The sequence below is a fragment of the Aquarana catesbeiana genome, linkage group LG02 (assembly GCF_042186555.1).
Source record: "Aquarana catesbeiana isolate 2022-GZ linkage group LG02, ASM4218655v1, whole genome shotgun sequence".
Taxonomy (NCBI): Eukaryota; Metazoa; Chordata; class Amphibia; order Anura; family Ranidae; genus Aquarana; species Aquarana catesbeiana.
This window is the reverse complement of record NC_133325.1, coordinates 247,093,399-247,237,577: the sequence shown is the minus strand read 5'-3', so window position 1 is coordinate 247,237,577 and position 144,179 is coordinate 247,093,399. Positions and strand designations below refer to the sequence as shown.

At 40.9% G+C, this 144,179-nt stretch overlaps 1 long non-coding RNA gene across 1 annotated transcript; it reads right to left on the bottom strand.

The window, feature by feature from the left end:
* Positions 1-31,104: 31,104 nt before the first annotated feature.
* On the bottom strand, positions 31,105-104,223 carry LOC141129866 (uncharacterized). Its single transcript, XR_012241889.1, has 3 exons — positions 104,077-104,223; positions 98,890-98,941; positions 31,105-31,196 (listed from the first exon to the last, which is right to left on the bottom strand). It is a non-coding gene; the product is annotated as an uncharacterized lncRNA (long non-coding RNA).
* Positions 104,224-144,179: the final 39,956 nt, after the last annotated feature.

Here is a 144,179-nt window from a genome sequence, read left to right as displayed (position 1 = left end):
CTTACATTTAAACGCCCATCATTGCAGCCTTCTCAGTGCAGCCATGTCAGTGCAGCCTTGTCAGTGCAGCCTTGTCAGTGCAGCCATGTCAGTGCAGCCATGTCAGTGCAGCCTTCCCCAGTGCAGCCTTCCCCAGTGCAGCCTTGTCAGTGCAGACTTCCCCAGTGCAGCCTTGTCAGTGCAGACTTCCCCAGTGCAGCCTTGTCAGTGCAGCCTTGTCAGTGCAGCCATGTCAGTGCAGCCTTCCCCAGTGCAGCCTTCCCCAGTGCAGCCTTGTCAGTTCAGACTTCCCCAGTGCAGCCTTGTCAGTGCAGACTTCCCCAGTGCAGACTTCCCCAGTGCAGACTTCCCCAGTGCAGCCTTGTCAGTGCAGACTTCCCCAGTGCAGCCTTGTCAGTGCAGACTTCCCCAGTGCAGCCTTGTCAGTGCAGCCTTGTCAGTGCAGCCATGTCAGTGCAGCCTTCCCCAGTGCAGCCTTCCCCAGTGCAGCCTTGTCAGTTCAGACTTCCCCAGTGCAGCCTTGTCAGTGCAGACTTCCCCAGTGCAGACTTCCCCAGTGCAGACTTCCCCAGTGCAGCCTTGTCAGTGCAGACTTCCCCAGTGCAGACTTCCCCAGTGCAGCCTTGTCAGTGCAGCTTTCCCCAGTGCAGACTTCCCCAGTGCAGCTTTCCCCAGTGCAGCTTTCCCCAGTGCAGCTTTCCCCAGTGCAGCCTTCCCCAGTGCAGCCTTCCCCAGTGATCCCAGCCATTCTGGGCTTCAAAATCGACGATCGCGATTTGAAAATGGCGCCGCCGGCGCCGAAATACACAGAGCCGGTCCTCGGCTCTTTCCGGCGGCTGTCGTTCACTTTCGGCTCCACTCGTAGTCCCGAGCGGAGCAATCCGATCCTAGCCGAGTAGGTTCGGATAGCTCCGCTCGGGACTACGAGTGGAGCCGAAAATGAACGACAGCCGCCGGAAAGAGCCGAGGACCGGCTCTGTGTATTTCGGCGCCGGTGGCGCCATTTTCAAATCGCGGTCGGCGATTTTGAAAATGTGACAGGTCGGGATCGCAGGGGATCCGCGTATAACACGCACCTGCGATTTTCCCCTGGTTTTAAGGGGAAAAAAGTGCGTGTTATACGCCGATAAATACGGTAAATTACACACAGTAAGAGCTCTAGTTACTAATTAGGTGACTTCCGAAGTCAATTGGTTCCATTAGATTTTAGATAAGGATATCAGAGTAAAGGGGGCTGAATAAAAATGCACACCACACTTTTCAGATATTTATTTGTAAAAAAAAAAAATTGAGAACCATTTATCATTTTCCTTCCACTTTACAGTCATGTGCCACTTTGTGTTGGTTTATCACATAAAATCCCAATAAAATACATTTACAATCTTGGTTGTAACATGACATAATGTGGAAAATTTCAAGGGGTATGAATACTTTTTCAAGGCACTGTAACAAGATACAACTTGAATAACTACAGACGACATAACATAACTGGAGCTATACAAATACAACTATGAATGGTCAAAAATTCATAAATCAGTGGTACTCTAAACATACTAACCACCATTAAGCGAGCTACACAGTAATGTGCCTTGCTATTGTAAAAAATAGGGATGAGCCAAACACCAGAACATATGAACAGTCAAAAAGTTCTAGCAAACATGCAAACCCTATTAACCACTAGCCGCCCGCCCACTGTCATATGACGGTGGGACGAGGCAGCTCTCGTTCTGGCCGGACGTCATATGACGTGATCGCCTTCCCGAGCCACTAGGGGGCACAGGCGTGCCGCCGCGTCACTGGGGACCTGATGCACATGCCCGGCAGCCGCGATGTCTGCCGGGCACCCACGATTGCCCAGCTGAGCAGGACCATGAATCTGTGTATGTAAACACACAGATCCACATCCTGTCAGAGGAGAGGAGACCGATGGTGTTACCCTTGTACATAGGGACACCGATCGGTCACCTCCCCCAGTCAGTCCCCTCCCCCCACAGTTAGAAACGCCTTCCTAGGACACACATTTAACCCCATGATCACCCCCTAGTGTTAACCCCTTCCCTGCCAGTCACATTTACACAGTAATCAATGCATTTTTATAGCACGGATCGCTGTATAAATGTGAATGGTCCCAAAAATGTGTCAAAAGTGTCCGATATGTCCACCTCAATATCGCAGTCACAATAAAAATCGCAGATCGCCACCATGACTAGTAAAAAAAAAAAAATAATAAAAATGCTATAAATCTATCCCCTATTTTGTAGACGCTATAACTTTTGCGCAAACCAATCAATATACGCTTATTGCAATAAAACAAATTTAGCGTGGGGTCCCCCCCAAAATCCGTGCCAGACCCTTATCCGAGCATGCAGCCTGGAGGTCAGGATAAGCGGGGATGAGCGAGCGCCCCCTCCTCCTGAACCATACCATGCCACATGCCCTCAACATGGGGAGGGTGTTTTGGGGCCCCACCAAAGCACCTTGTCCCCATGTTGATGGGGCAAGAGCCTCTTCCTGACAACCCTGACCATTGGTTGTCGGGGTCTGCGGGCAAGGGGCTTATCAGAATCTGGAAGCCCCCTTAAACACGGGGAACCCAGATCCCATCCCCCACATGTGAATGGGTATTGGGTACATTGTATCCCTACCCATTCACCAAAAAAGGGTCAAAAAGTAAAAACCGCAATAGACAGTTTTTGACAATTAATTTATTAAAAAAAAAGTGTCCCGCGATGTACATCCATCGTCAATAATGCCCAACGGACCCTAAATATAGAAAACAAGAAAAAGAAAAAACTCCACTTCCAGGGGGTGGGCTCCCACCGACTGCACTTTTCCCTTTGACAGCTTTTATACAGGCAAGGGCAGGGACACCCGATGACCCCCACCTTCATCTGACATCACATGACATCAGAAGGGGGCGGGGTGACTTGGTTACATCACCGGGTGGCCCCGTCCTTGCCTATATAACAACTGTCACAAGGTGCTTTCGGGGGGACCCCAAAGCACCATCCCCATGTTGAGGGCATGTGGCCTTGTACAGTTCAGGAGGGGGGGCACTCTCTCACTCTTTTCCTGCGGCCTGCCAGGTTGCATACTCGGATAAGGGTCTGGTATGGATTGGGGGGGGGCTACACTATTTTTTTTAAATTTGGGGCAGGGTTCCCCTTAATTTCCATATTTGCCCTGGTATGGATTTTAGGGGGACCCCCACGCAATTTATAAAAAAAATTTGGTTCGGGTTTCCCCTTAATATTCATACCAGACCCAAAGGGCCTGGTAATGGACTGGGGGGGGACCCATGCTCTTTTTTTCAATTAGTTTTATCTATATTGCCGAGACCCAACAATTCATTACAGCCGCCATCAGTTTTAAATGACAATTTTTTCTTTAGAAATTTCATTTTGCTGAGGTACTGTACTAAACACTGGAAAAATGTGTCACTTTACATACATACTATAGACACCCCCAGGCACGATATTTAAAGAAATATTTAATTTTTATTGAAAAAATATGGAGGATGAAGGCAGGACTTTGTATGAGGCATGTTGGTGAGTGTGTCCACATTAAGGAGAGTGCTGTGGTGAGATGTCTAGGGTGGATCCTGTACATATTAATATTACCCACAGAAAATATTGCAAGATAATGATGGTATAAAGTTTAATAACATAGATTTTAGAACAAAATACAGTCATAAATGGAACATGTTTAAGACCACCATGAAGCATATTAAAAATAGTATGTTTACAGACATAATTCAAATGCTGATTGTACAATTGCAAGAAAAAGTACATAGTACAATAAAATGAGTATGTGGATCAATAGTTGTTAACTCTACGCGTTTCTTGGCTTGAAACCAATCATCAGGAGTCTGATGCAGTGGGCTGCATTAAAACAATAAACGTGTGTTAATGTGGGAACAGAGGTATGGGGAAGATAAGCTACGGGGATGCAAGTTGTTAATATACTCACAGATAATGCATTGGTCGGTAATGACCCATACATTAGAGTGCAATGTTGGTCTGGGTCCACTAAATCTCCCCCGGGGTTGAGGCAGAGAGCCCGCTCCAGGAAACCGTCGGCCACGGCTAACAAAGTGGCCAAAGTACCTTAGGGGTCGCCAGGCGGGGACATGTGACGAGGCCAAGAGAGTAGAAGGAAAACTGTGAAAACAGGGAGATAGGTGAAGTAAGTCGAGTGTGAGGGGTGTGGAGAGAGTGTAGAGGGAAAAACTAGGTATGGAACCAATGTGTGAGTGAGTGTTAGTGTATGAGAAAAGGCCCAAAACAAGAGAGAAGCGTGGAAGTGTATGTGAAATGAAATGTGAGTGCAATAGAGGAGGCCACTGCTGGTGTCAGTGGAGCCATGTGGAGGTGTGCAAAAAGGTTACCTGTGGTAAAAAATGCCGGGCCAGGTAGCATGCCCCAAAGAGAAGACATGGCGAAACCTCGAGGTGCCCGGCCCATGACAGCCTTTAAAAGGCCGCGGGCCAGGGGCGCGCTCCCGCCAGCGTCATGGGCGGACGTAATGACGTGATGGGGGGAGGATAGGGAGGGGCAACCAGGGAGATATTGCTGCCACCTCCCAACCCCGCAGCACCAAGGTCCTGGATGGTGAGCCACTGATGATCCCGCTATGCGGTAGCCATACGGCGTTGCAAGCAGGACGTGGGAAGCATGACGCCGATGCGCCGAGGCCAGGGCCCACCCCGTCAATGGTAGGACGGGTGACGGGTCATGGCCTGGGCGCATCGCAACCCCGGGAGAAAGACCAGATAGATCCCAGCACCAACTGCATCAAGGGAGTGATGAATGAGACGTGTAAACTGTATTGGAAAATAAAGTTTTGAAACAAAAATTAGGATAAAGAAGAGAAAAAAGAGAGAAAAGAGAAAAAGAATGAATGAGCAAGAGATACAAAAGCAAATGATCTCTGCCTTGAATTGAATCAATATTGGCAGAGACAATACCACAATAGACACCAAATCATGCACTGAATAAAATCATTATGCAAGAGGGTATGGAGTGTAACCAGCTTTAGCCCTGAATTGAATCAGTATATTATCTGACTAAAGGGAGAACAAAAGCAAAAAGGCAAAAACAAAAAATGGAAAAATAAAAAACAAAAAATAGCTTTAGCCCTGAATTGAATCAGTATATTGTCTGACTAAAGGGAAAAATAAAAATAAAGATAATAATGAAAAGGCAAAACCATAAAAAAACAAAAAACAGCTTTAGCCCTGAATTAAATCAGTATTTGCCTGACTAAAGGAAAACAACTATAACAAAGATATTTTAGCCCTGAATTAAATCAGTGTTTGTTTGACTAAAAGGAAACAACAGAGACAAAGAAAAAAAAAAACAGAAGAAATATTTTGGTATTATAAGGTATGTTAGTATCTATACAGAGTATTAATGCGACTCTTGTACTGAGATTAGTCAGTGAGCAAGAGGAGGACTGTAGGTCTCTATAAAATAGAAAATACTAGAGAAAAAGAAAGAGGGAAAGCAACAAAACAAAGAATGTAGGGATAGATAGTATGAGAGAATGAAAAATTAATATGGTGGGGAATAGAGATAAGTTGGCATGAAATGATTGAAGAGTAAATTAGGGTTGGTACATGTGGACTTAATGGGTGGATTAATCAGGCCACAGAAAAACGGGTGTCTGCCACCCTGGTATTCGTATAACAGAAAATGGGGTTGTGACCTGTCCACTTACTTGTATCAGAGTGCATCAACATGCCTCCATCCCAATGAATACAGAAAAAATATGGAGGATGAAGGCGGGACTTTGTATGAGGCATGTTGGTGAGTGTGTCCACATTAAGGAGAGTGCTGTGGTGAGATGTCTAGGGTGGATCCTGTACATATTAATATTACCCACAGAAAATGTTGCAAGATAATGATGGTATAAAGTTTAATAACATAGATCTTAGAACAAAATACAGTCATAAATGGAACATGTTTAAGGCCACCATGAAGCATATTAAAAATAGTATGTTTACAGACATAATTGTACAATTGCAAGAAAAAGTACATAGTACAATAAAATGAGTATGTGCATCAATAGTTGTTAACTCTACGCGTTTCTTGGCTTGAAACCACGCTTTACACACAACTTCATGCTACATCATTAAAGATTTCTCTCTCTCACTTTGAACATTCCTGCATACCCATACACAAAACGATCTCGTTTCACAATCATCCATTGTGGTCGGCTAAAACTAGCATCATAGCATAGCATTTTTTTGCTATCCAGCTAATCCCAATTCCATTTGTTCACATACCCTTTGAACATTCTGCTGCAACATATATTTTGAATACATACACACGCAGTGTATTTAAACACATTTGTGATACATTATATCGTTGTTTATGTTACAGCAATTAACAAAATTTACACCACTTTTGTCTATAAATCCTATTTAACTTTTGTCTCCACTTTACATTCCTTGCTCTTTATCATACTCATATTGCCACAACACTCACTTTATATTTTTTTATATATAGCACATACATATTTATATGTAGTACATATATATCATTATGTCTACACTTAATCTACACATATATTTTTATTTATTTATTTTTATTTATTTATTTTTTTATCATTTTGATTTACATTCACATCACATCCCCTTCACGTTTTATCACATATATATTGATAAACACATAAAAAACAACAATATAATAATATATATGTATATATATATATATGTATATATATATATATATATATATATATATATATATATATATATATATATATATATATATATATATATATATATATATATATATTTTTTTTTTTTTTATTTACACACATACGGTTATATAATTACGTTTATTTTTACGTTTTTTCATTCCTACTGACTTAGGTCATTTTTAGTGACTTAAATATCACTTTTTTAGAGTCTCTTTTATTGGAAAACATACTAACTTGTCAGCAGATGCCAAGACTCCACAAAATTGGTTTCCAGCTGTTACCCATTTTTTCATCTAATTATGTGATCACATGATGTCTTTCTTAGGGTATATAAATGTTAGTCATTCCAATAATTGCCAGCTATGAGTAAGCACTCAGTTTCGAGTGTGAAACGCGTCAGCTGATCCTGTACATCCTGCATGATTGTCTTGTACTTTTAATGGTCCTATCTCTACAATAAAGACAAGTTTTCTACTTTATCCAGTGTGCGGCATCCAGATCTTTCTATCCAATACCTTGAATCAGTATATTGTCTGACTAAAGGGAAAAATAAAAATAAAGATAATAATGAAAAGGCAAGACCATAAAAAAAAAAAAAACAGCTTTAGCCCTGAATTAAATCAGTATTTGCCTGACTAAAGGAAAACAACTATAACAAAGATATTTTAGCCCTGAATTAAATCAGTGTTTGACTAAAAGGAAACAACAGAGACAAAGAAAACAGAAGAAATATGTAAACATGTTCCATTTATGACTGTATTTTGTTCTAAGATCTAGACATCTCACCACAGCACTCACCTTTATGTGGACACACTCCCCAACATGCCTCATACAAAGTCCCGCCTTCATCCTCCATATTTTTTCTGTATTCATTGGGATGGAGGCATGTTGATACACTCTGATACAAGTAAGTGGACAGGTCACAACCCCATTTTCTGTTATTTAATTTTTATTGTTTCACTTTAAGCATTAAAAAAATCTGCTCCCGAAAAAATGGCCGTTTAAAAAAAAAAATGTTTGCATTGATACATGTCCCCTGGGGCAGGACCTGGGTCCCCAAACACTTTTTATGACAATAACTTGCATATAAGCCTTTAAAATTAGCACTTTTGATTTTTCATGTTTGTGTCCCATAGACTTTAGCAGTGTTCGTGTGTTCTTCCGAATTTTTTGCCTGTTCGGTATGTTCTGGTTCAAACCGAACCGGGGGGGTGTTCGGCTCATCCCTATCCCCCATGAACTAGCACTAGAAGCGCTTAAATTTCACTTACATCATTATAGCTCATATAGTGTGGAATTAAAAGAGTTTATTGTACTAACTGTTGATTTTTTGCTTAAACAAAATTTTTTCATTTTTGACAATGTCTTTTATTTGCAATGTAAAGGAGCGTCAATGGGAGCTAAGTTCTCTCCCTCTCTAGCAAATCTTTACATGGGATGGTGGGAGGAAATGTTCCTTTTTTCCCCCTAAATCCCTTTAGGGATCACATTAAATGGTATGGCCGTTATATAGATGACCTGCTCCTTCTATGGGAAGGTCCGCCTATTGATATCAAATCTTTTGTTACTTATGCCAATAACAATTCCCTCAATCTTGAGTTTGGTTCTGATCATCATGAAAACAGTATAAATTTTCTAGACATTACTCTAGAGGGTTGTAGTTCCACAAGAATTGTTAATACCAGGACTTACCATTAAATTTGTGCCAGTAATTCTCTTCTCTTGGTGACTAGTTGCCACCCGGCACATACAGTGCGGTCAGTCTCAGTAGGAAAATGTATTAGAGCTAAACGTAATACCTCCACATCGGTCAGTTTTTGTGTCAGTGTAGTGACCTCAAGATTGAAGGCACGTAAATATAAACAAGAGGATATTAATAGAGCTGTAACTATTGCTAGGGATAGAGATAGAGTCTCTCTTTTGAAACAGTCACACAAGAAATGCAACAGAATGGAGGGATCAAATTCTGTTAAACCTGTTACTTTTGTTACAACATATTCATGGGAGTTCAACTTAGTCAAAAACATTACTGTATACTAAAACATCTCCCCATCTTGTCAACTGACAAGGACCTGATATCGGTCATTAAAGCAGGTTGCAGGTTCTCCAGCCGACGAGCCAGCACTCTGGGAGATATTTTTTCTCCCAGTTTGTATCAATCAGAAGGTTCAAAAAGGACATGGCTGAACACCACGGGATCTTATCCCAGTGGAGTCAATACTTGTCGTTTTTGCAGTAAGAATTCCAAAAAAACTAGTGGAGCAAAATCTTGCTCTACTGGCAAAAACTTTGCCATACGTGATTATATCAACTACGGAACTAATAATGTGGTGTATTCAATATAATGTACTTCCTGTAATTTACAGTATGTAGGGTGCACCACGAGATCTCTGGGAACAATAATTATCCAGCACTATCATGGTGCATCCTACTTATCCGATAATATCTAATGTGTCTAAACATTTCAAATACCAACATTCAGCTAATATGTCAACCTTTGTGTTTTATGGGTTAGAAAAGGTTATAAATATGCCCCAGGGCAGAGATTTACAACGCAAGCTTCTCGAATGAGAAGTTTGGTGGATTTTTAGCCTTCATACCAGAATACCAATGGTTATGAATTTTATATATGATGTGGACCTTTTCCTTCGGTAGAAATATGTTTCTGAAAATTTATACCAAAAAACATATATTTGTTCTTATACTACATTAATTCCAAATCCATCATATCTCCCTCTCTTTAGATCCATTTTTATCCAGTATATTTAAAGAAAAATATCACGATATGGGTTGTACCCAGGAACCATACACCCACAGTGGTGTTTCACGTTTATTCCAATTAATGACATCACTTGATTGGTGGGAGTAGACTCCATTATCCTTTTATCTAATGTGTATATATATGTTGTGTCTGTCATTTTTTAATAATGCTTGTATCGAAATGCGTTAGCTGTCATTTTAACTTGGTCATGACCTAATAAAGATCTCAGATGGAATTTCCAGTAGTGCCAACTCTTTTGTTTCATTACTCAGGATACAGTTTTTGGATGTAGGAAGGACATCTTGACCTTTGGAGTGCCTGGATTTGGGTGTGCCATTTTCTAAACCTTCCACAGTGGGCTTCACAGATCAGAGCGGTGTTCCTTTTGTGCTTGCTACACTAAATCCACGGGTCTACCCCTGTCTAGATGGGAGTTCACTTCCTCGAAGAACGTTAACAGGTTGGTCTGGCAAGAACGACCTTTTTGTAAACCCATGCTGATAACTACTTATGATATTTTTTCTTCAGTAAATTTTTGGATATATTCCCTTATCATCCACTCCAATAATTTACCAACAATTGATGTTAGGCTGACTGGCCTGTAGTTTCCAGGGATTTGTCTCTGTCCTTTTTGAATATTGGTACCACATTGGCTTGTCTCCAATCAGCTGGTACAAATCATGTCAGTATGCTGTCCACAAAGATTAGGAACAATGGTCTGGCTATAACCTGACTGAGTTCTCTGAGGACTCTTGGGTGTAAGCCATCTGGTCCTGGGGATTTATTTGTATTAAGTTTATTAAATCTTTCCTTCGCCCCAGCCTCTGTTAGCCACGAGGGTGTGCTCTGTGATGTGTCACTAACAATACTCTCGCAGTCGTTATATCCCTCCTTTTCCTGCATAAAAACTGAGGAGAAGAAGGCATTTAGTACCCGTCCCTGTGTCTTCCCTAACCATCCTCCCATCATAGTCTTTTAAGTGGGCAATGTGCTCACATAAAATACTTGCAGCTGTAATTGCAGCGAAAGAAGGTTCTACAAAGCATTGACCGTTTATCATTTTCCTTCCACTTCACAATTATGTGCCACTATGTGCTGGTCTATCACATAAAATCCCAATAAAATACATTTACATTTTTGGTTGTAACATGACAAAATGTGGAAAATTTCAAGGGGTATGAATACTATTTCAAGGCACTGTATATATTATATGGTTGATATTTTTTGTATGGTATTTACTTATAGGCTCTGTGTGGTCTTGTTTGGGGTCCCTGGGGTTTCCCAGGGGCACAGCCGATGGTCTGGGCACCACTGACTGGGTGCCTGGTCTATTGTTTGGGGAGGGCATGAGATCCACTTGGTGGTAGACATTGCTGTGGAGTGGCTCTCTGTCCTTTGGTCTTATCTTTCTACTAGCCTGTATAGCTGCACTACGGGGAACAGTAAGCAGCTTCTCTTTGGGCACTGAGCCTGCACCGGTTTTCTAGTAAATGTGCAGTTGAGTATTGGACCTGGTGACTCCACACGCCAGTTCAATTGCCAGTGTGTCACATTGGGTTGTATCAGTATAAATAGGAGACAGACCTTGCCTCCTGTTATGTCTGAGGTGCAGGCAGACAAAGTTCTGATGAGACCCTGATGCAATGGTAGGCTGACTGCTTGATGCATTTTTATAAGGCTGGGGGCTCTGTCTCTCTGCTCTATGCTATTACCACTTTAATTCTGAGACTGTTTTTGCTGACGCTTCTTAACTTGATTTTTTCCTTTCTGTTTTTTTTTTTTCTTTTTGATAGGTATTGTTGGAAGTTCTCCCTCATGCTGTATTCTGGATGGTCGCCTATTGATTTCTGTATTTGTTGTGGTCTCGTCCATGTGTCCACCATTGGTTTTCTATCTATCAACTGTATATTTTGATGGGTAGGTATGGTCTTGGGTTTAAACCATATATGGCTCATTATAAGATTTTTAAAAAAAAATTTTTGGTATAGTATTAGATTTGGATATTTTTATTTGCTAATATACAGATACTACCTGTTAAACTCCCTGGGCCTTTTATTGCTCCCACATCCACCACAGGGAAGCTTGGGTCCTCCTCATGGTCTGTGTTTCTGGCTTGGTAGGTGCCCTCGCCCTCGAATAAGTTTCAGGGGCCTCATTGTGGGTCCCAGACCTATTTTTGCTCAGATGTCTTTTTATAATGCCAGTCATTGTTCTTCTTTGATTTTTTTGCTATTTTTTGCAAAACATGTAGAGAAGTCCATATATATATATATATATATATATATATATATATATATATATACCCTTGCACTATGATTGTGAAGACTGTTTAAGCATGCAATTTGTTATATGCTGACATGGGAACTATGTTTTAGCTAAAATTTCAACTTAAATTAAAGATATTAACAACTTACAAACCCATCCACAACTCGGCCCCCAGCTACACTAACCTAGTCTCAAAATACCAAGCAAATCACTCTCTTCATTCCTCCCAAGACCTCCTACTCTCTAGCTTGTCATTGCCTTCCATGCTCACCTCCAGGATTTCTCCAGAGCCTCTCCCATCCTCTGGAACTCCCCACCCTCATCTGTCAGACTATCTAGTATTCTCTTCACTTTCAGACGATCCCTGAAAACTCATCTCCTCAGAGAGGCCTATCTGGCTCCCACCTAACAACTGTACATTTATTTTCTCCATCAGCCCAACCCCCACAGCAGTGGCGGCCCATACACTAGGGGTGCAAGGACATCCCTATAAGAGAAAGAGGCTCTAATATGCTTCAAATAAGGGTGGTCTCAGGGTGCAAAGCACTGCACTCTGAGCCCACTCAATTGTGTTACAATAGCGAATGTTCATTCACTATTGTAACACTGAATCTCCTACCGGCCAATCAGGAAGTGGGTCATGAGACCCATCACCCGATTGGCCGAAAGGAGATCTGATCAAATTGGCCAGCAGGAGACACATGGTGCACAAAGGAGAGGAGGGAGAAGATGCACGCAGGAAAACCAAGCAGCAAACAAGCAGCCCGCAGCCCGATGAGAAGCCGCCGCCGCCTGCCCCCATGCTGCCCACCATGCTGCCCGCCACGCTGCCCAGGAGATGAGGTAAGTGCGGGGCCCCGACTGACTCCCCGACCGGGGGGAGTTGCCGCCTGTGATGGGGTTGTGGTGGGTGAATCGTTTACTGCCCCCCTCCAAAAAAAACCCCAGCTGCCACTGCCCCACAGTTATTACCTTTTGTATATCTTGACCCTCCCTCTTAGATTGTAAGCTCTAACGAGTACTCTGAGGGTACTCTGATTCCTACTAGGTCAAACTGTACTGTAATTTTATTGTCTGCCCGTATGTTGTAAATTTGTCGGCGCTATATAAATCCTGTATAATAATAAATTGGGAGCACTGTTAATGATTTTATGAATTATCTAATGATTAATTGTTGGATCTATTTTAAATAAATAATTAGCAAAAAAAAAACAGGGACTTTGTGACTTCTGTAGTGGGGTTCATTCATTTCCCAGCAGCCAGCAACAATAGGGGAATAATTCCTGGGACCTTGAGGCAGCAGAAGGACACCCGATAATAGAACTACACCATTCAAGCCTGGAAACCAGTTCACCAGCTGGTGTTTAAGCTCCTGACAAGCTTTTAAAATAAGTGTGTGTGTAGGGCAGTTGGCAGTCTCTTGAGGTGATGGAGTAAAAATGTTGAAGCTCTAACACTGTACTTTACATTTAAGTATATTCCTAATAATTTTCCATTGAATCTAATACTTCATAATAACATCTGAAACTATTTTTATCAACATAATATAATGCAAAAACATTGAAACTGAAGACTTAAGCCTAAAATTGGATAATGTTTAATGATAAATATATCTATTATTATTAAAGACAAATTCCAGCTACATGAACCTAAAATGCACATTGTATTATAAATGATTCAGTTTTAGATTTGCTCTGCTTAGAGTTAGTCATTTTAATATTATACATTACCTCACTGACCAATGAAGCCAAGCTCAGTTACTGTAGAGAAAAGGATTAAGCAGTGACAGTCAATTAGTACTTCAAAGGATAGTTGACTTTCTGTTTTATACACACAGCGCATGGGATAAAAGCTAGTAGTTTGATGTTGTGTAATCTCTGTTGCTTCAGTAATGATCAGGACAGCATGATATTATATGGTTTCGCGGAAGTTAAAAGCATCCCGCACTGGCTGCTACCGAAATGAACGCATTAGCAGAAACAATGAGATTGTGTAACTTGTACACACTAGCTATTTAAATGTATTTCAAAACTGGAGTGACTCTCATGGACCCTGTCTGTTCAAGTCAAAATTGTTAGTAATCTCTGTGAAATGCTAAATAAACCCCACACTGTCAGGTCACATTATTTCCACAATAATTATTCTATTTTTGATTAATTAAGATGTCTTCTTGGCCCTGTAAAGTCTACATCCATGTGCTTTTATTTTAGTGCTTAGTGAATAGGGTATTTTTGGATTTCTGAAGAAAATACATTACTAAATAAATGATCATCCCATTTATTATTAATAGTAGACCATGGATCAAGCACCTACTGACAATTCGATTATTATTTATCAAACTATCTGAAAGAAAAATGTCTGTTTTGCAAACATGCAATGAAAGAAGGACAGCTGGAATCGTATTGGTTAGCAAGGTAGTTTTTAGCTCAGATAAGTTAATGTACTATATTTACCATTTGTAAAGTGACAAGTTTCAGCATGTCAGGTGTCGAGACACAGAATACATATATACTTGTTCTAGGTTAAACCCAAACTGGAACCACACCACGTTGCATGCTAGCCAGGCACAAGCTAAATATGAATCCACCACAATTCCCCCCAAAAATAAATCAGTCACACTGTTCATGTAAAACATTTTTATCGTGTATCAAATGACAGCTCCCATATTTTTTCCAGACAGAGTCCTTCAATAAAAATAAATGTATTAAAATTGAACTAGTATCAGATATATTTTAACTTATGTGCAGGCATGTAACATGTACAGGTGTTTATTACTTCTCACATACACTATATTACCAAAAGTATTGAGACGCCAGCCTTTACACGCACATAAACTTTAATGGCATCCCAGTTTTAGTTCGTAGGATTCAATATTTAGTTGGTCCATCCTTTGCAGCTATAAAAGCTTCAACTCTTCTGCAAAGGCTGTCCACAAGGTTTAGGAGTGTGTCTGTGGGAATGTTTCGACCATTCTTCCAGAAGCGCATTTGTGAGGTCAGAGACTGATGTGGACGAGAAGGCCTGGCTCATAGTCTCGTCTCCAATTCATCCTAAAGGTGTTCTATCGGATTGAGGTCAGAACTCTGTGCTGGCCAGTCAAGTTCCTCCACCACAAACACGCTCATCCATATCTTTGTTTGTGCACTGGTGCGTAGTCATTTTGGAACACTAAGGGGGTATCCCCAAACTGTTCCCACAAAGTTGGGAGCATGAAATTGTCCAAAATGTCTTGGTATGCTGACACCTTAAGCGTTCCCTTCATTGGAACTAAGGGGCCAAGCTCAACCCCTGAAAAACAACCCTAGACCATAATCCCCCCTCCACCAAATGATTTGGACCAGTGCACAAAGCAAGGTCCATAAAGACATGGATGAGTGAATTTGGGGTGGAGGAACTTGACCGGCCTGCAAAGAGTCCTGACCTAAGGGTGGGCCAATTCACTATTGACCCATACGGACTAAAACTGGGATGCCATTAAAGTTCATGTGAAGGCAGGTGTCCCAATACGTTTGGTAATAAAGTGTAGATTACAATACTTCTTCTGACAATGACTTCATCTTATTTTCTCTTCTGGAGGACAGCACCACTTTTGTTCAGACGTTACCCATAGCCAATATCTGGACTGAGGTGTTGTTCTGGAGTTCATAATCCTGGTGTCTGTGTAGTTCTTGATTGTGTTAACATTTGTAAGCCATCTTGTGGCTTACTATAAAGTTATGAAGCTGTAGTCTGATGGTTGATGGTGGGGGGGCGGCTGAGGAAATGAGCTACTGCAATATACAAATTATTCTCATCCTAGTCACTTGACTGGAGTTCAAGGACTGCTTTCACTACTCTTTTACTGATAAAAAAGTGATAACTAAAAGGGCCACTGTAATGTGTTTTACATTTTAAAGCAGAACCAACCTGTATCAGTGCACCACAAACTAAAAATGCTATTTCATTAATTTCCATTAATTTCCACTAGAGAGTTTAGTTGTGCTTGAACGGAAATATTATAAAACGTACAAATATAGTATATACAGTATATTGTTTGTAATAATAGATGCACATGGAGTCATCCATATTTGCTTGTTACTGTAGTGTGGCACTGTGGATGTGCATATAGAATAAGCACACTTACCCTTCTCTCAACCCCTATCTCTTTTCCCAGAATTGTTTTAATAGATAACACTTGTAAATTTTCTTCATCAACATCTTGCCTTGTGTGATACAGCCTCTCTCTCAAAATGTTTTGACTTCTGTATTGTGCTGTCCATGTATACACACTGTGGATTGCATTGACATCAATAGAAACCAGGTCAATGTTAGGCTGCATTCACACTACAGCATTTTGACAGCGCCAATGTGTGAATGACAAATCGTAAGACTCACATTTGAGATGCTATTCATTTGAATGACACCTCAAATCGCGGGTCTGTCGCGATTGTCATGCGATAATTCGCGCTGCAGTCACGGCAATCCACATCACGGGAAGCATATCACCCAAAAAAATTTCAGGAGCTACTTTGAGACTGTAATGGAAATTTGTAAGTTCTGTATATAATTGTATTGTATTTTGTATGTATTGCACTCTGCCCTCACTGTGCACACGGCACTAATAATGTTTTCAGTAAATGTTTACATTCTTTCGAGTCCTGATTAGAATTAGCCTGCCTATGTAACGCCCCTTGTTACCATAAATGTACAATTGTAATATTAATGTGATATCTAAGTAATCATGTGCATAAAAACCTTCAATTGCGTCATAATAAAGCAGAACAGTAATTTGGAAAGATGCTGAGCGTATCTTTTGTGTCTGTTCCCTACTGCAGTAGTTATTATTAATTTGGAACCACTAATCAATATGAGGATAGGGGTTGCCTATCATCAATTTAACCGAGTCAGCGTGGCGAGCTTTGCCTTAGGAGGGGATTCCAGGTGACCCTGAGTATCCGAAACGAGGAGCTTGAGACGATCCAGGAATTTCTGATAATCAGCCGGCTGAGGTAAGCCTTTTGCTTACATTTGAGTTATCAGACTTCCTTGATCGGTAAGGCATTTTTGGGACAAAGGGTACCTATTTTACTCCCCTTAATCGAACTGTATTGATTGGTGGTTATATGTTATGTTGTCCCTGTCTATTGTCCATTGGAGTGTTATAGATAAGAAAGGGAAGAATAGTGCTGTTCACAGGTATATGTAGTACATCTGCTAGATAAAGTAGTTTAGAGGCAAGAGGGTATAGGCACACGTAGAGAAGAGAGAGAAGACTGGCCAGTCATTATGGGCATTGAATTAAGTAAGGGAATGAAGGGTAAGAGACCCTCAAAAATGCCCAGCGCAAGAGGAGCGCTATATATGAACCGAAGGTGTGGTTCCGCCTATACTGAGCCCCTAGATTAATGGTTAAAGTTGACAGTGATCCACATTGGGTAACTGGGTTACCAAGGTCCACAGGGACTAAGAATCATGCAGAGTAAACAGCTAGAGAAACAGCTATCTATGTGAGCAGGATGGATCAAGGGTGACATTAGAACTAGACAGAAGGGGACATTTTCATGTTAAGTTGTGGGATGAATTTGGGATCAGGCACTACAACTAGTAAAAGTCAGAAACAGAGAAATGAGAGGTAAAACAGAATACTTTATATGTTGTCAGAGAGGGAAGATGGGATGAGCACTGTGGCTCCCCATCTGATCATAGAATCATAGAAGCTAGATATAAAAGTTATTTAAACAAAATAAGAAAAGCAGAATTTAGGCAGGGAAATATTAAAGAGTTAAAAGAAAGTGAGAGAATGATATGCACATGTTGTGTACAAATGGGAAAAATGTAAGCGATTTTAGAGAGATATTGGTGTGTGTGCGAATGCTGGGACCTTTAGTTCTATTGCTTGTGTGTGTCATGTACGCAGATGTGACCCCCTCCTTTGTGCTCTCATGAACGAAATGTGGCTGGGATGCGAGGTTAGTGATAAGCTGGAAGGACACCATTGCCAATTTCAGTTTTTTAGACAAAACATTTATAACAAAATGTGCCGGGTTAACGAATCTAATGGTAAACAATGTGATCACAATTATTTTGAATCTGTTTTCCAAACATGGTAAAATGAAGGTTACATTTAACCGTGTATTACACAAATTGAATATCCTTTGATAGTGGAAACAGTGCATTTAAAAAAGGGAAATTAAGTAAAATTAAGTAATAATGAGTATTAATTTCTAATATGAGTTTAACAATTACGGTATATAGATATAATGAAACTGGTTTAGACAACCTTTGGTTGGAAATGAAATCCAGGTTATTGGGGAAATTTGTAAAAATGGGATTAGTTTAGATTAAGATAACAATTTTGTAATTTTACATTTATACAATAAGCCCTTATTGAGAGAAAAAAAGATTAAGATGAGGTTGTTATTTTGAATAAAGCTGCCATAATATTTAACAAAGCCAAGATGGATGGGATACATAAGAAGTTTTTCTACAAAAATGATATTGTAAGGTTTTTGATGAAAACTTGATGTGCGGTCCATGATGTAAGAGTAATAATAAATAAAATTTAAATATAACAGACCCATCACATCAAGTCCACACACCCTGTTAGGATAGATGCCACCTGCAGCCAGTTGTTTTATAGTTTTTGATGCTTTCTGGTCCATCATACAGATTGGTCCTTTTGTTTTTATTTATTTTTATTTTTGAAATCCAAAGCAGAATGTGTGGATTGTGAAATGATGTGCCCCTTTTTCTTGTAAGTACAGTGGTATAAGCAGAAGAATAGTTTTGGATTTATGGACATCTCTGCATGACCGCAGGGTATTGTTATCATTTATTATAATATTGCCAGGAAAAAGTTGTCTTTTGAAACATGAAACTGGAGTTCTTACACAAATAGTGTGATAGAAAACAAGACATTGTAATATATTTATGCAAGCTGGACCCAGTAATGAAGGGTTCACCCCGATATATCAGAGCTGTGCTATTAGACAAAGTTAGATATTGTTTTGGTCAATGGTCCGACATTCTGTGCAGCAAATTTACAGCTAACTAAATGTTTGTCTAATGAAAGGTTTAAAATATGAGTTTGTTTATGTACAAATCTAACAATGAAAAATGCGTACATTTATTCAAAAGAAAGGAAAAGACACATGTGTTAAATTGATGGTGTAGGAATCAGCTGCTGTGAGCCCAGTGCGGGACACACTCCCAGAAGACCCAGATATTTAATTTTTTGTAGATTTGAGTATGCAGTTTATCACCCAGAAGGATACTCTGTATTCAAAGTAATTGGATCCTTTTTGCCCAGCTCAAGAAGCAGAGCTCCATGTTTTAGCAAAGCCTGTGAGCTATAAAAAGAGTGTATATTTATATAGATAGTCGAGATATAGAGTGCTTTTGGTTCCATTTGAAGGGCCAGAAGTTTGTTTTTACTTCGGCAGGTAAACCAATAAAGCATGCCAAGTTAATTTGATTGGCTGTTTTCAGCCTTCCAGCTTCTTGCTGAGGTAGCCATATTAACTTTCACACATGGAAGCAGACCAGGCGACTAAGGATGCTGCATTTACAGCCCCGGACACTTGATGGGTCTGTGCAACTCACAGATTCCACCCTAGTTCTGGCCCAGTATAGCTGGGATTAATAATTCAACTTTAAGGACCCCAGAACGAGAAGAACAAGTGGTCCACAGGGGGCAACTTCTTATGAAACAGGACTTTGGAAAAGGTGATCATTTATGTCTGCCAGCCACTCTTTTCCCTCCAGCTTGACACATGGACTGTGTCATCAGTCACAAGCAGTTATGGCTGCCTTAGTAAATAAGCATGGGATAGAGCCAGGGTTCACCACAGTTGTTTTTATAACATACCACTTCTTGTTTTACCTGTTACCAAAGGTGTTACCAAAAGCTGAACATCCCTTCCAGACATTACAAAAAAGATATATCCAGATGTCTAAGTTAGGATCTTACAAGTATGCATTTTGTCTGTATGGACATGTTTCTTGGATGTCCAGTGGCAAATGCTACTGCAAAGGCCACAGTAAAAAGTGTTATCAGAAGTAGTTTGTAAGTACATAGTGCAGAAAGTACAGAGAGTAACAGAGGAAATAATTTTTATAGGAGAGTCCTTACTAGAAGTTTTGAGGTTTTATTTTTACACCCCCTACTGTCTACAATATAGCGGACAAAGTAAAGTAAGAAACTAGAAAACTTTTGCCTGAATGTTTTCTTAAATTTTATCAGGCCTCTAAGGGGGATATTGGACTCTCTCCCTATGAGATTTGGTTTGGGAGTGTGTTACTCACTTGCTTATATTTTGTCTCAGCAGCTGAAGTCCTCCATTCGGATCTCATGGAGAATGCTGATGATCTTTTAAGGTTTTTTACAAACTCATTTATGTGTTTTCTCCCTAATTCCAGATCCTAAAAGTTTGGAAGGATCTAAAACTAAAGCCAGGTGACTTTTGGATTGTTAAGAGACATTTATATATAAGGAAATGTTTGGAGACTCAATACAGCGTCTATTTCATGTACAGTTTTTGCAAAACTTGAAGGAAAAGTCACCTGGATCCACACCAGACACTGCAAAAATGACTAAATTAAAGAAATCTCTGTGTTTGATTTGTTTCCCTCTTGTGATCACAGTCTAGGGTACTTTTTGATTCAATTACTTTAATTGTAAGGGATATATATATATTTGAAAAATAGTTTAGCCATGTTGAAGTCATATTTGTCTTTTGTATGTCTTCCATTATATGTAGAATTGTCTGTGTTTACATATGCTGATAAGTCAGCATGTCCACAATTCAGCTAGAAGGCCATTCTGGCCACAGGAGTGTACAGCCAGTACTCTGTAAATATGTCTTATCAATCATTTGTTTTTCACAATGAAAAGTCATTTTGTAATGAAAAAGTTGCTCAGCTATTATTTTCTCCACAATGGAGTTTTTTGCCTCTTTGGCCAGGACTACCTCCACCTAAGAGTGTGGAGGTTCCAGGTTAAAAGTGATAGCAGGTATGGTTAGTGATCAAAATATTGATCAAAAGAGGGGAGACTGTAATGGAAATTTGTAAGTTCTGTATATAATTGTATTGTATTTTGTATGTATTGCACTCTGCCCTCACTGTGCACACGGCACTAATAATGTTTTCAGTAAATGTTTACATTCTTTCGAGTCCTGATTAGAATTAGCCTGCCTATGTAACGCCCCTTGTTACCATAATGTAACGCCCCTTGTTACCATAAATGTACCTGATTCCCGCAATGCAGATTGCTGTGAATGCAGCACAAATTATCGCACAACAATTGCGGCAGACCTGCTCCACGATTTGAGGTGTCATTCAAATAAATGGCATCTCAAATGCGAGTCCTGCGATTTGTCATTCACACATCAGTCCTGTCAAATCGTGGGCAGATTCGCTGCAAATCTGCCTGCAATTAAAAATGCTGTAGTGTGAATGCAGCATAAGAGGAAAAGTTGAGAGAGAGTCTGGTGCTAGGCAAGTCACAAAATAAAGATCTTAGAAGAGCTGCATTACAGGTAAGATTTCTTACAACAGGAGGTGCAGAAAAATTTAATTTATACAAAATGTGCAATTACCTTTCAAACATTAGTCTCTTTCTCAGTGTAAGTCCTTATAATTCTTCTATATATGCTTTTATATAGCCACAGGTTAAACACTTGCACATTTGAAGTTTAATTACGAAGGTGTGAGTCAAAAGATTTTTCTACTTATACAGTTCAATTAAGATGAAAAAGCAGCAAGAAGCAGTTTAGGAGGCAGTCAAATGCAGATCAACAGGTCGCTTTCTCTTATAAGCTGTAAAATGATAGCCCTGTGGCATGTCTTTGTAACATCTAGTACATTAATTTGTATACAAATGCATTAAGCTATTTGCCAAGATAATAGCATTAAGACTTATACCCCACCACCAGAACCTCTTTCACTTCAACCAAGTTGGATTTATGCCAACTAGAGAAGCTAGGGATGGGACGATTTGTGAAATCAACAATATCCACTCGACACTCTCAAAGACTGATCACACTTTTCTTTTATCCACAGACACAGAAAAGGTTTTCGATAGGGTTGATTGGACCTTCATATGTCTCACTTTCAAAACTATAGGCTTAGGTCCTTGTATGAGGTCCTTGACTGAGTCCTCTACTCATTCCCCTCTGCATGAATTTGTGTGGATGTGTACTCTCCTCTTTTTCAATAACAAATGGAACTCATCAGGGTTGCCTACGATCTCCACTTATATTCATACTATCATTGGAACCCTTCCTGTTAACTGTATGTGCAAGCCCAATCAAGCCCATTCAAATTTTAACTTTAAATGGGCTTCATCCCACATTAAATTTATAGGTATTTTATTACCTACAAACCTATCTATGGTATACACACTTATTTTTTTCCCACTGCTATCCAAATTTTGCTCAGAACTGTCTTCCTGGTCTTCCTGTAATTTTTCCTGGACAGGCTAGTGTAATATTTTGAAACAAAATGTGCTCCCCAGGATTCTTTACCTCTTTCAAATGATTCTGACAATTATACCTGCTGGCTTCTTTAAATCATTGCAATCTATATTCAGCAAATTTATTTGGGCTTACAAACCAGTAAGGCTTAAACATTCTATTCTTTGTAGACCAAAAACCGTAGGAGGCCTGGGACTCCCTGATAATAAACTCTATTATTTGGCTATTCATTTCACTAGGGCAATAGATCGTTGTTGACATTCTAATATTAAACAGTGGGTTTCCATGGAACATTCTCTTTCTCCCATATCCCTCCCTAGAGCCTTTGGAGCATTATCTACTCACTCATCTATAAGTAATTGATACCAAGAATCTGGATATAAATTACTTTCTCAATGGTATTGTAATCCTACATTTTTACACTCAATTTACCCACACATTTACAGATATAGAAATTTGGCCTTAATTCTAAGCAGTAGGTGTGAAGAAAACCAGGCACTGCTCATCACCTATCCAATACAGCCCCAACAATGAAGAATGGTGGTGGCAGCATCATGCTGTGGGGGTGTTTTTTAGCTGCAGGGACAGGATGACTGGTTGCAATAGAGGGAAAGATGAATGCGGCCAAGGGATATCCTGGACGAAAACCTTCTCCAGAGTGCTCAGGACCTCAGACTGGGCCGAAGGTTTACCTTCCAACAAGACAATGACCCTAAGCACACAGCTAAAATAACAAAGGAGTGGCTTCACAACAATTCCGTGACTGTTCTTGAATGGTCCAGCCAGAGCCCTGACTTAAACCCAATTGAGCATCTCTGGAGAGACCCAAAAAAGGCTGTCCACCAACGTTTACCATCCAACCTGACAGAACTGGAGAGGATCTGCAAGGAGGAATGGCAGAATGCCAAATCCAGGTGTAAAAAACTTGATGCATCTTTCCCAAAAAGACTCATGGCTGTATTAGATCAAAAGGGTGCTTCTACTAAATACTGAGCAAAGGGTCTGAATACTTAGGACCATGTGATATTTCAGTTTTTCTTTTTTAATAAATCTGCAAAAGTGTCAACAATTCTGTGTTTTTCTGACAATATGGGGTGCGGTGTGTACATTAATGAGGAAAAAAAATGAACTTAAAATGATTTTAGCAAATGGTAGCAATATAACAAAGAGTGAAAAATTTAAGGGATTCTGAATACTTTCCGTCCCCACTGTATATATACAGTGCTGTGAAAAAGTATTTGCCCCCTTCTTGATTTTTATTTTTATTTTTGCATATTTCTCACACTTAAATGATTCAGATCAAACAAATTTTAATATTACACAAAGATAACCCGAGTAAATCCAAGATGCAGTTTTTAAATTTAATTTCATTTATTAGGGAAAAAAGCTATTCAAACCTGCCTGGCCCTAATGAACTGTGATTAACCACTTTTTTTGGAAAGCTGAGTTAAATTTCACTTGCCACACCCAGGCCTGATTACTGCCAGACCTGTTGAATCAAGAAAATCACTTAAATAGAAGCTGTCAAAGTGAAGCACGCTAAATGATCTCAAAAAGCAACACATCATGCCGTGATCTAAAGAAATTCAAGAACAGATGAGAAACAAAATTATTTACATGTATCAGTCTAGAAAGTATTACAAAGCCATTTCTTAGGCTTTGGGATGCCAGGGAACCACGGTGAGAGCCAATATCCACAAATGGAGAAAACTTGCAACAGTGGTGAACCTTATCAGGAGTGGCCGGCCAACCAAAATGACTCCAAGAGCACAACCTAAAATGTTCCGCGCTTAGGACAATATTTAAAAAAGAACTGCAGCCCCCCCAAAAAATGGAAAAACACCGAGGTGAAATCCAAAAAATAAAAAAACTCTAATGGGGAATATAATATAACTAAATGATACCATAAGAAATGTGTGTTGGCAATATGTGAAAAATACTGTGAACGGATGTATAAATGTTAAACGAATCGTGTCATGTGTATACCACAAATGTAAAACATCCCATAGTATGAAGACCAAAAGTGCAAGTGCGTGATAAATGATCATAAAAGAAATACATACACTCAAAAAGGTAACACTTAACCAATATATAAAGGTGCGTGATATTGGTGTAAGTTAGCAAAATCGCAAAAAAAGCGCACCAAAATGTCCAAAAAATGCACAAGTATCATCAATGGTGTAATAAATAATTAATGTGATAGTGTACCAAATTTTTTTTAAAAATCAAGTCCAAATGGTGTAGGTGTCCAAGCAAAATTAAAATTCTACATAAAAATCTGTGAAAAGTGTCTTGGCATTCCAAGAAGATCCCATGTAAATTATTGTGATGGTTGTATAAACTTTTCTTCTGGAACCCCCGCTTGTGTCCCCACTCACCGGAAGACCCAACCCCTGCAGGGGTAATGGGCAAGTAAAAGTAAATCCACTGGTAGGAATCGATCAGTGTCCCCCTCTGTGGTTCCACGATCTCCTTCCTGGTTGGATTGTCACTGGTCCTTTAAAAAAGTCCACCAGAGCGTGTCCATATATATGGAGAAGAGAGGAGCCTCATAGTGTAAATCCAAAGGTTTTTTATTTTTAATCTAGCCAGTCAGCTTACATAAAAATGGAATCATTAAAATAGGTAAAACAAATAAATAAAATCAAACTCAAAGATAGCACTGTTCCGCCGGCTAATGGAGAGCCGGTAGTTGAAACAGTAGCGAGGCAGCGGCGTGCGTTCCACGGCCGAACTGCCAAAAACCGGAAGTGAACGAACAACAGACTGTGTAGCGACGTAGGTGTGGTCACGTTGGTACGCATACATCGCTACACAGTCTGTTGTTCGCTCACTTCCGGTTTTTGGCAGTTCGGCCGTGGAACGCACGCCGCTGCCTCGCTACTGTTTCAACTACCGGCTCTCCATTAGCCGGCGGAACAGTGCTATCTTTGAGTTTGATTTTATTTATTTGTTTTACCTATTTTAATGATTCCATTTTTATGTAAGCTGACTGGCTAGATTAAAAATAAAAAACCTTTGGATTTACACTATGAGGCTCCTCTCTTCTCCATATATATGGACACACTCTGGTGGACTTTTTTAAAGGACCAGTGACAACCCAACCAGGGAGGAGATCGTGGAACCACAGAGGGGGACACCGATCGATTCCTACCAGTGGATTTACTTTTACTTGCCCATTACCCCTGCAGGGGTTGGGTCTTCCGGTGAGTGGGGACACAAGCGGGGGTTCCAGAAGAAAAGTTTATACAACCATCACAATAATTTACATGGGGTCTTTTTGGAATGCCAAGACACTTTTCACAGATTTTTATGTAGAATTTTAATTTTGCTTGGACACCTACACCATTTGGACTTGATTTTTAAAAAAATTTTGGTACACTATCACATTATTTATTTATTACACCATTGATGATACTTGTGCATTTTTTGGACATTTTGGTGCGCTTTTTTTGCGATTTTGCTAACTTACACCAATATCACGCACCTTTATATATTGGTTAAGTGTTACCTTTTTGAGTGTATGTATTTCTTTTATGATCATTTATCACACACTTGCACTTTTGGTCTTCATACTATGGGATGTTTTACATTTGTGGTATACACATGACACGATTCGTTTAACATTTATACATCTGTTCACAGTATTTTTAACATATTGCCAACACACATTTCTTATGGTATCATTTTAATAATACACACTTTTGAACGGCGCCATATTCCCCATTAGAGTTTTTTTATTTTTTTTCCCAAGAGCACGACGACAACTCATCCAGGAGGTCATAAAAGAACCCAGAAAAACATCTAAAGAACTGCAGGCCTCACTTGCCTCAGGTAAGATCAGTGTTCATGATTATGGATGAGCCGAACACCCCCTGGTTCAGTTTGCAGCAGAACATGCGAACAGGCAAAAAATTTGTTAGCACACGCAAACACCATTAAAGTCAATGGGACACGAACATGAATAATCAAAAGTGCTAATTTTAAAGGCTTATATGCACGTTATTGTTGTAAAAAGTGTTTGGGGACCTGGGTCCTGCCCCAGGGGACATGTATCAATGAAAAAAAAAATTTAAGAACAGGAGCAGTGATTTTAATAATGCTTAAAGTGAAACAATAAAAGTGAAATATTCCTTTAAATTTTGTATCTGGGGGGTGTCTATAGTATGCCTGTAAAGTGGCGCATGTTTCCCATGTTTACAACAGTCCCTGCACAAAATGACATTTCTAGGAAAAAAAAGTCATTTAAAAGTACTTGCGGCTATAATGAATTAACGGGCCCGGCAATACACATAAAAGTTATTGAAAAAAACAGCATGGGATTCCCCGACAGTCCATTACCAGGCCCTTTGGGGCTGATATGAATGATAAGGGGAACCCCGAACCAAAATTTAAAAAAAAATGGTGTGGGGGCCCCCCTCAAAATCCATACCAGACCAGACCGTTCGCACTAGCGTTAATGCTTACTCATAGCTACTTACTCATGAGCTATGAGTAAGCACTAACGCTAGTGCGGAACGTCAGCTCTTCTCCTGTCTGCTGCTATTTTGCTTTTGATGTGAATTTTCTGAATAAACAAAGCAAATCTACGAGTGCGGCTGTCCAGCATTTATTTTCGTCTTATCCTTAATATCCATACCAGACCTGAAGGGCCGGTATGGAATTTGTGGGGACCCCCACGCAATTTTTTTTTCAATTTTGGTTCAGGTTGCCCTTAATATTCATACCAGACCTGAAGGTTTTTTCAATGACCTATGTGTTTTTTCCGGGACCGACAATTCATTATAGCTGCGAGTACTTTTAAATGACTTTTTTTCGTTTAGAAATGTCATTTTGTGCAGGGACTGTTGAAACATGCGCCACTTTACAGGCATACTGTAGACACCCCCAGGTATGAAATTTAAAGGAATATTTCACTTTTATTGTTTCACTTTAAGAATTACTAAAATCACTGCTCCCAAAAAAACGGCCATTTTTAAAACTTTTTTTGCATTGATACATGTCCCCTGGGGCAGGACCCAGGCCCCCAAACACTTTTTATGACAAAACCATGCATATAAGCCTTTAAAATTAGCACTTTTGATTTCTCCCATAGACTTTTAAAAGGGTGTTCTGCAGCTTTTGAATTTGCCACGAACACACCAAATTGTTTGCTATTCGGCAAATAGGCAAACACCCGATGTTCAAGCTCATCCCTATTCATGATTCAACAATAAGAAAGAGACTGGGCAAAAATGGCATCCATGGGAGAGTTCCAAGGCCAAAGCCACTGCTGACCAAAAAGAACACAAAGGCTCCTCTCACATTTACCGAAAAACATCTTGATTATCCCCGAGACTTTTAGGCAAATATTCTGTGGACTGATGAGACAAAAATTTAACTTTTTGGAAGGTGTGTGTCCCGTTACATTTGGAATAAAACTAATACAGCATTTCATAACAAGAACATCATATCAACAGTCAAACATGGTGGTGGTAGTGTGATGGTCTGGGACTGCTTTGCAGCTTCAGGACCTGGACGACTTACCATAATTGATAGAACCATGAATTCTGAGCTCTACCAGAAAATCCTAAAGGAGAATGTCCGGCCATCAATTCGTGACCTCAAACTCAAGTGCACTTTGGTTATGCAGCAGCACAATGATCCGAAGCACAACAGCAAGTCTACCTCCAAATGGTTCAAACAAAGCAAAATTTAGGTTTTGGAGTGGCCTAGTCAAAGCCCGAACTTAAATCCAATTGAGATGCTGTATCATGACCTTACACAGGCTGTTCATGCTGGAAAACCCTCCAATGTGGCTGAATTAAAACAATTCTGCAAAGAAGAGTGGGCCAAAATTGCTCCACAGCAATGTGAAAGACTCATTGCCAGTTATCGCAAATGCTGGATTGTAGTTGTTCCTGCCAAGGGTGGCACAACCAGTTATTAGGTTTAGGGGGCAATTATTTTTTCACATAAAGCCAGGCAGGTTTGGACAATAATAAATTAAACCATCATTTAAAAACTGCACTTTGTATTTACTCGGGTTCTTTGTGTAATAATAAAATTTGTTTGATGATCTGAGTCATTTAAGTGTGACAAATATGCAAAAAATAAAGAATCAGAAAGGGGGCAAATACTTTTTCATAACATTGTATATAATGTGGCAGAGCGTTGCCATGCCAGGGTCTAGAAGGAGGTTGTGTTCCAGAATTCTCAACCGAACGGGTTTAAGGGCTCCGGGGAGCTTGTAACATGAAGAGGAAACTGGCCTTTTAGTTTCCTCATTGTTTTTTAAAGTCCATTTTGGGACCTTGAGCCAAGCATACTGATTGGTCAGGTGTGTGCTGGGCTTTTAGTAGTAACCTGACCGTAATTCTGGGCTCCACCCCAGCAGATAGAAAGTCTGAGTGCCAGGAGTCAGAAGGGCTCCACGTGGGAGCCAGTGCAACAAAAGGCTGCTAGCTATATGTACCAAGGTGGTCGGTGAAACAGTCTGTACGAGACAAACAAGGGCCTGGAGTGTAAGGCCAGAGCAGCAGTACTGCAAGTGAGAGCTAACTAGGCTGAATGTAATTTTGTTTAAGGAAAAACAAAGCCCTTAAAAAGAAGAACCAGTGAGTGGCGGTGTCCTTAAAGCCCTATATTTGATGCTAGTCCTTCTACTCCTCCCTTTCCCAACCCCTCTCCCTCCCTATTTTTTTTTTTTACTTATATTAAATGTTATAAATAATTAAACATTATCACTATCCTACTTAAATGTTCTTTTCCTCGGTTATACATTGTATTAACTTAACCTTATCATTTATCGTGTAACCAGTTCTTACAACATTACATAACATTATGTTATCTTTATCTTATCATTACGCTATCTTCTTGTCCATACCATGGAACATTTTTACCTTATTTTATTGCTCATATATTTATTTATATATTCCTGTTATTAGTTGTGCTTTTTATGTGTTTTCCTTGCATTGTAATTCTTTAAATGGAAGAATGCAAAAAAAATAATACTGGGAAAAAAAATAACAGAAAATGATGGTACCATTTATCATTTAGGCAAATGTTTAGGCTGAGTAAAACAAAAAGTATGTTGCACGTTTATTTATTGCTGTGAACACATTTGCACAAACTAAGCATATACTCTGTATTCTAAACTTAGTAAATGAACCTTGTTAATGTAATGAATAAAAATGCTCTGGAACTCTTTATCCTAATCTGTCGAGCTATCTACCACTCTGTCTGCCATTAGGCAGTCCTTGAAAGCTCATCTCTTCAGGGATGCCTATCCCACCTCTACCTAACAACTGAACTTTTATTTTCTCCCTCAGCTCATCCCCACAGAGTTATTACCTTTTGCATCACTTGACCCTCTCTATTAGATTGTAGGCTCTCATGAACAGGGCCCTTTAGCCATCTTGCTATTTCATCTATAAGTGGAACCTGCTGTTCTAAGTTACTATCTGGATTCATCTCTGTGTTTTAGACCCCAGACAGAAGATCTCCATTTCATAGTCCCCGTCTATGTTTTTGCCCACATATATGTTTCTACAAGGAACTTTGTACAACCTCAATTGGATAGAGTAAGTGCTTCTCAATCCTCTAGACTGGGAACAGGAATGTTGCAAGTGCTCTTTACAAAACTAATCATTTTACTTCTGTGTTTCACAAAATAAAATGTAGGCTTGGCTTTAAATGTTAATAAAAGAAACAGTGGTAAAAAGAACCTGTGCATAAGACATTTTAAAAAACATGTAATTTTTTGATGAAAAAGGATTCTTACAAAGCAGGAAACATAATGAGCTTAAAGCCATAATCCTCTTGCCAATGAACTGTGAAAGAGTTACATTTGCCACTCAGTTTTGACTGCATTTTATTTCTGACAATATAGGTCAAAATAAAAAGTTAACTGATTACTAAAGATTGATATGTGTGCACTTTAATCACAATGCATAGCACAAAGCCTGGGTATTGCTTCAGAAAGTGAACAACACCAGCAAATTGTTCTCTGATTTTATTGATTCATCCCTCCTTTCATGTACAGAACACTTCCGAAACTGAGCTGTTGTTTTCTGAATTGATTTTGCTGTGTCAGCCTTATTGAGGCCTAGATGCTTTTTTGGCTTTCATGTGAATGAGCAATTTCCTAGTTAGACACACTGGATTTAGATTTGGGTCAATGAAAGCTTTACTGTGTCCTTTCTTTCTCTTCACATTGCTCACAAAGGAGAACTAAATTCCATTCAACCTTTTACTGGCCACTGTGGAATCTTGAGCAAAGCAATTCTATCTTGGTTGAGGAAACAGCAAGCCATTGCTAGAGCACAAATAAAAATCCACTTTTTCACATGCATTAAACTTTCTGGTTTTAATGCTGCTAGGGTTGCATGTAGATTTGTTTAACTATTCATTAAACCCACTAAATAACACAGGAATATATCCTTCTGAATTGGGAGTTACTGGATTTCTCTAAACATTATTATTTAGACAAAAGAATGGCATATATGTTTGGTGACATTTACTATAATTTTAAACACTATGCAATGATTTAGTGTATCGCTTACTAACAATAACTAATCACTAACTAAGTCTACATCAGTGTTTCTCAACTCCAGTCCTCAAGGCGCCCCAACAGGTCATGTTTTCAGGATTTTCCTCAGATGAAACGGCTGTGGTAATAACTAAGGCAGTGAAACTGATCCATTCACCTGTGCAAAATAATGGAAAGCCTGAAAATATGACCTGTTGGGGCACCTCGAGGACTGGAGTTGAGAAACACTGGTCTACACTATATACACCTAGGTATTCTACTAATATACTCAGCGAGTAGTAAACCATAAAAGTAAATGTCAAATTCCCTGTTTGCACATTCCAACCATTGGAGCATGCAATGCAAAAGAAAAAAAAAACACTTGTATACTTACTTTTTTTTCCAGGTTTCTTTGTCAGGTCTGGTGATGTCACAGGTTCTATTTACCCTCATCTTCCTCCATCAGTTAGCAGTACTATGTAGGATCTGTTGGCAGATGAGTCTGCAGAGAACAAAGCCAAAGTTTGGGTGAATATAACAGGCATAGCTGATTTTTATTTTTCAGAGATATGGTGAACAATGTTTGTTTTTCTGTGCTGGACTTGTACCTTAAGCTCTATAACCCCATTTACTATGACCTCCTTACACCATGTCTTAATACTACATGATAATATTGCATAAAATAAGATATACATAAACATGTGTTGGGCTTATAAACATTTTTATGCTAACAGCAACAAGATTAGTGCAATGTTGGTTAACAAGCTTCACTCATTTGCTCCTGCACAACCCACTCTTTCATTAGAAACTAGATTCCGTTTATGTACATCTAATCCTGTATACATTTTGGAGGAATTCTGCCACCATTTTACAAAGCTGTATGCAAAGTCACAGGAGCCCCCCCCCCCCCCCCCCCCATATATTCACTTTTCTAAGCAATATATTCCCTTGTCAACTATCTTTGACAACCAGTGAGAGATATTGGGCGCTGATATTACTGTGGAAAAAATACCTCAAACTATTAGAGAACTTAAAACACACAAAGGTTCTGACACAAGATGGCTTCTCAGTACTGTTTTATAAGAAACTTGAAGTTGTTATTGCACCCTATGAGACTAAATTGTTTATACAGCTCAAACAAGAAGGCCACCTTTGTTTAATCAGTTCCAGTCTGGGCCAATTCTGAAATTTGTCATGCATGTAAAAATCTGCATTTTTTTGCTAGCAAATTACTTAGAACCCCCAAACATTATATATATATATATATATATATATATATATATATATATATATATATATATATATATATATACACACACACACACACACACACACACACACATATATATATATTTCATATAGATATATATTTATATATATCTATATATATATATATATATATATATATATATATATACACACACACACACACACACACACATATATATATATATATATATATATATATATATATATATATATATATATATATATATATATATATTTTTTTTTTTTTTTTTTTTGTTACATAGTTACATAGTAGGTGAGGTTGAAAAAAGACACAAGTCCATCAAGTCCAACCTATGTGTGTGATTATGTGTCAGTATTACATTACATATCCCTGTATATTGCGGTCATTCAGGTGATTATCTAATAGTTTCTTGAAGCTATCAATGCTCCCCGCTGAGACCACCGCCTGTGGAAGGGAATTCCACATCCTTGCCGCTCTTACAGTAAAGAACCCTCTACGTAGTTTAAGGTTAAACCTCTTTTCCTCTAATTGCAATGAGTGGCCACGAGTCTTATTAAACTCTCTTCTGCGAAAAAGTTTTATCCCTATTGTGGGGTCACCAGTACAGTATCTGTAAATTGAAATCATATCCCCTCTCAAGCGTCTCTTCTCCAGAGAGAATAAGTTCAGTGCTCGCAACCTTTCCTCATAACTAAGATCCTCCAGACCCTTTATTAGCTTTGTTGCCCTTCTTTGTACTCGCTCCATTTCCAGTACGTCCCTCCTGAGGACTGGTGCCCAGAACTGGACAGCATACTCCAGGTGCGGGCGGACCAGAGTCTTGTAGAGCGGGAGAATTATCGTTTTATCTCTGCAGTTGATCCCCCTTTTAATGCATGCCAATATTCTGTTTGCTTTATTAGCAGCAGCTTGGCATTGCATGCCGTTGCTGAGCCTATCATCCACTAGGACCCCCAAGTCCTTTTCCATCCTAGATTCCCCCAGAGGTTCTCCCCCCAGTGTATAGATTGCATTCATATTTTTGACACCCAAATGCATTATTTTACATTTTTCTACATTGAACCTCATCTGCCATGTAGTCGCCCACCCCATTAATTTGTTCAGGTCTTTTTGCAAGATTTCCACATCCTGCTGAGAAGTTATTGCCCTGCTTAGCTTAGTATCATCTGCAAATACAGAGATGGAACTGTTTATCCCATCCTCCAGGTCATTTATGAACAAATTAAATAGGATTGGTCCCAGCACAGAACCCTGGGGGACCCCACTACCCACCCCTGACCATTCTGAGTACTCCCCATTTATCACCACCCTCTGAACACGCCCTTGTAGCCAGTTTTCAATCCATGTACTCACCCTATGGTCCATGCCAACGCACCTTATTTTGTACAGTAAACGTTTATGGGGAACTGTGTCAAATGCTTTTGCAAAATCCAGATACACCACGTCTACGGGCCTTCCTTTATCTAGATGGCAACTCACCTCCTCATAGAAGGTTAATAGATTGGTTTGGCAAGAACGATTCTTCATGAATCCATGCTGATTACTGCTAATGATATCATTCTTATTACTAAAATCTTGTATATAGTCCCTTATCATCCCCTCCAAGAGTTTACATACTATTGATGTTAGGCTAACTGGTCTGTAATTCCCAGGGATGTTTTTTGGGCCCTTTTTAAATATTGGTGCTACATTGGCTTTTCTCCAATCAGCTGGCACCATTCCAGTCAATAGACTGTCTGTAAAAATTAGGAACAACGGTCTGGCAATCACCTGACTGAGTTCCCTAAGTACCCTCGGATGCAAGCCATCTGGTCCCGGTGATTTATTAATGTTAAGTTTCTCAAGTCTAATTTTAATTCTGTCCTCTGTTAACCATGTAGGTGCTTCCTGTGTTGTGTCATGAGGATAAACACTGCAGTTTTGGTTACTGAAGCCCCCCGATTCACTCGTGAATACTGAGGAGAAGAATAAATTCAATACCTCTGCCATCTCCCCATCCTTTGTAACCAGATGTCCTTCCTCATTCTTTATGGGGCCAATATGGTCTGTCCTCCTTTTTTACTGTTTACATACTTAAATAATTTCTTGGGATTTTTTTTGCTCTCCTCCGCTATGTGTCTTTCATGTTCTATCTTAGCCATCCTAATTGCACCCTTACATTTCTTATTGCATTCTTTATAAATTCTGAATGCTGTGGATGATCCCTCAACCTTGTATTTTTTGAAGGCCTTCTCCTTTGCTTTTATATGCATTTTTACATTGGAGTTAAGCCATCCAGGATGTTTGTTCGCTCTTTTAAATTTATTACCCAATGGGATACATTGGCTAATGCCCTTGTTTAATATGCTCTTAAAGCAAACCCATCTCCATGTTATCCATCTCAAGTCTGGGCATGTTCACCCCTCCAGTCCAGGCCAATTTTCAGCTTTTGGCACTGTCACACTTTGAGTTACAGTTACTCGGGCATGCAACACTGTACCCAAATGCAATTTGTACCACATTTTGTGAGAGAGATAGAGGTTTATTTTATTTTTTATTATATACCGTATTTATCGGCGTATAACACGCACTGGCGTATAACACGCACCCCAATTTAGGAGGGAATTTTAAGGAAAAAAAACTTTTAGGAGGGAAGTTGAAGGGAAAAAACTTACATTTAAATGCCCTTCATTGCAGCCTTGTCAGTGCAGCCATGTCAGTGCAACCTTGTCAGTGCAGCCTTGTCAGTGCAGCCTTGTCAGTGCAGCCTTGTCAGTGCAGCCTTCCCCAGTGCAGCCTTGTCAGTGCAGCCTTCGTCAGTGCAGCCTTGTCAGTGCAGCCTTCCCCAGTGCAGCCTTGTCAGTGCAGCCTTCCCCAGTGCAGCCTTGTCAGTGCAGCCTTCCCCAGTGCAGCCTTGTCAGTGCAGCCTTCCCCAGTGCAGCCTTGCCCCAGTGCAGCCTGGGATCCCCTGTCCCTGCTTCCAGGGCTTCAAAATCGCGGTCCGCGATTTGAAAATGGCGCCGCCGGCGCCGAAGTACACAGAGCCGGTCCTCGGCTCTTTCCGGCGGCTCTCGTTTACTTTCGGCTCCACTCGTAGTCCCGAGCGGAGCTATCCGAGTAGGTTCGGATAGCTCCGCTCGGGACTACGAGTGGAGCCGAAAGTAAACGAGAGCCGCCGGAAAGAGCCGAGGACCGGCTCTGTGTACTTCGGCTCCGGCGGCGCCATTTTCAAATCGCGGTCCGCGATTTTGAAAATGTGACAGCTCGGGATCGGCGGGGATTGGCGTATAACACGCACCTGCGACTTTCCCCTGATTTTAAGGGGAAAAAAGTGCGTGTTATACGCCGATAAATACGGTAAATGAAAACATAGGGGGTTATTTACGAAAGGCAAATCCACTTTGCACTACAAGTGCACTGCAAGTGCACTTGGAAGTGCAGTCGCTCTAAATCTAAGGGGTAGATCTGAAATGAGTGGAAGCTCTGCTGATTTTAATGCTCCAATCATGTGCAAGCTAAAATGCTGTTTTTTATTTTATTTTTCATTTATTTTTATTTAGTCACATGCCCCCCCTCGGCTCTACAGCGACTTTTCTTCCAAGTGCACTTTCAAGTGCACTTGCAGTGCAAAGTGGATTTGCCTTTAGTAAATAACCCCCCCTGGTGACATTTTTGTGAAAAAAAAAAACACTTTTTATTCTTAGATTTTGCTCTGCCTAATTTAGAAGTTGCATTTTTTTGTCACAGTTTTTTGGAAAATAAAGAAATTATATAAACTGAGTTTGTCATTTTCTCACATGCATCATAGACATACTTGTATTTAAATGCCAAAACACATTCTGCTATGCCTCCTGAGAATGGGGATACCATATGTGTGAGACTTGTTCACACTCTAGATGCATAGACGAGTTCAAAATCCAAGGACCAACTTCAGGCATTCCAAGGACATAAATTAATCTAATTTCCTGACTACCTATCACATTTTTGGAGGCCCTGAAGCACTAGGACAGTAGAAACACCCACAACATAACCCCATTTTGGAGAGTAAACACAGGTATTTTTAAGAAGCATGGACTGTCTTTCTGAAGACTTTTTGTCACATGATTTTGGAAAATGCAGAAAGAAAATGAGCACTGGGACAGTGGAAACACCCATAACATTACTCCATTTTGGAAAGCAAACCATCCAAGGTATTTTATGAAAGGTATAATGAGTCTTTTGAAATGTAATTAGTTTCTGGAAAATGTAGAAAACTATTTTTTTTATACAAAGTTGTCAATTAATAAGATATTTCTAACAAACAGTATGGAGATACTTGGAAATACACCACAAAACACATTCTGCTACTTTTCCCAAGTGTGGAAATACCACGTGTTATGTTGCGTACACACAATTGGAATTTCCGACAACAAATGTTCGATGTGAGCTTGTTGTTGGAAGTTCCGACCGTGTCTAGGCTCCATCAGATATTTCCAGTCGGAATTTCCGACAACAGATATTTGAAAGCTGGATCTCAAATTTTCCGACAACAAAATCCATTGTCGTAAATTCTGAGGGTGTGTAGACAATTCTGATGCAACAAATTCCACGCTTGCTCTGAATCAAGTACGAGACGGAAGCGCTCGGTCTGGTAAAACTAGCATTCGTAATGGAGATAGCACATTCCTCACGCTGAATATTTTTTTTATGCAGCGCATTCTCTTCTTCTTTAGAATTGGTTGGTGTTGGTTTCCTTTGTTAATTTGACATTGTCTTTTTGAAATGTACCTGCCTACTCACAAACAAACTGTCCTTTTGAACTAAAACAAATAGCCAAGTATTTGTGAAAAAAAACTAGACATTTATTAGAGGTCATAACAAAATAAAGAGGAAGGCAACGCTGGATAAACTGTTTAAATTGGCGAAGCCTTTGTACCCCAGGGCAGACATCAATTATTTGACAGGCAAAATTGACAGCCTGAGGAGACCATTTAATAGGGAACACAATACGGTCCAGGACTCCAAGAGATCAGGAGCAGCAGCAGACGACATGTATGTCCTGAGGCTGAGGTCTTACAACAGCATGCGTCTTTTGCCAGACCAGACTGAACCCAGGCCATCACTCTTTTGTCTTCCTTCCATGCTTCCTTCCAGGCTGTGGCTGTGGTGTTGGAGTTGTGGCAGGCGGTGGAGGAGGAGTATGGTCCAACTCACATACATGACTTTTTTGTGAGTTTGCCCATCACCCCCTTGTTTAGGGCCTGATACATGACTTTCTCACAAATGAGGCGTTGGCCCACCTCCATTTCCTGCAACTTGCTGGCTGCCATGCAGGCATAGGCCTCTTAAAGTTGGGGGTGGTTCTGAGGGCCGCAGTAGCCTGCCGAATCAAAGAAAGCGCTGACTCCTCCACGTTACTCCCCTTCCTGGGCCTTTTTGTTGGAAGGCAGAGGGGAGGAACCTGCAATTTGGTCATGCTACTGGGCATGGCCACCTCCTGGCTGCAACTTTCCACTGCCACCTCCTTCCTGTGACTTTCCTGTGTATGAAAATGGGACAGAGTTTTAGGTTTTTGGTCATCCATCACACACAATTTCGAGCTCATGACTGTTGCGAATTGAATTCTAACAAATAGAAAAGACTATACTTCTGACCCCAGCATTTGTCATTCTTGTCCCAATAATAAAATAATTTGGCTACTACTGTCTATTGATATGTAAACCACTTTGTTAATTCTGAACTTAGTGATCAATAATAACATCTAGTTAACAACATACATTTTTGGCAAGAAATCTGTTGAACAATGCTATAACTGGCTCAAGCTGGGTTCCTCCACATCTTCCTGGGTGGAAGGCCCAGGTTGGACTTCTGAAGTCTCATATGAGGTGGAAGGAAGAGTGGAAGGAAGGGTTGAGAGTGATGGCCAGATTTCAGTCTGGTCTGACAAAAACCGCAGTCTGTCATAGTACCACAGCCTGAGGACATAAACGTCATCTGCTGCTGCTCCTGATCTCATGGAATCCTGGACCTTCTTGTGCTCCCTATTATATGTGCTCCTCAGGCCACCAATTTTGAACTTCAAATAGGGGAAGGTTGCGGTGGTAATAACCGGCTTCACCAATTCCAGAAATGTATCCAGCGCTGCCTTGCTCTTTATTTTATTATTATAAAAAGGGTGTTTCACCTGCCACAGACAGGGCAGCTCCCTGTATTTATCAATGAAGCTAGGGAGGAAGTCATGATCGTTGAATCTATGCATTTTCTCTGCAAGACACAACAAAAGACAAACCCTAATGTCAGGCTAAACTCTCCTAATCTTGTCCCAATATAGGCCTTAATCTAAAAGCAGTATAGGCCACTGATGCCCCAAGTTAAAATTGTATCTTCGTTTGCACGATCAGCGCTTACGCTACTCCATCCTCCTCTCACAGATCGTACGTATGACGCGCGTGTGTTACGCTTTATATACACTGCGCATGCGTGAAACTCTGCCCGCCCCTGACCTTCTTTCTAGTATCTAGTATCCCCACCCCTTCTCTTTTGGCGCAGTGGGAGAGCACATGGCAGAGAGACAACAGGTACATACAGAGGAGAGTAGCAACGATGAAAGCCCGGAGCCACAAATGTCATGATCCAGGAGATTTAAGGCCTCAAATATGTAATTTGGTGAGATGGTGGAGATGGTGGACATCTTGAAGAGGGCCAACTATGACGGGAAATATGGAAAGTACAGCAACCCAAATGTGAGAAAGGCCAAAATCATGACTAAAGTTGTGAAAAGTCTGCAGAAGAATTTTGGGGTATGGCGATCCAAGGATCAACTGAGGAAACAATGGTCAGACCTCAAATTGAGGGAGCAGGATCAGTACAGAAGAATCAAGAGAGTGCTGCAAAAAAGTATTTTGTCATGTGTTACTATTATTATTATTACTTGCAATCTGCTCCATGTGCTTTTCTTTACTGTTGTATAGGGATGAGCTTTGCGTTTGAGTCGAACTCATGTTCGACTCGAACATCGGCTGTTCGCCAGTTCTCCAAACAGCAAACAATTTGGGGTGTTCGCGGCAAATTCGAAAGCCGCGGAACACCCTTTAAAAGTCTATGGGAGAAATCAAAAGTGCTAATTTTAAAGGCTTATATGCATGGTATTGTCATAAAAAGTGTTTGGGGACCTGGGTCCTGCCCCAGGGGACATGGATCAATGCAAAAAAAGTTTTAAAAACGGCCGTTTTTTCAGGAGTAGTGATTTTAATAATGCTTAAAGTGAAACAATAAAAGTGTAATATTCCTTTAAATTTCGTACCTGTGGGGTGTCTATAGTATGCCTGTAAAGGGGCACATGTTTCCCAAGTTTAGACCAGTCTGACAGCAAAATGACATTTCAAAGGAAAAAAAGTCATTTAGAACTATTCGTGGCTAATAATGAATTGCCGGTCCGACAACACACATAAAAGTTCATTGATAAAAACGGCATGGGAATTCCCCACAGGGGAACCCCAAACCAAAATGTAAAAAAAAAAAAAAATGACGTGGGAGTCCCCCTAAATTCCATACCAGGCCCTTCAGGTCTGGTATGGATATTAAGGGGAATCCCGGCCAAAATTTTAAAAAAAAAATGGCGTTGAAATAGTGACCACAACAGGTAAGTGTCTGAGACCACTGCTTCAGGTAATAGATGTATGCCTGCATATTTATAATACAGGTTGTGTTTTTTTATTTTAGGTGATGTGGATATTGTGGAAGAAGAAACTCATTTCACAAGTGCACGTGCACATGTCCTCATCGAGGAGATCATGGTGTGCAATCGTGATTTAGAAAAGATAAAGGAAAACATCAATGGTGTTCAACAAAAAATGAAGAACATCAATGATGTTTTAGGCAGAATATAAAACACACAAAAATTGTACCATTTTGTCCAAGACTTTTTTCATTTTAATTCAATTTTTAAAGTATTTTAAAAGCCAAATTTTGAAGATGCACACAGTGTGTCAACATGTGCTATCTGCCATCATGGGATCCGATGAAGGCAATATCAACACAGTTTTGACATACTAATATCTGATATTGACTTCACTTTTTCAAAGTTGAACTTTGTAAGTTCATGAGTTGTGTATGTTATGGTTTGAAACATGCCTGTTTAACCAAAAAAATTGATATTTCTAATGTCAAACATAAAAACAAAGGTGTTGGTTTGTTCAAAAACCCTTTTCTAATGCACATGTAAATGTGCTTTGAGTAAAATGTTTTATACCTCAACAATGTGTGGCTTCTTCTTTCAATGCTCAATACCAGTTTTTGGAGTAAGTTGGTGTTTACAGTGACAATGGGGGTTATTCACTAAAGGCAAATCAACTTTGAACTACAAGTGCACTTTCAGTTCAGTTTCAGTGCACTTGTAGTGCAAAGTGGATTTGCTTTTACTAAAAAACCCCACACAGTGCTCTAAAATTGGCCCCAATCAGGCCATTTTAGACACTCAAAAAAATTAATTCATGGTGCTGAAAAGGATGATTATTTTTAACATTAATGCATTACATACATTAACAAAAACAATGTGTGTGTAGCAGACCCACAACAGAATAGTTAGCTGAAGAAGAGATTGCCACTTCATGTATCAAATAAATTACGTTTGCACTATTTAACAAAATGGAAAAAAAAGAAAAGTCCATTGGAGAACCTAGGAGACAGCTAAAAGAAACACAAGCAGTAAATCAAATGAAATATTATTTCAGTTTAAAGAAAATTTAAAAAAAAAATGTTTATCAAACATTTGCTGGCATATCAATGGCCCCCCTACCCGCAAAGTATTCCAGATATTTTTGTAAGACTTTTCGGGCTCTTTGGGGGGGGCAAGCCAGGACGGCCAGCTTCAAGTGCCATCAGGGTTGGTTGATCTGGAAAGCCAGCCTCAGGCCCAACTGAGACCACATAGTTAGTAGCATTTTTCCTTAGAAAATTGTGCAGAATGCAGCAGGCAAGGACTATATGGTTGAGTTTATATTCCGCCATGTGGATTGGCGTCAGGAATAGGCGGAACTGGCTGGCCATTATGCCGAAAACATTCTCCACCACTCTTCTGGCTCTGGCCATCCAGTAGTTAAAAACCCTCTGGTCCGGCATGAGGGTCCTCATGGGAAATGGCCTCATCAGATGTCCTCCTAGCCCAAACACTTCATCAGCCACGGGCACGAACGGAAGACCAGCCACGTTGTATTCTGCAGGTGGCAAGCCCAAGCCACCATTCTGGAAATGTCTGTAAATCTCCGTCTGGGTGATGATTCCACCATCCAACATCTGGCCATTCTTCCCCACGTCCACATACAAAAACTTGTATGTCACCGACACCACCGCCAACATCACTATACTATTAAACCCCTTGTAATTATAATAGTATGACCCTGAGTTGGGGAGTGGTACAATGTGGATGTGTTTCCCATCGATTGCCCCTCCGCAGTTGGGAAAGTCTCAACGCTGGGCAAAGTGGGATGCCACAGTCTACCATTCCTGTGGGGTTGAAGGAAACTGTGGAGTCAAACAAGAAAAAAAATTAGTACTTTTGCACATAAACATTGCAAGCAGATTAGACACAAACATTCTTGGCTAACATAAGTATAATATTTATTTTAAGGAGTATTTAACGACAAAAGTATAAGGTACACTTATCCAATTCCTCCTCCCCTCTGATGGCCCAGTGAAAAAAATGTATGTTGGAGGGTTGTTTTGGACAGGTAACCGTCTCCACTTCATTGAGAGCTGAATGCATACATAATGTGTGTTACTTTGGCTAGCCCCTCCTTACTTACACTATTGGCAGCCCACTGGACAGGTAAGAATTTTCATAATACAAAAATATGAATACACAGTGTACAAATTGAAGCACATTTTTACATTTTGCAATTACCTATCAAGATAATAGGAGAACAAAACTTTAAACAGTACCATTTGAAAGTATTCAGGTAGGCCCTTGCACTACATGCTTTGGTGAATTCATCCATAAATCTGACCACAAAAGAGGTAGGTATGGGTTTGGCAAAGTCAGCATATTGGTATCAGTTGACTTAGCGGTTGGGGGGGAGGGAGGGTTCCAAATGAGTTTGGGCCCCCCAAAGAAAAGCCTCTTGCACTCTGCATTAATTTAAGGACAAAAATAACATTCTTACACATTTTAGGGGTTGTTTAGTGTAAAGCACTACAATGGAGCTGACAAAATACATCATTAAGTGACTAGGCTAGGTGTGTACGGGCCCAGGATAGCATGCTGGGGAGGTTAGTGAAGGCAAATATGCATGAAAGACAAAAAAGGAACTTTAAAAACTTCCAGCATGCATGAAGACAAAGAGGACATTCACAGCATATTACAATCATGGTAATTAGGGATTGATTAAATAAATACAATACATTAGCAAACATTAAATACATAGAATGTGATGTTAAAGGAGAAAACTTACCTTAATATAGTCCTTCTGCAGGACCTGAATGATGGCAGAACAGGTCTCTGGAATAGTGATCCCCAGAGCCTGGGGGGAGATGCCTTTCGAGAACTTGATGTCCTGCAGACTTCTCCCCATCGCCAAGTACCACAAGGAGGCGACTAGCCTTTGTTGCGGAGTGATGGCTTGCTGCATGCAGGTGTCCTGATTGGTAATATAGGGGGACAGCAAAGCCAACAGATGGTGAAAAACGGGGTCCATCATTCAGAGATAATTCCTGAAATCATCAGGATTATTCTCCTGGATCTCCCGCAACAAAGGCATGTGTGAGAATTGGTCACGCTGGAGCAACCAATTCTTGGTCCATGAACTCCTCCTCCCCCTGTTCGTGGACTGAGCTTGGGTCAAAGTAAGAACCCCAACACCAAGCCCCTGCATAGCACGAACTCTATGACGAGTATGTAAACACAACATGGCTTCAAAACGGTCGGCTGGTCAGAACAAACTAACAGAACACACTGAAAATCAGAAAGGCCTGAGAAGAGCGAGCTGAAAATCAGAAACTAGCGGACAAGAACGCACTGAAAAAACAGATATGATCTGACTACATGCACTGAAAAACAGATATGAACCCACGAGCAGTAACAATCTGAAAAGCACAAGGCTGGAAAGCGCGAATCGTATCTCAACAAACTTCTACTAACACAGATTAGCAGAAGGAGCCCAAAGGGTGGCGCATTGGCTATTGAACTTCCTTTTTTTAGTCCCTTCGTACCTGTTGTACGTCAGCACGTTCTTGCCAATCGGAATTTCCGAAAACATTTGTGTGACCGTGTGTATGCAAGACAAGTTTCAGCCAATATCCTTCAGAAATAAATCCACAGTTTGGTTGTTGTCTGTACGCGGCATTACACTTTTTCACAGCCTATCTACACAGAGGGGCCCAAAATCCATTGAACACCTTCAGGCCTTGTAGGGGCAATAATTAGGCATCTAATTTCCTTACTACCTATCACATTTTTAGAGGCCCTGGAGTACAAGGACAGTAGAAACACCCACAAAGTTACCCCATTTTGGAGAGTAAACACCAGTATTTAAGAGTCATGGGATTTGAAGACTTTCTTTTTGTCACAAGATTTTGGGAAATGCAGAAAGAAAATGTTTTTTTCACACATAGTTGTCAATTGAATAAGATATTTCTTATACACAGCATGGGCATACTTCAAATTGCACCCCAAACACATTCTGCTACTCCTCCTGAGTAAGGGGACACCACATGTGTCAAACTTTTTCAAAGCCTAGCCACACAGAGGGGCCCAACATCCAGGAAGCACCTTTTCAGGTCCAAGCCAATTCTGACATTCTTCTCATACATGCATAAAACAATTTTTTGTGAGAACACTACTTAGAATCCCCAAACACTATATTGTTTCTTTTAACCAGAAGCCTTAGAGAATAAAATGGTGGGTTTTGAATATTTTTCGCTGTTTACATATGCATGCAGGACCAGAGCACGTGTTCGCATTTGTCCACAAGCACAGATAGATAAGATGCTTTAAAAAAATGTATTATTTATTTTATCCAAAAACATTTTTACACTGTTTGGCCTTTTGCACATGATACTCCTGTTTAAGCATCTACTTTTTCAGCTGTAATTTCAGGCATTTTTTGTGTACATATTTGTGCGTATTTACGCTCATTTTCACTTATATGCATTCATGCATTTTTGTGCGCGCTTGCACTTTTTTTGCGCAAATTTATTCTCAAGTTCTCGTTCTGCACAATATGCAAATGGACATTTGCGGACATTTGCGTGTATTTGCATGCATCAGGTGTAAATTACTGATCACAAATGTACATTTTTGTATTTTTTTTTTACTGAATGCACTGCGCTTGTGCATAGGCACATTACAATTAATGGGCTGTATTTTAGCTCAGTAAAAAAAAAAAAAAAAAGCTGTACTGAGCTTTTTCAAGCTGCAGTGTGCAAGAAGCCTTGCTTTATTTTTTTATTAACGTTATTGCTATCACAAGGAATGAACAACATCCCTTGTGACAGCATGGGCCGTGACAGGTACTCTGTATGGAGAGATCTGGGGTCTATTAGAGCCCAGACCTCTACTCTGACCTCCAGTGCAGCCGATCAGACACAGATCAGTCTGATCATATGCTTTCCTGGCCAGGTAAACAAAAAAAAAACCAGCAGTGACACAGTGGAAGGAACAACATTAGTTACCCTCACTATGTCCCCAAACCCGGATGCCACCAGTCGATCCTTAATGAGCAGCTTTATTCACACAAGATATTTTGTTATGCATAACTTCTCCACATACCTCTCTCCTAAATCTACTTGCACTTCTTTCCAAGTATGCTGCTTTATCTAGGCTACATGTAAACCCATCTAATGCATTGACTATAACTCTGCAATGACTAAGCACAGGTGTGTGAAATGTGTCAGCTGAATTGTATTTTGAGCTGTCAGTGCATGTCATGTCCTCTCTTTTCATGGACTCATTGCACAGAGCAAATATTCCACCCCACCTTTAATGCTTTAGGGAATTGCTTTCGTCATAGGGCCATATGCATATCATTTAGCTCAGCCATATCTATGCAGTAAAGATGGCACATTTGCTGAAACTGCTTTACTCATTTTTCATTTTGCCAATTCAGATTTCCCAAAATATCTTACACCTGTTGCAATCTCAAATCTTAAAATTCATTTGGGACCCAACTAAACCTAGGTTTTTATAGAACATTCATGTTCAACCTAACATCTGTGGATGCCTGAGTGTACCCAACATAAATTACTGCTACAAAGAGCCTCAGATCATACCCCTGGTTCTCAAATACATTAGACTTTTCATGATGGGCACTAATAGACATTGTAACACTGACCAATCCCACTGGCCTCTCTTAGCTCACTATCCCTGCATCCTAATGCCCTGTACACATGGTCAGATTTTCCGACGAAAAAAGTGTGATCGTGTTGTCGGAAATTCCGATCGTGTGTGGGCTCCATCAGACTTTTTCCGTCGGAATTTCCGACACACAAAGTTTGAGAGCAGGCTATAAAATTTTCTGACAACAATATCCGATTGGTTAAATTTTGATCGTGTGTACACAATCCGATGCACAAAGTGCCACGCATGCTCAGAATAAATTAAGAGACAAAAGCTATTGGCTACTGCCACGTTTCTAGTCCCGACATACGTGTTTTACATCACCGCATTCAGAACGGTCGGATTTTCCGACAACTTTGTGCGTCCGTGTGTATGCAAGACGAGTTTGAGCCAACATCCGTCGGAAAAAATCCATGGATTTTGTTGTCGGAATGTCCGATTGTGTGTATAGGGCATTACTCTATCAGTTTGGATTTGATAAAATGTTCAGTGGAATTAATACCATCTCACCTTCCTTTGCTTCAATTTCTCTTTCTACTTTCTCTTCAATTTCCTTTTGTTTCCCCCTGGAATTGACAATGTATCTTACTTTAGGTGATGGATCACTTGTGGATTCACCACCGTCTATTCTTTGTTGACTTACAGTGGGATTTCCACAGTTGTGCAGATCTGAAAATCTCATCAAGTTCCCAGCAGAGAGTAATTTTGCTATATGCAAATAAGACACCTAGTGGAGTCCTTGTTAAAACAACTACTTATCCACAAAGGGGGGGATTTACTAAAGAAAAATAGACTGTGCACTTTGCAAGTGCAGTTGCACTCTTCAAGTGCAGTTGCTCAAGGGCTTAGTAAAGCGTGGTACAACTCTGTTGACTTCCACCATCCAACCAAGTGCAAGCAAAAATGCTGTTTTGTTTTTTTTTTTCTTGCCTGTGATTGGATATTCTTTGCAAAGTGGAGCTTCATCTCATTTACTAGCCTCTGAAGCAACTGCACTATACATACTGTATAAGGGTCTATACAATAAATAAATCAGTGTTACTGATCAACATTCACAAGGACCATTGGGAAGCTCTTTTCCACAAGCCAGTAAGTTACATTTTTTTGGCGCAACCATGTTCTCATCAAGTACATCTTTGTAGCCACCAAACAAACCATTAAACATGAATAGAAATCTCAATCTTTCAGTTTGAGGAGGTCAATTACAGTGAAAATCTGACTGCTATCTTGGAGGATACTGATAATAAATTTGTTTCAATCTGGCAGCTTTGGCTTGATTACACCCCTCCCTCTCACGACTTACCCAACTTTAATTCACAGGTAGCCCCCGGGTAACTCTCTGTGACCCTCCCAAATGGCATCAGTGGTCCACTTTGATCCTTTTACCTTCCTTTCTCACTTTTTTTCTTTTTCCAGGGTAACCCAGGCCTTTACATGGTTAATAGTGTACACCAGCTCCAACTCACTTTGGTGCCAAGATGGAGCACTTTTAAAGTAAGAACAATACCTATCGTTTACCTCTGTTCTTTATATTTAATAAATGCACTGCACTATGAGCAGTTTTTCTTTTCTGTTCTCTATATAAAATATGATGGTGTTTGTGAGCATTTGAAGTGAGTTGTAGCTGGTGTACACTATTAATCATTGAAAGACCCAGGTTACCCTGGAATAAGAAAAAAAGTCCATGGAGCTAAAGGAGTCACGTCTTTCTGCTGAGTGTTTAGTGACACTTGCATATTGGGTGTAATCATGAATTCATGGTGAAGGATCAAACAGCAAGTTTGTATATTTGCAGCACTTTTTGATGAGATCAATTGTATAAATCTTTTTGTATGTTTATACAGAAAAGATGTCTACCTTTCTTCTTGTTCTCCATCCTCATTATATATGTGGTTCTAAACACTGGCCCATCAGACAAACCCACGTGCTCATAGATAACATTAAGCTTTTTACTCCACATATACATCTTTCTGCTGTGATCTCTATTGCAATAATATGTCCTAGGTTGGATTATCCTATTCGCTGGTCTTCCACTACATATGCTGTATACCTTACAGCTGTAAGGTAAGCGGCCTGCGAACACGGAGGTGCCCCCACTGAAGAACACCCCCCTTCTTTCCACCACGGGCATTTGGTCTGCATTTAGAAGTATCACATTTGGTGGTGGGACTGTTGTTACATTTTTTACCTTTTGGATTCACCATTTATAATGTCTGCAAGTCGCCAAGTGCTGGCGTGTTACTAGCACATACCACTGGGACTATTTAATATTTTTTATATATATATATTTTTACTGATTTATATTATGATCATTTTTTCGATAACTACTTATTCGTTTTTCATGCCATCAGCTGCCCACAGTGTCAGCATATTGATACACGTTTAAAGGGATTTTTACTTGATATTTTCTGGGTTTTTGCACCCCCTATGTTGATTCACATACCCATGTGCACTGCTTGCTTGTATATTTTTTGATGTTAGCACTCTTGGTATGCACCATTAGGTTTGAGTGTTTTTCTGTGCTCTTATCTATACTTTTACATTTATATATTTGCATCTGTGAGTCCTTTCCTTGATGTATCTGACTCATGTATTTAGGTTATTGGACATTTACTGTGTATGTACTATAGTATAGTCCCCCTTTTTCCCTTTCCCCATTCCCCTTCCATCACAGCGCAACTACCACCCCATTATTTACACAATTTTCTTGCCTGTTTGGAGCAGTCTTTAGGTGTTGCAGCAGTGTCCCTTTAGAATAGGCTTCCGCTGACAGCGCAGGAGTTATCACTTTCACGCAAGATACGAAACCCACCATACTTTTAGCACAGAAGGACTGTGTACCTGCTCCTTCAGAGGTAATGAGATGCATATCGTAACCGCTAATAAGAGAAAAAGGATAACTTCAAACAATGGTGAAATGTAATCTGTTACAGTGAGAGGTGAGACCATCCACCCCCCCCCCCCCAGATCTTATCAAATTTAAGAAGCTCCCCCTTGTTCAAATATGTGGCTTTGTAAAAGAGCAGATTCTTATTCACTGAAGCCTTCCAGGAGTCTACGGACGTGGGCGTAGTGCTCTTCCAAGACAAAACTATGCGTTTCCTAGCATGAAAAAATAATAGAGTGGGTAGGGTTGGTATAGCCGTAGTAGGGGCCAGGTCATCTACCAACCCGAGCAGACAGTGTTTTACAGAGGGATTTAAAGGGATAATGAGCACGCACTGCAAAACTGCCCTCCAATAATTCTGTATACCCGGACAATCCCAGAAGATATGCATGAAGTTAGCTACATTTGCGGAACATCGCCAGCAAGCAGAGGCGACTGAATTAAAAATTCTGGCTATCTTTGCTGGGGTCAGGTATTCCTGATGCAGAAATTTCTCACGGGCTGAGATTAGCCTGGTAAAGGGTGCAACCCAGACATCCTCACAGTCTTCCGTGTCCAGATCAAGAACCACCAACTCCCACTTAGATTTATACACATTTAATAAGCGATTAGTCTCAGGGAAGAGAAATTAACAAATGTTAGATAAGGGTTTTTGAAGGTCATCATCCCTCAACATGGATTCAATGGCAGACTCCAAAAAGGGAGCAGTGACATGTTTAAATTGCTTCTGGTATGCATGTCTTAACTGTATATAACAGAAGAAATGGGTGTTTGGCAAGTGGTAGAGAGATTTCAGTTTGTCAAAGGTTTTCATTTGCCCAACTGCGGAGACATCACCAAACTTTTTAATCCCAAATTTGGTCCATACCACTGGATCTTCAAAAGCAAAACATTGGGGCAGATTGGGATTCCTCCACAGAGGGGCATGAGGAGAAGGCAGAAAGGGGCCTCCGAATTCTTCACTCTGAGCAACTATCCAGGCGCTGAAAATTGACCTCATTGATGTGGTTAAATCATAGGGTGATCTGGGTCCTTGAAAAACCAAATGAGCCAGTGCTTAATAGGAACCCACCACCACCGCCTCTAGAGCAACTGCAGCGTCATCATATGGGCCAGTGAGTCACCAACTGTCCTGCCAGAAAATATTTGTAAAAATTTGGCACGGCTAGGCCCCCCTCCTTCCAGGGCTGTTGTAACACTCCAAGTTTCAGTCTAGCTACCCTCCTTTGCCATAAGAATTCAGACACCAAACCATGAATGGATCTAAAGACTGATTTGGGGATCCATGCAGGCGAGGTTCTTAATGTATATAGCAATAATGGCAACAGTTTCATTTTAAGTAGGTTCACTCTTCCTATCAAGAAGAGAGGCAAGTTCCGTCGGACGCCATTTTTTTGCTTAAAAATTGATATAACAGGCGTTCAGCCAGAAATAGTCCGTAACTGAGTTAGTTATGGTAAGTCCCAAATACTTGACCCTAGACACCTTCTGAAGAGGTGTGGAGGCGAAGGCAGCTTTGAATACATCCTTGCCCAGGGGGAGAATTGTGGATTTGTGCTAATTTACATGCAGCCCAGAGAAGGTAGAGACATGATCTAAAATTGACAAGGCCTGGGGCATAGACGTGGTGGGGTCATCTAAAAATAGAACCACATCGTTGGCGTATAGAGCCATCTTCACCACTAAATTGCCCACTGTAATACCTTTCACTAGAGAGGAGGCACGCAAGGCCACAGCAATCGGCTCCATCATTAGGGCAAACAGCCCGGATGAAAGTGGGCAACCCTGCCTAGTCCCACGGCCAACCAGGAAAGACTGACAACCTACCATTCAGTTTGATAGCGGCTGTAGGATGATCATATAATAACATGACACAGTTTAAAAACACCTCACCAAAGCCCATGTGCTGTAAAACTGCCTGCATGTATTGCCAATCGACTGAATCGAATGCCTTTTGTAAATCTAGAAAAACCAACACTCTTTCGTCCAGGCCATCTGGATGCAGTTCGACATGAGTAAATACGCTCCGGAGATTTATATCAGTGGCCTTATGGGGCATAAAGCCGTTCTGGTCAGGAGAAATAAATAATGGAGCACTTTAGTGAGTCTGGAAGCTAGAATTTTAGTAAGAGTTTTTAAATCCATATTCAATAGTGCTATGGGCCTATAAGAAGCATATAGAGGATCTTTGTCCGATTTAGCGAGTAGCACTACATTGGCCTCATAGAAGGATGGGGGAAAGGAATTTGTACTAAGACATTTATTATATAAGGTTAGCAGATGCAGCGACAATTACTCCGCATAGTGCTGGTACCATTCCACAGGAAGCCCATCAGGGCCAGGAGACTTTCCATTGAGAAAGGAGCCAATAGCGGAAGCAACCTCCTCCCCAGTGAAAGGTGCATCTAGCAATAACCTAGCATCATCAGGTAGGACAGCCAGATTCAACCCCCTGCAAAAATCCAAAAAATGCCATGTTATCATATGGCAGTATGGGTGATTAAAGTGATTTATAAAAATCAACAAAGGTCTGAAGCACTTCCTCTGCCGAGGATCTCAAAACACCACCCGCACCATATACACAGGGCACCACAGTTGGCATGTAGGTGTCAGCAGTCAACATTGCCAACAATTTTCCATTCTTATCCCCGGCATCAAATAGGGTTTCAGCCTGCTTACGATCCATACATTGTGTTTGGTTGCAATAATGGAGGTTTAACTCCCTTCTCACCTGCTGGAGTGATCGCAAGGTCTCAGGAGTAAGAGCAGTCACATGGTCAGCTGCACAAGCGAGTTCCACATCCTGCAATATCTGAATGTCACTATTTTGTGACATTCTGGCTGCCTTTATGGCGGAAATATATTCACCCCTAACGACCGCCTTAATAAAATCCCACACCATCTGAGGGGTGGAGGAGTCTATATTGGCTGGCCAAATGGTGGTGAATTGTGTAGTTATCATTGGTTCCACCACCCAGCCTTGTTGCAACCACCAAGAACGGGCACCCACAGTGGAAGTTAGGCTCAAAGTGGCCTGCAGCAGGGTATGGTCTGAGATCCCCCCAGCTAGATATGCAACATCCGATACCCAGGACAGCAGGTTATGGTTAGCAAAGGCCATATCTAGTCTAGAAGAAGAATTAAATACATGAGACAAGTACGAATACTTCCGAATAGCTGGATTTTTCCATTTCCATAATTCACTAAGCCCAGCTGCCTCTGCCCAGGCTGCAAGATCAGGATTATGTGCCTTGGATGGGCTAGACATGTCCAGTGAATAGTCAAGTACGCATTTAAAATCCCCCATAATAAGAATTTTCAGAGGCAAAAGGGAAGCAAGCTTGTCAATTATGGAGTAGAGCACCGCAGCCTGAAAAGGTGGCAGCACATATACATTGACCAATGCAAATTTCAAGGAATCTATTTCTAGAACCACAGCTATATATCTCCTGGGAGGATCAGACAATACTTGGCTTACAGTACAATGCAGGCTTTTGTGCAAAATAATAGAGACCCCCCCTAGCATACGTGGAAAAGGTGGAGTGGAAGGCACGTTAAATCCAGTTCCTTTTCAAAGATAACATCCTATTTCCCATACGGTGGGTCTCCTGCAACAGCACCATGTATGGACTGTGGGTCTTTATATATTGTAGAACTGTGAATCTTTTAAACTTTGCATTTAATCCCCTGACATTCCAGGAGATAATGCGTAATTTATTGGTCATATTGCAGTGCAGGGGTAGTTCAGGATGACAAAGGAGTGAGGCATATCGAGGAAGTCATCTGATCTAGTGACAGCAGCACAGCCAATGAAGACTGAGACTTAAGCCCCACCAAGTGGCGTAGGAAAAAATTGCACTTTGAAACAAAAAAAGGGTAAAAAGAAAAATTTCAGAAACAGACCCTTGAAGAAAAAACATTGCTGCTTCCTGACCAACAAACAGTAACCAGTCAACAGAGTCAGAGAAGCTTTAGCGCCCAAAACTTGAAATAATCAGAGCTATTGCTCAAAACAGGTTTTTTTTAAACAACAGTGCAGGTGTCCCCAGAGTAAGGAGGTGGTCAATAGGGATGATGCATCAGGAGTAGAGCTCACCAAACCTGAGGAAACTGAACCGGCATCCATTGGAATGCAGCATGCCTGGGATCAAGGAAGGGACTCCAGCCAGTCCATTGCCACGACAGGTGTTTCAAAGTATTGAGTGGACCCATTATGTTGGACTCTGATCTTGCTGGGATACAACATACTGTACTTGAGGCCCTTTTCCCGCAGCTTCTTTCTCACCTCCACAAAGGATCTCCTGTGCTTCTGTAGTTCTGGTGAGAAATCAGGGAAGAGGTGCAGCACTGCATTGTCATACCAGATAGTTTGTTGTCTCCGCAACTCAGCCGGGATGAGATCTCTGTCCTGAAAATTAAGGAAATGAACAAGGAATGCGAGCAGGTGCGCCAGGGATTCTAGCACCAGTCGGGACTCTATGCACCCTTTCAACTTGATAGGCAGGCGAGACCCTCTGCAGGTTCAATACTTACTTGAAGAGAGATTCTGCAAAGGTGGCAGGATTATCTCCTTCTGCGCCCTCCGGCAACCCCACCACATGCACATTATTTCTCCACAGCCTATTTTCTGCGTCGTCAGATCGCGTCATCAGGATCTTCACTTGGCGCTGCAAATCCGGGAAGGTTCTATTATGGGTAGCAGCAGTATCCTCCACATCAGATATGTGGGTCTCAGCACTCCCCAGACGATATTCTGTTTCTTCCCAGCTGAATTTCTCCCTCACACGGGCAATACAAGAGGAGATCCCCAGGCAGAATGTAGCGGCAGGATGGCGGTAGATAGCTCCCTATGGACAGGATAATGCTGCAGGATGTCAGGAGCCTCTGTGAGACACGTCTTCCGGGCTTCACATCCTGGCCACGCCCCTTGTACATTCATACATTTGAACATAAAATATTACATGACAATCTTGGACATACATACAATGGACATTTTACTAATTTGTGATGCTGATTTGAGTATATGCTGTACAAAATAAAACCATAGTAAAAAGGATGTCTTTCCTTTTTTAAAAGCTTTCAGAAAATTCTTATTGAGCTTTTTATTTTTGTTTGCTTTTTTTGCATTTTTTTTTTCTGCTGATGACAATACCTATCAGATTAATGCTGAATTCTAAAGTTATCTGAGTTGCCTGATATGTAGTTTTTTCATGAAACTGGCATAATCCTTTTCAATGTCTGTCAGTCTCTTTCACTCCACTTAGCTTTTCAGCTATAATTCTTCCTATCCGCTACTGTCTTCTTTTTTTGTGAATGCTGTCATAACTGAAGACAAGGTTCTTCCAGTACAATAAAACAAAATAACAGTCATCATAGGAGTCTGCCCTGCTAGACTCACATCCTTTATATAACCTTTTCAGAATACAGACATGTCAGCCAGGTTCTTGTTTATGGTGACTGTATACTTCACACGATAAATATACATATTCTGTCTCTGAAAGTATAAAATGCTGTTACTATACAGTTGTTTTCTGTGCAATGTTTTATCTGATATGAAGCTTTATTGATTTATATATAAAATGTTGACAGTCCAGTATATTTTTTTATTTACAGTTTTGTGTAACTTGATAAAAATTTCCTGTAACTATTATTAAATCAAAAAGTTAGGCTTCCACTATACCAAATGTGTACTTTTGCTTACAGGTACATATTTTAAAGCTAAACTCCAGACAAATATTAAAAAATAATCCAGCTACAGCATGTGTTTATTTAAAATAAGTAAATGTATTTTAATATTCGAGATATAGACCCTGTGGATACAATATGCCAAAACGTCATTGTCCATGGAGAGCTACACCTTATTATAGCAGTCTTGCTTTTGGGTATTATCGGTGCTCACTCCTCCCCTTCCCCCACCTCTCTTTCCCACCTTCTTACTGTGGACATCCTTCCATTCCTCTTTCCTTATTTCTTATTTCCTTGTTGGAGATTGTGTTGTTTATTCAGACTTGACATCTGAGGCAAAAAAAAAGTGAAAAAGCAGCCAACACGACAATGTAAATAAAATGGACAAAAAAAGGAGGGGGAGTGCAGCACTATAAACAAATAAATACCAAGAATGTAATTGTCGACAATGATGTTACAATAAAAGAAGTGAAATAATATGTGAACAGTGACATAAATATACAGTAAATAAAGTAACATATGACCAGTATAAAGATCAATAAAAATAAATGTCCATATGTGATGAAAAGGGACCACATATAATGGTGAATCCCTGTGGTGAGTGATCCAAAACGAGCATGTGACAATCATTAAATTCTTGAGCAGACATCAAAGTGAATGGTGAATAACCATGAAAAGACCACCACTGAAAGTACTAGTTTCTTACCAGAAAGATTGGACTTGTACAGGTGTACACCTAACAAGCCAATCAAGCTTGGAAGGTATCCAATGAGGCACCAATTCAATGTATGGAATACAGTGTCTGGATGGACGTTCCATTGAATTCAGCAGAGTAGGCACAGCTTACATACAGATGCAAATCAGCCAAACCATAGATAAAGGAAAGCGATAGGGCACATAGCGTAATACTGTATAGGATATTTATTCCAGATAAAATCATAGGTATTACACTTACATTTGCCAATAGGAATACAAGCGCTTGAAAAAGAGACAATAACTGTGGACCAGCAAGAAATCCTGATGTGTTTCGCCTAAACAGGCATCATCTGGGGTGCTGGTCACCCACAATCACTGTCTATATATAGATGAATAAGCCCCCAAATGAGCAACAGCTCTGGTGTCCAATTACAGCTAATCTGCACTTACTTCCTGTTTCAGACAAGATGGCGACACCGCTTGAGTGTCAAGCCTCACTTTGGAAACAAGGAAGTAAAACCAGACTATTGTTTAGATCACTTCCGGGTATGAGGCAAGATGGCGCAGCCGCCTGTGTTCCAAGCCTCATTGTGATACACCAAAACAGGAAGTGATCTAGTATAATAGCAGACTATGCTGAGAAAAGGCATAGGGATGTAAAAGACATTACTGGGGGCTTAAATAAAGTAAAAATATAAAATAAACACATTGGTTGCCAATATAGTGGTACATAATAAACGCATACAGTGGCATGTGAATGCAAAAGTACAAAATGCACATAAGATACAATGTATAATAAAAAATAAAAAAAATTAATGGATGTATTTTAGGGAAGAAGTAAAAAATAAAATAAAAATTTAATTTTTAAATTTTTAAAAATGAGAGAGACATTAATAAGCAACTAGGCAATATGGTCTATATAGAAATGAGTTAACCTTGGTTAATAAAAGCATTAATATCCCACTTTATATTGAGACCAAAGGGGGGAGTAAGTCTGAAGCTTATATATCCAGTAGGTTTCCATAAGGATTCTTCCCACCCACCCGGCCGCCCAATCATAAGTGACATTGATTCTGTTACTTCTCGAATTGGTCGCTATGTTGATTTCTACCTCCAGCCTATGGTCAAAAGCACTCCTTCATAATTGAAGGACGCTACTGACACTTTTAGGCTTTTGGAGAATGTTGTGGTACAGGATGACCTCATAATGGCCATTGTTGATGTGGCGTCCCTGTACACCTGTATTCCCCATGATAGAGGTATAGAGGCTGCATTTCTTCCAATGCGAGGATTCTCTCACTGACCTACAGAAGGAGTTTATAGTAGAATTATTAGAATTCGCTACCACACACAATTACTTCTGGTTCGACCAGAAGTTTTTTCTGCAACAAAAAGGCATCACGATGGGGACTAAATTTGCCCCCAGCCTCGCTAATCTTTTCATGGCCAAATGGGAGGAGGATGTTGTCTATTCTGAACAAAGACCTTCTCTTTGTGTTATATATATTTGGCAATACCCTTTGGTGAGATCGAGAGTTGTCTTGTATCGGGCACTAGTACGATAGGACTGGAGCAGTCACTCTGGGACTCCTCTATCACACCCAATTCCAGCATCCTTTGAACCTCCCCATGTATTGCCTCCCGTCGGGCCTCTGGTATTCTATAAGGTTTTAGTTTTACCCTTTCTCCTGGCGGGGTGATAATGTCATGCTCTATGCCAGATGTTTCTCCCAGCAGCTCAGAGAAAATCTCTTTGTTGCGAAGTACAAACTCTTTAACCTCCTGTTGTTGTGGTTTCGATAAGGTGACTGCGATTCCAACCTCAGGAACTAAGCAATCAGATTTGGCTGGTGGCAAAGTCTCTGCGACTAGGGATTCCCTATCCCTCCAGGCTTTCAGCAGATTGACGTGATATATCTGTTCCGGCCTTCGCCTTCCTAGCTGTCTGACCCTGTAGTTCACCTCACTCACTTTTTCAATTATGTGGTATGGACCTTGCCATTTGGCCATGAATTTGCTTTTAACCGTAGGGACTAACACCAATACCCTATCTCCCGGGGGAAAAAATACGGGTCTTGGCCCCACGGTTGTATACTCTCTGCTGTGCTAACTCCGCTTGGGCGAAATGTATCTTTGCATTACCTGTGCAATTCTATCTTGCATCAGGGCGACATGCTTAATCACACTCCTGTGGAGAGAACTCTCAATTTCCCAAGTTTCCTTGGCGATATCCAGCAGCCCTCTTGGGTGTCTCCCATAGAGTAACTCGAAGGGTGAGAAAGGGTATTAGACTGTCCCAATTCTTTTTATCTCTATCCACCACCTTCTTTAACATTTGTTTTAGGGTTTTGTTGAATCTTTCAACCGACCCATCTGTTTGGGGGTGATACATAGACGTACGCAATTGTGTCACTTTGAACAACTCGCAGAGTTCTTTCATAACCCGGGACATAAAGGGTGTACCTTAGTATGTAAGCAGATCCTTACAATTACCCACATGGCTAAAAGCAAGAGATAGCTCTTTGGCTATGGTTTTGGCCGAGGTATTTTGAAGAGGAATTGCTTCCGGATAACGGGTGGCATAGTCCAATATAACCAAAATGTACTGATGCCCCCTAGCAGACTTCATTATCGGACCTACCAAATCCATTGCGATCCTCTCAAAGGGGACCTCAATGATAGGAAGAGGTATCAGCAGATTACGGTAATGTGTGACACACAGGGCAGGAGGAACAATAATTTTCTGTTTCCTTCATGATCCCAGGCCAATAGAATCTCTGCAATACTCTCTCTCTGGTTTTCTCTGTTCCCAGATAACCTCCAAGAATGTGCCCATGGGCTAATTCTAACACCAACTTCCTGTAAGGTTTGGGCACCACCAGTTGCTCAATGGTTTCCTCTGCCCATTGAGCCACAGGTCCCTTTCCAGAATGAAGTACGGGTAAGTGCAAGTCTTATCTGGGTTCACTAACTCGCCATCTATTTTCACCATATTTTCCCGTGCCGTTATTAGGGTGAGGTCTTTTAACTGTTCTGTGGCAAAATTTTCCCTGTGAACCTGGAGATCCGAAAACTCCACAGACAGCATGTTTTCATCTGAGGATGTTGGCTCCTCCCCAGTTTCCCCAGCCAATACCGACAAGGGAAATTCTGGAGAGTCCTCACCACTGTCAGAGAAGTTCTGGTCATCACCTTCCTGGTCTATAGGGGCACCAGTGGGGGGCTCAGGACAATCCCAGAGTTCCCAGAACTTTGGAAAATCTTTTCCCACAATGGCATCATGTGGTAAGTGAGACACTAACCCCACCTGATGAGAGAGGTTACCTTTTGGGGGTCTCAAAAAACACTGAAATCACAGGATACTCTTGGGTGTCCCCATGCACACAAATAACAGCCACCTTGTTATTCCCAGAGACCTCTGTAGTAACTAATTCAGCTTTTATCAATGTCACCAGGCTACCCGAATCCAGCAACACAACATTTCTACCATTAATACACATTTTACATAAATGTTTCTCAGGTCCCCGAATGGCAGTGCATGCAACTGTCGCAAACAGCGACTGACGTCTGTCCCTTATAAAGTCACATTGCATAGGCTCATCCACAACTGGGCAATTGGCTGCAATATGTCCCTCTTGCTGGCAGCAGTAACAAATAATCTGGCTCCCGCCAGACATTAGGTAGAACTCCCACCCTCTCACTCTCTCCACCCTCACTTCTTGGAGTCATCTTACCCGCCACCAGGGATGGTCTGGTCTTAGGATGGAAAGTCCGTGAGTCCCTGGAAAAGGCGGTCAGGTTCTCTGTAGCCATGTACCTCTCCACCAGATCCACATCTGCAGTTTCTGGGTCTCCATGGCTTACCCACTTTTGGATGGCAGTAGGAAGAGCTCTCAAGAAACGATCCATAACGACACGTTCCACAATCTTTGGTGCGGTCAAAGTCTCTGGCTGCAGCCACTTTCTGCTCAGGTGAATGAGTTCATACATTTGAGACCTGGGGGTTTTCCAAGCTGGAAAGTCCAGTTATGTACACGCTGAGCCCGGACGGCCAGGGTGACACCCAGCCATGCCAATATTTCCGTTTTTACCACCACATAGTCTTTTGCTTGGTCAGGCTTTAGGTCATAATAAGCTTTCTGCGATTCCCCACTTAACAGAGGGACCGCCAATCCAGCCCACTGCTCCTTAGGCTAATTTTCCCTTTCAGCAGTCCTTTCAAATGTGGTCAAAAACACCTCTGGATCATCCTCTCCAGTAATTTTTGTCAGTAAACGGCTCACACCAAAGGATGCGGTATTAGTGGAACCACTTGCCTCACTGGTCTGCGGACATTGCTGCATTAATGTCTCCATTTGTTGTTGGAGACTCTGCTCTTGCTTTTGTAACAGGTCTATGAAGCGGGCCTCAGATTGCTGCTGGGCTTGTTGCTGAGCTTCCAGACTCTGCTGGTGAGCTTGCTGCTGAGCTGTGAGGCTCTGTTGCAAACTTACATTTGTCTGCTGTTGAGCTGCAAGGCTCTTTTGTAAACCCGCATTTGTCTGCTGCTGATTTGCATTTGCTACAGCCAGCTGTCTCAGTATCTCCTCCATGCTGGCCAAAAAAAAAACTGCGCCGGCTTCTTCACCAACTGTGAGGGGGTTAGCTCGGCAGTGGGTGTGTGTGACCCCTGGATGGGTTCACCACACAAAATCAGGCAGAGCAGACAGCGTTATAGGTGAAAAAAACAAAGGTGCTGTTCATTTATTGTCATGGTTATGCAGTAATCTTTCTCTGTCAGCTTACCTTCTCCTCATGTGTTCAGACTAAGAGGCCAGCCACTCACACCTGGCTGGTTTTATAACCTTTCCTCTAAGCATGGCCCCACCCCAGGCCCTATCAGGAAACCCTATATTAACCTGTGCACTGCAAGCCAGCAGTGCTGATCAACCATTGTGTGTTAGCTTTTGTGTGTACTTGCTGTGTTTGCTACGTCTGATTCCAGTTTCTGACTTTGGCCTGTTCTCGACTTTCCCTGTCTGCATGTGACCCTGACCTTTGGCATGTCCCCAACTATGCCTGTTTGCCTGTGACCCTGAACCTTGGCGTGAACTCTGTTGTCCGTGTCTGCTTGTGGCCCCGACCTTGGCTTATTCCCTTACTATCCCTGTCCTCCTGTTGCCTACTGTGGGTGTGAGCTGGGGGTCGCGACCTGGAGCCAGTTGCAGCCCAGTCCATCCTCACCACTAGAGGCTCTGGTGAACACCTGCTGGTTCTTAGACTCCGCGCCCCAAGGAATCTTATGCTCTAACCCTGGTGGGATCCGTGTTCCAGCGGCCCTGCCTTCCTTACCACCCTGACTCCCATCCGCAGCAGTCAGCCGTAGGGTCCACTACCTTGCGGTGCACTCCTGATCCCAACGGCGTGCATCTGTCACCTAGCCTCAAGGTGATCTGACATTTATACTATGTGCAGTGAAAAATATAACAGCAAAACAAAAAGAAACATAAAAAGAAATCCTGGTCAGCTTGACCGCTTACTACACACATAGATTCCCTTTCTAATAACTAGGTGCAGCCTTGTGCTGCCCCAGTCCCTATCTCCCTGTTTTAGAAGTTTACAACAGGTGTTAACTCACCGCACAGGACAGATACCATACTCCCCAGTCTACACAAACACAAAACTGGTTCCAGCATGCTGGGGTTTTTTTATAGGTCTTAATGAGCCCACTTACTTCAGCTGGGCTCATTAACTCTTCCCCTGCAGGACACCCAGTACTCCCACTAATGGTGTAAGTCGGCATAAAGCCTGAATCTAGGGCATACATATTTTCCATCCTGGATGCAACCAGGTGATTTTACCTGCCTGCTGTCACACAAGCTACAATATCTAGTTCAATGGGAAGGATATGGGCCAGAAGAATTTTTTTGGGAGCCTGAGGAGAACGTTCATGCCCCTAGATTAACAAGAGAATTCCACCAGAGGTTTCCCCACAAACCCAGCCCTAAGACATCCAGAGAACGTCCTGAGAGGAGGGGAGTACTGTCAGGACCCGGGCTCAAACCTGGGACCTCTTCTGTGTCCAGCTTTGACTCTTCCCACTGAGCTAAGTGAGACACTAGACAGCTCCCTGCCTGATCTATTGCACAATCCTACCTGATCCATTGGACATCCTTGCCTTGTGTCTTGATTGCTGCTGAACCTTGAACTCCTTGCTCCTCCCACCAAATTCCTATATAAGCCTTGTCTCAGCACTTCCTCTTTGCCAGGTTATTGTGCCTTCTTAGTCAGTGCCTAGCTCTTGTCTTCCCTGCTGCCATCTGTATTTTGTTACCACTTTTGATCGACCCTTGGCTTGTTCCTTGACTACTCTACTGCCTGATCCCAACCTGCAACTACTCGTTACTGACCTTTTGGCTTGTTCACTGACCACGCTGCTGTTTGTACATTATCTGCTCATCCGCTACTGGACCCCAGCTTGCTCACACCCTTGTAGGGCAAACCTGAGGACCACGATCTGGTACTAACACGCAGCTAAATCCATCTCCACCATCAGGAAATATGGTGAACATTTATTAATTAGACTCCGCGCCTCAGGTGAGCCTGTGTCATCTGCCAGGGTGACTGCCTGTGTACCTATCCTGCTGGTCAGTGGTAGTCCTGCAACTGCTATAGCAACTGGTCTTCAAGCCTGAGGCCTGATCGTGACAGTAACGGTCTAAAGTGTCAAAGATGTTTAAAAAAAAGGATTGTGAATCATTTGGGGAGTATACTGATGCAATTGTCAGTATGCGACCATTGATAGAACCCTTTAAAATTAAGTATTGTTTGTCTGCATCCTTATATACAATTTGTACATCAAAAATTATTGAATTACAAACAAAGATAGCTACCCCATGGGATTTGGAAGAAAAAGTGGTATAATGGAACTGGCTGTAAGTTTTGTCAACATATTGTGGATGATTTGAGGAAGAAAAGTGGATTTCTTGTAAAAGAATTATGTCTGCGCCCAATCTTTTATAATGACAAAATGCTTTTTTGCATTTGTGGGGAGACTTAAAACCTTAGACGTCATGTGAAAATATTCTAAGACCCATTAGTAAAAGGGAAGAGGGAAGCTAGAAATTCTATGTAGACAGGTAATAAGCCATTGGGTGCAAAATAGATGATAAGGATGGCTTATTTTGAACTTATAGGCAATTCCATTGCAACAAGAATCAAAAATACATTGTAGAATAAGATATAATACTGATACACAATATTGCTTGATTAATAACCTCAATATTAAAACTGTGAAATTCCATATGAAGAAAAAGGATGAGAGGGTAATTTAGATCTTCCAATATACAAATAGCAGAAAAACCATGCTATAAAGGCCAAATAAAAAGAGAAAAAAAACAAGGCAATCAAGTGACATGTGACTTGACCATGCAAAACAGATGTGAGAACATAAATGTCCAATACTTGCTCACAAAGCCAGAACGACCATCCCAGGACTCCTAGGGGGCGCTGCTAGGCAACAGAAGCAAGTAGGGGGACAAACCAGCGACAGCAGCTGAGCCAAGCATTATTATCTTCTTTTTAAATATAAGCATGCATGTGATGAAGATTATATAGCACCTATACTAATGTTGGAGTGGTGTAATCTGAACTAACAGATAGCAAAAGTTCAAAAGTAAATGGTAAACAAGAAAATTAACAAAAATTTAAACCTTAATAAATGGGAAAGAATGTGAGGATGTAGAGGGTAAGAACTTTGCATTCAATTCTTTCAGTCATTGTGACAGCAAACAGCTAGATATATATTATCTGAAGAATCTTGGTGTATGATCTAACTTTGACCTCTGAGGGTGTTAGAACTGCTCTAGTGAGTATGATGAACAAACATAACTCATTTTCTTAAAGGCAAAGGTGATTCCAAAAGACTTCTGGTAAAAACAGAACTGGTACTTTTCAAAACCAAAACTCAGGTTCTGGGGTCATATCCAATATTTGCTCTTTGTTGGTTGTTTAATTGAATAGTCTGTATCAGACCGTCTACATCGTCATTGATACCAGTGTATGTGAAAAGGTATTATTCAGAGAATAATAAAATTCAGATGACGACTTATTTATAGTATCTCACAAAAGTGAGTACACCCCCACATTTTTGTAAATATTTTATTATATCTTTTCATGTGACAACACTGAAGAAATGACACTTTGCTACAATGTAAAGTAGTGAGTGTACAGCTTATATAACAATGTAAATTTGCTGTTCCCTCAAAATAACTCAACACACAGCCATTAATGTCTAAATCACCACCAACAAAAGTGAGTACACCCCTAAGTGAAAATGTCCAAATTGGGCCCAAAGTGTCAATATGTTGTGTGGCAACCATCATTTTCCAGCACTGCCTTAACCCTCTTGGGCACAGAGTTCAACAGAGTTTTGCAGGTTGCCACTGGAGTCCACTTCCACTCCTCCATGATGACATCACGGAGCTGGTGGATGCTAGAGACCTTGCGCTCCTCCACCTTCCGTTGGAGGGTGCCCCACAGATGCTCAATAGGGTTTAGGTCTGGAGACGTGCTTTGCCATCACCTTTGCCCTCAGCTTCTTTAGCAAGGCAGTTGTCATCTTGGAGGTGTGTGTTGGGGTCGTTATCATGTTGGAATACTGCCCTGCGGCCCAGTCTCCGAAGGGAGGGATCATGTTCTGCTTCAGTATGTCACAGTACATGTTGGCATTCATGGTTCCCTCAATAAACTGTAGCTCCCCAGTGTCGGCAGCACTCATGCAGTAATACATGTCCTTTGTCTGCTTGTCTTCAGCAAACTGTTTATGGCCTTTCTTGTGCATCATCTTTAGAAGAGGCTTCCTTCTGGGATGACAGCCATGCAGACCAATTTGATGCAGTGTGTGGTGAGTGGTCTGAGCACTGACAGGCTAACCCCCACTCCTTCAACCTCTGCAGCAATGATGGCAGCACTCATATGCCTATTTCTCAAAGGCAACCTCTGGATATGACGCTGAGTAGGTGCAATCAACTTCTTTGGTCGACCATGGTGAGGCCTGTTCTGAGTGGAACCTCTCCTGTTAAACAGCTGTATGGTCTTGGTGACCATGCTGCAGCTCAGTTTCAGAGTCTTGGCAATCGTTTTATAGCCTAGGTCATCTTTATTCACTTAAAGACCGAGCCTCTTTTTCAGACTCAGTGTTTACAAGTTAAAAACATTTTTTTTGCTAGAAAATTACTTAGAACCCCCAAACATTATACTTTTTTTTTCTAACACCCTAGAGAATAAAATGGTGGTCATTACAATTACTTTTTGTCACACCGTATTTGCGCAGCGGTCTTACAAGTGCACTTTTTTTGGAAAAAAAATCACTTTTTTGAATAAAAAAATAAGACAACAGTAAAGTTGTGAATTATATTGTGAAAGATAATGTTACGCCGAGTAAATTGATACCCAACATGTCACGCTTTAAAATTGTGCCCGCTCGTGGAATGACGTCAAACTTTTACCCTTAAAATTCTCCATAGGCGACGTTTAAAAAATTCTACAGGTTGCTTGTTTTGAGTTACAGAGGAGGTCTAGGGCTAGAATTATTTCTCTTGCTCTAACGATCGCGGCGATACCTCACATGTATGGTTTGACCACCGTTTTCATATGCGGGCGCTACTCACTTATGCGCTCACTTCTGCATGCGAGCTCGTCGGGACGAGGTGCTTTAAAAATGTTTTTTTTCTTATTTATTTTACTTGATTTTATTTATTTTTACACTGTTTTTTTTTTTTTAAATGGGTCACTTTTATTCCTATTACAAGGAATGTAAACATCCCTTGTAATAGAAAAAAGCATGACAGGTCCTCTTAAATATGAGATCTGGGGTCAAAAAGTCCTCAGATCTCATATTTGGACTTAAATGCAATAAAAGAAAAAAAAAATTGTCATTTGAAAAAATGACAACAAAAAAATGTGCCTTTAAGACGTATGGGCTGAAGTGATGTTTTGACGTCACTTCCGCCCTGCTATGGTATGGAGACGGGTGGGGGCCATCTTCCCCTCACTCGTCTCCATACTCAACCATGGACAGGTTCTGAGCACCTCCGCCGCTGCCAACGGCTCCGGTAAGCGGCGGAGAATCACCGCAAGATCACTGTTATCAGCGGCGGGAGAGGGGTCACCTCCCCTCCCGTCGCTGATAACGGTGATCTTGCGGTGAATCTGCCGCAGAGACCACCATTATCGTTAACAGAACTGCTCACTGAAAAGTTGGATACCCCGGTTATAGCAGCAGCTGCTGCCGTTACCGAGATATCCATCTTCAAAGTGTCGACGTATATGTACAGGAGCCGGTCGGCAAGTGGTTATGTAAACCAACAATTCTTTTTTTCAGATCCCCTTTGAGAGTTCTTTGTCATGAGGTGCGATGTTGAACTTCCAGTGACCAGTATGAGAGGGTGAGAGCGATAACACCACATTTAACACACCTGCTCCTCATTCACACCTGAGACCTTTAAACACTAACAAGTCACATGACACCGGGGAGGGAAAATGGCTAATTGGGACCAATTTAGACATTTTCACTTAGGGGTGTACTCACTTTTGTTGCCAGCAGTTTAGACATTAATGACTGAGTGGTGATTTATTTTTAGGGGACAGCAAATTTATACTGTTATACAAGTTGTACACTCATTAATTTAAATTGTAGCAAAGTGTCATTTCTTCAGTGTTAATATAAAAAAGAGAAAATGGCGCAAGATGTTACCAAAACATGCAAGAAAAACAATAAACATGAAAATAAGATAAAATTAAAATAAAGTCCCAAAAGTCCGCAATGTCCAAAAGGAGACCGTATGGGGCTGCAATAGGGCGTATGAGTAGTGGTAATAAAAAGCACATATAGGACATGACTAGGAAGTCCCAAATCAGCAGGATTGACAAAAATCAAATGGGTATGATACTGGACACCAGCGGCTGCTCCCTTGGGAGTTGAAGCAAAACTCTGGGAGGCAATGTGGAAAGGAGACAAGGTGCGCCAATCTAAGTGCAGTATCAAAACATAATTTAATGAAGATAAAACAAACGGCCAAATGACTACTCACAATGATTCAGTTAAAATCAGGCACATAAAAGTATGTAGATAGCCCAGAGACGTCATGTCAGCTGTTCCCAGTGCAGGATCTAAAGTGGGTACCAAGGCGCAAGGGGGGAGGCTGTCCACAGTAACGTGTTCTACGGCTTGTGGGTGCTGGGCTGTAGGGGGAAGGAAAAACCCAGATGTCCGCAAGGTGAGGCCGGCGTGTGATCGAGCACCAGAAACCAGGAAACAGGAACCGGATGAGGACCAGCGTGGAGCGCACCTGGCACTGCAGAAAGAGCAGCGGAAGTGTCGTTGGACGTGTCAGATGACGCGTTTCAATGCTTCCGCATTTTCTTCAGATCTAATAGGCTGATGGAGTGAGCATCATTTATACAGAAGGAGCTGGAGGCCGTCGCTACGGGACGGCGTCACCAGGAACACAACATACTAGCAATGTTAAGGGAAGTCCATCATCCATTGTCCATCCATCCCCATCTACCGATGGCTTGGTTCAAAACCTTTAAGATTAATACCAAGAAAAGTGAGAATTCATTAATTGAAAATAAATTAGGCAAGCTTAGAAGAGACCTTGATGATTATTCTCATCAGAGAGTTTTCAATTGGAAAACTAAACATATTCATTCCCCTCTTCATTTACAGTCGTGTGCCCCACTTGTCTCTGAGCACACACATTTCCCACCCTCTGGATTTCGTCCCACCCAGCCCAACGTGGATTTGGTATCTACACCTATCCTTCCCCCCCAGACTTCTTCCCACATCTTTGGCTGGTTGCACCAGTCAGTCTTGTATTACTTCCCCTGGCCCTTGTCTTCCTTCCTCTTCTCCCCCTGTCCCCCTCCCCATCTCCTCTGCTTCCCCCACACCCATTCCTTCTCGTTCCACTTCTGTCCCCTCTGATCCCCCATCTATTGACTCCACTAGCTCACCTACTCTCCATCATAACTCAGACAGACATTCAGGGACTGTTGACCACTCCTCCCTAGACAATCCCATTTCTTCTTCTTCTTCTTCTTTTTTAGTCCAGATCCCCTCACCCAGCCCAATTCCATCTCAATCCAAAAGAAAAAACACAGAAGAAGCAGGAGAGGGGGACATCACAAACCCAGATTCACTGCGCCACCCAAAGTACGGAAACTGTAAAAAATTTTAATTTATCCTCATACACACTTAATGACCATGAAATCTCATTGTTATCTCGAGGCCTCAATTTTGCTCCCACTGTTTTTCCCAATTCATTTACCATATTCAAAGACTTAAACAGATTTATCTGTGATCTCACACTAAAAAGACATTACAATATCAAGGATAAGAAAACCTCCATGCCAATCACCACCACGCCAGATGATCCTCAACCCACGCCGGATACATCAGCTGACTATCAAGCCATTTTAGCTTTATGTGAACTATGGAACACTGACGAGGATGACGACCTGATAGCTTGGTCTCAATACTCTCAGCCTACTCCACCCAATCAACATACTTCTTTTAGGCCTAAATCTATTTTCAGCCCTACTCAATCTAAAGGTCCCTTTTTAACCACCTTTTATCAAGTTGTGTATAAAGAACTCTCAGATCTCTGCTCTTTAGAATCTTCTAAAGCTCATTACTCCACTCGTAATCTCAACCCCCAGGACCTCAAAGCACTCAAATCCCTCAGTACCAATACTGAAATTATCATCAAACCTGCAGATAAAGGGGGTGGGATTGTGTTACAAAATAGATCTGACTATCTCCAAGAAACCTACCGCCTCCTTTCTGATACCCACACTTACGAAAAACTAAAAAGTGACCCATTGGCACAATTCACTAAGGAGTCTAAGGTCACCATTTCACAGGCACTAGCTCAGGGTATCCTCAGCAAATCAGAGGCAGCATTCTTTCTAAAACCCTTTTTCCAAGTCCCGTACCTGTACCACTTACCTAAGATTCACAAAGACACTAATAACCCACCAGGCCATCCCATTGTGGCTTCCATGAATAGCACCACCGCCAGCTATTCATTATATATAGACCAATTTTTACAACCATTAACTCAGTCCCTCCCATCCTATATCAGGGATGTGACCCATTTGATAGATCTTTTACAACCCTACAGATGGGAGTCCTCTTATGTGTGAGTTTCTTTGGATGTGTGTTCCCTCTACACATCCATACCCCACGAAGTAGGACTTAAAGCAGTTGCACACTACCTTCATTTCAATCCTCTCTTGAATTCTTCCGAGATAGATTTCATCATCTCTGCAACCAAGTTCTGTTTAGAACATAATTATTTTACTTTTGATGGTTACTTTTACTTAGAGAAACAGGGGACGGCTATGGGCGCTAACTTCGCACCGAGTTACGCCAACCTGACCATGGGACTATGGCAGACCAGGTGTATTTGGGATAACAATCCTTTCTCGGCACACCTGGTCTTCTATGGTCATTATATAGATGACATCATTATTATTTGGGACGGTCCCCCTAGCTCTGTATATGATTTCATTACCTTTTGCAACAACAACCCATTTAATTTATCTTTTACATCTGTCATAGATCCAGTATCCATTTGCTTTTTGGAATTGGAATTATTTCATATCAATAATCAGATTGTCACTAAGAATTACACCAAACCCACGGCCGGGAATTCCTTTTTACATTTCTCCAGTTGTCATCACCCTAGATGGGTTAACAATATACCCAAAAGCCAGTTCCATCGGCTTAGGAGAAATTGCACTAGAGTAGAGGACTATAGTTCCCAATGCACCACTCTCTCTAAGAAATTTACAGACAAGGGCTACCCGACCCACACCATTAATGAAGCTGCTTCCTTTTATCTTACGCATACTCTTCCTAAACCTAAGAATCAGAACACTGAACCAACAATTAGATTCATCACGCAATTCCACGTGAGTCACAAAAAAATGGAACACATTATCAAAAAACATTGGTCCATTTTGACCCAAGATCCTCATCTATCATCATCTTTCCCTTTTGTTCCCAAATTTGCCTACCGCAGGGCCCCCAATGTTAAGGCAAAAATTGCTCCAAGCAAAATTCAAGTTCAGAAAAAATCCCTTATATCCAAACAACTTACCCTCATTCTACTAGTTGGCATGTACCGGTGTAATAAAGCGATATGCCCCACCTGTCCCCCACGGCCAGGAATTCCTTTTTACATCTCTCCAGTTGTCATCACCCTAGATGGGTTAACAATATACCCAAAAGCCAGTTCCATCGGCTTAGGAGAAATTGCACTAGAGTAGAGGACTATAGTTCCCAATGCACCACTCTCTCTAAGAAATTTACAGACAAGGGCTACCCGACCCACACCATTAATGAAGCTGCTTCCTTTTATCTGATGGATACTCTTCCTAAACCTAAGAATCAGAACACTGAACCAACAATTAGATTCATCACGCAATTCCATGCGAGTCACAAAAAAATGGAACACATTATCAAAAAACATTGGTCCATTTTGACCCAAGATCCTCATCTATCATTATCTTTCCCTATTATTCCCAAATTTGCCTACCGCAGGGCCCCCAATGTTAAGGCAAAAATTGCTCCAAGCAAAATTCAAGTTCAGAAAAAATCCCTTATATCCAAACAACTTACCCTCATTCCACTAGTTGGCATGTACCGGTGTAATAAAGCGCTATGCCTCACCTGTCCCCATGTCAAACACGGTAGGAAAACCTTCAGTACCAATGGTAACCAATACACCCTTAAATCCTTCTTCAATTGTTCTACAACCTACGTGATTTACTGCATCTCCTGCCCTGGTGGGCTTCTATATGTGGGGAGAACGATCAGAACCCTATGCGCTAGGTTCGGAGACCATAGAAGAGCTGTCCAAGCCAATAACCCTCTATACAGTACTGCCTGTCATTTTACTACTCACCATCAACAAAACACCTCTGATCTAAACGTGTGGATCATAGAATCTATATCAGATCAATTTTCCTCAGCAGAAAGATTTCAATGCCTATGTAGGCAAGAAACTTTCTGGATATACACATTAAATAGTATGACACCAAATGGCCTTAACGAAGAAATAGAGATTAATACAGTTATATAACATGCCCTCTGTTCCTTCTTTTTCTTTGACATTACCCCTATGATATGATGTCTGATTATCATTATTTTGATTTTGTACTGTTTTTAGATGCATACTATATATAATTTGCGCAGTTTTTTCATTATCATGTATTCTAGGCCTCATAGCCTTCCTTCTTCCCTCCCTCCTTTTTTAGGCTATTCTTCCATAGTACACTTACTGATTTTAATATTCCCAATTTTATAATTAGCATTCCATATACATGGTTACTCTTTGTAGAGTTTCTCTCTCTTCACTAGCTTCTTTATATGTGCGTGTATATATATATATATATATATATATATATATATATATATATGTACGTATATGTGTATGTATTCTCTGTATATGTATATATATATATATATATATATATATATTTCTTCAAAGATATATTTTCTATATACCTCATATATTTACACCTTTTCATATAATTTTTCATCTGATATATTTTTTCATCTATATGCTTTACCACTTTCTTATCACTGTTTTCCATGTCCTATTTTATATTTATTTTTATTTATTTTTATATATTTATTTATTTTCTATTTTCACCTTTATTTTTATCTTCATGTTTATTTTTATTTTTTTTCACTTTTGCTTTTATTTTTATTTTTATTCTTATTCTTATTTTTATTCCTTTTTTATTTTTATTCTTATCTTCATTTCTATCTTTATATTTTTTGTTCATTTCTATTTTTATCTATTTTATCATCTTCTAATATTCTTTCTCTGTTTATTTTTATATATACATATATAATTTTTTTAATATATTTTTCATTATTCAGTTCATTCTTCTATTATTTTTATTTATATTTCTTTTAATTTTTCTTGCATTATAATTTCTACTCACATCCTTTCCTTCAGCACTTTTCTTTTCCCCTTTTTTCCTTTTTTCCATTTCCTCACTGTCATTGTATCCCACCATTTCATTTTTATCTTCATGCACCCATTTTTCTATATTCTTTTCTATTTTTTCTTTGGCGTTAGGTATGTATTTCCATTCATTTGGTTTATTCCCATTATTTGTACCAGCATTTCTTAGTATGACTTCCCTTAACATTGCTAGTATGTTGTGTTCCTGGTGACGCCGTCCCGTAGCGACGGCCTTCAGCTCTTCTATATAAATGATGCTCACTCCATCAGCCTATTAGATCTGAAGAAAATGCGTAAGCACTGAAACGCATCATCTGACACGTCCATCGACACTTCTGCTGCTCTCTCTGCAGTGTCAGGTGCGCTCCACGCTGGTCCTCATCCGGTTCCTGTTTCCTGGTTTCTGGTGCCTGATCACACGCCGGCCTCACCTTGCGGACATCTGGGTTTTTCCTTCCCCCTACAGCCCAGCACCCACCAGCCATAGAACACGTTACTGTGGACAGCCTCCCCCCCTTGCGCCTTGGTACCTGCTTTGGATCCTGCACTGGGAACAGCTGACATGACATCTTTGGGCTATCTACATACTTTTATGTGCCTGATTTTAACTGAATCATTGTGAGTAGCCATTTGGTCGTTTGTTTTATCTTCATTAAATTATGTTTTGATACTGCACTTAGATTGGCGCACCTTGTCTCCTTTCCACATTTCTTCAGTGTTGTCACATGAAAAAAATTAATAAAATATTTACAAAAATGTGAGGGGTGTAGTCACTTTTGTGAGATACTGTGTGAAAGTAAGCCTGCTTTATGGACAGGAGGTAGGGAATCCGTTCAAATCACATACAATGTGATCTCTTTAGTAGGAAAATCAATGCAACAACCTTGGAAAGTAGAGCTAACTGAGGTGAAAAAGTGATCATAAGTGTGGTTAAGCTGCTTAATCACGGGAGGATTGACGTCATCTTCTTCGATCTCTTTGGTCCTGGTGTGATGATATTGTATACTGTGTATAGTGTATCATTGTGCAGTACTGTTAGTTTAAATAGAAAACACTAACGATATCTAATTCTTGCCAACTGCAGGATTGAAGTGACTTTCTTCATTCTGTGTCTCCTGTCTAGTGTGGCAGGGGAGATGTCTGGGTATATTTGGATCCTAGTGCCATCCAATTCTATGTTAGAAGTATTCCTGGATGCACGCATGACATCTTCTTTAGTAAGAAAGTCTTTCATGCACAGGGTCACATCATAGGGAGGTTTATCTGATGGTAGTTTTGGGCGGAGAGCCCTATGGATCTTATCACATGTAAAGGCCGATAACGGTTTGTCGGGTAGGAGATTATGAAAGAGTTTGTAAATGGCTGGCATGAGATCAGTCACTGACTCAGGGATCCCGCGTAGCCGTATATTATTATGGCAATTTCTGTTATCTAGGTCTTCCACCTGGGCCTGTAAATAGGAGAAGTTATCAGCCAACAATTCATAATCTTTCCTGAGATCATTATGTGCCAGAGATAGTTCATCGTGTTTAGTCTCAAGAATATCAGTGCAGCCACCTAGGGCAGCAATTTCCTGGGGTAGGGCATTCATGGATTTATGCAATTCAAGCTGTATCTTGTCTACCAGATTTCATATATTGCAAACAAACTTGCATCTAGATCCGCCTTAGAGAGCAGAGGGGTATCTCACTGTCCCTCTTTGCTGTAGTGCGCTCAGGAGTGGAGCTGCTGGAGGCCGCAGGTGACTTGGTGCCATTTTGAGACATCTTTGCTATGTCCTTGGTGCGGAGTAGGTAGGTGGTTAGTGAGTGCTGGGAGGGCCGACTGCACGTCTTTTTGCCCGACGGCATGCACAAGAAAGTCCCACAGGGGTGTGTGTTAATCGGCCATTTTTTGTCGCTTATAGCCCTGGGAATCATGCTTGGCAGTCCGGGTCCAGCAGAGCTGTTCTCAGACGTGTCCGTCTCACATCGCGCCACTCATGTGGGCCCCCATGCATACAATTTCAGTTACTGCCCCTCAGTTTTCCCATTGGGGTGCCATGCCCCCCCACAACTCCTGAGCCTTACAATTACCATTTGGAGGTGTTCTCTTAGATTGCTATATAGCTGATTTGTAAGTATTGTTCTATTAATGGGCATTGTATTATTCATTCTGTGAATTGTTTCTGCTAGTACCAATGTAGGAGATTTCCATGCCTTGGCCACTGTTTGTTTTGCAGCCGTTATTAGTTGGATCATAAGTTTGAATTGAGAAAGTGTTAACCATTCCGGTTTTAGATTAAGTACAGTTAAATATGGATCTGGTTGTATTATTTTTTTAAATATTTTAGATGCAATCACGAAGACTTCCTTCCAGAAGGTTTGGATTACTGGGCATGTCCACTATATGTGTAAATATGTGCCTATTTCTGGGCATCCTCAAAAACAAAGAGCTGAGGTATTAGGTGAATATTTTGCCACTCTAGCGGGTACAAGGTACCAGCGAGTTAGGACTTTATAATTTGTCTCCAGTGCGAAGATGTTGGGTGAAAATGACTTAGATGTGAGCCATATGTTAGACCAGTCCATGTCTTCTAAAGTTCGTCCCAGGTCCTCCTCCCACCTCTGAACGTAAGAGGGTCTATTAAGATTTGCTACTCCATATAATTGATTATAAAGTGATGAAATTGTACCTTTAGCAAATGGATCTTTTGTACAGATTGACTCAAAAATGGATAATTGGGATAATGGTGTATCCCCCTTTAGGAATGGTGTATAGAAATTTTTGATTTGGAGATATCTAAATATCTCAGAGTTTGGTAGATCATATTTTTCTCTAAGCGATGGGAATGAAAGGAATGATTTAGTTGCTATGAAGTCATTTAGTGTCTGAATGCCTGATGTTGTCCAAGCTTTAAAAGAATTTGGCTAGATCCATGCCGGATAAAAGGCCGGATTTCTGATAAAAGAAAGGAGAGGATTGTGTGGAGATTGTAACTGATATTTGGTTTTTAGTTTATCCCAGAGAGATAAGAAGTGTTTAGTTATGGGATTATGAATTTTAAAGCGGTCTTTAGGATCAAGCCATAATAAATTTGATATTAATAGAGGGTCATTTTCTGAAGCCTCTATAAATACCCATAATGGGATTTCCTGTTTTGCATGGTATTTGGACAGACTGGCCAAATGTGCTGCTCTGTAGTAGTTAGTAAAATTAGGGTATCCCAGGCCTCCTTTATTTTTGGGAAGATGTAGTGTGTGTATAGGTATACGTGGTTTAGAAGAGCCCCATATAAACGAAGTTGCTCTTTTTTGTACTATTCTCAAAAAATAGGAAGGAATTGGAATAGGGAGGACTCTGAATAGATAAAGCAATTTGGGTAGAATAGTCATTTTGATTGCATTAATCTTCCCTATCCAGGATAAAGGAAGTTGCGACCATTGTTTTATTAGATTTGTGATCTGTCTTAATACAGGAGGATAATTGGTTGAGAATAAGTCAGAATGAGATGCTGTTAAATGAATTCCAAGATATGGGATTGATTTTTCTGCCCATGTGAATGGGAGTGCAGCCCTAGCCGGGATCAATTCCATGTTTGTGAGTGAAATATTAAGCACTAGGCATTTCTTAGGATTAATCATAAGGCTGGATAGGGCTGCAAATCCATCAAGAGCTGGTATTAAGTTAGGACCAGAGACCTGTGGTGATGATAGAAAAAGTAATATATCGTCTGCAAATATACATAATTTGTGTGTAATACCTCCTACTTCAATGCCAGTTATAGTTTGGTTTGTTCTGATGTATTGGGCCATGGGTTCGAGTATTAGGGCAAATAATAAGGGAGATAATGGGCAACCCTGTCGGGTACCTCTTTCGATATTAAAGGCTTCAGATTTGTATCCAGCATATTTTATATAGGCTTTGGGTTTATTATATAATGCTTTGATCCATGTTAAAAAGTGGGGTCCAAAACCCCATTTTTGTAATGAATATTGCATATATTGCCAGGATACTGTGTCAAATGCCCTCTTAATATCGAGAGATAAAAAACATAAAGGGATTTTCCGTTTTTTAGCAATATGTGCCAATAACACTGCCCTGCGTATATTATCGCCTGCCTGTCTATTTGGCATGAAGCCTACTTGATCTCTATGTATTAATTTTCCTATAATGCTATTGAGGCGTTTTGCTATTATTTTTGCTAATAATTTAATATCGAGGTTTAACAGAGAGATAGGCCGATAATTCACACAGGAAGTATCATCAGAAAGGGGTTTTGGGATCATACAAACAATTGCCATTAGTGTTTCTTGCCGAAAAGAATGTCCATCTAGAAGTTTGTTAAAAGTTTCAGTGAGAATGGGAGAGAGTATTTCTGAGAATGTTTTATAGTATAAAGCCGAGTAGCCGTCTGGGCCTGGTCTTTTGTTAAGTTTTAGGTCTTTTATGGCGTTAGCAACTTCATCTATAGTTATAGGCTCATCCAAACTGCTTTTTTGATTCTGAGATAACTCAGGTAAGGTTATTTTTGAGAAGAAGGATTCAGCCTCTGTAGGATTAAATTAATTGTTTGTCTTGTATAAAGTTGCGAGATGTGAATGAAATTTATGGACTATTTTAACTGGATTACAAGTGTAAACATTTTTTGATAATTTCAAACGTATTGGTTTGAAAGATTTGTTAGTTAAATTTAATGCCCGAGCCAAATATGTACCTGGTTTGTTTGTATTCATGTAGAAATTGTGTTTGGAGCATTTGAGGGATTTATCAACTGACTCAGTGAGAAATAGATCGTATTGCAATCTAGATTTTTCCAGATGAGATTTTGTACTCTGAGATGGATTATCTTGAAATGATATGTAGGCTGCATTAAAACTGAGTTCTAGTTTTTTTGCTAGATTTTTGCGTTCCCGTTTAAATAGTGCCATTTGTCTTTGTATTGTACCACGCAAAACAGGCTTATGAGCTTCCCACAGTGTTATTGGGGAGATGTCTGTTGTAATATTAATTGATATGTATTCCTTTAAAGCTTGTTCAATGGCCATCTGATGTAGTGGGTGTTTGAGCATTATGTCCGGTAAGTACCACGTTGGGTCATGCGCTTTTGGTATGGCTGAGGCTATAGTAGTGTATACTGCATTATGGTCAGACCACGGAATCGGAATTATATCTGATGCAATAATTTCTGGTATCATTCCTATTGTTAGAAAAATATGATCTATTCTGGTGAAGGTTTGATGAGGGTGCGAGAAATAAGTGAATTTCTTTTTCATTAGGTTACTTTCTCTCCATGAATCTACCAGATTGTATTTGGAAAGAAGTTGAGAAAAAGGTAATCTAGAGGTTATTTTGGATGGTGTAAAAGGTGATTTATCTAGAAATGGGAGGAGGACCTGGTTCGAATCCCCACACATTATCACTGTTCCTATTTTGTGTGTATTAATCACTTGTAATATATGTGAGAGGAATGGTGTAGGTTGTTTGTTAGGAGCGTAGTAGGAAATCACCGTGATTGCTGTATCCATTATATAACCCATGAGTATCAGGTATCTACCTTCTGGGTCTTTAATTTCTGATGATAAGGTGAATGGTGTGGATCGGTGAAATGCAATTAGAGTTCCCCTTTGCTTGGTACAGACAGAAGCCGTGTAAATTTGTTGATAAAAAGGAGAAATATATTTTGGAGTAGAATCTTTGGTGAAGTGTGTTTCTTGGAGGCATACTATGTGAGCCTTCTTGTTATGGAAAGTACAGAAGGCTTTGGTCCTTTTTTGAGGGACATTTATTCCCTGAACATTCAGGGAAAGTATATTCAGTGGTGCCATGGCAATAGATCAAATAGTTTTGACTTACTTTTTGTTATGCAGAGCTGACTGCGCAGATCAACCTGTGTGGACTTAAGAGATGAATAGATAGAAAAGAAACCAGTGAATTCTGGAGTAAAGAGTAAACAAAAAACATATGAGATTAGATGATACATTGTATAAATTATTTTTTGCAAGTAATCACAATTTACCCGTGAAAGAGAATAAATATCTCTCTCAGGGGAATAAGTGCCTTCGTCACACTCCCACATAATATGGTTGGGAGAATGAGGAGGGCTAATGGGGGTACACGGATCTTCCGCTTACAGGAGAGAAGTGCTATGTCAAAAGACATCAAAATGATGTTTCATTAATTGGAGTGCAGAATATAGTTTTTGTTGAAATTATTTATTCCAGGGTGGTTGTATATGGTTAGTCTTGCCCTAGGCTAAATAATTCAGTTAGAAAGGTACTGTTAATAACTTTGGTATTGATGAAGATAGTTTGAATTATTTTGGGATTTTAACCCTTTTAGAGTAAACAATTACATATTGTATTCATATGCAACTGTTTAGATATGTTAACTCATAAAATTGAGGTTGTATTGCTTCAGATTAGAATAAACAAAAACATAATTCTAGGAACTAGTTAGGTAATAATATATTTGTTTTAAGAAAAGAAAGAAAAAGCTTCCATTACTTCTGGATTATTGAACATATTTGTCCTAAAAAGTAATAAATCTATTGTTATTACCTGATCATATATAACTGAACAAGAATTTCCTTATTTCACTTATATATTCTAAGGCTATATGAATCAGAAGTAATAAGAGATATAACTGGAATGTAACATGATTCCACACAGTGTGTGACTATCAGAATGCAGTTACATTCAGTTATAAATACAGGTTTTTTATAGAGAACCATCTCTTAGTATAATAAATGAAGAGATATCAGGAATTAGGATGTCAGTCCATTGAATCTTCTTGGTCCATGGATGATGTGGCATAACGGCCTCTTTTGTGAGAATGATGATTCCCATTTTGTTCTGAAATTTTCTGGGTGCTGCCTGAAGGTGAAGATGATGCCATTCTTCTGCGTGTGGGAGTGTTGCTGCTTGTGGGTTCTGTCAGATTTAATTTTAAAAGGGTTTGTTGTAGTTCATCTGCTGATCTGCTTCTGTAAATTGTACCTTGGTAGTTAAATCTGACTGAAAAGGGGAAGCCCCATTGATACATAATGTTTGGCGTTGCAGTTCCATTAGTTGGGGTTTCATGGATCGTCTTTTAGTAATAGTAAGTTGGGATAGGTCAGCAAAAATTTGATAATTGTGTCCTTGAAAATTAAGTTCCTTTTTTTCTCTTGCAGCAATTAGTATTTGTTCTTTCGTTCTGTAATAATGAAATTTTGTGATTATATCACGTGGGGGTCCATCTTTCTTTTTGGCTGTGAGGGCTCTGTGTACTCTGTCCAGTTCTAAACGTTCAATAGGGATATCTGGCTTTAGTTCTTGTAATAGAGCAGTAATAGTAGATTGCAGGTCTGTCACAGTTTCAGGTATTCCCCTTATGCGCAAGTTTGAACGTCTGGCTCTATTTTCGTAATCTTCGAGCTTAGTTTGAAGTATTAAATTCTCTTTTTTTAATTGTTCCAATTCTGTTATATTTACTTGGGTTGTAATTTCAATTTCATCCATTTTTATTTCTAAGGCTGCGGTGCGGTTTCCCAGCTCTCTTATTTCTTTGGTTAGGCTTTTTGTTATTTGGTCTGAGGTTTGTTTTAAAGCCTTATGAAGCGTCTTTTCAAATTGTAATAATATTACTGGGGATACTGAGGAGGCTTGTGGAGAAGTTTGTGAGAGGATTTGTTCTGTATCTGACTCAAATGGAGAGTCTTACTGTGACATTTTCTGTCTGTGAGAGCGCCCTGATGCTGTATCTTGTGAGGTGACTGGAGCTGCTTCAGCTGCAGTGAGTGCCTGTGAGCTCTTTGTGAGGTGATTTTTATTTCTGCCACGGTTTCCTCCCAGTACCATATTTCCTGCCCAAACTTTCACAGTTTGTCCCCTGGGGCAAAAAGGTTCAAATGGATACCTTTTGAGCCTGCAGGCTCCGCTTTGTCCTTCTCTTCTCTCCTCAGCAGTGTGGAGCTCTAACAATGCATGTCTGCTCCGCTAGGCTCCGCCTCCTGCCCCCCGGTTTGCAGATTTTTCAAGGGACATCTTCTCTTGAAGTGTGATTATTGTCACAAAATACATTGAGATTATTATATAATTATTATACAGGATTTATATAGCGCCAGCAGTTTACGTAGCGCTTTACAACTTGAGGGTAGACAGTACAAATACAATACACTTTAATACAGTAGGAATCAGAGGGCCCTGCTCCTTAGAGCTTACAATCTAAAAGGTAAAGGATGTACCCATCATTATGTTTTGTGAAAAACTTGGAAGAGTGGAATTTGTATATGTATCATTACAGTGGGGAAAATAATTAAATTATTTGATCCCCTGCAGATTTTGTTTGCAAGTTTGCCCACTTACAAAGAAATGAAGGGTGTAACATTTTCATCATAGGTGTATTTTAAATGATAGAGCCAGAATATCAACCAAAAATCCAGAAAAAAACGCATGATACAAATGTTATAAATTGAGTTGCAGTTCAATGAGTAAAATAAGTATTAGTAAACAGCCCCAAAGCATAATGTTTCCACCTTTGTGCTTAACTGTAGGGATGGTGTTCTTAGGGTCATAGTCAGCATTTTTCTTCCTCCAAACACGGTGAGTTGAATTAATGCCAAAGAGCTCAATTTTAGTCTCATTTTTAGTCTCATCCGTTTACAGCACTTTCTCCCAAACCTTCTCTGAACCTTTTAAATGCTCATTGGCTGACTTCAGATGTGCCTGTACATGTGCCTTCTTTAGGAGGAGGACCATGCAAGAGCTGTCTGATTTCAATCCATGGCGGCGTATTGTGTTACCAATGGTTTGTTTGGTGACTGTGGTCCCAACTGCCTTGAGATAATTTACAAGTTCCTCCCGTGTAGTTCTTGGCTGATCCCTCACTTTTCTCATGATCATCCTTACCCCATGAGGCGAAATCTTGCATGAAGCTCAGAGACCAGACCAAGGGCGATTGATGGTTACTTTGTGTTTGTCCCATCTGCGAATAATTGCTCCAACAGTTGTCTCCTTCTCACCAAGCTTCTTGCTGATGGTCTGGTAGCCCAATCTAGTCTTGTGCAGGTCTACAATCTTGTCCCTAATGTCCTTTGACATCTCTTTGGTCTTGCCGATGATGAGGTTTGAATGGAAAAAAGATAAAAAGATTTTCTGTGGACAGGTGTCTTTTATACACATAACGAGTTGTCGTTAGGAGCACCTTCTTAAATTGACAGGACTAATCTGTGTACCACATGAACACATGCTGTAGCCAGTCTGTGGGAGACAGAATTAGTGTTGTTTGGTAGGGATCAAATACTTTTTTATTTACTGAACTGCAACTCAAATTATAACACTAGTATCATGTGTTTTTTCTGGATGTTTGGTTGATATTCTGTCTCAATCTTTTAAAATTCACCTATGATAAAAATTATAGACCTTTCATTTCTTTGTAAGTGAGCAAACTTACAAAATTTGCAGGGGATCAAATAATTATTTTCCCCACTGTATATGAATTCTATATTGACTGTATACTAATACACAATAGTATTTACAAATCAGCTTGCTGTTTTTAAAAATGTACTTATGTAAAAGATTTTCATATATTGCTTAATCTTTTTATGCAAATGTTGTACCTCATTTAAAGTAACATGAAAAATGTTTTTAGTTCTTTGTATAGGCAAATAGGGGATTGAGGCATGACATTATAGGGCACCAGCACACATTATTATATATATAAAGCCATTACATGTTTAGGAGAAGATGACTTCCCTCACCAAACTCTCTAACTTCTATCCAGGATAAGAAAGTTTGAGTTTGAATTCCTGTGCAGTTTTGGGGATCAGGAGGCTAACAGAAGTTAGCCTGTTTCTAACTGCAGTCTAATGTTACCATCACATGTGGGGTTCCCCAATAACTTTCCACATCTTAATCAGATCACATTACATCTTCATCAATTCTATTATGAGCCCCATCAATCTCCCCTTTAGGTGCTCCTGCCTTTAATAGGCACACTGACATTAAACTCTCAGACCAAGTGCATGGCCTAGATCATTTGTGGATGGGTTAACATTCCACTCCACATCACCACTTCTTCCATGAACAACAAAAGAACACTATCCTCCCTTCATACCACAAAATGTAGAAGGCAACTTAAGGCAACTTAAAATTGTGTTCCTCAAACCTCTGTTTGTATTGCTCTGCAAGACCCTGGTGTTCTGTTTGTGTATATTCCCTAATTCCTTCCATTCTACATCTCTGGGGTTGCAGTAATGCACTGTCCCACATGCCATAACCACTCTCTCATGCTGTATTTTCTTATATTTAGTAATATGAGATCTGGCACAAATTTCCTCTTAAATTATATTTTCTCATCCACACTATCGCCTGAAAAGAGCACATGCTCTCAATCCCAGTTGTGAAATTTGAAATTGACACGTACTCTGGCTTTATTAACAGGATCATTGTCCTCCATTTTCCCTAGGGCATTTATTGTTTTGGTCATGAAAGCTTTACACCACTCTTCCAAATCATTGGTTTGACTATCTGTTGATTGTATCTCCTCTGAAACAACTGTTATGCCGCGTACACACGATCAGATTTTCCGACGGAAATGTTGGGTGTGAGCTTGTTGGCGGTAAGTCCGACCATGTGTATGCTCCATCGGACATTTGTTGGCGGACTTTCCGCCAACAAATGTTGGCTAGCATGTTTTCAAATTTTCTGCCAACAAATGTGTGTTGTCGGACTTTCTGATTGTGTGTACACAAGTCCATCGGACAAAAGTCCAAAGTACAAACACGCATGCTCGGAATCAAGGATGAGCGGGAAGCACTCGGTCTTGTAAAACTAGCGTTCGTAATGGAGATATCACATTCGTGACGTGGCAAATTATGAAATCTCTCCATGCAGTGTATTCTCTTCTTCTTTATAATGGTATAATAATCAAGCTGCTGATATTCACGGAATTCTGATAAACATATTTCTTTTTTTTTCTAGTGATCTCCAGAATAATTTTTTTTTCTAGTGATCTCCAGAATATTTTTTTTTTGTGTTTTTTTTTTCTAGTGATCTCCAGAATAATTTTTTTTTCTAGTGATCTCCAGAATATTTTTTTTTTGTGTTTTTTTTTTCTAGTGATCTCCATAATAATATATTTTTGTGTTCTTTTTCTAGTGATCTCCAGAATAATATATATATTTTTTTTTTTCTAGGGATCTCCAGAATAATTTTTTTAACCTCAAATATACAACTATGTTGGTGTCCCTTGTTAATTTGACATTGTATTTTTGAAAAGTACCTGCCTACTCACAAACAAACTGTCCTTTTTTGAAGTAAAACACATAGCCAAGTATTTGTCAAAACATTTTTTTTATTTAATAGGGAGCACAAGGTCATATCAAAATAAAAAGGAAAGCAACGATGGGGAAACAGTTGGAATTGGTGAAGCCTTTGTATCCCAGGGCAGACATCAATTATTTGACTGTCCAAATTGGTAACCTGAGGAGTCCATTTAATAGGGAGTACAATACCATCCAGGACTCCGAGAGACTGGGAGCAGCAGCAGATGACATATATGTCCCGAGGCTGTGGTCTTCCAACAGCCTGCATTTTTTGCCAGACCACACTGAACCCAGGCCATCACTCTCAACACTTCCTTCCAGACTTCCTTCCACGCTGCTGTAGTGGGTGGGGTGGCTGTGTTGTTGGTGAAGCTGGCGGAGGAGCATGGTCCAATCACAGAGGTGTGTTTGATGGGTGAGTTCGCCCCTTGTCCCCTTGTTTATGGCCTGCAGAATTATTTCCTCGCATATAGTACACTGGGCCGCCTTCATTTGTTTTAATTTATTGGCTGTGACGCATCCAAATGCCTCCTGGCTGTAGCATGTCTCAGAAAAGCAGCCGTGGCCTCCTCTAGGTTCCTTGATTTTCTGGTCCTTTTGGTTGGAGGATGGAGGGTAGGAACCTGCGATTTGGTCAGGCTGCTTGCCATGGGTTCTTCTTGGCTGAGGCTTTCCTGTGTATGAAAATGGTGCATAGTTTTATATTTTTGGTCATCAATCACACACAATTTTGAGCTCATGACTGTTGCAAATTGAATGTTAACAATTAGAAAAGACTATCATTCTGACCCCAGCATTTTTCATTCTTGTCACAATCATTTTTGGCTACTACTATCTATTGATATGTAAACCATTTTGTTAAATCAGAAATTTGTGATCAATAACATCTAGTGAACATCATTCAATTTTTGGCAAGAAATATGTTCAACAATGCAATACCTGGGTCAAGTTGGTCTCCTCCACATCTTCTTCCTGGGTGGAAGGCCCAGGTTGGACCTCAGAAGCCTCAGCTGATGTTGAAGGAAGCGTTGAGAGCGATGGCCTGGGTTCCGTCTGGTTGGACAAAAAATGCAGGCTGTTGTAGTACTACAGTCTGGGGACATATACGTCATCTGCTGCTCTGGATCTCTGGGAATCCTGGATGTTCTTGCACTCCCTATTATATGTGCTCCTCAGGCTACCAATTTTGAGCTTTAAATAGTTGATGATTGCCGTCGGATACACAGGCTTCACTAATTCCAACAGTTTCTCCATCGCTGCCTTCCTCTTTATCTTGTTTGAATAGTCCTTGCATTTTACTTGCCAGAGACATGGCAGCTCCCGCTATTTTTCGATAAAGTTAGGCAGGAAATCTGGGGCCGTAAATTTATCAACTATTTTATCTGCAAGATTCAACACAAAACAAACCCTAATGTCAGGCTAAACTCTCATAATCTTGTCCCAATATAGACCTCAATCTATAAGCAGTATAGGCCACTAACCACTGATGCCCCAATTTACAATTGTATCTTCGCTTGAACGATCGGCGATAACAATCCTCCATCCTCCACTCACAGATCGTACGTACGTTCGTTACATCACCCACGTGTTATGCTCTATATACACCGTGCATGCGTGAAACTCTGCCCCGTCCTTCTTTCTAGTGTATTCCCTGCCTATTTTCTTTCCGGGCAGTGGGAGAGCACATGGCGGAGACACAGCAGGTGTGTGCCAAGTAAAATGGCAAGTTTGAGGTTCGTGGACACAGGAATCGTTTGCATTAAACATTGTTCATTCGATAACTAATACGTTGTTTTTGGCAGATGCAGGTTAACTACATTTGTTCATGCCTATTTTGATTAAAATAAGTTTATTATATTGTTGTCTAGATGTGCTTGAAACTATAATGAAATGACAACTTTATTCAATGTCAGGAGAGGACACTCAGCAGCTGTTTACACATCTGGATGCAGGAGCACTAGTGTGAAACACCATAACATGCTTGTTATGGTGTCCCACGCAGGTGCTCCAGTGCATACTAGGGGTCTCTCCATGTGTGAAACTTGCACAAAACAGGTAAGTATTCCAGCTTTTGAAAAGGAAAAAAATCATGTCTTCATCTTGTAACTCTGCCAAAACAGACAATTGGAAGACACTTCCAAGCAATGTTTCATTTTGCTATTATTAGCCTAACATATCTGTCTGCTGAGTATGTTAGGCTAATAATAATAAGTCTGCTTTTTGTATTCACATAGAGGAGAAAAGAATAGGTACATCTGAGGAAACCAGTAACCCCACACCGAATGAAGAAAGTGAACTCACCACACACCATGAAGATGTGGATGCAGATGTTCGGGAAGTGCTGGGTGAAGTGGTAGAAATGGTGTCGACAACAGGTCAATGTCTAAGACCACAGCTTCAGGTAATAGATGGATGCCTGCATATTTAATTATACCTGGTGTGTTTTTTTATTTTTAGGTGATGTGGATTTTGTGAAAGAAGAAACTCACTTCAGCAGTGCAAGTGCACAAATCCTGATCAGTGAGATCATGGTGTATAATCGTGATTTGGAAAAGATGAAACAAAATATCCATGATGTTCAAAAAAGAATGAGCAATATCATCAATATTTTAGGCAAAATCTAAGCAAAAAAACATTTTAAAGTTGTTGTTATGTTGTACGTGTTTTTACAGTTTTAAATGCATTGCAAAGCCAAATTTTGAAGATGCACTGAGTGTGTCAACGTGTGCTATCTCCCTTCATGCGATATCAATGTACGCGTTTTGTGGTTGCAACCCCTTCCTCCAAACTAAAGTAGGTAAGAGGAAGAACTTGCACCCCGGAAACATGTCCATTGATATGTGGATTGTCCTTTCTGATATAAGCCCCAGTGTGTCAACATGTGCTAGATCCCATCATGGGGATCAATGGACATGTTTCGGGGGTGCAATACCTTCCTCTCACCTACTTTAGTTTTAGCACTTGTAGTGGAAAGTTGATTTGCATTCAGTAAATAACCCCCACTGTGCTGTAAAATGTGCCAAAATCAGGCCATTTTAGGGACACCAAGAAATTAATTCATGAAGTTGAAAAGGATGAATATTTTTATCATTAATGCATTACATACATTAACAACAATCACATTGTGTGTGTGTAATAGACCCACAGCACAAAATAATAGTTAGCTGAAGAAGAGATTGCCACCTCATGTATCAAATAAGTTATGTTTGCACTGAAGAAAATGGCCAAAATTAAAAGGCCATTTGAGAACCTAGGAGACAGACACAAACAGTAATTCAAATGAAATATGAGTTTAGTTTTTCAAAAAATTTTTATTCCACATCCACAAGAGTTTGTTGTAAAGCAATTGCCCCCTTACCCACAAAGTAATCTACATAGTTTTGCCTGACTTTGCGGGCGCTTTGGGGGGGCAAGCCAGGACGGCCATTTTCGAGTGCCATCATTGCTGCAGGTTCTGATGAAAAGTCGGCCTCAGTCACAACTGAGGCCAGATAGCTGGCTGCATTCTTTTCAAAGGTAGTTGTGCAGAATGCAGCAGCTCAACACAATGTGGTTAAGTTTGTATTCGGTCAGGTTGATGGACGTAAGGAAGAGCCTGAACCGGCTTGCCATTATGCCAAAGGTATTCTACACCACTCTTCTGGCACGTGCCAGCCGGTAATTAAAAACCCTCTGCTATGGGGTCATGTGCCTCATGGGGAACGGCTTCATCAGATGTTCCCCCAGAGCAAAGGCTTCATCCGCCACAAACACAAAATTTAGACCCTCAACATTCTCCTCCGGAGGTGGCAACCCCAAGGTGCCATTTTGTAGACGCTGGTGAAACTCCATCTGGGCAATCACTACTCTGTCAGAGTTACGGCCATTCATCCCAACATCCAGGTAGATGAATTCATAATTGGCTGTCACCACCGCCAACATCACTATACTACTAAACCCCGTGTAATTATAGTAGTACGACCCCGAGTTGGGTGGTGGGATGATCCTGACATGCTTCCCATCAATAGCGCAACCAAAATTGGGAAAGTCCCACTGGTGGAGAAACTGGGAAGCCACAGTCTGCCATTCCTGTGGGTTGGAAGGAAACTGTGGAGTCAAACAAGAAAAAAAAAGTACTTTTGTGCATAACATTGCAAGCAGATTAGACACAAACATTCTTGGCCAACATAAGTATAACATTTATTGAAATGAGTATTTAAAGACAAAAGTATAAGGACCACTTATCAGATTCCTCACCCCCTCCAATGGCCCATTGTAAAAAATGTTAGGGTGGGGGGGATGTTTTGAACAGGTAACCCTCTCCACTTCACTGAGAGCTGAATGCATACGTAATGTGTGTTACTTTGGCCAGCCCCTCCTTACTTACACTATTGGCAGCCCACTGGACAGGTAAGAAGTGTCATAATCCAAAAAATATAAATACACACTGTCCAAATTGAAGCACATTTTTACAAATAGGAGAACAAGACTTTAAACAGTACCATTTGAAAGTATCCAGGCAGGCACTTGCACTACATGCTTTGGTGAATTCATCTATAAATATGACCACAAAACAGGTAGGTATAGTGTGTATGGGTTTAGCAAAGTCAGCAGATAGAGTATTAGTATCGGTTGACTTAGCGGTTGGGGGGAGGGAGGGTTCAAAATGAGTTTGGGCCCCCAAAAAAAGCCTCTTGCACTCTGACTGAATTTAAGGACGGAAATAACATTTGGGCACATTTTAGGGGGTGTTTAGGGTAAGCACTACAATGGAGCTGACAAAATACATTGTTAAGTTACTGGGCTAGGTGTATGGGCCCAGGATAGCATGCTGGGGAGATTAGTGAAGGCAAATATGCATGAAGGACAAAAAAGGAGCATTAAAAGCTTACAGCATGCATGAGGACAAAGAGGACATTCACAGTATGGTAATTATGGAATGAAGAAATTAATACAATACATTAGCAAACATTAAATACATAGAATGTGATGTTAAAGGATAAAACTTACCCTAATATAGTCCTTCTGCAGGACTTGAATTATGGCAGAACAGATCTCTGGAATAATGATTCCCAGAACATGGGGGAGATCCCAGTCATGAACTTCAGGTCCTGGAGACTTCTCCCCGTCGTCAAGTACCGCAAGGTGGCGACAAGCCTTTGCTCGGGAGAGATGGCTTGCCGCATGCAGGTGTCCTGCTTTGTAATATATATACCAATAGACAGTGAAAGACGTGGTCCGTCATCCGGAGATAATTCCTGAAATCATCAGGATTATTCTCCTGGAGCTCCCGCAGCAAAGGCATATGACAGAATTGGTTACGATTAAGCAATCAATTCTTGGTCCAAGAACTCCTCCTCCCCCTGTTCATAAACTGGACGTGGGTCAAAGCAATAACTCCAAGCCCAACAACAGCACAATCTCTCCAACAAGAACGCAACATGGCTAGTAAACGAACGACTGCTCAGAACAAACTGACAGAACGCACTGAAAATCAGAAATGACCTGACAAGCACGACCTGATAGTCAGAAATGACCGGACAAGCACGCACTGAAAATCAGAAGCAAACCATAAATAGAACGCACTGAAAAACAGAAACGACCTGACAAGCACGCACTGAAAAACAGATACGAATCGACAAGCACAACCTGAAAAGCAGAAACAAACTGAAAAGCACGAGGCTGAAAAGCGCAAATTATCTCTCACCAAACTTCTACTAACATGAGATAAACACAAGATTAGCAGAAAGAGCCCAAAGGGTGGCCCAAGACTATTGAAATTTCTTTTTATCGGCTCATCGTACGTCTTGTACGTCACTGCTTTCATAATTGTTGGCCAACATTTGTCTGACTGTGTGTATGCAAGGCAAGTTGGAGCCAACACCCTTCAAACAAAATTCCGTGATTTTGTTGTGAGAAAGTCCGATCGTGTGTATGAGGCTATAGCTACTCTTTTAATGCCTTAATTTCTGCCTCTGCTTTCACCCTTATTTTGGTTTCAGTATACAGGTCATGACAATTGTTCCAGGGAATTAAATACATTACCTTGTTCTCTGTTTTGATTAAACCAAAGTTCTCAAATCAGCAAAATAATCTTAGTCTGTATCACCATGTCCTATTCAAGGGGGAACAATATTTTAGTAATTCATTAGCAAGAGGATGACTGACTATCCCTGGCCAAAGCAGAAGGTTTGTAGGCCCCCTCCTGGCCACCAGACATCTTAGCACCTTGTTTTTCCTGAACAGATTATGCAGCAGAAGCAACAGATAATACTAGAGAAAACAGGTACAGTATATTGCAGTTGCACTTTAGTGCAAATACAGGCCAAGGTTATTTTTTTTGCATCTTTTCAGCAAACAGTTTGTCTAATCTGTGCAGTCCAAGGATCAATCCCGGTAATATTATGTGCTTTACTAAATAAGAATGATGTGTATACAAACTATCTACATTTACAGAAAAACAATACAAGGTATACAGAGTGCTGCAAATAGGCATACAGACACACATGCACACACTATCTATCTTGTCCTAGGGAATGAACATTGGTAATAGTTCGTGTGCAGTAGGGATACACTAAAATTAGGTAGGGGGTTGTATACCCGCACAAATGCTTTTTTTTTTTAAACCTGTAAGGCAAAAGACATAATAAGGTAGTATGCACCGCATAATACTTACCTTAGAACGAGGTGTCAGCAGCTGATCCCGGTCACCACCGGAGGGAGCTGACATTGCCCCTCGTCGTGTCTTCCAGGTTCTCTCTCTCTCTCTCTCTCTCTCTCTTTTTCTCTCTCTCTCTCTTTCTCTCGTTTTCAGCTTATGCTGCAGGCATTTTATCTGAAATGTTTGTAGCCATTCCTGGATGGACATAACCTTTTTCACATGGGTTCTACAGCAATTTCTATGAGGGAAGAATTTCTGCCTGCAAACTCTAGATGACAGCACAGTACTATGAAGACCATCATTAGCCATGTCTAAAGGGTGGTGAATATTATTATTGTTGTTGATTCTTATTGGCATCGCCACTATAAGGTTTGTGCCCAGTAAGTGACCACAGCTCCTGTAAAACAATGGAAACAGTTATGCCCCGTACACACGGTCGGACTTTGTTCGGACATTCCGACAACAAAATCCTAGGATTTTTTCCGACGGATGTTGGCTCAAACTTGTTTTGCCTACACACGGTCGCACAAAGTTGTCGGAATTTCCGATCGACAACCACGCGGTCACGTACACCACGTACGATGAGACTAGAAAAGGCCGGTTCAGAACCAAGCGCGGCACCCTTTGGGCTCCTTTTGCTAATCTCGTGTTAGTAAAAGTTTGGTAAGAGACGATTCGCGCTTTTTCAGACTCGTGGCTTTCAGATCGTTTTCTGCCGTTCAGTTTGTGCTTGTGGGTTTGTATTTGCTCTTCAGTGCGTGCAGTCAGTTCGTATCGGAGTTTTCTGTGCGATCTTGTCCGCTCGTTGCTGTTTTTCAGGTCGCTCTTCGCAGGCCTTGCTGTTCTTCAGTGCGTTCTGTTACTTCGTTCTGAGCAGCCGACCGTTTTCTAGCCATGTTTCGTATGCGTACTCCTCGTACAGTTCGTGCTGTGCGGGGGCTTGGTGTTGGGGTCCTGACCTTGACACAAGTCCAGTCCATGAACAGGGTGGGGAGGAGTTCATGGACCAAGAATTGGTTGCTTCAGCGTGACCAGTTCTGTCATATGCCTTTGCTCCGTGGGATCCGTGAGAATAATCCTGATGATTTCAGGAACTTTCTCAGGATGACGGACCCCGTATTTCACCGTTTGTTGGCTTCGCTGACCCCTTATATTAGCAGGCAGGATACCTGCATGAGGCAAGCCATCACTGCGGAGCAGAGGTTGGTCACTACCCTGCGGTATTTGGCCACAGGGAGAAGCCTGCAGGACCTCAAGTTCTCGACAGGCATCTCCCCCCAGGCTCTTCTTTGTGGACATTTACTGCTTGTGTTTGTTTGAGCTGACCCTGACAGAAATGTGTGGAGTGTAGAAAATGTCGTGATTGTGTAACCTTATACAAAGCACTGTTGGCTGTTATTTACTAAATGCAAAGACACTTTTCACTACAAGTGCACTTGCAACTGCACTGAAACTGCACTTGTAGTGCAAAGTGGATTTCCCCTTAGGAAATTACCCCCATTTTCTCATAAAACAACAATTACATCACCCCAAAAGTGTTGTAGCGTTGAGACAATAATCCACACATTCTTGATGAGCAATCTTTTTAATACCTGCACAATCACATGTGCATTTACCAAAGGTTTTTCTGACAAACCAACATGTTTGTTGTATAACAATTTTTGTGGTGTCATTATCCAAAATCAAAATGTGCATTTTATAGAAAACAGGCCTGTGTAAAACCAACAAGAAAGACACAAATCTTGATCTTACAAAGTTCACATTTGGTAGAACTGGAAGGCAATATCAGACATGAGTATTTATGAACTGTGTTTGATATTGCGTTCAGATGGGGGGAAATCACCCCTGGAAAAGCCAAATTTGGAAGATGCACACAAATTTCCCAATGTCAACATGTGCTATCTGCCATCACGGGGGATCAAGGGACGTGTTTTGGGGGAGAAAGCCCTTCCTCACCGCTACTTTATAATTGAGGAAGGGGTTGCACCCCCAAAACGCGTCCATTGATCTCCCGTGATGGCAGATAGCACATGTTGACACACTGTGTGCATCCTCCAAATTTGGCTTTGTGAAAAATCACAAAAACATTTCACACATTGTAGCAGACAAAAGAAGAAAGTGATTTGGAGGGGCTTTAAACTCGCCCCAAAACATCAATGATATTTTTATATTTTGGAATAACATCATTGATGTTTTGCTTGATGATTTCTAATTGTAAATTACACCCCATGATCTCCCCGATCACGATCTGGGCACTTTCTGATGTGAAAGGATCTTCATCCACAACCTCACGATCACCTAAAAAGAGAGGAAACCCAAAATAAATTAGGTCTAAAAAAAATGCCGCCATCCATCTCTTATCTGAGCCTGTGGTCGCAGACACTCACCTGTTGTGGTGACTAGTTCCACCATGTCTTCTTCCTCCTGCTCATCTTGTGTTGGGTGGATTTCCCCTTCTTCCAGAGGGGGGGGGTCTCTGGTCTCCTCGGATGAGGGGTGTCCTCCGAGTCTTTTCTCCCCTATGTAAAACAAAAATGGTATAATTAGCACACAGATATTTGATGGCAGAACTCTGAAGATGAAACATTGCTTGGAAGTGGGGTACAATTGTCTATTTTAGCAGAGTTCCAAGATGTAGCTTTTTTAGTGTCCTTTGTCAAGCTGCAATACTTTACCTGTTTGGTACAAGCTTCACAGATGGAGACCCCCCTATAGTATACACTGGAGCACCTGTGTGGCCCCCCTAATAAAAATGGTGTTCTTGTGTCCCACACTAGTGCTCCAGTGTTCAGATGTGAAAACAGCTGCTCAGTGTCCTCTCCTTACACACAATCTAGTTTGCATTTCATTCTAGTAACAAAGCCATCTACACAACCCAATTCTTTGAAGACAAGTATAGGGCCTCAAAATGGTGGCCAAATGCATATGGGCTAAACAATGGTATTTTATAGTCCGAAAAAAAAATGTGTGATCCGAACGAATAATGTGCCCATGAACATGAAAGTTGCCATTTTAAACTGTACAACAGTTCCTAAAAGCACATGGAGCAGCACGAACGTAATAAACACAAGAACAATAGGAACACAGCACAACTACTTACTTTTTTGCAGCACTCTCCGGATCTTTCTGTACTGCTCATGTTCTCGTAATTTCAGGTCCGACCACCGCTTCCTGAGCTGATCTTTCGATCGTCGTACCCCGAATTTCCGGTGCAGACTCCTGACCACTTTCGCCATGATCTTGGCCTTTCGGACATTGGGGTTGGGGTAAGGCCCATACTTTCCATCATAGTCGGCCTTCTTCAGGATGTCCACCATCTCCAACATCTCCCCAAAGGACATATTTGAGTCCTTTAATCTCTTTCTGGATCGGGACGTTTCAGGCTCCGGCCTTTCCTCCCCCTCCTCCTCGTTGCTGTACTTAGCACGATCCTGCTGTCTATCCGCCATGTGCTCTTCCTCCACTGCGCCGAACGAAAAGGGGCGGGGAATAGAATAGAAAGAACGTCAGGGGCGGGCGGAGTTATACGCATGCACAGTGTGTATAAATCGTAATGCGCGCGTCTTACGAACGATCTGTGAGCGGAGGAAGGAGCATCGGAGACGCCGATCATGCTAACGAAGGTAGGATCTAAACTTGGGCCTATACTGCTTTGAAATTGAAGCCTATATTGTAACAAGATTAGGGGAGTTTGGCCTGACATTAGGGTTTGTCTTGTGTTGTGTCTTGCAGAGAAAATGGATGGTTTCAACGACCACAATTTCCTGCCCCTGTTTATTGAGAAGTACAGAGAGCTGCCCTGTCTGTGGCAGGTCAGACACCCCCACTATAACCACAAACAGAAGAGGCAGACAGCGCTGGAGAAACTGCTGGAGTTGGTGAAGCCGGTGGTCCCCACAGCAACCATCCCCTATTTGAAAGCTAAAATTGGTGGCCTGAGGAGCACTTATCTTAGGGAGCGCAAGAAGGTCACAGATTCCCAGAGATCCGGAGCTGCAGCAGATGACGTTTATGTCCCCAGGCTGTGGTACTATGAGAGACTGCGGTTTCTGTCAGACCACACTGAAGTCAGGGAATCCCTCTCTACTCTTCCTTCCACTCTTCCTTCCATACCAGCTGAGGCTTCCGATGTCCAACCTGGGCCTTCCAGCCAGGAAGAAGTGGAGGAGCCCAGCTGGAGTCAGGTATAGCATTCTTCTACAGATTTCTGGTCAATAAATAAATGATGTTTACTAGATGTTATTATTGATCACTAATTGCTGATTGAAAAAAGTGTTTTACATATCAATAGACAGTAGTGGGCACCCAAAATTGGGACAAGAATGCAAAATGCTGGGCTCAGAAGGATAGTCTGTTATATTTGTTAACATTGAATTTGCAGCAGTCAGGAGGTGAAAATTGTGTGTGATTGATGAAAACAATACTAAAACTATGTCCCTTTTTCATACACAGGAAGACCTCAGCCAGGAGGAGGCTGTGGAATGTGGCAGTCAGGAGGAGGCGGGGATTATTAGTGTCAGCCAGGAGGAGGCGGGGATTAGTGGCAGCCAGGAGGAGGCGGGGCTAAGTGGCAGCCAAGAGAAGCCAGGGACCAGTCGCAGCCTGACTGAGTCTCAGGTCCCTCCCCTCCGCCTGCCATATAAAAGGGCCAGGAAGGCCACTCCCAGTCCTGTGCAGGATTCAGCGTACAGGCTGATCCAGGAGGCTTCGGCGTCCCTCAGAGCCTTCCCCAGTCCTGAAGAGGCCTTTGCCTGCATGGCTGCCACCAAATTGCAGGGCATGCAGGAGGGCCAACGCAAGATTTCTGAGGACCTGATTTATAAAGTCCTACGTAAGGGGGAGAGTGGGGAACTGACACACAAGACGGATGTCATGGAGAAGGACGATCCTCCTCCTCCTCCTCCTGCTGCCACAACTCCACCACCAGGGAAGCGTGGAAGGAAGACCAAAGAGTGATGACCCTGGGTTCAGTCTGGTCTGACAGAAGATGCATTCTCTTGTATGACCACAGCCTGGGGACACAGATGTCATCTGCTGCTTTCCAGATCTCTGGGACTTCTGGACCAGACTGCACTCCCTTAGATATGGACTCCTCAGGCCACCAATTTTGCTTTTAAATAATTGATGTCTGCCCTTGGAGTCCAAGGCTTCGCCCACTTCTGCAGTTTCTCCAGCGTTGCCTCCCTCTTTGTTTATAGTTGTGACCCCTTAATAAAATATTTTTCGGTAAATTCTACTCTCCTGTGTGTGTTTTCATCCAAAAAGGACAGTTTGTTGTTGACGATTCAGGTACATTTCTAAAGTACAATGTGAAATTAACAAGGGACAACAACACCAAACAATCTCCTACAGATTAAATAGAACAACATATCAATGGTGTTGTGGGAACTTGTCACAAAAAACACACAAACATTTTCGGGAGTACAAATCAAAATCACCAAAAAAAAAAAAAATAAAAAGAGAAACACAAAAAAAGATTCTACATTAAAGTAAAAAAACAAAAAAAAAAAATATGTTGTCAGATGTGAGAAATCAAAATATATTGAGGAAATCCCGATAAATAGTAACGAAAAAACTTTGTGAGAAGTGTGTGTGAATATGAGCATCAAAACGACTTAATTCTTGTCACATTATAAAGAAGAAGAGAGTGCTCTGTATTAAACCATTTTGAACATTGCAGCGTGACGAAAGTGCTTTATCCATTACGAACGCTAAGTTTACCAGAACGAGCTGTCCCGTGTCGGAATTTCTTCTGAGCATGCGTGGCACTTTGTGCGTCGGAACAGGCCACACACGGTCGGAATTGACGCGATTGGATTTTGTTGTCGGAAAATTTTATCTCCTGCTGTCCAACTTTGTGTGTCGGAAAATCCGATGGAAAATGTCCGATGGCGCCCACACACGGTCGGAATTTCCGACAACACGCTCCGATCGGACATTGTCCATCGGAAAATCTGAGCGTGTGTACGGGGCATTATCCTAAAAAAACAACACAAACAGTCTTGAGCAAACACTTGACAGAGACAAAAGAGACAGAGGCTGTGGGAGAATTTCTTATGGTGTAATATTTTGACAGATAATTGGATAAAATATATGATGAGAATGTAAATTGAAATGGTGTACTCAGATCTGTGAAGTTTCTGAGCTCCCTAATGGGGGATTAAACCACCTTTAGTGATAGCCTGCAGGGAATATAACTGTCCCTGTGTAGAGTAAGGTCACTCTTGATGCACGGTGATCCTATACTCTATGGGCTCAGGATTCTTGTGTGCTTACAGTAAGAGGTTTATGAGCCCCAAAAGATGGGAACGTGGTGTCAGCAGAGGCACCCGAATGTGAAGGAGGAGCTAAGAAATGTATTCTTCGTTGATTAAATATTTATTGCCCACAGAATAGTATAAAACACTGTCAATGCATTTTGTAGCACTACACTGCCCACTTCCTCAGGATGGTGCATAAAACACTGATAAACAAAAAAAATATATGTAGGTAAAAAGAAATATGTACATATATATAAAATGTATGTGTGTGTTTGTATATATGTTATCCCTTACAGTTTTTATCAAATTCAAGTAATCAAACATCAATAATATTTTCACAAAATAGTCAGAAGAACAGTCTGATAAACTATGTTCAGTGTGTAAATGAAAAGGTAATATAATAATAGGAAGAATAACAATAATAATAATAATAATAATAATAATATACACTATATAAGTAACTCTATAAAGTTCCACATGAATTATAAAAAAACGTGATCATTTATAAAAAACAAGCTTTATAATGTAAAATGTCAACATAAATACGTATAAAGCAAAACATACTCCATTATATAAACATTTTTTCCATTATATGGAGATGATAAAAAAGTAATAGATATTATAAAAACTTTTTTTTATTATTTTATAGTTCTTGTATAGTTTTAATGATATCTATTACTTTTTTATCATCTCTGTATAATGTAATACAGTATATGTTTATATAATATAGTATATGTTTTGCGTATTTATGTTGACAGGTGGCACAGTGGTGTAGTGGGTAGCACTCTCGCCTAGCAGTAAGAAGGGTCACTGGTTCGACTGCCTGGAGTTTGCATGTTCTCCCTGTGCTTGCGTGGGTTTCCTCCGGGTACTCCGGTTTCCTCCCATACTCCAAAAACATGCTGGTAGGTTAATTGGATCCTGTCTAAATTGTCCCTAGTATGTATGAATGTGAGTTAGGGACCTTACATTGTAAGCTCCTTGAGGGTAGGGACTGATGTGAATGTACAATGTATATGTAAAGCGCTGCATAAATTGACGGCGCTATATAAGTACCTGAAATAAATAAATTATAAAGCTTGTTTTTTGTGGTCACATTTTTATAATTCATGGAAGTTTAGAGAGTTACTTATAAAGTGTATATTATTATTATTATATTACCTGTTTATTTACATATTGAACATAGTTTGTCAGAATGTTCTTCTGATTACATGTAAACTTATGGAGTATTATTGATTGTTTGATCACTTGAATTTGATAAGCATTACAAGCATATATGCAAACACACACATAGGTTTGATATACTATATATATATATATATATATACAGTATTTCATAAAAGTGAGTCGCCCCCCCAAATATTGTATTATATCTTTTCATGTGACAACACTGGAGAAATTACACTGTAAAGTAGTACAGCTTGTATAGCAGTGTACATTTGCTGTCCCCCCAAAATAACTCAAATCACAGCCATTAATGTCTAAACCGCCGCAAAAAAAATGAGTACACCCCTAAGTGAAAATGTCCAAATTGGGCCCAAAGTGTCAATATTTTGTGTGGCCACCATTTTTTTCTAGTACTGCCTTAACCCTCTTGGGCATGGAGTTCACCAGAGCTTCACAGGTTGCCACTGGAGTCCTCTTCCACTCCTCCATGATGACATCACAGAGCTGGTGGAAGTTAGAGACCTTGCACTCCTCCACCTGCCATTTGAGGATACCCCATAGATGCTCAATAGGGCTTAGGTCTGGAGACATGCTTGGCCAGTCCATCACCTTTACAATCAGCTTCTTTAGCAATGCAGTGGTCATCTTGGAGGTGTGTTTGGGGTCATGCTCTGCTTCAGTATGTCACAGCACATAATGGCATTCATGTTTCCCTCAATGAACTATAGCTCCCTAGTCCCGGCAGCACTCATGCAGCCCCAGACCATGACACTTCCACCACTATGCTTGACTGTAAGCAAGACACACTTGTCTTTGTACTCCTCACCTGGTTGCCGCCACACACTCTTGAGACTATCTGAACCAAATAAGTTTATCTTGGTCTCATCAGACCACAGGACATGGTTCCAGTAATCCATTTCCTTAGCCTGCTTGTCCTCAGCAAACTGTTTGCAGGCTTTCTTGTGCATCATCTTTAGAAGAGGCTTCCTTGACAAAAATGTGAGGGGTGTACTCACTTTTGTGAGATACTATGTGTGTATATATACAGTGGGGACAGAAAGCATTCAGACCCCCTTAAATTTTTTCACTCTTTGTTATATTGCAGCCATTTGCTAAAATCATTTAAGTTCAATTTTTTCCTCATTAATGTACACACAGCGCCCCCTATTGACAGAAAAACACAGAATTGTTGACATTTTTGCAGATTTATTAAAAAAGAAAAACTGAAATATCACATGGTCCTAAGTATTCAGACCCTTTGCTCAGTATTTAGTAGAAGCACCCTTTTGATCTAATACAGCCATGAGTCTTTTTTAGAAAGATGCAACAAGTTTTTCACACCTGGATTTGGGGATCCTCTGCCATTCCTCCTTGCAGATCCTCTCCAGTTCTGTCAGGTTGGATGGTAAACCTTGGTGGACAGCCATTTTTAGGTCTCTCCAGAGATGCTCAATTGGGTTTAAGTCAGGGCTCTAGCTGGGCCATTCAAGAACAGTCACGGAGTTGTTGTGAAGCCACTCCTTTGCTATTTTAGCTGTGTGCTTAGGGTCATTGTCTTGTTGGAAGGTAAACCTTCAGCCCAGTCTGAGGTCCTGAGCACTCTGGAGAAGGTTTTCGTCCAGGATATCCCTGTACTTGGCTGCATTCATCTTTCCCTCGATTGCAACCAGTCGTCCTGTCCCTGCAGCTGCAAAACACCCCCACAGCATGATGCTGCCACCACCATGCTTCACTTTTGGGACTGTATTGGACAGGTGATGAGCAGTGCCTGGTTTTCTCAACACATACCACTTAGAATTAAGGCCAAAGAATCTTATTTCTCACCATCTTGGAGTCCTTCAGGTGTATTTTAGCAAACTCCATGCAGGCTTTCATGTGTCTTGCACTGAGGAGAGGCTTCTGTCGGGCCACTCTGCCATAAAGCCCCAGCTGGTGGAGGGCTGAAGTGATGGTTGACTTTCTACAACTTTCTCCCATCTCCCAACTGCATCTCTGGAGCTCAGCCGCAGTGATCTTTGGGTTCTTCTTTACCTCTCTCACCAAGGCTCTTCTCCCCTGATAGCTCAGTTTGGCCAGATGGCCAGCTCTAGGAAGGGTTCTGGTCGTCCCAAACGTCTTCCATTTAAGGATTATGGAGGCCAATGTGCTCTCCGGAACCTTAAGTGCAGCAGAAATGTTTTTGTAACCTTGGCCAGATCTGTGCCTTGCCACAACTCTGTCTCCGAGCTCTTCAGGCAGTTTCTTTGACCTCATGATTCTCATTTGCTCTGACATGCACTGTGAGCTGTAAGGTCTTATATAGACAGGCGTGTGGCTTTCCTAATCAAGTCCAATCAGTATAATCAAACACAGCTGGACTCAAATGAACATGTAGAACCATCTCAAGGATGATCAGAAGAAATGGACAGCACCTGAGTTAACTATATGAGTGTCACAGCAAAGGGTCTGAATACTTAGGATCATGTGATATTTCAGGTTTTTTTTTTTTTATAAATTTGCAAAAATGTCAACAATTCCGTGTTTTTCTGTCAATATGGGGTGCTGTGTGTACATTAATGAGGAAAAAAATGAACTTAAATGATTTTAGCAAATGGCTGCAATATAAAAAAGAGTGAAAAATTTAAGGGGTCTGAATACTTTCCGTCCCCACTGTAATATATATATATATATGTATATATATATATATATATATATATATATATATATATATATATATATAATTTACATACTTCTTTTTACCTACATATATTTTTCTGTTTATCCGTTTTTTATGCACCATCCTGAGGAAGTGGCCAGTGTAGTGCCACAAAATGTGTTGTTGGTGTTTTATACTATTCTGTAAGCAATAAATATTGATTCAATAAATAATCAGATTCTCCTTCACATTTGGGTGCCTCTGCCAATGCTACTTTCTTATCTTTTGGGGCTTATAAACCTTTATTTAGTAATGGCATGAGGGAAAAAAATCCTACAAAAAACTTACATTTTACTCTATATTTCAAGCTTACCTCCGATAACATAGAACTTGGCCCCAGTGGTCATCGTGGTCCCTGAATCCAACTAGAAAATAAATTAATATGTTCTTTATTCAACTGTTGAAAACTGATTTTGACTACAATTTGCTAGCACCCACTGTAAACTGAATCAAACTCATACAGTATTTGTTTGTAGAGATCAGCTGACCACCTGCTAGAAGCTCCCCTGCCACTGTGTATGCCATAGAAACCTGATGTGAGTATTGAGTGGAAGGAAATAAGTGCCCTCATTGCTTACTATGTCTGAACATTATTATACAGTGACAGCTACATACCACACAGACTTTTAAATGAAACAGAAAAGTTTTTTCTTGTAAGCAGGAAAAGTGCCTGCCAAAATATTGCATACATGTAATAAAAAAAATCAGTGTACACCTGATTGCTCTTTTTAGTAAAAAATCAACAGAATAGTTGGGATGTTTGTATATATTTGGAGTATTATTTTATAACATTTGCTTGGAGAGCATAAGGGAATAATTCTAAATACAAATACACTCTAAATCTGAGTTTCTGGTACATCTGGACTAGTCTGTTAAAAATTTTTTTTTTTTAAATAATAAGCTCATCCTGTGAAAAGTTTCTAAAAGTGCAGCACAAAAGATGGATTGCATAATAAATTTTATAACCTTCCACAGCTGTTCAATAAGTTATTTGAGGTCAATAGCACTGCCAATAGCATAGGAACAATTCAGTGCTGCATTGTGCTGACATATCAAGGGGTTGCTATTCCAGATGGGTTCATTATTAGAATTTAGAAAGTGTTGAAGAATAAATGCATATTCCAGCCATATCCCCATGGCTTTTTTTGTCATAAGTAAAGAACATGTGTGCACAATACATGAGCAAAGTTCAACTTAAAATCCAAAAGAGATGTACAGGCCCAATTAAATTGAATCCATCTGTAAAAAAATCCATGGAAAATAATAAAAGTTAAAGTAGACACCCTGCAGCATAGTCATCATACACATTTTAATGAAAATTGCTTTCCAGATTTCAAAAATGCGAAACAAATTGAGTTGTCAATATTTTTTAATAGATGCTAATGATGACTAATATTGTCATAAATATTATTATCGGTTTAAACATTCTATGATATATCCCCAATACACATATAATACATCAGAGGTTGCATTGAAAATGATACAAACTACCCTTCAAAGTACAACACTTTTACTAAATTAATACATTTGCAATTGTCAGTGCAGCCTTTTAAACAACAATACAGCTTCCAACAGCATGAAACAAGCTGTGTCACCACTTGAGGGTACTGAATGACACCTGCTCTGCACTTAGCTGAATTTGCTTCCTAGCAATGTTTTTCTTTAGAGCACAGCAAGATGTGCCAGAAGCCAGAAGGCTAAAGCCAGTATTGTTGGAAACCAGCATTATTTTCAGTAAAGGTACCATAATCCCAGCTTTCACTCACAGATGCCGTTGAATATCTCAAAACAAAGAGTAGTTAACTACAGCATAATAAGCACATGCAGGCTGAAAGCTTAACTGACAAAATAAAGCTCAAACCTGCAGATGGCAGTGCATGTGGCAGTGTGCATCTGTTTAATACTGTAATAGTCAGATGCAATTACAGTATTCAGGAAAATATATATTAATTAACCACTTCCTGTTGACTTGACGCATATATGCAGTCTCTTGGCAGGTGAGCTTTAATGCCGAGCAGCAGCATATATGCAGCCCTAGCACAGTAATGAACAAGTACCAGAAAGCTCCTAATGCATACTTGTGATCAGGAGCTTTCCAATCATTTAACCACTGTGACTGCCAATTTCAACTATACAAAAAGGAAAATTTTGGGACTTTAAATGAGGCTAGCACCAAAGGGATGCTCGCCTCCATCCCAGCCATTGGTTAAAAAGAAAAAGAGAGGTGAAGCACACAGCAGCACAAAGCAGGTCAAGTGACCAAAATTCATTTATTTGGTATAATCCATGGTATGTAAAAAACATTTTGGGCATCCAACCTCTAAAATGCTGTGGGCATCAAGCCTCTATATAATAAACCATGGATTGATTATACATAAAATACACATAAATTACACAATAAGTCATGATCCATTGTCACACAGAGAGCAAAGATAACAATCAATATGCATGTGTACATTTGTTACTGTGATTAGACCCAAAAAGAGCCATGACAATTAGGACAAATAATTAAAATAATAAAAGAGATTTAATGCCATGACAGATACTTATGGAGGTAAGTGGAATCATTGAAATCTTGGTATTCCATGATATGGGAAGATTGGTAATAATCAAAGCTCTACGTGTTTTGCGGTATAGCAACCGCTCATCGGGAGCATACGTCATGGAATGATTCTAAAAAATATTTTTATTTTAAAAAAATGATGATTTGTTTCATATAGGTTTCCCACATCCTACACTCCTTGCACCCACCAGCAATGGTTTTGACTATGGCCGTTGTTCCTATTCCCGCAGATCACCCTGGCGTCGGGTGGCTTTGCATTGCAGCTCTCTGCGATTCTGGATGCTATTTCACTGGATCGCTGATGCAGACGTGAATTTGGACGCACAACCTTTAATTCATTCTATACAAGTAAAATATTTGTACAAAAAACCTTTTTTTTAATTTCCGGCTTATTTACTGAAAATATATATATTTTTTTTTTTTTAATAAAAATATTTTTTAGAATCATTCCATGACGTATGCTCCAGATGAGTGGTTGCTATACCGTGAAATGCGTAGAGCTTTGATTATTACCAATCTTCCCATATCATGGAATACCAAGATTTCAATGATTCCACTTACCTCCATAAGTATCTGTCATGGCATTAAATGTCTTTTATTTTTTTAATTATTTGTCCTAATTTTCATGGCTCTTTTTGGGTCTAATCACAGTAACAAATGTACACATGCATATTGATTGTTATCTTTGCTCTTTGTGTGACAATGGATCATGACTTATTGTGTAATTTATGTGTATTTTATGTATAATCAATACATGGTTTATTATATAGAGGCTTGATGCCCACAGCATTTTAGAGGTTGGATGCCCAAAATGTTTTTTACATACCATGGATCATACCAAATAAATGAATTTTGGTCACTTGACCTGCGTTGTGCTGCTGTGTGCTTCATTTAAAGTCCCACTTCTCTTTTTCTTTTTAACCAATGACCGGGATGGAGGCGAGCATTCCTTTGGTGCTAGCCTCATTTAAAGTCCCAAAATTTTCCTTTTTTGTATACACAACCCGGGATGGAAGCACACAGCATGCAGTCACACAATTACTTCCTATAATTATGTAGGCCATTGGTATCAGTGGTCCTACAATCAACCCTCTATACTATTTGGTTGATGTGTCCTGCTGAGTCTGCATCAGCGATCCCTGAACAGTGTTTTTTATATTGCTGATCTGTCTGCATTTGCTCACCTCCGTTAGCTGCGGTGTTTCATGTGGGTCTCCTACCCCTCTCCCCAGCCTTGGGTGTCGAGGAGGGGATGGATGCATGGTCCTTCCCTCTCTACTTCACATCCGCCAGTCACAGGACGTCCTTGTGGCGCTATGTTTCCGGCAGTGTATCGCTGTTCAGTGGACACACTGGGGAGATGGATTGGCGCTAATCGCCTGATGGCTGAGCCGCCCAGGTGAAAGTGCTCCACTCTCAGGTGTTGTCTGTTGACTTGACTGGGCCATGATGGAACACCTATATAGGCATCTCCAAGGTTGGTCTTCACACACTTCACTTTCCTTCCTGTTCAGCATCACATGCATGGAATTGTCCACTCTGTGCACAACAGGTATCATTCCTTTTTCCTTTATTTTTCTTTTTATCAGTCCTTATTGTTCATGTTCTTTCTTGGCCTCATTTTTCTCCTTGTTTTTTTTTCTCCACTCCTTCCTATCCCACTCTCTCTCCTTATTTCCACGTTGTCACCACATCACTCTTTTCACATTTTCTCACACTTACACATCAACACATATCACTATGATTTGTTTCATATAGGTTTCCCACATAGAGGTCCGCATCCTACACTCCTTGCACCCACCAGCAATGGTTTTGCCTATGGCCATTGTTCCCATTCCAGCAGATCACCCTGGCGTCGGGCAGCTTTGCAGCTCTCTGCAATTCTGGATGCTGTTTCACTGGATCGCTGATGCCAACATGAGTTTGGACGCACAACCTTCTATACAAGTAAAATATTTGTATACAAAACCTTTTTTTTTTATTTCCTGCTTATTTACTGAAAATATATATATATTTTTTTTAATAAAAATATTTTTTAGAATCATTCCATGATGTATGCTCCTGATGAGTGGTTGCTATACCGTGAAACGCGTAGAGCTTTGATTATTACCAATCTTCCCTTATCATGGAATGCCAGGATTTCAATGATTCCACTTACCTCCATAAGTATCTGTCATGGCATTAAATCTCTTTTATTATTTTAATTATTTGTCCTAATTGTCATGGCTCTTTTTGGGTCTAATTACAGTAACAAATGTACACATGCATATTGATTGTTATCTTTGCCCTCTGTGTGACAATGGATCATGACTTATTTGTAATTTATGTGTATTTTTTGTATATTCAATCCATGGTTTATTATATAGTGGCTTGATGCCCACAGCATTTTAGCGGTTGGATGCCCAAAATGTTTTTTACATGCCATGGATTATACCAAATAAATTAATTTTGGTCACTTGACCTGCGTTGTGCTGCTGTGTGCTTCATTTAAAGTCCCAATTCTCTTTTTCTTTTTGCCAATTTCAACTGTTACATGATCGAAATGCCCACCTCCGCCTCCCAACATTTTGATCCACCTAAAGGACCGGGAGGTGGTGACAGGAAAGGGTTAAAAATAGAAAGAGAAGTGTTTTTTGCACATTTGTCTCTATATATATCCATAATATGTAGAGTGGCATATTGGGAAATATCAAAGTCAAATTAAGTCATAGGACTTGTTCAAACCAGGCGCATTGAGCTGCATTGATAAACATAAGCGCAAATCAAGAATATAGAGAAAATCATTGTCCCCTAAATACTTTGTATAGAAATAAATACAAAATGTGAAAGTTAAACAAGAAAAAAAAGAAAAATGCTAGCACTGAAGGCTTTGCAGGACACATGCACAATTATATGCACAACAATGCATGCCAGAGAGATGTAAACAAGCTCTTATACCTTTGTATCTCTTTACAGTCCTTTATCACCATGGTATGATTTTTGCTACGAAATGCCTTTTTCTCTTAGAGAAAATGCTGCTTCCAGCTCCCACGCTGCAGTGCTGGCTGAGCTAAGGAGCTGCATCCTGCAGCAAAAATTTCCTCACGAAAATGATATTGCAGAAAAGGGAGGGGGCTTGTCTAAGCAGATCTGTTACAATATTAATTACACTCTCGTGCCCTTTGGGGTGCACATTAAAAAGTAAACAACTTGCACAGCTGCCCTAACAGGAAAGGCAGAGCATATCTCATTTTGTAACTTGAATTGGATTTTAGGATCATTTTAACTTTTCATCTGTTACATCTGTTCTGGACCAGCAATGTAAATGTGTGAAGTGGTCCAGAGTTTGTGTGAATTAGCCAACAACCCTGTAGACAAAAAATGTTCAGTATTTCACCTATTTTTTCCCCTAAAACTCTTACTAGGTGGAAAATTGCATTTAATACCTAGAAGGTTGACATTTAACCTCCCTGGCGGTATGATTATTTTGGATTTTAGGTGCTGAAAGCGGTACAATTATTTTGCATGGAAATTTGGCGTTTTATATTGTAGGCCTGTAATTCTTAACAATAACACACTTAAATCTGTCCAAACAAGAGTCTAGTAGATATACCGGGTATGATGAAGTTTGAAACACAAAAACATAAATTATAATATAATAAATAAATATAAATAATTAAAAAAAATAATAATATAATAATAATAAAATACATTTCCCCACGATTCACTATCGCTCAATTCTGCGAGTGTTCTAATTTACTATCGCTGTTTTCTAGCTGATCTAAAGCCACTTTTGACATAAAGGGACACTTTTTGGTTGCTATGGACAATCTCCAGTTTCCAGGCGGAAAGAACAGTATATATCATATAAAACTGCATGCAGGGCATGGGCCAAAGCACTGGGGACAAAAGGGATGTGAAATAATTTCATACAGTACTGTAATCTGTAAGATTACAGTACTGTATGTGTTATGATTTTTAAATTTTTTTGAATTTACTGCCAGGCTCCGCCCCGTGTATTGCGCAGCTCGCAGGGAATGGAGCCTGGCACGGAGAGGCTTCAGAGGAGATAGAGCCCGCAGACACAGCGGGGGACATCGCAGGATCCTGGGGACAAGGTAAGTAACGCCGCACCAGGATCCTGCAATGTAATCCCGAGTGTGGCTCGAGGTTACCGCTAATGAGACTGAAATTTAACCCCGAGCCACACTCGGGATTACCGTCAGGGAGGCTACATGTGTTTGTGACAAAGCTAAAGAGCCAATAGCTTCTTCATTTTACCAGGTAAGCAAAAACATTTCCTAAAAATGCACCTGCTGAGTTTACAGGGAAGTAGAGATATAAGATCAATTCTCTACAGAAGGGTCAGACTTTAAATTACCATGGTCCTTAATATAATTATATAATATAATTAATATATTCTGTGTTCTATGACCCTCCAATCTAAGTAAAAATTAGACAGATAAAACAAATACAAATGGTTGTTAAATATTGCTTGTACATCATTGTACACTATTTCTGACCATTTAACATTATTACAAAAAATAAAAATGAATGCAATCACATAACACACTCAGTTAATTGTTTATCTTTAACTTCAAGCTTCTGGAGGCTGAAAGATTGCTGGGAAAGACAGACATCATGAGGCTGAAAGTGTAACCAACACTGCAAGTTTATGCCATTCAATTAAGCATTTCCAAAAATAAAGAAAATATATGAAACGGGAGAAAATTAGTAAAGGAAACTATATTGAAACAAACATCTGATAATGATTAAAATAATAAATAGGCAAAACAACATTTTGTAAGTGCTATATATATTCCAGAAAAAAAACAGCTGTTTGGCTGCAAAGTAGGAAATAATTCTCTAGTGAGACATTAAAATGTGAAGGAAATTGCTTCCAAAGTAATAGAATATAAGAGGCCAACATGTTTTCCTCATAAAAACTAGCACATCCACCAGCAGTATGGAACAGAGTCTCCTGAGGCTAAGGCAAACCAGCACTCATAGGGGTTGATTTACTAAAAGAGCAAAGACTGTTCACTTAGCAAAGTAAATGCTCTCATTCTTAAGTGTAGGTTCTCTTTGCAAACATAATGTTAGCATAAGTGGTGAATAATGTGAACCTGTGTTTACTTCAATCGTCCAATCAAGTGTAAGCAAGCAATCAATTTTTTTTCTAATTCCCTTGAAAATTTTTGGGTATTCAAAGTAAACATAGTCTGTATCTAAAGTAGCACTCTCTAGCGTGCTAGAGTAGGTAGTGTTAAGTTTTTTTGTTAGTGTAGGTAAAATGTTTGGCTTGGCTGGCAGCCAAGCCTGTGTTTGAATCTGGGTCAGGGTGAGTGGTCCAGGAAGGCTGGTATAACTCAGCAGGTGAAGAACTGGTGAGAAACTTCCAGAAGAATGGGAGGGAGATTAGGAGGAGCTGCCTGGAGTATTGGGTTGGCCATCTCATATATACTCAGGGTCAGCCCAGCAGGGCAGGACAGTTCAGGTGGAAGCTAGAGATGGAGTGCTAGGAGGCTGTCGAATACCCTTGAGAGTAGCCCCCTAATCTGAGGGCATGACCACGGGTCTGGGAGCTTTGGTGCTGGAAGGACCCTCTACAACACACAAAGGAATCATTCCTGGATGCAAGGAGCAGGTGTGAGGACATAAGGAGCCAGTGAGCACATCCGAGAGATCTCCTGGGAGAAGACAGCTGGGTGGCTGGTGAGTTTGACAGTCTGGGATGACTGTGGGAAGATTAGCCAGGAGGGATAGTGAAAGGGGCAGCTGCAGCCAGGTAGCTGGCAGTGCCTAAAGAGGTGGTGCTGGAATCAGTAGCCACAGAAAAATAGCTGGACACTGGGACTTTTCTACACACCAAAAAGGGACCCACTGTCCCTGCCTGTAATGGGCAATTTCTAGATCTGACAGAGTGTCCTGTCATATCCAATTTAACAGTGTGCCAGCTGGATCTGTGATTTGTTCTACAAGCAAATTTTGTGCAGGAGGCAGAAGAGGAGTATGTATAGAGATTGTACATAGGGACTGTGTATAGTTACTGTAAGTGTCCCTGAAGAAGTTTGGCAAGTCAAGTGGACATCCCATAATTCCCTTATCCCATCCAAGTTTATTCCCCTCAAAAAAATAAATAAAACACAGCACTGGACTGTTTTCTGACTGCAGTGTGCTTGTGAAGATGCGGTGTGCCTGGTTGTGACTGGCTGTGTAGGGTGGGGGATCTCTTTCTACTTGTGGCTCCTTAGGGGTGTGCTACTCTAAATTCTAGGCACACAACTAAAATTTCTGTTCAAATACCTACATGCAAGATATTTTATCTGCATTTCTCCCCATCCAGTTCAGTCCTGTGGTAATCTGGCATTTTTCTACTGTAGTTAAGCAATATAGTCTAATCACCCAAGTGCCATAGCCTGTATCTGGTAAGTAAAGGAGCAGCAACACACTGATGATGTCATTACTCTGTGCTCTCCTCCTGTCAACATAATTCTTGTTGGCACATTTTTGTAGCACACCTGATTGGCTCCTCCCTATTCTGGCCTGTGTTTTGTTGTGTAAGGAATTACGAGATGGCAATCCCAAGAAAAATTCATACATTGGCCTATTGCATTTTAAAAAGCATTTACATATGCATACGCATAAGCTCTATTTCAAATATTTCACATACTGTACCAGCAACAGAAATGCTTCACACCAAGATGCAGAATAATATTATTCCTTTATAAAAAAAAAACACCAGTAGGAAAAATGTGTATTCTGACATGTTTTGTGCTAAGCACAATTTTTTTTTTTTTTTGTTCATTTTGGTGAGCGGTATTCCTGTTACTGGTACAAAGAGGCTCTATTTGTTTAGAAAATCAACCCCAATCAACTCCAATATTCTGTGCATTTCTATTAGCATAAAAAATAGGGATGAGCTCAATGTTCAAGTTGAACGTATGCCCTTCAGGACTGGTATGGATTTTAAGGGGAACCCCGCATCAAAATTCCCCTTAATATCCATACCAAACCTAAGGGGCCTGGTATGGACTGGGGGGGAAACCGCACACCATTTTTTTCAATTTTTTTAATCTATATTGCCGGGAGCCAACAATAAATTACAGCCACAAGCAATTTTAAATGACATTTTTTCCTTTAGAAATGTAATTTTGCTGCGCTACTGTAATAAACATCGGAAATATGCCCTACTTTACAGGCAGACTAAGAGGACCCCCAGGCACAATGTTTAAAGGAATATTTCATTTTTATTGTTTCACTTTAAACATTATTAAAATCACTGCTCCTGAAAAAACGTCCATTTTAAAAACTTTTTTTTGCATTGATACATATCCCCTGGGGCAGTACCCGGGTCCCCAAACACTTTTTATGCCAATAACTTGCAGATAAGCCTTTAAAATAACCACTTTAGATTTTTTATGTTCGTGTCCCATAGACTTTAACAGTGTTCGCATGTTCACAAATTTTTTGTCTGTTTGCATGTTCTAGTGCAAACCGAACGGGGGTGCTCATCCCTAATGGTAAACAGCTTAAACCCAAGTTCTCACTGAAAAGGAAGTAATTAATAATTACCTGTTCTGCCACTCATGCCATCTTACTCTTCTGTGTTGAAGAACAAAGCTTATTACAAGGCCTTATGTTTTTTGCACATTTCTGTGTAGGTTGAATTCCTGACCCCCACAGTGCATGGTAGTTTCCTCGACCCCTATTTCATTACAGGACACAGGAGCCAGCAGAGGAAACCACAGCAAATAGCTGGGGATACAAACATCTGAAATTCCCAGAAGAGTTTGTAGCACCCTCCTAGATAGGTGCTAGGATTAGATAAATTTAGTGCTGGCTCACTGGGGACATTTACTAAAACTGGAGTACTCAGAATCTGGTGCAGTTGTGCATGGCAACCAATCAGCTTCTAACTTCAGCTTGTTCAACTAGGTTTTGGAAAAAAAAAAACTGGAAGCTGATAGGTTTCTATGCAGAGCTGCACCAGATTGTTCACTGTCCAGTTTTAGTAAATCCCCACCACAGTGTACAGTGGAGCTGTGTTTCTATTGCTAGGTACATTTAGCTTATCTTGCTGTAATCAGTGTGGCTGTAATTGTTGTGTGTTTGACCAAAGGGGGCATCAGATGGTGTACTGAAGAGTTAAGTCTATCTAGTTCTTTGTGGAGGGACTTTGCTCTGGTTGCTCTAAAGAAAAAATCCTGCTTTTAACTGCTTCTACTACATGTCAAGTCCACAATTTGATATTGCAAGGACTTCTGCTTCAGCTTTTCAGAAAGAAGTTTACTGTGCTCGACCTGTACACTCTTTTTGGAGTATCCCACTAATTCCCTTAACCCTATCCCAGTTACTCCAAAAATAAAAACAACAAAAAGAACACCCCCAGACTGTTTTTTGAGGAAGAGAGACTGTGAATGTGTGCCTGGCAATCTACTGGGCAATTTCCAGCAGCTCCTTTTGGGGTAGCACTACAGGTTGAATGCAGAATACTTTGGTGAAAGGTTGTTTTCGATCCAGAAGGGTTTTGTGTCACAGGCAGCAGGACAGGTAAGTATTAATTGATTTGTTTTGAGGGAGCACTGCATTTTAACTTTAAAAAATAGTGACAAAGTTGCTTTAATTACATACAGCTAGAGACCAGGCCTGTTAGATAAGTTGATAACTATCCATGTAATTAGAACTCTTACTCTGACCTTTAATATTCAAAGATCAATGTGAAAAGGTCCATGACCCACAGCAAGCAAGAAGAAATAATCTTTTATTATTTTAGCAAAATTAATCCACTGAACTGTAGCTATGAATCCAAACTATTCCAGTTAAAATATATTCTGCAAATTCTATTTTTCACACATAAACACGAACAATTACCCTTGACAAACCAGTAAAAAGATATACTAAAATCTTAGTTATACACATGGCCTTTTTGTGACAGAATGGTTGCAGGTAAATACCCACCCAATCTGAACACTTGTGGGTGTGGAAAAATCAGGTTTGGTTTAACAAGTGGGTGTCGCATCAAGGAGTTAGGCTTGTATTGTTCCACCTTTACTTTGCTAAATTTTAGACAAAATAGGGTCTGGATGTACACCTAAAAGAAAGTGAGAGTTACTTGAGCCCCATCACTGGTGTCAGTGAGAGTCATATTAACGTCCAGCTTTGGTGTAAATGGCCAAAAAAAAAAACAGCATTGGTGTTAGTGGCATTACTATTTATCTTCTTTCTGGCAAGTACAACCTAGAGGTTAGTGCAGTGATATGAAATACCCTGCTCCATCCTCCACTTTTATAGTGTTTTCAGAGCCCTCACTGGAGTCCCCTGTGACATTGTCCTGGAGTGACTTGGCTTCCTCCTCTCCCAGGTAATCCTTTCCTTTGATCTCCTTATCATCCATATCCGGGGCGTTTCCAGACAGTTTCTCCATACAGGGAGGCTCTGGTTGGAGAAATATGGCTACATAAGGATGTTCCTTCCTGCTGCTTACTGGGGCCAGTTATGTGCTGTCCATCTCGTTGGTGTGGCAGAAGATTTTATGAGCATTCCTTCTGAAGCTCTTCCAGGCCTGGTAGTACTGGTGCTTAAGGATACACCATAGCTCAGGGGTGCACACAAAGCCCATTCTCATTTAGCCATCTGTTCCCATCTCAGGAAAACATGACTGTTTCAAAATAATCTGCTGTCGAGGCCCAGCTGCATGTTTTACCCAGATGTCCAGCGGGACTCAGGTCTCTAGGTTCAACCCATAGGACGGCTGGGTACTGGAGATCAGCATACATACTGACTATATATATATATATATATATATATATATATATATATATGTAGCGCACTACTCCCTTGGGAGCTGCTGATTTGTTCATTTGCCTTTTGCCATCCCGCTTCCCTCTGACCTTCCCATGCAATTCCCATTTCACAACAGACAAGATGCTGAATTTTTATGTTGCTTTATTGGAAACTGATTGGTAGGACAGGTCAATGAAGAATATGGGATGTACTGATAAATCTCATTCTTAATGCGTGTGAGATATTAATCCATAGCCTGTTTCCTGTTTCCCGAAGTACACTTCCTATATGGGCAGCTAAGCATCACTCTGAATAATGCCATGAAAGTTGAAACTCAAAGTCATAGGCCTCACCACCTATTCCCGTGACTTGCAGTGTCCATCTTCCATCACTAACCCCAAGAAGTGTTTCCTTATTTCTGATTAGCTTCACTGGGTTTGCACTCCCTTTGCACTCTCCCAACAACAGTCCATGTTCTACTCACAGAAAGTTGTTTCCCAGTCTCCTTCTTCCTCTTAGTTGCTACTTCCTCCTGCGTTACTTGCTGACTTCTGCTCCAGGGAACCCGACCTTGGCCTCCCCAGAGTCACCTTCGGCTATCCAGCTCCAGGATCTCCGAACTCCCGGGCTTCCAGCCACTTCAATCCTCCCAAACTTCCTCCTCATGATGGCTCCTCCATCCATCCACTCCGCATGGCACGTTCCCCTCCCCAGCAGGGGAACGCCCTAACACACCAGCTACTCCATGCTTCCCTGATTTCTCCCTCCTCGACTCCCCAGGGCATGTGACCCCCCCTTTTTATGAGAGACCGCCTTCAAGACCACAGAAATTAACCATTGGTCACTTCTCTCACATGGGGTTTCCTGCCACTCAAGTCTCAGCCCATCCTCTCTTGCCATCAGAACCCACTCCCAAGCAGAGGAGGTATCCCTGAGCCCAAATGCAGGCGGCCACACCCCCTGCTATTCTAGTAAAACACCACTATTCCTGTACCAAATTTGGTAGGGGCGCTACATATATATATATATATATATATATATATATATATATATATATATATATAGTATAAATATATATATATATACACTGAGCAAAATTGTAAACGCAACACTTTTGTGTGTAATTACAACTGACAAAGACAAATTATTTTCATCAAGGCAGCATTACCTATATAGACAAGTATCTGCTGTCACAAGTGCTCATTCACATAAAGAGAAAAAGAAACTCCATAGCGTAATCCCGTTTCAAATAAATGTATTGAATGAAAGCACCCCCCTTCTAGGACATGCACTTTCAAATTTGCAGAATAAAAACAGCATATGACATATGCAATAATGCCAGTGGGGATCGTAGTGGTGTATCCTACCAGCTACAGCTCAGCTTTCCAAATGTCAAGAAGATCCAAAAAAGACATGCTTACATTACTGTTGGTCATCGTATAGCCCCACACTGACACGTTTCGCCATCTAAGACATCATCTGAGGGTGTGGCTACATGACCCAACACACCATTATATAGACTAACCAGTTTGCAATCTGTTAACCCCTTCCATCATATCATTTTTATACTCGAACCTCTAGGCCAACTATTAGTGTTACTTGCTATCTGCATACACCATGACTTGTAAGGAAGCAGATCATTTCAATTGCTATCTACATACACCGATTCTACGGTCTGGCGGGCTTCATATTAGCCACTTCAGACAGATGTCCACATCAAGCAGTGTTAATTTCGTCGACTAAAATGACTAAAACATTTTAGTCAACTAAATGAATACTATTTTAGTCGACTAAAATACGACTAAAACTAAAACAATTGAGATGGCTAAAATATGACTAAAACTAAGATGCCATTTTAGTCAAAAGACTAAGACTAAAACTAAATTGAAATTTGACTTCAATATTAACACTGGTCTGTAGTGGATGTTCATACCGCAATACTAAAAATAATAACATATTAGATTTTTCACTCCAGCAGTATATAATGAGTTTGGAAATTGTAGAGAAATGTTAACTAATGCATTACAATTTAATTACACCCATTAGATTTTAGACGACTAAAATGCGTTGTAGTCGACTAAAATGTACTGGAGATTTTAGTCAACTAAAACGTAGGACATTTTAGTCGACTAAAATGTACTGGAGATTTAGTCAACTAAATATGACTAAAACTAAAACAATTGCAGAAGAATAAAATGGGACTAAAACTAAAATGCCATTTTAGTCCTAAGACTAAAACTAAATCGAAATTTGCTGCCAAAATTAACACTGGCAGCGAGTTAATCGCCCACAATCTCACAGACACTCCAATGTGCACTGATCAGTCGCCAGCATAGATCGTTCTAAACACATGTCTAACGAGCAGATATCCCTCAACGTCATAGACCTTGCGATGTGTGCTGATCGTCTGTCAGAATAAATCAATCAAATGTTCAATTAATTAAATGCTGCGAATCTGGCATAATAAGGGAACAGATTGCAAATAGTTGTGTATAAGAAATCGTAATGTACAATCAATAGAAAAAAAAGAATATATATATATATATATATATAACAATTTAAAATGACACGGTGAATGACTCGGCAAGAACAAATAAATACTAAAACCCATTAATTCATAACAATCTCAATGGTACTGAAATTGTGGCACATGACAAATTTAAAATATATAATCTAAAATGTATACAGAGACACAATTACCTTCACATTATCTCTTTACGAAATATATTTATTCCAACTAACTATTCTCATTAAACTATATATTCTTTGTCCACTCAATCGAAAATCAAAACTTTAATACTAATGTAGCGCTGGTAGATTTACAATCTACCGCAGATTAGGTAAATTTAGTAAATTGTGTGTTAGGAAGGTTAAAAGTTCGCCTCTGTTCCAGCTTGGCTGCAGTTGTGTGTGCTTCCGTGCTGACCGGTGGGTGTCGCTGTTACCATTAGTCAATATTGGAAGGGCAACGTGTCAAAGTGTATAAATGCTCCTCTGTCTTGGAGACAAGCTCGGTGCAGGTGGTCCTCCGAGTTGCATTCTGGGAAGGGGGTATTTATGGGACAGACGCCATGTTCTAAGGTCGTTTTTTGCAGCCACCTGCTGGCCCTCCTGGCCGACAGGTATGCGTTAAGGAGCTACCTCGTGGTCCTCCGATCGGGAGGCCCATGATGCTACGGCTCAGGGGTGGGTCCAGAGGCTTGTCTGGGGCCTACCAGCGCGGCCGAGGAATGGTCCTGAGCTGTCGGTCCTGTGTGACGAAGCTGGACAGCCAAGGAGATCCCAGGGGAGGACCCGTCTTGGAGAGATCACGCAGCGTGCTGGTCTATAGAGGGGCCTGGTGACTCGGCTGGAGGACGTATCCAAAAGAAGTAACCATACAGCATAGTGTCGCTGGTTCAGCTTAAAGGTTCGGGCACTTTGACTGACTGTTCACTGCAGAAGATCTGATACATCCTGTGGCAGAGGATCGTGCAGATTTACCCCCCCAAATGAGTCTGTGGCAGAGACTTTAGATTCGTGCTGCATACTGGCTGCTAGACCGGTGAGAGAGGCCTATCCAGATGAGCAAAGAGTGCGTCCCATGAGGGGAACACATTCCACATAATTATCTGAATTCTACCGGGACGTTTGACGCTAAGATCTTGTAAGAAGATATTTGAGTTTCTCCTGAAGGTTTCCTTTTCCGTCTCTTTCCTGCTACTTCCTAAAGTTTGACTGTTCAATAAAGCATTGAAAACGTACTCCAGTGTTGGTGCGTGTGTCGTCCAGCAGTAAACTCAACGGAACCCCTAGACCCAGTGCCGGTAAAACAGAGGGAAGCAAAGTGAAGGTAACAGACCCACTTAAACCAGCAGCTCCACCATGAGTTAGTGCTACATGTGGGGGCTCGTCCGGGATTTGTTGACCGACAATTATTGCAACCCAGTGGAGTGTTTTAGCGGGAGTTTTGCAGAGAGAGCTGGACTTTGAAAAAAATCTTTTCAGGAAGAGGAAAGGTTAAACTGCAGGACTTTGCTTTTGGGTGCGTAGACGCTGGGCACCAGAAGAGGCCCGGGAGCTACGTGACTGAAAGAACAAGTGGGAGGAGTTACCCTACTTGCTACCGCGTGGGACGCGTGTAGTGTGCTTGGCGCCAGAGGAGAAGAGAAGCCTCGTGATCGTGCTGAAAAGATCAGAGTGTGGCTATGTCTTTTCCGGTGTTGCAATTGGTTGTAGGACCCAGAGTGTTCCCTGCAAGCACCGTGATGAATACTGTGCAATCTGGAACTCTGCTCACGGATACTGGAGTTCAAATGAAACCGCAGGGGAAGTTTGTCCTGTATACCTCAGGAGATGTTGAGGGACTGGGCATGACCTGCCATCGATGTGGAGGATTGGCCGTACATCTTCGTCCATTCGGCCGATGTCCGCAGTGTGGAGAGTATCTGTTTGTAGTGGAGCCACCTACTATGCCACCCTGTGCCTACCGGATGGATTGGGTGACAGGTATTGCTACAGTGGAAGCTGCTATCGCTACAGTGAGAGAGCAACGGGCCGCCACTTTGCCTGTTGTTACCGACAATGTTTCAGAAAGAGACACTGCTGCTGCCGTCTCATCAGGAGACATTACTTTGATTCCTGAGTCCACTACACCTGTTCCTGTGGTGCCTACTCAGAAGAAGGTGGGCTATGTGAAGGCTTCTCGCGGCCGTGGTCGAGGCGTACCCCAGAGGTTACCTGAGCCGGAGCTACCAGAGTCTACGTCTGGAGCGGGTAAGCCATTGTTGGGGACTGTAAATAAGTATTTGCCGGCAGAAGAATTGAGGGACTCGGAAATAGAATCCATGTCGGATCTTTCTGGGGATGATGACTTGTTCGAAACCATGTCGTAAGAGCTTTTGTGGTCACAAGGCGAAGATGTTGCCTCCACAATGACCCTTCCTGAATCGACTGCCATGAGTTCTGGGAAGACATCGCCCTGTGTGGAGATGCACAGTGCTGTTGCAGGCACTTTGTCAAAAGTTATTGATTCGCTACAGACACGGGCTGAGTCTATGGTGAAAAAGTAATTCGACTCCTGTGTACCGCCTGGTATGGGAAAAGACAGATCTTTGCCAAAACTTGCTCGCTTGCAAAGGATGTTAAGCAAGCGTGTTGCCGCAGAATATGGATTAGAATTCCCCTATGTGCCCCAAGATGTCATGCGGGAGATTGAAGCTAATCGGGAACTTTGGTACAATGAAGCTATTTGGGACTACTTGTCTGTGCTTAAGCCCTTTAGAAAAACTGGATGTTCTGTCCTGGATTGATGAACGTTTTAACGGATGCTTTGTTCATTGGAACTATGGTCGGCATATCTATGCTGATAAAGTGGTGATCTGCAGACTGGGAAAGGACAATGCTGCATATTTTATTACCACTGTAGATAAAGAAGGAAAATATGTGACTCTACCAGATCCTCAGTTTTAGTGGTAATTATGGACACTATTACTTTGAAGTTAGCTAGTTAGATAGCGACAGGGTAAAGAGATCTGTGTGGTCAAGATCTACAGATCCTGTTCTGTGTTTAAATCCAAGGACTTCTGTTTGCTAGCTGGATTTCTTTTATAAGAAAAGTTCTTGTGTAGGGATGGACTCCAAAAGTGCATATTCTTTCTAATACAAATCATGGGAAGAGAGTCTCATTTTAAATGAGGCTTTGCTCCTGGTGTTGCATAGTGTGTATATATGTGTGTTTAAATATGTTTCTTTTCCAGGGATCATCAGATCATATGTATAGCTGGGAGGCTTTTCAGATAGTTAGTTAGTGAGGTTGAAAAAAAAATTATATTGTGGTTTTGTTTGAGGCTGTGAACATAATGTTTTATAGATATAAGTCTCATAATGTCTTTAAACTGTCCTTTTTCTCTCTCTTTGCCTCTCAAATGCTACTCTCAGGCTTGAGAGTTACTGTTACTGCGTTCAGGACAGACGTTGGGGACAACGTCTATTGTAGTGGGGGGAGTATGTAGCGCTGGTAGATTTACAATCTACCGCAGATTAGGTAAATTTAGTAAATTGTGTGTTAGGAAGGTTAAAAGTTTGCCTCTGTTCCAGCTTGGCTGACATTGTGTGTGCTTCCATGCAGACCGGTGGGTGTCGCTGTTAACATTAGTCAGTGTTGGAAGGGCAACGTGTCGAAGTGTATAGATGCTCTTCTGTCTCGGAGACAAGCTCGGTGGAGGTGGTCTTCCGAGTTGCATTCTGGGAGGGGGGTATTTATGGGACAGACGCCATGTTCTAAGGTCGTTTTTTGCAGCCACCTGCTGGCCCTCCTGGCCGACAGGTATGCGTTAAGGAGCTACCTCGTGGTCCTCCGATCGGGAGGCCCATGATGCTACAGCGCAGGGGTGGGTCCAGAGGCTTGTCTGGGGCCTACCAGCGCGGCCGAGGAATGGTCCTGAGCTGTCGGTCCTGTGTGACGAAGCTGGACAGCCAAGGAGATCCCAGGGGAGGACCCGTCTTGGAGAGATCACGCAGCGTGCTGGTCTATAGAGGGGCCTGGTGACTCGGCTGGAGGACGTATCCAAAAGATGAAGATGTGATGAAGCTGGACAGCCGAGGAGATCCCAGGGGAGGTAATTAAATATGAGTGGTGTATCCGTGCAATGGAACAGAAAATTTAAAAAGTGGAGAAAATGGAAAAAATTGAAAAAAATGGAAACAATGGAAGAAATCGCATAAAGGAGTGCTGCCTCCACAGATGTGATTTCCACCTAGGTGGAAAAAACAGAAGGTAAGTGAAGGGTTAGTGTGTGTGTGTGGCGCTATCCTAATTTATAGAAATACTTGGTAAATTGTGTGTAGCCAAATCCCATATGTAAAGTCGCATAAACCAAAATTGCAAATAAAAAAATTCAACGAAAATAAAACCAAACATAAAACAGCAAAGTGACCCCTTTTGGAGTGTGTAGGTGTAACGTTGTCCTAGTGGAGAAAAAAGTGGAGAAAATGAAAAAAAATGGAAACAGTGGAAGAAATCGCATAAAGGACTGCTGCCTCCACAAATGTGATTTCCACCAAGGTGGAAAAAACAGAAGGTAAGTGAAGGGTTAGTGTGTGGGTGTGGCACAGTCCTAATTCATAGAAATACTTGGTAAATCGTGTGTAGCCAAATTCCATATGTAAAGTCGCATATAAAGTATAAACCAAAATTGCAAATAAAAAATTCAATGAAAATAAAACCAAACCTAAAACAGCAAAGTGACCCCCTTTGGAGTGTGTAGGTGTAATGTTGTCCTAGTTTAAAAAATACTTTGTAAATCGTGTGTAGCCAGATCCCACATGTAAAATCGCATGTAAATTATAAACAAAATATAAACAAAATCGCATATAGCAAATATAACGGCTAGGTTGGCCCCCTTTGAATTGGGGTAGGGGGAAGGGGAACAGGGGATGAAATCAAAAAATGACTTTAGCCAAAGCTATTCCATCCGCATAAAAACCCCATATAGTGATTGACAAACATAACATTGCTGAATAATTACATAGGTTAAATCGTGACTAGTGCTCAGTGCAGTTTAAGTGAAAAACTTGACATCTTTGTAAAACAAGGCAGGTATTTGTATTAATCTTGGTGACCAGGTGCTCGTGTCTTGTGATCATGCGGACACTCACCAGCTTCTTTAACCCCTGTGGGGGTAATGCGCAGTCACAGTGTATGCCACTGTGCGGCAATCCACAGGCTGTTTCTGGGTCACGGTGACATTTTAGGCATAAGAGAAGAAAGAGGAGATTCCATAGCGTAAAACCATAAAACACTCTTTATTGAACGCAGATGACAGAATGGTACTCACATTTAAGCAGTTTATAATAGGCAACCAAATATCATCAAAACAGGAGAGCATCAGATTTAAGTTGGTGATCCTCTGGGAGATGATGCAAAAGCGTCAGAATAGGCCACGCCCTACACGTTTCATCATAGGGACGCTCCAGTTAACGTTGGCTTAAAGGTTCAGGCACTGTGACTGACTATTCACTGCAGAAGATCTGATACATCCTGTGGCAATCGTGCAGATTTACCCCCCCAAATGAGTCTGTGGCAGAGACTTTAGATTCGTGCTGCATACTGGCTGCTAGACCGGTGAGAGAGGCCTATCCAGACGAGCAAAGAGTGCGTCCCATGAGGGGAACACATTCCACATAATTATCTGAATTCTACCAGGACGTTTGTCGCTAAGATCTTGTAAGAAGATATTTGAGTTTCTCCTGAAGGTTTCCTTTTCCGTCTTTTTCCTGCTACTTCCCTAAGTTTGACTGTTCAATAAAGCATTGAAAACGTACTCCAGTGTTGGTGCGTGTGTCGTCCAGCAGTAAACTCAACGGAACCCGTAGACCCGGTGCTGGTGAAACAGAGGGAAGCAAAGTGAAGGTAACAGGCCGGCTTAAACCAGCAGCTCCACTGTGAGTTAGTGCTACACTAAAATAAGTTATGAATGAATGAAGATATGAATGAAAAATAAATACAAATAAATAAAAATACAGCTGATTACTTCAATAACTGGCTCTAATTGGCATGATAGCTGTAACAAAGAGTTGAATATATATTCTATAACCTCTGAACAAACTGCATTAATAGGAACGTTAGAATTAAGGTTCCTTACCTAAATTGATCAATTGATAAGTCAATGATATAATCTTATAATGGATTTATTTTAATTATCAAAATTCAGTAATCACTTATAAAGCAATTAACATCTAATTCGATATTCATGCCACCCGGCATCAAAGTATTAAGAAACATCCTCTTGGTTTCTCGTTTAGATATTTCACATATCAAATTGGACCCCCTCCAATTGGGATGGATTCTGTTGACACCCCAAAATTTCAACCCAGTCGGATACTGATTGTGGTATTTTTTAAAATGTAGCAACACACTTTGGTATTTAAAACCTATCTCTATTTTAGATCCATTTTTTAAAGTCTTTTTAGTGCGTCCCATATACATTAAATTACATGGGCACTGCAAGACATATATCACATGTGTGGTCCCACATGTGATAAATTCAGAGATTTTGAATGTTCTGTTATTACCAGTGGAAATAAATTTGATCAGACCTCTAATAGGGTGATTTATTTGCAAACAAGCTTTGCATCTCCTACATGAAAAGAAACCAGCATGGTCCCAAAACATGCATGGTCTATTGGGTGGATTTAAAACTTTCTTTACAATCCTATCTCCAAAATTAGGTGCCTTTCTATAGATGAACGATGGGTTTTCAGGTAAGGTCTCTTTAAGAACTTTATCCATACACAACATGTGCCAGTGCCGTTTGAAGATGTCCTCAATTTCCTTATACTGTGACTGGAAATTGGAAATTAATTTCCATTCTTGACTGTCATTAATTCCCATCTCTTTATCTTTTAGACAGGTTTCGCATGGGGTTTCTGCTACATCATGTATAATTTTATCTAATTGATATTTCTTATAGCCCTTTTGAACAAACCTGTCCCTAATTATATAGTTAAAATTATATATATATATTTATATATATTGACATAATGAAGGGCAAGATGGATGAGGAATGGTATGTTTCACCTTACATGCTTTCATATGTGTTCTATAAAAGCCAGATTTTGCTTCCCACTTTTGACCAGCAGCAGCTGGGTTAAAGAAGAGAAGGCTGGAGGGTGCTCTGGCCTGGGACTCAGGAAAGCAACCTGAGAGAGAGCTACTTAAAGAAATCACTCTGTAAGAGAAAGAAAAGTTTTTAAAAAACACTTAGATATACAATATACATGCACATCCACATTTATAAGTCCACAAAAATGTCCTCACAGACAAAAAAATAAAATAAACAATAAAAAAAAAAAAAAAACATATAAAGTGTCCACCTAATGTCTCCAGTGATCAAAATATTATAGTCCATATACATATTTTTCAAATCATTCTCCAGCTGTCCACCAGTGAAACAAAATAAACCTTGATATAGAATGATGAACACCTTGTGCCATCCACCCAGTACTCAGAAACCTCTTACCAGATGGTATTGATCCCTTATATGGCAGAGATCAATAAAGCGTGTTGTAAAAAGCCATGTCAAGAGCCCAGCAGTATCTGTCATATCTATTGTTTCTCATCTAGTATTCAGATGTTTTAAGGTGCAGCTCCTGGCACAGATTATTACATTGAGCGCAAAATAATTTTTTATGTTTATTTGAAAAAACACAAATGCCCTGTACACACGATCGTACATTCCGACAACAAAATCAATTGGATTTTTTCCGACGGATGTTGACTCAAACTTGTCTTGCATACACAAAGTCGCACAAAGTTGGTCGGAAATTCCGAACGTCAAGAACGCGGTGACGTACAACACGTACGACGAGCCAAGAAAAATGAAGTTCAATAGCCAGTGCGGCTCTTCTGCTTGATTCCGAGCATGCGTGGTACTTTGTGTGTCGGAATTGTCTACATACGATCGGAATTTACGCGATTGGATTTTGTTGTCGGAAAATTTTATATCCTGCTCTCAAACTTTGTGTGTTGGAAATTACGATGAAAACTGTCCAATGGAGCCTACACACGGTCGGAATTTCTGACAACAAGCTCCGATCGCACATTTTCCGTCAGAAAGTCTGACCGTGTGTACAGAGCATTATTTTGTTGGTAACTGGGAGAAGCCTTTTACCTGTCATAGAGGATTGTGTTCTGCTTAGTAAGTGTCTGGATTGAGAGGATTTTTTTCTCTGTTTTGTTCTGTTTGCTTTGTTTGCAGCCTTTTAAAATATGTTGTAAAACTAACCAAAATTCAGACTTTTAAGAAAGACCTGGAGTTTGGATTGCCTTTTTCCTGGTAGTACATACACTCTCCAACAGCACCTAAGTAATTAACAGATCTTATGCCTTCACCATGATGGAGAGTAGGGTAACTCTCCTATGTTCTTAATCCTTTAGTACTTCTACCTAAAAATGCTTTGAAATTACAAGAAGCATTCTCTTCTAGGAATATCTTGTGCCCAGGTAGTTTACTTACTTGTTCTTGCTCAAACTCATGCATGCCAATCTTATAGATTTGGTTCCAAATTTAAAAACCTGAAGGGGCACAGGAGGAGGTGAATTACCCAAACTCTTCAAGGCAGGGGTCTCAAACTGGTGGCCCTCCAGCTGTTGCGAAACTACAAGTCCCATGAGGCATTGCAAGGCTGACAGTTACAAGCATGACTCCCTCAGGGAAAGGCATGATGGGACTTGTAGTTTTACAACAGCTGGAGGGCCGCCGGTTTGAGACCCCTGCTTCAAGGGCTCCTACAGCACATTGGGCTTGTAGTTGTTGGGTACATCTAAGCATCCAGTAACTCACACACCATCCACTGGAGCATCACAGTGCCAAAAAATGAGGTTTTAATGTTACTCAATTCAAGCTCTTTGGCTCTAGCAAGAATCACTCCCAGCTGACATGACCTCCAGACATTTTATCAATCCATTGATGGCAAACTCACCAGGGGCTGGCCAGCTGAGAACACAGACAGATCTCCCTGTACCACACCGCTGCCATGTAACATTCTCATAATAGTCTGGCAACTATTATAGCAAAATACTTTAACACAGCACAGCTGTTATGGAAACACATCCCTACAAAAGCTTACCCATTTCTGTATTTGTTTTTTAAACATCTGCATAACTTCTGCATAACTTTTATTATTGTATGCATAACTTTTTTGCAGGTTTCTCTCCACTCCTTTGGTAATAGGTGGTCTTTACTATTACACAGAGCATCAATCATGAAGTCACATTTGAGTCCTGTTCTGTGCAGCAGTACTGTGAACCACAATCTGGGTGATGCTGCAACTTCAAGGGCTGTGTTGTTGATAGCTGGGCCTAACAGGAAGTGGATGAATGATGTTGGATAACCAGAGTGTCTGCAGGGGAAAAAAAGTTGAGTATTGTAATTATAGCTGAGTTTTAAATTTTATTGCCTTCTAAGAATTTTTTTTTTAATATATATAAAAGAATATGTATGTTTGACCTTGAAGGTTTTGACCTTATTTTCACCAGATGTTCCTACTGGTAACACACTGAACTAGCATAACACTCACTTTGTGTAGTGAACATAGATGAGATGGGGTCTATAGTGCTCAGAAGTAGCTGGAAACAGTGTAACTCAGTGCAGCACAGTCAAAATGCACATGAAGTTGCCAAGTTGACTATATTTCTTGCATTAGCAACAGGTAGTTTCTACAAATATCAAAAAGAAATAACAAGAAACTTTCTATGGTACTTTTAACAGACCAAAGGTGACAAAAGAGTAGATTTGGAGTGTTAGGGATTACACACCCTTTAAATACGTTATCATGATTAGTGATGAGTGAACTGGCCTTGACTTAGTTTAGGGGAGGATCTGTTAACCCATCCCAAGGCCCACAAGCTGTAAACATAGTACTCTAAACTCCATAGAAGTACAGTTGTGCTCAAAAGTTTGCATACCCTGGCAGAAATTTAGAAATGTTGGCATTAATATTGAAAATATGAATGATCAAGTTAAAAAACTGTCTTTTATTTAAAGATAGCAATCACATGAAGCCATTTATTATCACATAGTTTTTTGGATCCTTTTTAAATTATAATGATAACAGAAATCACTGAAATGGCACGATAAAAAGTTTACATACCCTGGAATGTTTGGCCTTGGTACAGACACAGAAGGTTGCACACACAGGTTACAATGACAATTAAAGGTTAATTTCCGACATTTGTGGCTTTTTAAATTACAATTAGTGTCTTTGTAGAAATAGTCAATGAGTTTGTTAGCTCTCACATGGATGCACTAAGCAGGTTAGACACTGAGCCATGAGGAGGTAGAAAAGAACAGTCAAAAGACCTGCGTAACAAAATAATGAAACTTTACAAAGATGGGAAAGGATATAAAAAGATATCCAAAGCCTTGAATATGCCAATCAGTACTGTTCAATCACTTAATAAGAAGTGGAAAATTTGGGGATCTCTTGATACCAAGCCAAGGTCAGGTAGCTCAAGAAAGATTTCAGCCACAACTGCCACAGGAACTGTTTGGGATACAAAGAAAAACTCATAGGTAACCTAAGGAGAAATACAGGCTGCTCTGGAAAAAATATGGCATGGTTGTTTTTAAGGAGCACAATACGATGGTACTTGAACAAAAAAAGAGCTGCATAGTCAAGTTGCCAGAAACAAGCCTTTACTGTACAAGTTCCACAAAAAAGCCGAGTTACAATATGCCCAACAACAACTTGACATTCCTCATTGGCTTTTTTGTGGCATTGGAACAGTAAAGGCTTCATTTTGGCACCTCAACCATGCAGCTCTTTTTGTTCAAGTATTGTTAAATTTTGCTCCCTAAAAACAGCCACTCCCTCTTTTTGGAGAGCAGCCTGTATTTCTCCCTCAGTTACCTGTGGGTTTTTCTTTGTATCCTGAGCAATTATTCTGCCAGTTGTGGCTGCAATCTTTTTTGGTCTACCTGACCCTGGCTCAGTATCAAAAGAGCCCCTAATTTTCCACTTCTTAATAAGTGATTAAACAGTACTGACTGGCATAATCAAGACTTTTGATATGTTTTTATATCCTTTTCCATCTTTGTAAAGTTTCATTACCTTGATATGCAGGGCTTTTGACTGTTCTTTTCTACCTCCTCATGGCTCAGTGTCTAGCCTGCTTAGTGTATCCATGTGAGATCTAACAAACTCATCGACTATTGATACACAGACACTAAGGATGAGCCGAACACACCCCTGGTTCGGTTCACACCGGAACATCCGAACAGGCAAAAAATTTGGACGAACAAACACAGTTAAAGTCTATGGGACACAAACATGAAAAATCAAAAGTGCTCATTTTAAAGGCTTATATGCAAGTTATTGTCATAAAAAGTGTTTGGGGACCCGGGTCCTGCACCTAAAGACATGTATCAATGCAAAAAAAAGTTTTAAAAAAACGGCTCTTTTTTCGGGAGCAGTGATTTTAATAATGCTTAAAGTGAAACAATAAAAATGAAATATTTCTTTAAATATTGTGCCTGGGGGTGTCTATAGTATGCCTGTAAAGTGGCACAGTTTTCCTGTGTTTAGAACAGTACCATAGCAAAATGACATGTCTAAAGGAAAAAAGTCATTTAAAACTGATTTCGGCTGTAATGTATTGTCGGGTCTCGGCAATATAGATAAAACTCATTGAAAAAAATGGCATGGGTTCCCCCCAGACCATTACCAGGCCCTTTGGGTCTGGTATGAATATTAAGGGGAACCCCAAACCAAAAATTAAAAAAAAAATTGCATGGGGATTCCCCAAATCCATACCAGGCCCTTCAGTCTGGTATGGAAATTAAGGGGAACCCTGCACCAAATTTTAGAAAAGAGGGCATATGGGTCCCCCCAAAATCCATACCAGACCCTTCAGGTAGATGGGGACAAGGACCTCATCCCCACAACCCTTGCCCAGTGGTTGCGTTGGTATGTGGGCGGGGGGCTTATCGGAATCTGGAAGCCCCCTTTAAAGCCCCCAGACCCCCTTTTGTGAATTGGTAAGGGGTACATTGTACCCCTACCATTTCACAAAAGAAAGTGTCAAAAATAGTAAAAAAGACAGGAGACACTTAGGGACAAGTCCTTTATTAATAGATAAAAAAATAAAAATGTCCCACGATGTCCACTCATTTTCTATCATGTTGCCGATGAGCCAAAAATAGACAAAAGAACCTGCAACAGCTCTGCCTCCATGGGAAGCCCCCGCCGAGTGACGCTTCTTCTTGGTGACAGCTCTTATATAGCTGAGGGCGGGGGCACTTGGTGATGTACATGGGTGCCCCCCCTTTCATCTGACATCACAAGGCATCAGAGGGGGGCAAGGTCACCCATTTACATCACCGGGTGGCCCCGCCCTCAGCTATATAAGAGCTGTCACCAAGAAGAAGCGTCACTTGGGGGGGAACCCATGCCATTTTTTTCAATGAGTTTTACCTTTATTGCCAAGACCCGACAATCCATTACAGCTGCGATCAGTTTTAAATGACTTTTCTCCTTTAGAAATATCATTTTGCTGTGGTACTGTTCTAAATACGGGAAAACACATGTTCTAAACACAGGAAAACTTTGCCAATTTACAGGTATACTATAGACACCCCCCAGGCATGATATTTAACCACAGCCCCGGATCATTTGGCTGCCCAAAGACCAGAGCGTTTTTTGCGATTCGGCACTGCGTCACTTTAACTGACAATTGCGCGGATGTGCGACGTGACTCCCAAACAAAATTGACATCCTTTTTTCCCCACAAATAGAGCTTTCTTTTGGTGGTATTTGATCCCCTCTGCATTTTTTATTTTTTGCGCTATAAACAAAAAAAGAGCGACAATTTTGAAAAAACGCAATATTTTTTACTTTTTGCTATAATAAATATCCCCAAGAAATGTATAAAAAAAAATGTTTTCCTCAGTTTAGGTCGATACGTATTCTTCTACATATTTTCAGTAAAAAAATTTCAATAAGCGCTTATTGATTGGTTTGTGCAAAAGTTATAGCGTCTACAAAATAGGGGATAGTTTTATGGCATTTTTATTATTATTTTTTTTATTAGTAATGGCAGGGATCTGCGATTTTTATCATGACTGCTACATTATGGCAGACACATTGGACACTTTTAGTGCTATTTTGGGACCATTCACATTTATACAGTGATCAGTGCGATTAAAAATGCACCGATTACTGTGTAAATGTGACTGGCAGTGAATGGGGTTAATCACTAGGGGGTGCTGCAGGGGTTAAGTGTGTCCTAAGGAGTGATTCTAACTGTGGGGGGGATGGGCTACATGTGACATGACACTGATCACCGCTCCCTATCACCGGGAGCGGTGATCAGTGTCAGTGTCACTAGGCAGACCGGGGGAATGCTTGTTTACATCAGCATTTCCCCATTCTTCTTCTCCATGAGACAATCGTGGGTATCCCCGTGGACATCGAGTACGCAGAATCTGCAATCACACTCACAGGGTTCGCGGCAGGGTCACGGCGGCGGCAGCGTGCACGCGCCCACACGGCGGCAAATGTAAAGGGACGTACCTGTACGCCCATTTGCCTGTCCGTGCCATTCTGCCGACATAAATGTTCATGCAGTGGTCGGCAAGCGGTTAAAGGAATATTTCATTTTTCATGTTAGTGTCCCATAGACTTTAACGGTGTTCCGCGGCTTTCGAATTTGCCCGCATATTGTTCAGTGTTTGCCGAACGTCCAAACAACCAAAGTTCGGCCTGAACTTATGCTCGGGCCGAACCGTTCACCCATCTCTAACAGACACTAATTGTGATTTAAAAAGCCACAAATGTGGGTGATTAACCTTTAATTGCCATTTTAACCTGTGTGTGCCACCTTCTGTGTCTATATCAAGGCCAAACATTCCAGGGTATATAAACTTTTTGTCAGGGCCGTTTGGGTGATTTATGTTATTATTATGATTTAAAAAGGATCCAAAAAAACTATGTGATAATAAATGGCTTCATGTGATTGCTATCCTTAAATAAAAGACAGTTTTTAGCACGATGAGTCATATTTTAAATATTAATGCCAAAATTTCACAATTTCTGCCAGGGTATGCAAACTTTTGAGCATGACTGTATATAAGAGCCAAATATTGTTATGTAGGTTTCAAGACCAATTTGCAAGCCTTAGGTAAAAAAAAAGGTCATGGGTAGCTGGCCCATGCAGGGAGCAGGCTTTGTAATTCTAATGCCCTGTACACACAATCGGACTTTCCGACGGAAAATGTGCGATCGGAGCTTGTTGTCGGAAATCCCGACCGTGTGTGGGCTCCATCGGACTTTTTCCATCTGAATTTCCAACACACAAAGTTTGAGAGCTGGCTCTAAAATTTTCCGACAACAAAACCCATTCGCGTAAAATCCGATCATGTGTAGACAATTCCGACACACAAAGTGCCATGCATGCTCAGAATAAATTACGAGACGGAAGTGCTCGGTCTGGTAAAACTAGCGTTCACAATGGATATAGCACCTTCGGCACGCTGCAATGTTTTAAATTGTTTAATGCAGTGCATTCTCTTCTTTATAATGCTAGAAGAATGAAATTGTTTTGCTGCTCATATTCACACAGACTTCTCACAAACTTCTTTCTTTATTATCTTTCGTGATTTCATGAATATAATATTTTTATTAGTCAGATCTCCCGAATATTCTTTTTATTTTTATGTTTTTATATTTTTAATTATTTTGTGGTTGTTTTTTTTAATCAAGATCTCCTGATTATTTTTTTTTTTTTTTGGTGATCTTCATAATTTTTTTTGTGGGTTTTGTGTGTCAAGTTACCACAAAAACATTATTATCTTGTTTTTTTTAACCTCAAGGAGGTTGTTTGGTGTTGGTGTCCCTTGTTAAAATAAATACAAAAAAGGAAAGTGGCTTGACTCCCATATGAGCAGTATTAGGAAAGAGATGGTTGGACTATATCAAGAGGACATTTCAGACAGTTTTTCCTATCCCTGGTTAACATATAGCTTATAAGTGGAGGAAGAGGGGGGGGGAAGAAAAAAAAATGAAAAAAAAATATGGGGAGAAAATGGAAATCCCCCTCCTCAAATAGATGGGACTTTGAGGGAAAGAACTAAGTCTAGTAGGTGAGAATCAAATACACTTGATAAAATTAAACAATATTTATTGAGATACAGTAAAAGATAGTATTATCAATACATATACAAACATATGACCATTCAGTAGTAAAATCCAGAATTCGTGCGTGACTAGAGCCAACATGTTTCGCAAAAGAATTTTCGCTTCATCAGGGCTAGGCATGATGTGATTGATTCATTTAAACTGTGTAAATAATGAACAGTTTCAGATATATAGTGGTCATACATATCATCAATCATAACAATGAAAAAACATAAATTATATGAAATTATTGCTCACCTACTGTTAAAATTACAAAGGAATAAGGCTATTACCACCATTCACCGGACATCAACCGCTGAACCACCCAGCACGGACTGTCTCTGGGTGCCAGATCCCAGAAAGACAATACCGGTAGGAGGCCTGGACCACACACTTAGGGCAATATTGGCTGGTAACCCATACTGAAACAAAGACGGGAAACCCATGAATTCCACTCATTCAAAATCAATAATAAAAAGTACTGACAATAGCCAATTGGTGGTCAGACAAATAAGAACATTTTCATATAACGCCCACAAGTATACATTATATATCTTTAGTTTAAGGGGGACTTTGGTTTAATTTATAGTAAAAGGTCCAATGAAGATGTCATACCTTTTTGTAATGAAAGGCCAATGGACATTGTTTCATTTGTAATAAAAGGTAAGTAAGGATGTAATACCTATATCTATGATAGACCAATATGACTATGCCTGTAATGCTGGTGATATAGGGACCCTGTAAGGTAATCCCTTAAACTATGGCAAAGGGTCCCCCAGTTGAAGACATGTCCAAGCAGAGCAAAGAAAACGTCCAAATTAGATTCAGCTTATCCCTAGGTGTAGAAAGCAAAAAGAGAGGAGCTGTGATGGTTCCTTAATCAACAGGATTGAGCATCCGCCCGTTTCCGATGGATGGCCGCAGGCTGCGTCTAACAGACAGCACCGGCGCCTCCATCTTTTAAGTGATGCGGTCCCACCGGAAGCAATCAGGTCAGAAATGACCTCCGGCATTGCTTCCGGTCCGGACGTCCCTGTCAGAATGCGCGCGCAGCAGGGGAGCGGACGCATGCGCGTTCCATCCCCCAGGATGCGCGCGCATTGCCCACACTTCGCCGTTGGCGTTGAGGGCAACTAGGGGCGGAAAGGAAAAGAGCTCCGCCCCCTAGGCAGGGACGTCCGAGTCCTCCCACCACAACAGATGACCGTTGCTAGTAGGCAGCGGAAGCGATCCAGAGAAATAGTAGAAGCCATACAAATAGGTCCAGCATGGACCAACTAACTTGAGTTTGGTACAAAAACATTTGTAAAACAAAAACACAATACAAAATAGAAATCATATATGCATGGTTCCCTAAATGATCTTCCAATCTAATCCATCATAAATTAGGTGAAGCACAAGGGAGCAAAGGGGGAAAAAAAAAAGGGGTTTTTTACTTTTGCCAGAAATATTGCCCTCAACATAACACAGTTGATTTTACTACTGAATGGTCATATGTTTGTATATGTATTGATAATACTATCTTTTACTGTATCTCAATAAATATTGTTTAATTTTATCAAGTGTATTTGATTCTCACCTACTATACTTAGTTCTTTCCCTCAAAGTCCCATCTATTTGAGGAGGGGGATTTCCATTTTCTCCCCATATTTTTTTTCTCCCCCCCCCTCTTCCTCCACTTATAAGCTCCCATATGAGCAGTGTATGCCTGGAAAAACCACTGTAATTGCGCTTCAACCCCAAAAAGGACTATGCAAAGTATCCCAAACAGATGGGGACAGAGAAAAGCGGGGCTAATGAAAGGGAAAAACACAGGTAATTATATCAAAAATGAAAATAGTGTACTGTTCCTGGTAAAAAATTGTCGACCACCTGGGTAGGTTGGTCTGTCACAACCACAGAAAACAGGGGGAACAAAACAACATATAACAAGGACATAAAAGACAAACAGCATCCAGACGCAAGTGACATTGGTGTCAGCCTTGTCGTCCACCATGGGGGGTATCCAAAAATTGCTGGGTATGGTCCCAAGGCTGACATCAATCCCCCTGGGTGGATATGTGGGGCTTGGGAGGGGATGGAGGATGAGGAAAGGGGGATGACAGAGATATAGTCTCATTGTATCTTGGGGGCTCATGGTGGACACCAGCTGGTGGGGGTGCCCGACTGATATCTACAGTCTGTAGGAACTGGACAGCATAAACGTATGGGCAAAAATGGCAAAGTTCAATGCTGTGTGAGTATAAATCACAGTCAAAGCAATGTTGCTGTGAGTAGCCTGAAGTCCAGAATATCCTGATCTGAGTATGTTTTCAGAAGATCGGTAGTGATGGGCTGTTTATGCAGTGCACTACTGGCATGTGGAAATTGGTAAAAAAATGTAAACAGCCACAGTACATTACCACCCCCGGTTGTAGATGGATGCCGTCATCTGCTTCCAAAGATAGTGCCTTCCTGTGTCGATATCCTGCTCTCATTCAATCTCAGATCCTAGAAGCGGTATCTGTTGAAGGAACCCTACTTGTGAGGTACAGGAAGGCTAGTGTAGAAAAGGAAGCATGGATGGATAAGACATCTGGGTATAGAGCCTCGTCTATGTATTTCCAAGATCTCCCTGGGTATCGAGCGGTCATGTGATCAACCTCCTCCCACAGAATAGCGAGCTCACGAGCACCAATGGGGATGGCGTCGAGGCGTGACATCTGGGCGGACATGACGTCAACGCGTTTCACTTAGGCGGCATTTCCGCAGTCTTTGTATGTTTAGGGGTGAGTGTGTGAGCACTCTGGTTATTTCCGGTTTGCTTATACACGCATCCTGCTGTGGTCTGTCCTGTATATGTTTCACGTCTTTCCCCTTCTCCCCACTCCCCCTTCATGCTTCCTTTTCTACACTAGCCTTCCTGTACCCCGCACGAAGGGTTCCTTCAACAGATACCGCTTCTAGGATCTGAGATCGAATGACGGCAGGATATTGACACAGGAAGGCACTATCTTTGGAAACAGATGATGGCATCCATCTAAAACCGGGGGTGGTAATGTACTGTGGCTGTTTACATTTTTTGACCAATTTCTACATGCCAGTAGTGCACTTCATAAACAGTCCATCACTACCGGTCTTCTGAAAACATACTCAGATCAGGATATTCCGGACTTCAGACTACTCACAGCAACATTGCTTTGACTGTGATATATACTCACACAGCATTGAACTTTGCCATTTTTGCCCATATGTTTATGCTGTCCGGTTCCTACAGACTGTAGATATCAGTCGGGCACCCCCCACCAGCTGGTGTCCACCATGAGCCCCCAAGATACAATGTGACTCTATCTCTGTCATCCCCCTTTCCTCATCCTCCATCCCCTCCTGAGCCCCACATATCCACCCGGGGGGATTGATGTCAGCCTTGGGACCATACCCAGCAATTTTTGGATACCCCCACAGTGGACGACAAGGCTGACACCAATTTCACTTGTGTCCGGACGCTTTTTGTGCTTTATGTCCTTGTTATATGTTGTTTTGTTCCCCCTGTTTTCTGTGGTTGCGACAGACCAACCTACCCAGGTGGTCAGCAATTTTTTACCAGGAACAGTACACTATTGGGTCTTTACCCTTCTACCTGAAATTTGTGTATATGCCAATAAATTTTCATTTTTTATATAATTACCTTTGTTTTGCCCTTTCATTAGCCCCGCTTTTCTCTGTCCCCATCTGTTTGTGATACTTTGCATGGTGTCCCTTGTTAGTTTCACATTGTATTTTCGAAATGTACCTGCCTACTCACAAATAAACTGTCCTTTTTGAAGTAAAACACATAAGCAAGTATTTTTTTTAAAAAAAAACTTTATTGAGGGTCATAACCAAATAAAGATGAAGGCAATGCTGGAGAAACAGCTGAAATTGGCGAAGCCTTTGGCCACCAGGGCACACATCAACTATTTTAAGGCTAAATTGGTGGCCTGAGAAGTCCATATATAAGGGAGTACAATCTGGTCCAGAAGTCCAAGATATTAGGAACCGCAGCAGATGACATACATGTCCCCAGGCTGTGGTCATACAAGAGCCTGCATCTTTTGTCAGACCAGACTGAACCCAGGCCATCATTTTCTTGTCTTCCTTTCATTCTTCCTTCCAGGGTTGCTTCCAGGCTGTGGCTGTGGTGTTGGTGGTGTGGCAGGAGGAGGAGGAGGAGGAGGAGGATGGTCCCACTCACGCAGGTGGGTTTTGTTGGTGATTTGTCCCCTCAACCCCTTATTTAGTGTGTGGTACATGATTTCCTCACACAAGAGGCGTTGCCCCTCCCCCATGTCCTGCAGTTTGCATGAACAGGCTGCCACTAACCCCTGCCTCCTCCTGGCTGCCACATTCCACGCCCTCCTCCTGGCTGAGGTCTGAAAAAGGGACATAGTTTTAGTTTTTGGTTCATCAATCACACACAATTTTCAGCTCATGACTGTTGCAAATTGAATGTTAACAAATATAAAAGACTATCCTTCTGACCCCAGCATTTTTTATTCTTGTCCCAATTATTTTTGGCTACTACTGTCTATTGATATGTAAATGCCTTTATTAAATCAGCAATTATTGATCAATAATAACATCTAGTAAACATCATTTATTTTTTGACCAGAAATATGTTGAACAATGCTATACCTGACTCAAGCTGGGCTCCTCTACTTCTTCCTGGCTGGAAGGCCCAGGTTGGACATCGGAAGCCTCAGCTGGGGTGGAAGGTAGGGTTGAAAGGAATTCCCTGACTTCAGTCTGGTCTGACAGAAAATGCAATCTCTCATAGTACCACAGCCTGGGGATATAAATGTCATCTGCTGCTGCTCCTGATCTCATGGAATCCTGGACCTTCTTGCGAAGCACTCCTCAGGCCACCAATTTTGGTTTTTAAATAGGGGATGTTACTGTGAGGACCTGCATCTTCACCAACTCCAGCAGTTTCTCCAGCGCTGCCTGCCTCTTTAATTTGTTATTATATTGTGGATGTTTCACCTGCCACAGACAGGGCAGCTCCCTGTACTTGTCTATGAAGATTGGGAGAAAGCTGTGGACTTTGAACCTATTCAAGACAAACCCTAATATCAGGCTAAACTCTCCTAATCTTGACCCAAGATAGGCCTCAACCTATAAGCAGCATAGGCCACTGATGCACCAAGTTCAAATTCTAACTTCGTTAGAATGATCGTTACTTCCGTTACTTCGTCCTCCGCTCACAGATCGTACGTACGACGCACGCGTGTTACGCATTATATATACAGCTCATGCATGAAACTTTGCCCGCGTCGCCCGCCCCTGACGTTCGTTCTAGAATATTCCCTGCCCTGTCTCTTTCGTCATAGTGGGAGAGGAACATGGTGGAGACACAGCAGGTGCTTAATAGCAGAAATGAGGAGGAAAGCCCGGAGCAAGAAATGTCCGGATCCAGGAGGAGGAGGTTTAAGGCCTCAAATATGGCCTTTGTAGAGATGGTGGAGATGGTGGACATCTTGAAGAGGACCGACTATGATGGGAAGTGTGGACCTTACCCATACCCAAATGTGAGAAAGGCCAAGATCATGACTAAAGTTGTGAAGAATCTGCACAGGAATTTTGGGGTACGACGATCCAAGGAGCAATTGAGGAAACGCTGGTCAGACCTGAAACTGAGGGAGCATGATCAGTACAGAAGGATCAAGAGAGTTATTCAAAAAGTAAGTGGTTGTTGTGTGTTCCTATTCTTATTATTACTTGCATGCTGCTCCATGTGCTTTTCTTTACTGTTGTACAGTTTAAAATGGCAACTTTCATGTTCATTGGCACATTAATCGTTTGTAGGAAACATTGTTGGTTCGCCCACTAAAATACGATGTTTTGGGCAGATGCAATTAACTACATTTGTTCAGGCCTATTTCTGTTAAAAGACGTTTGTTGTCTAGATGGGTTTGTAACTAGAATGAAATGCAAACTTCATTCAGTGTAAGGAGAGGACACTCAGCAGCTGTTTACACATCTGGATGCAGGAGCACTAGTGTGGGACACCAGAACACCTTTTTTATTAGGGTGTCCCACACAGGTGCTCCAGTGGATACTATAGGGGTGTCTCCATCTGTGAAACTTGCACAAAACAGGTAAGTATTCCAGCGAAAAAATAATGTTTTCAGCTTGGAACTCTGCCAAAAAAACAATTGTAGGACACATCCAAGCAATGTTTCATATTACTAGTTCTGCCCTCAAATATCTGTGTGCTAAGTATACCTTTTTTTTATTCACATAGGGGAGAAAATACTTGGGACATCTGAGGAGACCAGGGACCCACCACCTCCGAAAGAAGGGGAACTCCCCAAAACACAAGCAGAGGAGGAGGAGGGAGACATTTTTGAAATTGGTGAAATAGTCACCAGAACAGGTGAGTGTCTGAGACCACAGCTTCAGGTAATAGATGTATGCCTGCATATTTATAATACATGGTGTGTTTTTTTTGTTTTTTTTGTTTTTTTTAGATGATGTGGATGTTGTGGAAGAAGAATGTCATTTCACAAGTTAAAGTGCCCAGATCCTCGGGGAGATAATGGGGTGCAATCGTGATTTAGAAAATCAAAAGAAAAAAAATGATGTTCAACAAAAATGAAGAACATCATTGCTGATTTAGGGAGAATATAAAACACCCAAAAATAACATTTTTTCTCATCTATTTTTGTTTTTCCAAAAAAGTTTTAAAGTATTTTAAAAGCAAAATTTTGAAGATGCACACAGTGTGTCAACATGTGCTATCTGCCATCAGGGAATATCAATGTAGTGGGTACAACCCCTTCCTCGCTACTAAAGTGGCTGAGATGAAGGGGTTACACCCCCAAAACAGGTCCATTGATCCCCCATGACGGGAGACAGCACATGTTGACATTAAGCATGGGATCAGGAGGAAAATCCCCAGTTTGAATCCCAATTTGTGTGCATCTTCTAAATTTGGCTTTTACAGGGATGACATCACCCCATCTGTTGAAGGCAATATCAACACATTTTGGACATTTTAATGTCTGATATTGCCTTCACTTTATCAAAGTTGAACTTTGTAAGTTCCTGAGTTGTGTTATGCTTTGAAAGATGCCTGTTTAACCAAAAAAGGCTATTTCTAATTAATGTGATCAAAAAAAATGTTATACACCAAAGATGTTGGTTTGTTCAAAAACCCTTTTATAAATGCACATGTGAATGTGCTTTGAGTAAAAAGTTTTATAATCAACAATGTGTGGCTTCTTCTTTCAATGCTCAAAAGCAGTTTTTGGAGTAAAGTTAGTGTTTTCAATGGCAATGGGGGTTATTTACTAAAGGCAAGTCCACTTTGCACTACAAGTGCAGTTTCAGTGCAGTTTCAAGTGCACTTGTAGTGCAAAGTGGATTTTCCTTTAGTAAATAACACCCACAGTGATTTATAATTTGCCACAATCAAGCCATTTTTATGACTTCCCAAATTTCTGTCATGGTGCTGAAAATGATGAATATTTTTGTCAGTAATGTATTACATACATTAACAACAAAAACAAGGTGTGTGTGTGTGTGTGTAGCAGACGCACATCATAATAATAATGGTTAGCTGAAGAAGAGATTGTCACCTCATGTCTCAAAGAAATTTCGTTTGCACTGTTGAAGAAAAAGGCCAAAAAAACCACCATTAGATAACCGAGGGGACAGCTAAAAGAAAGCCAAGCAGTAAATCAAAGCAAATATTAGTTCAGTTTAAAAAATAAATTTATTTTAAAAATGTCTCAGACATTGTCTGGCATATTAATGGCCCCCCTACCCACAAAGTGTTCCATGTATTTTATACGGACCTCGCGGGCACTTTGGGGGGGCAAGCCAGGATGGCCAGTTTCAAGCGCCGTCAGGGTTTGTACATTAATAAATCCGGCCTCAGTCCCAACTGAGGCAACATAGTTAAAAGAATTTCTCCTTAAAAAGTTGTGGAGAACACAGCAACAAAGGATAATATGATTCAGTTTATATCCGCCATGTGTATGGGTGTAAGAAATAGGCGGAACCGGCTGGCCATTATTCCAAACGTATTCTCCACCACTCTTCTGGCTCTGGCCAGCTGGTAATAAAAAACCCTCTGGTCTGGGGTGGAGATGCCTGTAGAACTCCATTTTTCCCCATGTCCACATAGAGGAACTCGTAAGTAGCCGACACCCTTGTAATTATAATAGTATGACCCCGAGTTGGGGGGTGTGGACATGTTTCCCATCAATTGCCCCTCCACAGTTGGGAAAGTCCCAGCGGGTGGCAAAGTGGGAAGCCACAGTCTGCCATTCCTGTGGCATTGAAGGAAACTGTGGAGTCAAAAAAAAAAAAAAATTAGTCATTTTGCACATAAACATTACAAGCAGATTAGACACAAACATTCTTGGCCAACATAAGTATAACATTTATTTTAAGGAGTATTTAAAGACAAAAGTATAAGGTCCACTTATCAGATTCCTCCCCCCTTTGATGGCCCATTGTAAATATTTAAGGGGGGGAGATGTTTTGGACAGGTAACCCTCTCTACTTCATTGAGAGATGAATGCATACATAATGTGTTTTACTTTGGCCAGCCCCTCCTTACTTACACTATTGGCACTAAACAGGTAAGACGTGTCATAATACAAAAATATAAATACACACTGTCCAAATTGAAGCCCCAATTTTACATTCTGCAATTACCTATCAAGATAATAGGAAAACAAAACTTTAAACAGTACCATTTGAAAGTATTCTGGCAGGCCCTTTCACCACATGCTTTGGTGAATTTAGCCATAAATATGACCAAAAAAGAGGTAGGTATAGTGTGTATGGGTTTGGCAGCAGATAGAGGATTGGTATCAGCTGACTTAGCGGTTGGAGGGAGGGAGGGTTCCAAATGAGTTTGGGCCCCCCAAAAAAATGCCTCTGGCACTCTGCATGAATTTAAGGACACAAATAACATTTGTACACATTTTAGGGGGTGTTTAGGGTAAGCACTACAATGGAGCTGACAAAATACATTAAGTAAATAGGCGAGGTGTATATGGGCCCAGGATAGCATGATGGGGAGGTTAGTGAAGGCAAATATGCATGAAGGACAAAAAAGGAGCATTAAAAGCTTACAGAATGCATGAGGACAAAGGGGACATTCACAGCATATTACAATCATGGTAATTAGGGAATGAGAGATGAAATACTCTACATTAGCAAACATGAAATACATAGAATGTGATGTTAAAGGAGAAAACTTATCCTAATATAGTTCGTCTGCAGGACCTGGATGATGGCAGAACAGGTCTCTGGGATAATGATCCCCAGAGCCTGGGGGAAGATGCCTGTCGAGAACTTAATGTCCTGCAGACTTCTCCCTGTTGCCAAGTACCGCAACGTGGCGACTAGCCTCTGCTCCGGACTGATGGCTTGCAGCATGCAGGTGTCCTGCCTGCTGATATAAGGGTACAGCAGAGCCAACAGACGGTGAAAAATGGGTCAGTCATCCGGAGATAATTCCTGAAATCATCAGGATTATTCTCACAGATCTCATGCAGCAAAGGCATATGAGAGAATTGGTCACGCTGGAGTAACCAATTCTTGGTCCATGAACTCCTCCTTGCCCTGTTCATGGACTGGGCTTGTGTCAAAGCAAGAAGCCCAACACCAAGCCCCTGCACAGCACAAACTGTACAATGAGTACGTACCCACAACATGGCTTCAAAACGGTCGGCTGGTCAGAATGAACTAACAGAACGCACTGAAAAACAGCAAGGCCTGTGAAGAGCGAGCTGAAAATCAGTCACTGATCACTGAAAATCAAATATGAACTGACTGCACGCACTGAAAAGCAGATACAAACCCACAAGCACAAACTGAACAGCAGTAAAACGATCTGAAAATCACGAGTCAGAAAAGCCCAAATCGTCTCCAACCAAACTTTTACTAACTCGAGATAAACACGAATTAAAAAATTATTAGACCCCCGCGCTTATGGTGAAAATGAAAAATGAGGTGCTGCAGCCTCTACAATAATTTCACCCTAAGGTGAATTTAGAAGAAATGTGAAAAAGAGGGGATAGGTATGGCGCTGCTCTTATTAACAGGTGACCTACAACCTCTAAATACTTGAGGGGTGTGTGTCACGGGTGCATTTAGTGCAAAAAGTGACAATAAAAGTGCAGAAATATTTGTATATTCACAAAAATCCACAAAAAAATCCTACTGTGTAAACTACCTAACCGCTTATATATAATGCATATTTTTATGTCCAAACAAATACACAATCCTGTGCAAAACCTGCAATTCCAAGTGACATTTCTGGGAAAAAAAATCCAACATATATGACTGGTGTATATTGTTGCTGTGAAACTGGGTTCAGAAATATGCATATACCGTCCTTAAACCCTGGTGTATAAAAAAGTCCAATAAAGTAACAATGTGCTCTTTCAAATTGTTCTGTGCTTCTTGGAAAACAGTACCCCATAAGAAATGCACTCACCGCTATTATTCACCCCACAAGGAGTTATTTCACCTTCACAGTATGAGCCACTGTGCAGCCTGTGGAGTGGAAGGAAACTTCCTCTCCTGTGTTCTCCAAGTGCCTCCTTGTCTGCGATGTAAGTGGTCTCCTCATTGTTAACCTCTTAGATGTTGCCCACATGTAGAGAGGAAAGAGATTCCATAGTGTGATACCGTACAAATATCCAAACATTTATTAATAATACTGATGGGTACTCACATTTATTAAAAATCATTAAAAGCAAAAACAGTATTTAAAAACAGGAAACTGGAGCGATCTGCTCCAGATGACGTCCCATAGACGAAATGCGTAGGACGGAACTATACAGCGTCATTGCATCACTTTCGGTTTCGAGCCGTGGAGCGCAGATCGCTCCAGTTTCATGTTTTTAAATACTGTTTATTCTGTTTAATACTTTTATTCTAGTTACAAACCCATCTAGACAACAATGTACTAAACTTCTTTTAATACAAATAGGCCTGAACAAATGTAGTTAACCTGCATCTGCCAAAAACGTCATATTAGTGGGTGAACAAACGATGTTTACTACGAACGATTACTGTGCCCACGAACCTGAAACTTGCCATTGTACTGTACAACAGTAAAGAAAAGCACATGGAGCAGCACTAAAAAAATAATAATAGGAACACACGACAAATACTTTTTTGAAGCACTTTCTTGATCCTTCTGTACTGATCGTGCTCTCTCAATTTCAGGTCTGACCGTCGTTTCCTCAATTGCTCCTTGGATTGTCGTACCCCCGAATTCCTGTGCAGACTTCTCACAACTTTAGTCATGATCTTGGCCTTTCTCACATTTGGGTTGCTGTACGGTCCATACTTCCCATCATAGTCGGCCCTCTTCAAGATGTCCACCATATCCACCATCTCTACAAAGGACGTATTTGAGGCCTTGTATCTCGTCCTGGATCGGGACGTTTCTTGCTCTGGGCTTTCCTCCTCATTGCTGCTCTCTGCATGCACCTGCTGTCTCTTCTCCGCCATGTGCTGCCACTGCGCCGAAAGAGAAAGGGCAGGGAATACACTAGAAAGAAGGTCAGGGGGCGGAGTTTCACGCATGCGCAGTGTATATAAAGCATAACACGCATGCGTCGTACGTATGATCTGTGAGCGGAGGACGGAGTAGCGTAAGCACTGATCATGCAAATGAAGGTACAATTTTAACTTGGGGCATCAGTGGTTAGTGACCTATACTGCTTATAGATTGAGGCCTATATTGGGACAAGATTAGGAGAGTTTAGCCTGACATTAGGGTTTGTCTTGTGTTGTGTCTTGCAGAGAAAATGGATACATTTATTGACCCAGACTTTCTGCCAAACTTCATAGACATGTACAGGGAGCTGCCATGTCTCTGGCAAGTCAAAAACAGGGACTACTCCAACAAGCTAAAGAGGAAGGCAGCGCTGCAGCAACTGTTGGAATTAGTGAAGCCGGTGACTCCCATGGCAGACATCAACTATTTGAAGGCCAAAATTGGTGGACTGAGGAGCACATGTAATAGGAAGCGCAAGAAGGTCCAGGATTCCATGATATCTGGATCAGCAGCAGATGACGTTTATGTCCCCAGGCTGTGGTACTACAACAGACTGCGGCTTTTGTCAGACCAGAGTGAACCCAGGCCATCGCTATCAACACTTCCTTCCACACTTTCTTCCACATCAGATGAGGCTTCAGAAGTCCAACCTGGGCCTTCGCCCAGGAAGAAGATGTGGAGGAGTCCAGCTTGAGCCAGGTATAGCATTGTTTAACATATTTCTTGTCAAAAATTGAATGATGTTACCTAGATGCTATTACTGATCACTAATTTCTGATTTAACAAAGTGGTTTACATATCAATAGACAGTAGTGGCCAAAAATGATTGGGACAAGAATGAAAAATGCTGGGGTCAGAATGATAGTCTTTTCTATTTGTTAATGTAGCGCTGGTAGATTTGCGATCTACCATATGTTAGGTAAATTTAGTAACTTGTTCGTTAAATAGGTTAGGTTTGCCTCTGTTTCAGCTTGGCTGACGTTGTGTGTGTTTCCATACTGACCAGTGGGTGTCGCTGTTATCACTGGCCAGTGTTGGAAAGGCAACGTGTCAAAGCGTATGGATGCTCTTCTGTCCTGGAGACAATTCGGTGGAGGTGGTCCTCTGAGTTGCATTCTGGGCGAGGGTATTTATGGGAAAGATGCCATATTGGGGGTTCGTTTTTACAGTCACCTGCTGGCCCTCCTGGCCGACAGGTATGCGTTAGAGAGCAATCTTGTGGTCCTCTGTTCCGGAGGCCCATGCCACCACAGCAGCCGAGGAATGGTCCTGAGCTGTCTATCCAGAAGGGAAGAAACTGGACAACCGAGGAGATCCCAGGGGAGGACCCGTCATGGAAGGATCATGCAGAGTGCTGGTCTGGAGAGGGGCCTGGTGACTCGGTTGGAGGACGTATCCTAAAAAGTAACTATACAGCATAGTGTTGCTGGGTTGGCTTAAAGGTTCAAGCACTGTGACTGATGTTCATTGCAGAAAACCAATACATCCTGTGGCAGAGAATTATACAGGTTTATCCCAAATAAATCTGTGGCAGAGACTTTTGTTCGTGCTACGTACTGGCTGCTAGGCAAGTGAGAAAGGCCTATCCAGGCGAGCAAAGAGTGTGTCCCACAAGGGGAGCGCATCCTATTGTAATATCCAAATTCTACCAGGACATTTATCAAGAATCTTATAAGAAGATATTTGAGTTTCTTCTGCAAATCTACCAGCGCTACGTACTCCCTCCACTACAATAGACGTTGTCTCCAACGTCTGTCCAAAACAGTAACAGTAACTCCCAAGCCTGGGAGTAAGTATTTGAGTTTCTTATAACTTGGATAGACAAAGAGAGAGGAAAAGACAGTGGAAAGATATTATAAGACTTACATCTATAAACATTATGTTCACATCCGCAAACAAAACCATCCTACGATTGTACATAACCTCACTATCTATCTAGCTAAAAAGCCTCCCAGCTTGATAGGAGATCCAATAATTCCTGAAAAGGAAAACTTATTAAACACACACATATATATTTATACTGTATAATATTAGGAGCAAAGCCTCATTCCTAGAGAAAATGAGTCTCTCTTCCTTTTATCCATATCAGAATAAACTTAAGGAGTCCATCCCTGTACTATGATCGTTTCAAACAAAGAAAAAAAATTAAATCCGGCTAGCAAAAAAAAAGTCCTTGGATTTAAAACACTGAGCATAATATGTAAATCTTAACCACGCAGATTTCTTTACACTGATACTAACTAGCTAACTTCTTGCTAAGTTCTTTTGTCCAGAATTACCAATAAAACCGGGGATCTGGCAATGTCAGTGGTTTTCCCATTTTATCTACGGTGGTAATGACAACATCGTCTTTTCCCGGCCTGCAGATAACCACTTTGTCAGCATAGATGTGCCTACCGAAGTTCCAGTGCATGAAGCATCCACTAAAACGTTCATCCATCTTAACAGAACATCCAGTCTTTCGGATAGGCTTAGGCACAGACAAATAGTCCCAAACAGCTTCACTGTACCAAAGTTCCCGATTAGATTCAATCACCTGCATTATATCCTGGGGCACATAGGAGAACTCCAAACCGTACTCGGCAGCTACACGCTTGTTTAACATCCTCTGCAAATGTGCAAGTTTGGGCAAAGATCTGTCTCTCCCCATACCAGGTGGTACACAGGAATCCAATGATTTGCTCACCATAGACCCAGCCGGTGTCTGCAGTGAACTAGCAACTTTTGGCAAAGTCCCGGTAACAGTACTGTGTGGCTCCACACAGGGTGACGTCTTCCCTGAACTCAGGGCTGTCCATTCAGGGAAAGTCACAGCAGAGGCAACATCTTCACCTTGTGACCATAATAGCTCTTGTGACATAGTCTCAAATAGGCCATCATCCCCAGAAAGATCCGACATGGATTCAAATTCCGAGTCTCTCAACTCTTCTGCTGGTAGATATTTACTCACAGTCCCAGATACATTCCCCATCAGTGGCTTACACGTTCTTGACGTGGACTCTGGTAGCTCTGGTTCAGGTAACCTCTGGGGTAGGCCTCGACCACGGCCGCAGGAAGCCTTCACATATCCCACCTTCCTCTGAGTAGGTACAACAGGAGTAGGTGTAGTGGACACAGAAATCAAAGTAATGTCCCCTGAAGAGACGACAGCAGCAGTGTCTCTTTCCGAAAAAACATTATCAGCAACAACAGGCAAAGTGGTGGCCTGTCTTTCTCTCTCCGTAGCGGTAGCAGCTTCTACTGTGGTGATACCTGTTGCCCAATCTATCCGATAAGCACGGGGCGACGTGGTAGGTTGCTCCACCACAAACAAGTACTCTCCACATTTCAGACATCGGCCAAATGGACGGAGATGTACGGCCAATCCTTCACATTGGTGGCAGATCATACCCAGTCCCTCAATATCTCCTGAGGTATACAGGACAAACCTCCCCTGGGGCTTCAAACGAACTCCAGTATCTGTAAGCAGAGTTCCAGATAGCACAGCATTCATCATAGTGCTTGTAGGGAACATTCTCGGTCCCATGATTGGCTGCATCACCGGAAAAGACATGGCCACACTCTGATCTTCTCAGCACGATCACAAGGCCTCTCTTCTCCTCTGGCGCCAAACACATACATGCGTCCCATGCGGTAACAAGTAGGGGAGACTCCTCCCACTTGTTCTTCTGGTCACGTAGCTCCTGGGCCTTCACTGGCACCCGCCGTCTACGCATTTAGAAATAAAGTACTGCAGTTTAGCCTTTTCTCTTCCTGAAGAATTTTTTTCAAAGTCCAGCTCTCTCCGTAAACTCCCGGTAAAACACCTCTCTGGGTTGCGAGAATTGACGGTCAACAAATCCCAGACGACGCCCCCACATGTAGCACTAACTCTCGGTGGAGCTGCTGGTTTAAGCGGGCTTGTTACCTTCACTCTCCTTTCCTCTGTTTTACCGGCACCGGGTCTAGGGTTCCGTTGAGTTTACCTCTGGACGATACACGCACCAACACTTGAATACATTTTCAATGCTTTATTAAACGATTTACTAAGGAAGTAGCAGGAAAGAGGCAGAAGGGAAACCACCGCGAG